The sequence below is a fragment of the Hyla sarda genome, chromosome 2 (genome assembly GCF_029499605.1).
Source record: "Hyla sarda isolate aHylSar1 chromosome 2, aHylSar1.hap1, whole genome shotgun sequence".
NCBI classification, from domain to species: domain Eukaryota; kingdom Metazoa; phylum Chordata; class Amphibia; order Anura; family Hylidae; genus Hyla; species Hyla sarda.
In genome coordinates this window covers 148,341,895-148,486,073 of record NC_079190.1, presented here as the reverse complement: position 1 = coordinate 148,486,073, position 144,179 = coordinate 148,341,895, and the positions used below count along the sequence as shown (strand labels likewise).

Below are 144,179 nucleotides of genomic sequence, written 5' to 3'. Positions count from 1 at the left end.
CAAAATTTTGCGCATGCGAAAATTAACATATGCGAAAATTAGCATTTACAAAATTAGCATAAGTGAAAATTTGCATATGTGAAAATTAGCACACCAGTCTCACACAGTAGTATTAGAGCCTTCTTTACACCACACAAGCTGGAAGCAGAGAGGGATGATCACTGTGATGTGTACTGTGAAAGAAAAAAAAAAAAAAAAAAAAACGAAGATTCTTAATTACGAATATATAGCGTTATATTCGCGAATATTCGCGGATTCACGAATATGCGATATTCTCGAATAAAATTCGCATTGCGAATATTCGCGAGCAACACTACTCTACACCCCTCTGTCACCCATGTACACTCCTCTACACCTCTTTGTCACCCATGTCCACTCCTCTACACCCCTCTGTCACCCATGTACACTCCTCTACACCTCTCTGTCACCCATATCCACTCCTCTACACCCCTCTGTCACCCATGTACACTCCTCTATACCCTTCTCTTATCCATGTACACTCCTCTACACCCCTCTGTCACCCATGTCCACTCCTCGACACCCCTCTGTACACTCCTCTACACCCCTCTGTCACCCATGTACACTCCTCTACACCCCTCTGTCACCCATGTACACTCCTCTATACCCTTCTCTTACCCATGTACACTCCTCTACACCCCTCTTTCACCCATGTCCACTCCTCTACACCCCTCTGTACACTCCTCTACACCCCTCTGTCACCCATGTACACTCCTCTACACCCCTCTGTCACCCATGTACACTCCTGTACACCCATCTGTCACCCATGTACACTCCTCTATACCACTCTGTCACCCATTTACACTCCTCTATACCCCTCTGTCACCCATGTACACTCCTGTACACCCATCTGTCACCCATGTACACTCCTCTACACGCCTCTGTCACCCATGTACACTCCTCTATACCTCTCTGTCACTCATGTACACTCCTGTACACCCATCTGTCACCCATGTACACTCCTCTATACCCCTCTGTCACCCATGTACACTCCTCTATACCCCTCTGTCACCCATGTCCACTCATCTACATCCCTGTCACCCATGTACACTCCTCTATGCCCGTCTGTCACCAATGTCCACTCCTCTACACCCCTCTGTACGCTCCTCTACACCCCTCTGTCACCCATGTACACTCCTCTACACGCCTCTGTCACCCATGTACACTCCTCTATACCTCTCTGTCACTCATGTACACTCCTGTACACCCATCTGTCACCCATGTACACTCCTCTACACGCCTCTGTCACCCATGTACACTCCTCTATACCTCTCTGTCACTCATGTACACTCCTGTACACCCATCTGTCACCCATGTACACTCCTCTATACCCCTCTGTCACCCATGTACACTCCTCTATACCCCTCTGTTACACATGTCCACTCCTCTACACCCCTGTCACCCATGTACACCCCTCTGTACACTTCTCTACACCCCTCCACACCCGTCACCCATGTACGCTCCTCTACACCCCTCTGTCCACTCCTCTATACCCCTGTCACCCATGTACACTTCTCTACACCCCTCTGTACATTCCTCTACACTCCTGTCACCCATGTACGCTCCTCTACACCCCTCTGTCCACTTCTCTACACCCCTCTGTCCACTCCTCTACAACGCTCTGTCCACTCCTCTACACCCCTGTCACCCATGTACGCTCCTCTACACCCCTCTGTCACCCATGTACACTACTCTATACCCCTCTGTCACCAATGTCCACTCCTCTACACCCCTCTGTACACTCCTCTACACCCCTCTGTCACCCATGTACACTCCTCTACACTCCTCTGTCACCCATGTACACTCCTCTATACCCCTCTGTCACTCATGTACACTCCTCTACACCCCTCTGTCACCCATGTACACTCCTCTATACCCCTCTGTCACCCATGTACACTGCTGTACACCCATCTGTCACCCATGTACACTCCTCTATGCCCCTCTGTCACCCATGTACACTCCTCTATACCCCTCTGTTACACATGTCCACTCCTCTACACCCCTCTGTCCACCCCTCCACATCTCTCTGTCCACTCCTCTACACCCCTGTCACCCATGTACACCCCTCTGTACACTTCTCTACACCCCTCCACACCCGTCACCCATGTACGCTCTTCTACACCCCTCTGTCCACTCCTCTTCACCCCTCTGTCCACTCCTCTACACCCCTCTGTCCACTCCTCTATACCCCTGTCACCCATGTACACTCCTCTACACCCCTCTGTACACTCCTCTACACCCCTGTCACCCATGTACGCTCCTCTACACCCCTCTGTACACTCCTCTACACCCCTCTGTAAACTCCTCTACACCCCTGTCACCCATGTATGCTCCTTTACACCCCTCTGTCCACTCCTCTACTACCCTGTCACCCATGTACGCTCCTCTACACCCCTGTCACACATGTACACTCCTCTACACCCCTCTGTCCACTCCTCTACACCCCTTTGTCCACTCTTCTACACCCCTGTCACCCATGTACGCTCCTCTATACCCCTGTCACCCATGTATGCTCCTCTACACCCCACTGTACGCTCCTCTACACCCCTGTCACCCATGTACGCTCCTCTACACCCCTCTGTACGCTCCTCTACACCCCTGTCACCCATGTATGCTCCTCTACACCCCTGTCACCCATGTACGCTCCTCTACACCCCTCTGTACACTCCTCTACAACCCTCTAAGCCCCTTTGTCACCCATGTCCACTCTTCTACACCTCTCTGTCACCCATGTTAAAAAAAAGTTCGGTGCCTAATAGATTTGTTTTGCAGATTTAATGGTGAAGAATTGTGTGTGGAAGAAATCGTGATGATGGCCCAGACCAGATGGAGAAGAGAAGGCAACGTTGCAAATTAGAGAAGACGATATTGGTGAGTTGCTGTATAAAGCAGCACTTTAAACTACATACCCACTGATAAATAGATATAGTACACTGCATTTTTTACCGTTTTAACTTTTTTTTTTTTTTTTGCTCGTCAACCTCGGTAGCGGTGCCCCGCATTTTTTTTTTTTTTTCGAGGTGTGCCCCGACCTGAAAAAGGTTGGGAAAAACTGGTATAGATACATAATTACACACTTTACAGACACTGGCACACTGGTACATTTTACATACATTACTCCACCTTCATACTTCAACACATTCTGTTTTTAGTTTTTTTTGTTATTTATATATATATATATATATATATATATATATATATATATATATATACATAGTTTTATATATACTTTTAGGTAACAACTTTTCCCTTTTTTGAGTATATATGGTTTTTTGGGGTTTGTGGTTTTTATATATGGCTATGCATATGGGGGATTAAAACCTACTATACATTTGGATATATCTAGACATATAGGCCCAGATTTTTCAAAGAATGTCTATGGTAGAGCTATTTTCCCACATTTATTTGGGTGGTGGGTTTGACTAGCGTGCATCTTATTTATCAAGAAGGTGCAGCAGGATGATGAATTTTGCGCAGCTCTGCTGGGGTGGGAAAAGCTCTACCACATACACTTTTTCTAGACGCTTGTGAGGGAGGGAAGTAGACACTTTCCCGGGTCCAGAATTTGACAGGTTAGGTGTTTTTATTTACTTTCACAGAGCTGCCTGGACATTTTTACTTGCATTTTAGATGCTACAATCAAATTTGATTGCAGTGTCTAAGGGGTTAAAGCCTGGCATCACCGTGATCGGTGACCTCTGGCATTAAAGATGGGTCCTGGTGGCGGATAGCTGCCAGGACCACCCAGCTATTTCCTGCGCTCAGCGTCCCACTCCACTCCGTGTCATAGAAGGGGAGTGGGACGCTGTCGTCCACAAGAGGTTAAAGGTTAAATTGCGAAATGTAGAAGTGATTCTCACTCCTACTGGTAGGTGGTGTAGCTTTGCGCCTAAAAAAGTACCTTTGCGCACAAAACAGCGACTTTTGACAAAAGTCACAAATGATAAATACGTGACCACTGCATGGTCAACAAGAAAAAGTTCTACAGGTAGGCAAAAAGAGTGAAACTGTCTATATCAAAAGGCGCATAAAAGTCTCAAAATATGCTGCTTACACCTGAACTGCGCCTAAACATAGACCCAAAAAAATGCTCTAAAAGCAATGATAAATCTCCCCCATAGTGTGGGGAGACATGTTAGAATATGCTAATTAATTGTACTAATTCTTTCAGAGGGTACCCAATCCACCTATATTGATACACCTTAATAAAATGGGAATGGTTGGTGATATTAACTTCCTGTTTGTGGCACATTAGTATATGTGAGGGGGAAACTTTTCAAGATGGGTGGTGACCATGGTGGCCATTTTGAAGAGGAAGAGGCTCATGTGACACATCAAACTTATTGGGAATTTCACAAGATAAATAATGATGTTCTTGGTTTTAACGTAACTTTATTCTTTCATTAGTTATTTACAAGTTTCTGACCACTTATAAAATGTGTTCAATGTGCTGCCCATTGTTTTGGATTGTCAATGCAACCCTCTTCTCCCACTCTTCACACACTGATAGCAACACCGCAGGAGAAATGCTAGCACAGGCTTCCAGTATCCGTAGTTTCAGGTGCTGCAGAATGGGCTAAACAAAAATTGGAACAGGACCCTCAGTTTACGCGGAAGATTTTGTTCAGTGATGAAGCAAACTTTTATGTAGATGGTGAAGTTAACAAACAAAACCACCGCTATTGGTCTGACATTAACCCACATTGGATAGATCCCTCCAAGACTGTTGGAACACAAAAATTGATGGCATGGTGTGGTATATGGTGTATAAAGGTAGTGGGGCCATTCTTCATCAATGGAAACCTCAAGGCCACTGGATATGCAAAATTGCTACATTATGATGTGTTTCCCTCTTTATGCACTGAAGCTGGCATGTTCCCTGAGTTTTTCCAGCAAGATGGGGCACCACCACATTATGGGTGTCAGGTACGAGCATTCCTAGATGAATAGTTTCCTGGAAAGTGGATTGGTCATCGTGGGCCAGTTGAATGGCCCCCATGGTCTCCCGATCTGACCCCCTTAGACTTTTATCTTTGGGGTCATCTGAAGGCAATTGTCTATGCTGTGAAGATACGAGATGTGCAGCACCTGAAACTACGGATACTGGAAGCCTGTGCTAGCATTTCTCCTGTGGTGTTGCTATCAGTGTGTGAAGAGTGGGAGAAGAGGGTTGCATGCAACACAATGGGCAGCACATTGAACACATTTTATAAGTGGTCAGAAACTTGTAAATAACTCATGAAAGAATAAAGTTACGTTAAAACCAAACACAACATTGTTTTTCTTGTGACATTCCCAATAAGTTTGATGTGTCATATGACCCTCTTCCTATTGAAAAAACAAATGTTGGATTCAAAATGGCCGACTTCAAAATGGCCACCATGGTCACCACCCATCTTGAAAAGTCCCCCCCCCCCCCCCCTCACTTATACTAGTGTGCCAAACAGGAAGTTAATATCACCAACCATTCCCATTTTATTAAGGTGTATCCATATAAATGGCCCACCCTGTATAATGCTTACCTCTCATTGGCCTCTCATTGTGTCTCTCTCTACCTCACTCAGCAGTTAATTCCTTCTCCTTCTTCTCCTTGTCATGAACTTCCATGGGCAGCATATATAGCTGATCCCTCGGTGAGATGATCTCTTACAGTACAATTCATAATACAGTATGTCTCAATATAGACTGTTAGATGGTTTTAGAGTCAGTGATTAATTAAGAAGTGAGTAAAGTTGAAGAAAAGTGATAAGTTGGAAAAAAATACAGAAATGTAGGTGCACTACTGTGGTAGATGTATACAATGACATTGGCTAATCCCTCAACACTGATGTTAAAATTGAGACATTCGCCAGTGTATCCTTATATTAAGGACACACCAGAGCCCGCACACCAACGCCAAGGTTTCTCAGATGGCACGGGACCTAACGCTAACCTACCTGTGCGTAATAAGCAAAAACCAGGGGCCAGTGGGCAATTACAGCAGCACTAGGTCGACATGTAGCCTGCTCCCAGTACCCTCCAGCGTGACTAAGCACACATACAATGGAAGGGGGGAGAGAGGCTACAAGCCCCACCCAAGTTGGCTGATATAGGTGCATGGCCTCACAGGTGCAACCCTAATGCTGCCTGGAAAATGTTCAAGGCGCATTAACATATGGAGTTTACACACCTCCACGTATAAATTTACAAACAACAACAAAAAACGTGGTCTCAAATGGCTGGAGGTGCTCAACCCCAAATGCAGTTGTGCATATATACTGGGGGAGCAGATCCTGCCCTTGTAGTCCGTTGCTAGGGGCGATCCCCAGCATAAAAATGCATACAATGGAGGATGCCTGCAGTGGACTACAAGTGCCACAATAGAATCCTACACCAGATAAACGGTGTGGAATTGTAACAATTAGAATACAATACAGAAATGTAGGTGCACTACTGTGGTAGATGTATACAATGACATTGGCTAATCCCTCAACACTGATGTTAAAATTGAGACATTCGCCAGTGTATCCTTATATTAAGGACACACCAGAGCCCGCACACCAACGCCAAGGTTTCTCAGATGGCACGGGACCTAACGCTAACCTACCTGTGCGTAATAAGCAAAAACCAGGGGCCAGTGGGCAATTACAGCAGCACTAGGTCGACATGTAGCCTGCTCCCAGTACCCTCCAGCGTGACTAAGCACACATACAATGGAAGGGGGGAGAGAGGCTACAAGCCCCACCCAAGTTGGCTGATATAGGTGCATGGCCTCACAGGTGCAACCCTAATGCTGCCTAGCCCCCTTTAATCTGTTTATGTGTTAAACATTTCAAATAAAGAAATCCTGAAAATGCGATGAGTTCTGAGGGAGAAACGAGGAGTTGCTTAAGACACTGTAACCCAGCTTATTTATATTTCTACATCTTATGATTCCATCCTAATATAACTCTTTTCCTCTAGGTTTGTCCTAAAGTCACAGTTTCCATAATCCTGTATCATTCGTAATAAGTTGAAACCCTGGCATTTCTTGTGACTCATTTCTCCTTTAAGACTTCCTACTTGTATTGGGGGCATATATTAGTCACGATGCTGTACTTCATTTGTAAACATCTGCTTCTTCTTAAAAGGACTTTCGGATGAATCTTTTTGCTCCTTTTTTTTTTTTTTTTAAATACTGCTGACTGAATGCAAATCAGATTTATGTGTTATAGAATTGTGAAGCAATGAATCGTGACAATAGCTCAAACTAGGTCTAAACTTATGTCAAACAGGAGGCAATATGTGTAACTTTAAAAATAAATATAATAAGTAACAGAATGGGCACAAGTGAATCACTGTGCAGAGACTGAATCAGTGGAGAGAACACACTTTATTGCAGTCGCTCTGCTATGTGCAGAGTCTTTCCAAGTTCTGAACGTCATTTGTAACTGCCCAGAAAAAATGTAATTTACTGGAAAGCTCTGGAAGACACAGTAGACACCCACACAGCTGTTACTTCTCCAGACTCTCTATACAAAGAGTTCTCAAGCATTTATTTCTCACAATACAGCCATGATGTTCCAGCAGGCCAGGCAGATTTCATACCTAAAAATTTTATATATGAAACTATAAATTTGCCAGAAGTCAGTGCCGCTCATAAAAGTATTTGATGCTCCAGGTGTTTATATGGAGAGGCTAAATGACAATACAACTGTTCCAGTCCTTAATAACCCATAGTGTCAGACTGGGTTGCCTCAGGCTCACAAGTAGAATTGACTCTGGGCACCAACCCTACAGTACGTGGAAATATTACACAGCAATGAAGTAGCATTTTATTATAGTAAATGGGTCATTAAAGGGTTAGTCCAGTGGTGAAAAACTTATCCCCTATCATAAGGATAGGGGATAAGTTTGAGTTCGCAGGGGGTCCGACCGCTGGGGCCCCCTATGATCTCTCTGTACTGGGGCCAGGCTCTCCGGCCAGATAACGGGTGTCGACCCCCGCACGAAGCGGCAGCTGACACGCCCCCTCAATACATCGCTATGGCAGAGCTGGAGATTGCCGAAGGGCAGGAGATCGCGGGGGGCCCCAGCGGTCGGACCCCCCCCCCCGCGATTTGCAACTTATCCCCTATCCTTAGGATAGAGGATAAGTTGTTCACCACTTGTTCACTACTGGACTACTCCTTTAATGGCTGACAATGATAAAATGAAAGCTTACATGAATGATCCAGCAGTGGTTCATGTGGCCCAGCCTCAACTGGTTGAGCCATGTGATCTTGTTGATCAGCCATTGCGCATGACCAGTAGGCTACTTACTAGCATGGTGCACTACATGTAACCATGGATAAAGTCGCTTGAAAACTTTATCTGTGTACACTTAGAATACTATACTATATGTACTGGATGGAATGGATGTTCATCGTCACCATTTTACACTAATGCCCCATTTTTCATATAATATTGTCTGCATCCAATTGGGAAATCATATTTTAACCCAGAGCAGTAACCTAAAGTTCCTGGACCCCAATGCCAAATCTGTAACAAAGGCCCATCACCTTTCCTAACTACTGTGTGCCAGTTATAATACGGCACAGCAGTGTTTGGGACCCTTTGCATGCCAATAAGACAGGTGGGAGCATGCACTGAGAGCGCATTGGCTCCCTGGCCTCACAGGCCGGCCCCGCCTCCCAGTATACGCCGCTGCTGCTGCCTCAGGAAGGACTCAGCACAGCACTTGGGTATGTCTGTTTTGGGTGGGGGGATTTTAGGCCATAACAAATGTATTGCTTTCAGCGGGGGGGTAGCGCCGCAGCCATAATAAATTTATTGCTTTCAGCGCGGGGGGTTGCATAGCGCCGCGGCCATAATAAATGTATTGCTTTCAGCGGGGGGTAGCGCCGCGGCCATAACAAATTTATTGTTTTCACTACAGGGTGCCTCCAGTTGTTTCACCACTACAACTCCCAGCATGCCCTGACAGCCAATAGATATCAGGGCAAGCTGGGAGTTGTAGTGGTGAAACAGCTAGAGGCACCCTGTATAGGTGAAATAAGGGCGGAAGTCGGCCCCAGCAGGCATCAGTGACGTTGTGCCTGTTGGGGAAGTCTGCTGGGGAAGTGAGCACACTACCAGGCAGACAAAAATACATTTCTTAAATAGTAAAAAAAAATTAAAGGCAGTGAGGGGGTTAGGGATCTATGGGCAATAGGCAGAGACAGAAGAAAAAAAAAGGATGGTTGGAGCTACTCTTTAACTGTCCAAAATAGAAAAGTTTTAAGTTTTTCTATTTTCACAGGAAATGGATTTGGAAACTAATTGTTCAGTTATTTGCATTACCCAGTGTTGCATGTATGCATATGAGTATGCATCTATACTCAACGATGCTAGATTTTATTCTAAAATCCTTTTTCAAGTGTAACTTTGGATGCACTTCAATGAAAACTTAATGTCACTACTATTACATGACCACTAGTGTATGTTTCTAATTGTTTGTATTTATAGTGTCATTGTCACTAAGTCTGTAGTTTTGATTGGTTAGGGTCTGGGAGATCAGACCTCCGCCAGTCGTAAGAACTAGTGAGTGGAAGCACTCAGCTTAGCGTTTTTCTCCCTGTTTCATTGTTTGCTGCACAAAAAGGGCTCCATAGACTTTATATAGAGTCTAAAAAAGACTGTCACTTAAAAAATACTTTTAAATTATCATAGAGACATGTTTTGATTGGTTGGGGTCTGGATGTTCAGACCCCTACTGATTACTAGAACAAGTGAGAAAAAGCACTCAGCTTAGTCCACCTCCTGGAGCAAGCAGCAAGACAAGAAAGAGTGCTTCTTCTCACTTGTTCTAGCCATCGGTGGAGGTCTGAACACCCAGATCCCAACCACTCAAAATGTTTAAAGTGACGGGGGTACAATAAAAATAAGTACATTTAGAAATATTTTATAAGATATCTACAACTAATGTGCTTTGTTATAGGTGAAAGTATTTCCTCTTAAATTATAAATGTCCTTTTAAATACTCGTATAAAATTTAATTTGCATAAATAAATAAATGATTTTACATTAAGAATTTATATTATATACATTTTTTTTTTAACTGGGCTGTTTTATAAACTTTAATTTACAGTCTAAATCCATTTGGTGTCACTTTCAATATTACATTTTAGAATGTTATTTGATCAAACTTGCAATTTCCGAAAGGATTTGGAAAGGATTTTGCAGTGTTTTAGTCACCAGGGAGGTCCAACAATGGCTGCCAAGATGCTCAGCAGTTCAAGCTCAGTCTCACTTCCAAACACATAAAACATTCTTGCAGTTAGAATTATTTCTTCATCCTCAATCTCCTAGAGATTCTAATGTGTTTTGGTAAAAGACATTTGCTTTAATAGCCAATGTTTTAAATTATAAAGACTGTATATTGTTTAGGAATACTAAATAACTACTTTATAAAATCTCTCTATTGTGCAATAGTAAAAAGAAAGATTATAGAATAAAAGTAATTTACTATTCTCTCTTTGTAGGAAGCAGAGAAATGACTCAAGAGAATTGCTTTACTAAAATAAAATGACTTTTATTAAAAATAAATAATATTAGGAATGTTTCTATATTTAATAAATATAAGTTCAATAAATCTAAGCATGGCATGTGCTATTTTTGCACAATAATGATCACATAAAATATTTAAAGGGGTACTCCAGTGGAAAACATTTTTTTAAATCAACTGGTGCCTGAAAGTTAAACAGATTTGTAATTTTTTTTTCTATAAAAAAAAAATATTTGTCCTTCCAGTACTTATTAGCAGCTGTATGCTACAGTGGAAATTATTTTCTTTTTTAATTTCTTTTTTGTCTTGTCCACAGTGCTCTCTGCTGGCACCTGATGCCCATAGGAACTGTCCAGAGCAGGAGAAAATCCCCATAGAAAACCTATGCTGCTCTGGACAGTTTCTGACACAGACTGAGGTGTCAGCTGAAAGCACATGGACAAGACAAAAAAGAAATTCAAAAAGAAAATAATTTCCTCAGTAGCATACAGCTGCTAAAAAGTACTGGAAGGATTTTAAATAGAAGTAATTTACAAATGTGTTTAACTTTCTGGCACCAGAGTACCCACAGGAGTACCCCTTTAAATATTTTATGTGATCATTATTGTGCAAAAATAGCACATGCCATGCTTAGATTTATTTCACTTATATTTATTAAATATAGAAACATTCCTAATATTATTTATTTTTAATAAAAGTCATTTTATTTTAGTAAAGCAATTCTCTTGAGTCATTTCTCTGCTTCCTACAAAGAGAGAATAGTAAATTACTTTTATTCTATAATCTTTCTTTTTGCTATTGCACACGAGAGCACTGTGGACAAGACAAAAAATTAATTAAAAAAGAAAATAATTTCCTCAGTAGCATACAGCTGCTAATAAGTACTGGAAGGATTAAGATTTTTAAATAGAAGTAATTTACAAATCTAATAGTAACAAAGGAAAAGGTAGTGGCACCGGTACCTTAAACCTCCTGAAACCACGAGATGGAAATGGCGTCCCGCAGATCTGGAAACCCAACCCTGGCAGCGGAGGTGCTAGGACAGTGAAAACAACAATCACCGAATAGTAATAAACAAAGGACAAAGGTGCCCTGCACTCACCGCTATAATCCAGGTACTCCTGCTCCCATCTCGGGTCACGGCTCGGACACGGAGGACTCGGACAGTGGAGCGCTCAGAGGCCACTGCCGGCGGTTTGACGCATAGGAATGCGCTTCATCCTTACAAATCTGTTTAACTTTCTGGTACCAGTTCAAAAAAAAAAAAAAAAAGTTTTCCACCAGAGTACCCCTTTAAGCCATGCTATGTCTGATACCATCTTTGTCAGAAGTAATATTTATTGTTCATCTTTGGCTGTGAAAAAAAGAGGACTAACAGTTATCTAAAATGGTTATAATACTGAACACAGAAGTCTGGGCCTGACAATGTTTCCGATGACCTTAACAATCATCAGTTTGAGTCATCAGCCCTGAAGTCAGCTGGGATTTTTGGCAAAAATTTGGTGGTATTACACCTGTGTGACACCGGCCTTGGTTTTAAGTTATCTGTTGAGGAGAAGTCAGAATTATATTCTTGTATTTTTATTAAGCTTCTTAGAGGAAAAGATACAATGTTGGTTAACTACAGCTACCATTCGAGAGAGCTTAGCAGCCTACTATGTACTGTGTTATGATTAAAGCGTACCTGTAAACAAACAAACAAAAACAAAAACCCTTTGATATGTCCTAGGGAGAGTTTTTATTGTTTGTGAGTGGTCAGACCTTGACCAATGACATGAACAAGCGGGAATAGAGCAAGCTCCACTCTCCGCTCTGTGTCCATGAGACCTGGAGGGCCCCATGGACTTGTATTGCAAGGCCATCCAGGTCACATGAGAGTGGGGAGAGAAGGGGAGAGAATATTTAGGCCCCACAGGCTGCTCATCCAGTACAAAATAGACCACTATGAACCACTCTTCTAATCTGATGATCCATCCATGCAGACATTCACCTCTTACTGTCATTACAGTTCATTGTTTGTCTCACAACCAGGGGCATTGCTAGGTCTCCAAAAGACCGGGAGCTAGAGCCCATAGCCCTAGTCATGCCCCCTAACCACACCTCATTCATGCCCCCTAACTACACCTCAGTCATGCCCCCTAACCGCAACTCAGTCATGTGCCCTCACCACGCCCTCATTCACGCCCAATCATGCACAGCCTCCTCCTTCAATATACTCCCTACTACCAGCAGGCAACTGTACAGTGTGGTTGCAGCAATCACACTACTACCACCACCATACTGTTACTGACCAAATCCTGTATACTGAAACCAATATTACCAATAATCCCAGTATACAAGGAGGAATATACAAGGAGGAATATTATCACCATATCTGACCATATCTAACCAAAACTAAGACCAGTATTACCAATAATACCAGTACAAAAAATGGTCAGCATCTCCAAACAAAATGAAACACGTGCACAGGTGCACACTGCTAATTTTGTGCGTTACCAGTAAGGACAAATAATACCGCCATACTATGACCACCACCACCATACCTGGAAAGCCTGGAGTTTTGCAACATCTGGAGGCGCATTGGTTGTTGAACACTGCCCTGGAAGCTACAGATGGAGAAAAGATGGCGATGAGGAGGTACAGGTACTCCCTGGTGCGTTAAGTCCCAGATAGAAAAAGTGTACTTTTACCTCCTCACCCCCATCTTTACTATAGAGAGGGAGCAGCTCCAAGCTAAGGCAGTGTTCCCCAACCAATGTAGCTCAAGCTGTTGCAGAACTGCAACTCTCAGCATGCCCAAACATCCTTTGGCTGGAGGCACACTGGTTGTGGTACACTGTTGTAGAAGATAAAGTTGCACAGCAATGAATGGGAGCTGCACCCCTCTCTGTAGTAAAGATGGCAGTGAGGAGGTACAGGTACACCTTTTCCATCTAAGACTTAGCAGACCAGGGCATACCTGTACCTCCTCACCGCCATCTTTACTATAGAGGGGGAGCAGTTCCCAGCTATGGCAGTGTTCCCCAACCAATGTACCTTAAGCTGTTGCAAAACTACAACTCTCAGCATGCCCAGGCAGCCTTTGGCATGTTGGGAGTTGTAGTTTTGCAACATCTGGAGGCACACTGGTTGTGGATCATTGCCTTGCCAAGTCCAAAGGCTGTCTGGGCATGCTGAGAGTTGTGGTTCTGCAAGAGCCACAGTGCTACAGAATAAGAAAAAATGGCGATGAGGAGGTGGTAGGGAGATGGGGTGTGAGGTCATGGTGTGGGTTACATGTGTATGGCACACCTCTTTCCAGAAGTCACTGCTCTCAAAGCAGCGATGGCTTTAACCCCTGAAAGGACAACTGCAGCGGTATGACACTTATCCCCTATCCACAGGATAGGGGATAAGTGTTTGATTGCGAGGGGTCCGACCACTGGGACACCCCTCGATCTCCCTAATGGGGCACCACCATTAGCGCTCATGGTGATGTAGCATCGACCTAGAGGTCGACGGTGACGCCCTGTCTCCTCCCCGTCCCAATACAGTTCTATGGGGGAGACGGGGAGGCAAGAACGCTGCCTCCCCGCCTCTCCCATAGAGATGTATGGAGGAGGCGTGCCAGCTGCAATGTCATGCTGTGGCTGGCACGCCCCCTGCACGGGACAGCCGTGGCCCCGTACAGGCGATCACAGGGGGTCCCAGCTGTTGGACCCCCCGCGATCAAACACTTATCCCCTATCCTGTGGATAGGGGATAAGTGTTAATCACGCTGCAGATGTCCTTTAAGAAAAAAAGGATTTTTCATTTTAGCACTTTCATTTTTTCTCCTTGCTTTCTAACAGCCATAAACGTTTTCATTTTATCACTGACAGATTCACATTAGGGCTTGTTTTTTGAACCACAAATTATACTTTGTAAGACATCACTCATTTAATACCAAATTTACAGTAAAACAAAAAATAATTATTTGTGGGGCAAAATTGAAAAAAAAAAAACAAAAAAAAAAAACGTTTAGAAACTTCTGTGGGCTTCCGATTCTACACAGTGCACTTTTCAGTAAAAATGACATATTGGGGGAGATTTATCAAAACCTGTCCAGAGGAAAAGTTACTGAGTTGACCATAGCAACCAATCAGATTGCTTCTTTTATTTTTTAAAAGGCCTCTGAAAATGAAAGAAGCGATCTGATTGTTGCTATGAGAAACTCAGCAACTTTTCCTCTAGACAGGTTTTGATAAATCTCCCCCATTATCTCTATTCTGTAGGTCTATACAATTAAAACAATACCCTATTTCTATGTATTTTACTTTATTTCACTACTTTTAAAAAATTATAACATGTTGTGTGAAAATTTGTATGCATAAAATTGTTCTCTTCTAACTCCTATAACTTTTTAATTTTTTCTTATACGGGCCAGGGCTCATTTTTTTTCTGCATCATAATCTGTTGTTTTTATCAGTACCATTCTGGTATTGATCTGACTTTTCGATCGCTTTTTACCTATTTCTTTCTGGGATGTAAAAAACGCAATTCTGGGGTTTATTTTTTTTTTATGTTTACGCCATTTACCTTAAGGGATAAATAATGTTATATTATAATATTTCGAATAATTATGCATATGGTGATACCTTATATGTTAATTTTTATTTTGCTTACGTTTTTTTATATGAAAAATGGGAAAATTTGGTGTTTTTTTTTTTTTACTTTTATTTAACTTTTTTTTTACACTTTATTAGTCCCTTAGGGGACTTTTAAGAGGAATCATTATATTCCTCATACAGATCAATGTAGTTCCATAGAACTCCATTGATCTGTGTGCACTATGTTCATTTGGTAGAGCCTGGTCCAGCCAGGCTCTATCAAATGAAGAGCCATGGACCTCGACGGAAGGAGAGGTAAGCCCTCAGGCCCTAGACCACCAGGAGCACTCCACTAGACCACCAGGGACAAATAAAAGGTCCCTTTAGAAGCCACTGTCCACTTTGACAACGTCGATCTAAAGGGTTAATAGCCACCTGTGCATGTCGGCTATTAATGGCGGCCAGTATGGAGCGGGCACGAGTCAGGAGTCCACTCCATACACCCTGAGTGACACCATGACGGTCTGTTATGTGTCGCCAAGGGGTTAATTAATTTTAAAAAAAAATAAAAAAAAGACTGGCAGCGGACCCAGGGCTATTAGCTAGATACATGGGGCTATAGCCCCGTTAAACCCCCACCCCCCAAGATGCCCCTGCTCCCAACCATTGGGATGTACAGTGTTGAATATCGCTGACATCTTGGTCTAGAAACGTAGCGATCTCAAGGAGTTATCTCACCAGATAAACCAATTTCTTTCAATTCAAGGATTCTATACCTCTCAGTTTCAGACAAGTAGTGATAACTGGCACATTGAACAGAATCATTATACAATTATACTGTACTTACTTGATCTGATTTTATGTGGCTGAAAAACATTTGATCTGGCTTTTACAGTATATTAAAGAACCTCCCACGGCAATTACTACTGAATTTTTGTTAATCACTTATCTTTATCTTTCTACAGAAGATGATATGTGACACAGTTTCTCCATCCTAGAGAAAGAGACATACGGACTAAACTTTCAGGAAATTAAATTTCATGTGCACATTTTAGGGTCTGGAGTCTGGGCACAACACAACACTGACACCATGGTGAACTAAACTTAGATCACATAGAACCTTTTAGTGTTTTGTAATGCAAACCTAAGTGTGTCAGTAACCTACTCAAAGATATCTGTATAAACGTAAACTAGATGCTAAAACCCCTATGGGGGGAATTTATCATTGTCTATGTAAATCAAGTTCTTTTTATTCCCATTTGCCTGGGCATACATCATGTGTACTTCCCCCACATTTATCAAAGACGTACACATTCTTTATCAATAGCAAAGATGTAGACTGAGATGTAGACAAGTTTCTATATGTGGTCCGGTCTAAGGTTGCGCAAAGATTTGCCATACAAATTAGCAATTAATAAAACCCGATCATTGGAAAAAGCTAACCATCCCACTCTACATTCAGTTTTTTTTTTAAAGGGGTACTCCACCCCTAGACATCTTATCCCTATCCAAAGGATAAGGCATAAGATGTCTGATGGCTGCAGCACCCAAGACATCCGGTGCACGGAGCGAACTTTGCTCCTTGCTGGATGACTGGCGATGCAGGGTGGAGGCTTTTGACATCACGGTCACACCCCGCTCGTGACGTTACGGCCACGCCCCCTCAATGCAAGTCTAGACTTGCATTGAGGGGGCGTGACCGTAACGTCACGAACCTCCGGCGCTGCACCTGATGCTCTAAACAAATGGCTGGTGCAGCAGGGAGATTGATCAGACATGATCAGACATCTTATCCCCTATCTTTTGGATAGCAAATAAGATGTCTAAGGGTGGAATAACCCTTTAAATAAGTCTAAATGCATTGTTTAAAAACTTGACCCATTATACAAAAATGTGCACGTATTCACAATCATAGACAAAAAGTAAAACCAATGCTAAAATCTCCCTAGCGATCCTTCAACCCATCTAGTAAGACATTGGTGAAGAGTGTCATAAATGAATACATGAAATAAAAATATTTTGCTTCCCTGTATAACACAAGTGTTTTCCTTCCCTGTATAACACAAGTGTTTTCCTCTCCAATGCTCTACCGTGAAAAGTCTCTGAAAGAAAAATGCTTATTTTAATGTCCAAACAATACACATTACACTCCCTTCCGAAAGATAGGAAATTGAGATGTGACACCTGTCACGGAGGTATGACGCTCTGCAGAACCCCCATACGACCGCCAGGTGCAGGTGCATTTACAGAACTGATAGTGAACCTAGGTGAGGAAGTCCTACTCCCTTTCACTGTTGAACAAAAACCTTGTTAGTGATATGAATGACGCCTGGTATGCCACAAATTCCACAATATTAGAAATGCAGAACAGAAAAACTGGATAAACAGGCAAAATTCACTTTTCTCTTCACAATGATGGTAATGAACTTAATGCAGGTGCAATAAATTCCTGAACAAAGAGCGTTCTGTTTCCCGGACATTCTGAAGAATGAAAACCAACCCTGTGCACAGTAGATTAAAATGCTGATACTCATTCTTGGCAAAAGCTTGTTTTTCTAGTCCTCGCAGATGCTGATGAAAAAGGATTCTCTACATCAGGAGTAACTATATAAAGTAACTTATTATATTCTTATTCATTTCTACAAGTTTTGTATCTCTCCAATCACTTCTATTAAGAGATAGGAAATCGCCTGGCAAATAAAACGTAAAACGTGTTTGTATCTTTTATATATGGAAGTTCTACTGTGTGACAACATGGCCAGATATTACACAGCAATCGACAATAGGAATGTGAGCCAGGGGTAGATAAGTTAAGGAACGCCCAGAGCAGCATAAAGAAGGCTTACATTGTACCTGCTTTGCTTATATCTACTTTTTTTTTTTGGACTGAATAGTGCAGGTAAATAAATCTGCTCCAAACTGTAGGAAGAGACATGTTTCTTTTACTAGGAGACACACAGCAGCTGCTACTTAATGGAGGATAGTAAATAACTTATTACCATTTCGTTTAATTAAAGCACTTTTGTTGGTTAGTAACAACTGATTTCTAAAATAAATTTTTTTAGGACATTGTCTATAAGGCTAGGTTCACTTTAACATTTTTGGCCCATAGGCATGGATGCTTCAGGATATGGTCAAAATAACATGCCCACATGTCCATAATCGGACAGGCAGGGGCCACATTCATTACATTTGCTCTTTTTGGTAATTTTTTGACCATATCCAAGCTTTGACTGTGATTAAAACTTGCTCGCTGCTGTTCTTGGCCTGCGTTTCGTCACCTATGGGCAACTTCCTCAGAAGAATGTGAAGTTTTATTAGGGCACCTGTGCAGGTTTCATCATTGCTATCACTCCTTTTTTTCTGGTCCTCGATATGGAAAACAAGGGGGTTCTAGTTGGTCCATCTTTATCATTTATTTGTATCAACATCCAAACCATAATCTCCAATTCTAGTGATTAAATGATGAGTTGCTATCTTATTCTTGTTACCTTCTGATACTGATATGTGCTTGTTTGGCATTTTTGTCACTGCTTGTTGGTCATTCTATCCTGCAGAATTATAAGTCCTAGGAGTAAAGGGAGTCAGAGCTCGGAAACAGTGCAGGTGATTGCTAAAGTTGAAGCCAAGTTCTTCAGTCTACCGACCAGCCAGTTTTGTTACCCTTATAAAATATATATGTTAACATGTTATTTAATTACTTAGGCCCCTTTCACACTATAAAAATTCATCCGTAATGATTCATCCGTCATAACAATCTTGAAAATCGGCCGTTAAACGGCCGTTTTGAAAACCTTGGAAATCGGCCGTTAGAAAATCCCATTATTTATTTTGGGTGTCAAAATGGCCTTAGCCTTATTTAACCCACAAGTCTAAAACAATCACAGAAGCAGTCAAGTGAAGTGCTCGGCCAATGGAATTAAAAAATGCTTAACAAATAACATTTAACAAATGAAAACACACTTTGGTTTGACATTCTAGCAGAGCCAGTACTCTTTAAGGGCAGCAATTACTCTACAAAAAATCCCCACTCATGCAGTTGATTATCAATATCATTTCCGTCCCTAGATGACGTTACCATTATGGCAGCCTTAAGGCCATTTACAAAGCTAAGTGTGTTCACCACCATAAGATTTAAAAAATTGTGTTAGTTAAATGGGCACTGTCAGATCCAAAAACATTTTATATGTTGTCACTGATGGAAATTAAACACAATTTGTAATATGGTTGTTACATTTTTTGGGGGAAAATTTAATAAAGAAAACGTCTCCTGAAAATCCCACCACTAGGAATCCCCATACCTACTGGGACACTAGCTAGTTCTGTAGCAGCATCAGCTTGTCCATGAATCATGGAGGTGGCTTATGGACAAGGCTGCATGAGCAGAAACCCCAATCACATCCCACCATCACAAGGGAGGACATGCCCCCTTCCCCTGAGAGAATTTCTAATACTGTGAGCTAATGAAAAAGAGGTATTTTTGCATTAACTATAGGTGATAGAGGCATAAAAATTAGATGTGCATATTTAGGATTATGTACTAAGTAACATATTTATTTATTTATTTATTTATCTATTGATCTTGCAGGATCTGACAGGTATACTTTAAACTTAGTCTACCATAACTTTCCTTCAACTTCATACAAAATAAAGCTAAACAGTTTATAAAATATACTAAGACTAAACATAACACCCTCTTTGACTTATTTTTCCATATAATTAATTAAATATGATAAACAAGTAGCCTAAAAACTACATGTCCTGGCAAAATTAAACCAAACAAGGCTAAACATGTAATATCCTCAACTCAAAAAAGATTTATCCTACAGTATACACAAAAATAAAACTGTGAAGGAGGCCTTTAGGGAACCATGGTTGACAACAGGGGTGGTGCACTAGTGCTAGTTGTGGCCTCTTCTGGAAGGCTTTTTTTTCTCAAGCCTTCAAATGCAGCAGTGTTGCCTTTATCAGCTCTGTAGCTGATCATACCAGAAGACCTACATCTGGTATGTTTGACAAATGTTCTGGTGCATCTTTGGCTATGCTCTTCATTGCTGACATCATCATAAAACTTCTCCTCATTGTCCACATTCCTTCTTTCAGTATGAACTTTTGATGTTTGATCTTGGGCTCCTTGCCCCACCATGATAACTTACAATATCACCACCAGTCCCAATAGTATTATTATCAGCCATTGTTTCTACCTTCACCACCTCTGCAATACACTCCAATGGCTGACTGTCCTCACACAATAACCCCTCGTGGGTAATGCTGTCCTTCTGCTTAGCACTAGGGGGGAAAGCAAAGACAGAGGTGATAAAACAGACTGTCTAGGAAGGACATTTTCACTGTACCATTTAACTGTAGACGATGAAGAATCCACTGACACCTGGATCAATGTTATATTGTCACTCTTTCTCCTCCTCCTAGAATTTGTAGTGCAGCAACTGTACACAGTAATGAAGGTCACTGTCAGCCCACTACACAATACTTACACATTGAGTTCCTCTATGCATCTATAGGATATTATCAGTCTCTTTAATCTGCCCCATGGTGTCTCCTGATTTTCCTGGGAGATGTATGTAATATAATGCAAGCAATGGTTGGCTAACCTGCAAGCATGTGATCATGCTTTTAGCTGCAAGGTATGCTGGGCTACCCTGACATTATCTCAGTGTTTCTCCCTCATTCCATCATGCATTCAGGCACCAAAAAGCCATGTGTGCGAACCAAGCCTGGCTAAGTGTGAATGTTCGGCAAGCCACTTTTACCCAAAGTTCTGAGCGAGACCAGGTTTGTCGGGTTTGACTCACTCGTCTCTATTCATGATTCATTTTTAGGCCCATTTCGCACTGCTGGTATGCCCCATCAAATATGGCTGTCAAACTCTTTTTTTTTTTTTTTGCAGTTTGAAGTCCGTAATTTTGAAGGGTCATAACGGCCAAGAACAGGTCCCATTGGTCCCCATTATAGTCATTGGGGTCTGTTGGATGCTGTTATTTTCAGAGAATATAGCCAGAGAAAAAAACAGTGCAAGCACTATTTTTTCTCCGGCTATTCTCGATCCTAAAATAACGGGCTTCACACTGCCAGAGACAACCGGCAGTGTGAATGTAGCCTTACTCTAGTTTTTCTGAGAAAAAGAGAAGAGACAAAGCAGGAAGTTACCTCTATTTCTAATTCCATTCATCACCACAGTAAAACACTATACACACACGCTCCCTCTTAAAGCAGGAACCTATGCAACCTCTGATGAAGAATATTCAGAGTGAAACATATGTTGGGATGTGTATGCACTGCTGTGTGCTTTTTACATGGCTGTTATTTGGTTTGTGTATTTTCTTTTAATAAATTGTTAAAATGATCAACACAGATAAAGTGAGAAAGTTGAACACCCAAAATAATTTAATCTGCTAACATCAAACTCCATATGTGGCTTTTCCTTTGAGCACTGGAAAATATGTTGAGAGTGTTCCAATACACTTCATGGGTCCTCACAGCACATAAAATACACATGCACCATTGGTGATATTAAATTAAATAACATGCTACCAATGCATTTCTGCTTCTAAATGAAGGAGTGTCATCAGGGCAGTATTAATATTAGTTGATAACCATCTTTATGCAACCTAGAGGACAGAATGCAAACATAGCCAACAAAGCTATGTCTAGCTAGTCCATAAATCTTGGTGTATAGGACCAGCTGATAATGCAAAGCATATGTCCTGTAGGAGAGAATACAACAAAAAATTCTGGGAAGCCTCTTGCAAAAAGACATCCCGTTGGATACCAGGGCTCACTCCTCCAGTGTTGTTCTGTAGATAGAGGTAGATTCCCGCTGCGGAGCAGGGAAACGGATGTGTCCGGCTTCTTGTGCGCTCACTTTATCTGTGGTGAATTATTAAAAGTTATATTTAAAAAAGTTATATTCAATTATTAAAAGTTATATTCAAAATCTCTTAGTATTCTTAATTGCTAGTTGAATATATAGTCACTAAGAGGGGAATTAATCAATTGTTGTCTAGTATGTGTACTATTTTAGAGCAGAAAAGTTGCGTTTGATGTTACCTTCCTGCACCAAATTAATCAAAAGTCGCACGCTACTTGATGAATTTGCAAAGAAAGAAAGGAAAAAAATCAGCTCACCCTTCCAGCAGCAAGTCCAATAGTCCCTAAGCGGCCAGGTGCATGGGGCGTGACAGCCACAGCCACGGCGTAGACTGAGAGAAACAACTCCCTGTGGGAGAAATCAGCACTCCAGGCTCCAGTCAGGATATATAAAAATAGAAAGCTTTATTTCATCTTCTTGAAACCATTACAAAACGGGGGGAAAAAAAAGACAAAATAGCATAAAAACACCGACCCTTTATCAAGGCATACAAAACTCTAATGAGGCCCCAAATAAATAGACAAGATACGTATGAAAACTAATATCAACATGTATAAATGTATATAACAAATAATAAGCACATATATGTCCATGAACAGTATAAATGCATAATAGGATGTCAGGAAAACATGAATGTATAGACAGCCATGTAGTGAGTATATTGCTGCAGTATGTGGTAACCTGTACATGGCAAGCAGACATCTAGTATTAATAATGTAGCATAGTGTCTGATCTTTTATTAAGATCTGCAGAGGATCGTGTACCCAATTTTATAATCCAGTATGCTTGTTCTACGGGGATTATGTGAAAAGAAACTGTATTGCCCTCATGCGCATCCCTGAAATGGTTGGACGCGCCCGAAAGTGCACGGGTCTGAACACCGTCTGAGAACTGTGCGCTAGTCAAATGCTCTGAAATGCGGGTTTTGAACTTACATGTAGTCAATCCAACCCAATCCTTCCCAATCCAACCCAATCCTTCCCACAGTAAAATACTATACAAATACATACTCCTTTCTCTTCAAACCGTAACATCAGTGGTTAAACCTTTACAACTACACCGACAAAACTGCTTAAAGGGGTACTCCAGTGCTCAGGTACTCCAGTGCTCGGAGCTGGAGGGCATGATCCAGACATCACAGCCACGCCGTCTCGTGATGTTATGACCACTGCTGCAGGAACACAGCTTTTGTTTAGAACGCCTGGGGCTGTGGGAGATCGTGGGGGATAGGCGATAAGATGTCTAGCAGCGGAGTACCCCTTTAGGTTATAGGCCCCCATTAAGTCTTTTTCCTTTAAGTCTTTGCTTTGACTGGGCATATCTGGTCTAAAAAAAAGTTGACAAGGCTTGATGCATACTAGAGCCCCAGTCTCACCAAGGGTAAGAAATTTAGTAACCTACCTAGCTTCAGCCAACAGAGAACATGGACAGTTCCCAAAGTATAAAGAACAATGAGCTGCAACATGAACAAGGACATGGGTGGGAATAATGCTGTTTGATAAAACCAGGATTTTTAACCTTTTGTGGACGGAGGGCGTACCTGTATGCCCTCGTCCCACTGCCCTTCTATGAGGCATGCTCAGGAGCTGAGGTGTGGACCCACATCTTCGGTACGTTGATGACGTGCTAGTGGTCTTGGATGGCACTAGATAAGAGTTTGATGCCTTTGTCACTTACATAATAAAAATCACAAAATAATCATGCCAACATGTTCTTTACTAGCCATTTCAGTGATACTCACCTTGACTTCCTCTATGTGAGTATCAACATAACCAATGGCAACATCTCCACATCAGGCTATAGAAAAGAAATAGCTAAAAACTCTCTGCTACACTATAAAAGTTCACATTTACCACATGTAAAGAACTCCATCCCTTATAGTCAGATGGTTAAACTTAGAAGAGGGAATAGGCAGAGGCAGAGGATCTAAAATCCCAATTAATTCAAAGAAGCTATGCTGCGAGCATTATCGAAGCAGCCCTGGATAGAGCCAAAAAGCTCAATAGAAATACATTACTTACTAGTAAAAGTCGAAGGTGAAAAGAACTTGATAGGAAGAAAAGATTCATGTTTGCATTGAGGAACACACCTCTCAACCAGGTTATTAAGAATAACCAGGTTATCAAGAATTCTAAATTTGGTTTCAATCCATGAACCAATAATTACTTAAAAAAAAAACAGGCACAATAGGAGATAATATTAAAAAGAAGAAAAAGCTAATAGACCATAAAAATTCTACTAATTGGTTGCATGACACGATCCCTCTGGGTAATTTTCCTTGCAAGAGCTGCTCTTTTTGTCAGCATAACTTAGGTTGAATTTCCAAGTAGGGGGATATGAGGTCCAAGTTAACCAATTCATAATTTGTAAAAGTACTCACATAGTCTACTACATTGGCTGCCCATGCAGTAGATTTTATGTGCGAAAACAAAAAGACCCCTCTTTCACCACATCCTAGAACATTTTTATTCTCTTAGGACAGAGAAGGGAGCAACTCGTTTCATTTCCCTTATAAAGGCAAGTCACAGCAGTAGTCCTGCTGAGTTAAAATGTATGGGTCTTGAAAGAGTTTATTCAAAGGCTGGGATGGATTGTGACACTCGTTTGCTACCGCAGGAGGCCAAATACATCATCCGTTTGGATGCCACGGGCGCGCTTGGACTAAACAAGCTTAGTGATTTCTCCCAGTTTTTATAAAAAATTTGGCCTTTTTTTGGTTATTGCACATCTTCCTTAGTATTTTCCTCTAATTTGTTGTTTTTTTTTTATTATGCATTGAATCATGTTTCTACTTTTTTGCATATTTTATACACTAATTGGTTTTTGCTGTTGCTAAGGGTTTTTCCCACTGTTGCAGATGTATATAAACCCAGGGAACTTCCCTCTCAGAGAGGCCAGATGAAACGTCACTCATGACTTGAAACAACTCGTTGCCCTACTGCACACACCCTACACCTGTGTTCCACTTGCCCGCTCCCCTGACCCCACGCTGAATGGAATGTTACCTGCATGATGACTGATGCCGTACATTTTCCTGAATAAAGCTGTTTGTGTTCCCTGGACCGGTGAGTATACATGTCACATTGGATCTGTGTCTTCACACAGGAACCGGGTCAGCGAGCAGTCGAAGTGGTGCCGCTGCTCTTGCTTTTCTTTGCTTGTTAGAGCCATAAACATATGTGGTATCGCAGCATGCGTAAATGTCCGAACTATAAAAATATAATGTTAATTAACCCCTTAAGGACCAAGGACGTACCGGTACGTCCTTGGTCCTGCTCTTCCGATATAACGCGGGGTTACACAGTAACCCCGCGGCATATCATGGCGGGCCCGGTGTCATAGTGAAGCCGGGACCCGCCTCTAATAGTGCGCAGCGCCGATCGCGGCGCTGCGCGCTATTAACCCTTTAGCCGCGCGCTCAAAGCTGAGCCGCGCGGCTAAAAGTGAAAGTGAAAGTTCCCGGCTAGCTCAGTCGAGCTGTTCGGGATAGCCGCGGCTAATCGCGGCATCCCGAACAGCTGACAGGACAGCGGGAGGGCCCCTTCCTGCCTCCTCGCTGTCCGATCGCCGAATGACTGCTCAGTGCCTGAGATCCAGGCATGAGCAGTCATCCGGCAGAATCGTTGATCACTGGTTTCTTATGAGAAACCAGTGATCAACATAGAAGATCAGTGTGTGCAGTGTTATAGGTCCCTATGGGACCTATAACACTGCAAAAAAAAAGTGAAAAAAAAAAGTGAATAAAGATCATTTAACTCCTCCCCTATTAAAAGTTTGAATCACCCCCCTTTACCAATAAAAAAAAAACACAGTGTAAATAAAAATAAAAATAAATATATGTGGTATCACCGCGTGCGGAAATGTCCGAATTATAAAAATATATCATTAATTAAACCGCTCGGTCAATGGCGTGCGCGCAAAAAAATTCCAAAGTCCAAAATAGTGCATTTTTGGTCACTTTTTATATCATTTAAAAATGAATAAAAAGTGATCAATAAGTCCTATCAATGCAAAAATGGTACCGTTAAAAACTTCAGATCACGGCGCAAAAAATGAGCCCTCATACCGCCCCATACACGGAAAAATAAAAAAGTTATAGGGGTCAGAAGATGACAATTTTAAACGTATTAATTTTCCTGCATGTAGTTATGATTTTTTCCAGAAGTCCGACAAAATCAAACCTATATAAGTAGGGTATCATTTTAATCGTATGGACCTACAGAATACATATCAGGTGTCATTTTTACCGAAAAATGTACTACGTAGAAACGGAAGCCCCCAAAAGTTACAAAACGGCGTTTTTTTTTTCAATTTTGTCGCACAATGATTTTTTTTCCCGCTTCACCATAGATTTTTGGGCAAAATGACTGACGTCATTACAAAGTAGAATTGGTGGCGCAAAAAATAAGCCATCATATGGATTTTTAGGTGTAAATTTGAAAGAGTTATGATTTTTTAAAGGCAAGGAGCAAAAAACGAAAATGCTAAAACGGAAAAACCTCCGGTCCTTAAGGGGTTAAACCACACGGTCAATGGCGTACACATAAAAAAATTCCAAAGTCAAATTTTGCGTATTTTTGGTCCCTTTGCATACCCTAAAAACATGTACAAAAAGCGATCAGAAAGTCCCATTAAAAAAAAAATGGTACCAATAAAAACCTCAGACCAGGGTGCAAAAAACGAGCCCTCATATAGCCCCGTATACAGAAAAATAAAAAAATTATAAAGGTCAGAAGAAGACAATTTTAAACATTCTAATATTCATACAAAAAGTTCTAAATTTTTTAAAACAAGTAAAACAAAATCACACCCATATAATTTGGGTATCATGTTCATCGTATGGACCTACAGAATAAATATAAGTGCACTAGAATCGGAAGCCCCCAAAAGTTACAAAATGGAACTTTTTATTTTTACTTTGTCTCACAAATATATATATTTTTTTGTTTCGCCATGACAGCATTACAAAGTAAAATTGGTGGCACAAAAAAAAAAGCCCTTATATGGGTCTGTAGGTGGAAAATGGAAAGCCTTATGATTTTTAGAAGGAGAGAAGGAAAATACAAAAGCGCAAAAATGAAAAATGGCCCAGTCCTCAAAGGGTTAAAGGCTAGAGCACATGGAAAACTATTAGAACCATCGGAGATCATTGCAGCTTCTCTTTGACTCTTCGCTTCATGGTCCTCCAGTGATTCAGTACTCTGCATCTAGTAACATGAACTAAATGACTTATCCTTTCCATTGGGGAATGCAAGTGCATTAGATGGAAAACAAAACTGTTTAAAAAACAACAAGACACTTTAATCTACCCATTTGAGGATTGGGTGGTAGAGGCTGAAGTTATGCGAGGTATAGTCGTATCATCTTATGTTAAGTTGATTTTATACTTTCCACAGATTTTCAATGGAATATTCTCACTTCTGTTTTGAAAACATTTTCCTGGACTGTCATTAATCACAAGCTGTCATGCTAATTCACACGCACTTTAGAGACATGTCATAGACTTGAATTCTTCACTGTTTTTATGTTGTCTGGTAAAGAGTATCCTAGTTAGAAACGGGTAAAAATATGTATGACCGTATTAAAGATTTAAAGGGGTATTCCAGGCAAAACCTTTTTTTTATATATATCAACTGGCTCCGGAAAGTTAAACCGATTTGTAAATTACTTCTATTAAAAAATCTTAATCTTTCCAATAGTTATTAGCTTCTGAAGTTTTCTGTCTAAATGCTCTATGATGATGTCACGTCCCGGGAGCTGTGCATGATGGGAGAATATCCCCATAGGAACTGCACAGCTCCGGGACGTGAGTCATCAGAGAGCAGTTAGACAGAAAACAACAACTCAACTTCAGAAGCTAATAACTATTGTAAGAATTAAGATTTTTTTAATAGAAGTAATTTACAAATCTGTTTAACTTTTCGGAGCCAGTTGATATATAAAAAAAAAGTTTTGGCCTGGAATACACCTTTAACACAACAAAGGTTTACCAGTAACAACAGTTTACATTGTGTTAGTCCATTTGAATCTGAAGTTTTCATTCACCCCTCTCCCCTCCGTATTTAAATAAAGTGGCTATTTCTATCCATCTTTGAATACTATTTTATTTGTTTTTATGTATATATATATATATATATATATATATATATATATATATATATATATATAATCTTCATAAAAGGCCAGTAACTTTGTATATATGTTGCTTTATCTATCTGATCATAAGTTACAGATCCTATTATATCCTACAGCCGCACAGACAACGCTGTTGGGCTGCTACTAGAAGCAGACTACATGTATGTTGTCAGACATACTCTCATCAGCTGCTGATCCTTCCATCTTAATCCTTCCAGTGCTTATCAGCTGCTGAAGTTGAGTTGTTCTTTTCTGTCTGACAACAGTGCTCTCTGCTGTCCAGAGTAGGAGAAACTGTCCAGAGTAGGAGAAAACCCCATAGCAAACCTCTCCTGCTCTGGACAGTTCCTGAGACAGACAGAGGTGTCAGCAGAGAGCACTGTTGTCAGACAGAAAAGAACAACTCAACTTCAGCAGCTGATAAGTACTGGAAGGATTAAAAATGTTAAATAGAAGTAATTTACAAATCTGTTTATTTTCCTGGAGCCAGTTGATATGAAGAAAAAATAAAAATTTTGACTGGAAGACCCCCTTTAAAGCATTACTCTCACCATGGTCCAGTGACAGGATATGTATAAACATCCAGGATAATCTTATAACCATAAGCTTGCCCCAACGCAATCCGACAGATTTTTAGAAGTCCCATGCTGAAGTCCAATGCAAGTCTATGGAACTTCAGCATTGGACTTTGGCATGGAACTTAACCATATCTTGCACCCTGCCTGTTCATGGTGAAAGTAACATTTTAATGGGAATCTGACAGCAAGTAAGGGCATCTTTACCTGCTGATATAGTATCTTCAATATGATACTCCAATGCACCATATATCTGTAATATCAGTACAACATGCAAATAGGACTTAGAAAGAGTCCCAAATGTTGATCCCCCTGAACACAATGCACATCAAATCTGTTTTATTTGCTTAGTCTATGAATTATACTGAAGGACCAAAGTAGGCCCCACAGATGATCTATGCCTACAATGGCTCGATACAAGCAATTTCTAACATGTCTGATCGTGTTGCCCACTGTGGGCTTTCTGACTGTAATGGAAACAACATACAGACCCTTAACTGATTGTCAGGTGTATAGATGAATTTGGCCTCCCAATAACACATTACCAAATTCACTAGGGGGAATATTTAGCACCCATTGACAGACACTCCAAGCACATGCAAAAGGTAAATAATATGTTCAAACATAAACTCCTTATAATTCATTAGAAACCAGGTGACTTGCTATATGTAGTCTCTAAGGTCAACATCATAATTACTGTACAGCTCCCTAGAAAAGAGGACGGACCAGGCAGTCCAGCCATGTACACAGTCTCATAGATGGTGGCAAAATGCCCTTATGAGTTTTAGGCAAGACATAAATAATAGGTAGAACCATATTCACCACACACATGTAATAATGCAATCTTATGGCTTTTATGGAGCATTTTGTTTATTTGTCCTGTCCTGTGTATACTTCCTCATCACATCATATATTGTATTAACTCATGCTGTATTTTAGTTTTTCTAGATTTGTTTCCACATTGTGTATGTTTTAATATGTGTTCATGATTGCGATAACTGTGTCTCTATGCACTGGGATCTTTGTATTTTCTGGAGCGATACTGGGTTTGCTAATGTGAGCGGCACTTGTACCTATATTAACCCAGCCCGTCAAATACAAAACACCACAATACAGGGTATGTTCCATGCCAGGAATGCGTTTGAGATTTGCTCGAGGTGAGAGTCCATGCATCTTGAATAAAGCACCATATATATCGGTAGTCTCCTGCAATCTGGACCATTTGTTTGCGATTTTGTAATTTCTTATTTTCATACTTTATGATGGTAGTGCCAATGCTGTGCTTTTTATTTTTACTTGTGTTTACTACCGCTTGTTTCCCGTCATTCTAATATGAAGTTAGGTGAACATTTAGGTACAACTTAATAAAGAACAATAATATGTTATCATTATGAATAGTTAAATATATCTTTATATATAAAAGTCAACGTGTGTATGTATGTGTGTATGTTCCAGCATCACGTCCAAACGGCTAAAGATATTAACATGAAACTTGGCACACATGTTACTTACATGTCAACAACAAACATAGGGTAGGTAATTTAACCCTTACTCACCCCCATTTGCCAGGGGCGGGGTTTATGTTTAAAGTCCCATACAAGTCTATGGGAAATATATGTTACTCCATAACTTCCAAACGGTTGGAGATATTTCGATAATACTTGGTCACATGTTACTTATATGTCCACTTAAAATATAGGATAGTTAATTTAACCCTTAACTACCCCCATTTGTGAGGGTCAGGGTTTTTCCCATGCAAATCAATGGGAAATGTATGTTCCCACATAATTTCCGTACATCTGGAGATATTTCAATACCTGGTACACATATTACAGGTTGGGATAGAAGGTCGGGATGGGAGTTCGGGATAGGAGGTCAGGATAGGAGGACAGGATAGGAGGAGAGGATAGGAGGACTGGATATGAGGACGGGATAGGAGGACGGGATAGGAGGACGGGATAGGAGCATGGGATAGGAGGACGGGATAGGAGGACGGGATAGGAGGTCGGGATAGATAGGTTGGGATAGATGGACTGGATAGGAGGTCGGGATAGGAGGTAGATATAGGAGGACGGGATAGGAGGTTGGGATAGGAGGTCGAGATGGGAGGACGAGATAGGAAGACAGGATATGAGGACGGGATAGGAGGTCAGGATAGGAGGTCAGGATAGGAGGTCGAGATAGGAGGTCTGGATAGGAGGTCAGGATAGGAGGATGAGCTAGGAGGACGGGATAGGAGGTCGGGATAGGAGGTCGAGATAGGAGGACAAGATAGGAGGACAGGATATGAGGACGGGATAGGAGGTCAGGATAGGAGGTCGGGATAGGAGGTCGATATAGGAGGATGGGATAGGAGGTCGGGATAGGAGGTCGGGATAGGAGGTCGAGATAGGAGGTCGAGATAGGAGGACGGGATATGAGGACGGGTTATGAGGTCGGGATAGGAGGACAGGATAGGAGGACGGGATATGAGGACGGGATATGATGATGGGATAGGAGGTCGGGATGTGGGGTCGGGATATGACAACAATATATGAGGACGGGATATGAAGTCAAAAGCTTCCTCCTTTGTTTATTTTCCTCCCCAACAAGGATTAGGAAGGAAAAACTGGGCAACGCCGGGTATTATGCTAGTATATATATGTATATATATATATATATATATATATGTATATATTTATATATATATATATATATATATATATATATATATATAATAAATGACTATCTTTGGTATCCTTAAAATATTATAAGAGAAAGAGGATCTTCCCCAATAGCTGACATATCTTTCGTTTGAAAAAATGTTAAAAAACAAAACTTTATCTGTTATTTCGATGTAAGGAACATATTGACTATTTTGTTTCTAGCATTCGCTGTTCTCCTGTGCTATGTGGAAACGGTATCATAAGTGTAATAACTTTTTTGTTTGTGTAATGGAGGAGTTAGAACATCATTTCCATGGGAACTAAGCTCTAGTGCTTTAGCTAAAGCAAACATAAGAAAGTTTTATGTAAGCCCAGATTGTGAGTAAAAATATATGACAATAAACAACCTATCCTCATACATATATTGATCATAATGAACACCCGTAAACCTTAAATTGATTAAAGGGGCTCAGCCAAAATAGGAAGTTCTTGTGGCGAGACAACTCATGAGGTTGTGCTGGAAAACCTCTCAACTACTTCCTGTGGTCAGCAGAATTCCATGGCTTGCTTCACTGTAAAAGATGTGGAATAAAGGGTGCTTAGAAACTTTCTTACAGTATTTGGGAGTCCTGTAAACGTCATGTGACTGTAAACTAGATGATTTCAGTTCCTTGCATAAACTAAAGATAAAATTAAAAAAATTTCACTTGCTTATACTGGAAGAATTCCCAAAAATGTGTAAATGTTCAGTCAAGTGGTTTTTGTTAACCAAATTTGAAAATATTTTATGTGTGCAGTTATTGGTTAAATTATTGCATTGCAGCATTCTACTAACATTACCAAAACTATCAAAAGGGAATGTAGCACCTCTATTTTGTTATGACATTTTTCTGTTTATAAAGAGTTTTTGTTAAATGTTTTGTATATTATAATGGAAGCAGCCATCCTGCATGAGCTGCTTTTAACAGAGAGAAATGCTTTAAAGCAAGACCAACAGACATAGGCACAATAAACTGGCCTTTATGGACTAGGAGAGTTTTCTAGGCCTGCATTGTAACCTGTGCAGGGGTGGAAGTGCTATGAGTAAACTGTTTATTGTGAATGGCCTGATCTCTTCTTATCTATAAACTGAGGGAACCTGTCAGTAATAATAAGGAGGATACTTCTTGTTTTTTCTACAGAACAGGAAATGTCAGCTTAATATTAGAGGCCAGAATGAAAATGATAAGATTTTAGGATTATTTAAAAAAATAGGTAGTAAAAGGGAAAATGTGAAAACATGGTAAAGGTGTGTTTCTTTCCTTGGATTTATTGAAAATGTTTGACTTAATTGGCTGATACTTTTAGTTTCTGACCTTGATGAAGTGGAAATTAGGTCATAACTGTTTAACAATGCTGAACATGACCCTTACAGCCAGCATACAATTCTATCCCTGGTCCTAATTCCCTGGCCAAGGAATCCCCTAGTGGCAACCATAAGACCCAAATATTCAGGGCATCATTGTGGGGCTGAAAGATTTGCCAAGCTAATAGTCATAACATCTCATGGTTGTACAGCCTTGTAGATATAAAAATAACTTCAGAGTAGTTACATAGAAAAAAAAGTATAAAAAAAAAAAATGAAAAAAAAATATATATATGTATAATTTTCTGCAAGGAAAAAAATGTTCTCTCGTTAAAGTTAGCTTCCTGGATACAGTAAGTATTTCTACATGAGGTTTCTGTATTTTGCTGTTCATTTCCTCTCATTTTTTCCAGGGCTTACTGAAGAGAATAAGTACAAGAACATAATGGTTTCTAAAGCATACCCTACTGTGGGAATAATACTTTTTTATGGTATTAAAATAAGCTCAGAACCTTTTTCACATTTGCTTTTTGCAAGACTAATAGAGATAGCAGATACAGTGGCATTTTACTTTAAATTACCCATAAATAATTTTAGATACATTTATTTCATATTATGTATGTCTTTATTACTACAAAGTGAATTTTAAGATGGATTCCGCACAACCACCATGTTTTCCTCTATTGTTATGGCTGGGGCTGTGCTTTGTAGATGGAGATGGGTCACATCTTGGTTGCTGAATACATTAGCACCTAGGTTCATCCTCCTGAGGAAAATGTGTCTCTAGGACTCTTTTTAAAAGGATTAAAATGACCTCTGGGGTCTTTCTGGCATCTCCACAACAAGTTGTGAGGTAAAGATGTATCATGATATGTATGTGAGAGATTTGTGTGCAATGAGCCACAATTTGAGATGCACTCACAATCTGGACATTAATAAATGTGAATAGAACAACATTAGAAAAGCAAACCCACACTTGTGATACATTTCTTCCAGTGTCTCCCATCTATTTATTAAGGACGTGTAACTTATTCAGCTCTGTCATAGGTCATCAGTATCACTATTTTCCTATGAATATGGACCACTGTGACCGAGTAGCAAGGAGTTTCAATAGAGTTAGTGGTCAAGTATGTGGGATGTTACTATATTCAAAGTCTGTGGCACTGACAGAAGCAGCCAAGTGCCATTTAATTCAAGCCCCTCCTAAAAATGGTCTTGCCTATGGGGAACAGGGACTGAGAACTTGTATATACCATAAAACATTTGCCAAACAATCAACTATGTAACTCTGCATTTCTAATGAGACAGCTAAAGACCAAGGAGAATTTTGGTATCTCCTTCGAACTATTATCTTGTTTGCATTTTATGGGGACAATCGGATCTTAGCAGTTGTGCCATATTCTTTTCATTTTAATGAGTAGCAGTGAAATGAATTAAATATCCCCCACATTCAAGAAAGGTCTCCCAAAGGTGCCTGGCTGCAGTTTTCTCCGCTCTCTAAACCAAATGTACTTATGTTAAGGGGGAGCAGGAGATTTATCTTTAGCTGGTTTAGCTAGTTAAACCAACAACAATCAAAGGTACCTTAACACCCTTACCTAACTAAAGCGCCTTGTGGGAAAAACTAGTCTTTAGAAATATGCTGGTGATAACAACAAATATCCTGCATATAGTAAGTAAGATACTGTGACTAAGATAATCTTTAGCCCTGGGACAACCAACATCCAGTTACAAAAACAATTACGAGAACTAAGTCTATGAGCAGACAAGAACACTAGCACAAAACACAAACCAAAAGAACATTATTGCTCAGGCACACAGCAATGACCATGGGTCTTTAAAAGTCTGTTGCATATATGTATTGAATAGTGTAACAGTACATTGGCATGAATATTAACCCTACGGGTTCTGACAGAACCAGTTATCACATTACATGACTTAGATAAACATTTTTGAAGGTCCTAGCCACTGTCACAAGTGCCCAGTGGGAGGGTTCTTCTTAGGTATTCAGAGTGCTCTAAATTGAGAATATTTCTGTCCCTTCTTCTTCATTCTGATATCTTGAGCATCCAGTCAAAAGACCTCTTATGCTATTAGTCATAGCTGAGAGAAGGGGTTGGGAATGCTCTCAATGCAGAAAGCTCTGGCCATACATGGTCCATTACACAGGGCAAAGGACAAACAATCTTTTTGGGGATGAGAACATTAATTTCTAAAAAAAAAAAAAATATGTTTGTGGAAAAATACCTTTCCTGAACAAAAAATATCTTTCATCCAAATAATGACCAAAAATTACAAACACAGTCCACTTCTTTCTAAAAGAGGGCAGTCAGGGGAAGACCATGATCAGGAGAAATGGGAGGCAGCAAAGCTAAATTTCATGTGTCATAGAAAAGGGTCTGATTACTTGTACATGTACATGCAAAGTTTAAGTTTTTCCTTATGAGGTATTGAGTGCAGAATGATGAGAGGGCTTGTTTTATTTATTTATTTTTTTCCATTTCATTTTAGAACATAAAACATTACGAAATGTGAAAAAAAGTTAAAGGGTCAGAAAACTTCCCAAACCCAGTGCAGTTTCTGCACACAAAAGAATGAAGATTGTAGAGAAACTATAATTTTAGTCAAGTAGTGGATATACATGAGATAGACCGATCTGACCTAATGCATTTAAGTAATCATGAAAAGGTAGAGCCATCTCATAACATGTTGAAAGTATCCTGTTCCAAAATGACTAGAAGAAGAAGCACGTCATAATTACAGGTACCTCATTTTATTATTTATTTATTTTTATTATTTTTTTCTAATATATTAGGCATTTATTGGGTTCCTGCTTGGAATGCAAAACCAATTTGTAGTCTAAACTGATACAAAATGTAGATAGGCAGATACATGAACAGTTTCACAGAAAATACTTTTAATTCCTTTTTCTAAGTGTTAACATATTTTTAATAAAATATAAGAAAATGTAATTATCTGCAATTTTTACATAGTTAATGCATGAATCACTCTTGCTTCCATAGAGAGTGAACTGAACATTGATGTCCACAGGGAACAGGAAGGATAAGAGTATTGCATTGATTTTTCAGAGTCTAGTGAGATGCACATCATTTTGTTTCTATAAATTATTTCTCTGCAGTTATACATTGGGATAGAACACCCTTCCCTTTGCCAATGACTTACATTTTTACACATGTAAAAACTGCCTATGCTGTTTATACCTGTCACAACATTTAAGAAGAAGGGGTAAGGGTGTGCTAGCCTACCAATGTGTTCCGCTCTGTCATTGTGAATGACCCCAACATTTATTTAACATTCAGTTTGAATAATTTGATGAATTGACTAAGATTTGGTTAAATAAGGACAAAGTACCTAATTGATCTAAATAACCATTACGCTAATAGTTAATTAATTTGGACAGGCTTATCATTTATCACAAAAAAACTGAGAAACTTCAAATATGCAAATGAAGTTTCGAAATTACCATATCCATCTGGGCTCTTTTTAGATATTTTTTAATGAGATTTTTTTTTTTATGAAATAGGAGTAAGAAGCGTGTCTCATCCTTTTGTGAATAAAAGGTTGACTCTATAATGATTTGTAGTTGAAAAGCATCATGAAAAATGGGATGTTCACACTTGAACTTCATTTCTCTCAATATTTTAACTGAAGTAAGAGCATAGTTTTTCTTACACAGATCTTCAAATACCCTATGTAAGCATAGGATTAAAGCAGACCTGTCAGTTATTTTGAGGTACACAACTGCTGATAGGTCTATGCAGAGGTCAGGAAGGGGAGTCAATACATATTTGATATATTATTCATGCAGCTTACATGTCATGTTGGGCAGGGATAGAGTGCAGCCCTAAACTTGTCCATACCCTCTGTCCCTGCCTACTAGCATACCCGTCCTAAATAATGGGTCCACAACCACGGACCCTTCCATAATAAGTGCAGGGACAGTAAAAGTTAAAACAATAAAACACCATACGGTAGGTCTTGTGAAAACATCTGGAGGCACACAAAACTAAAAAATAAAACTAGTCAAACACATGGTTAATTCAGTCAAAACAAGCCAAGTCAAAGCCAGGAGGTTACAGAGTACAATAATGGAAAGCGATAGAGCAGTCAAAAGCCAAGCGAAAAGATCAGAGAAACATATAAGACAATAATAGTACTGAGAGTGCTAGTTACACATGCAAGAACGTTTAATAGGGGAGGCATGAATGAAAGAGGCTTCCTTACATGTCACTGTGAAGCTAGCAGGAGTATCCTAATAGGCTCAGCAACCTGAACCACACTCATCAGCACAGAGGCATATCCCCAGCAAAAAGGATAAACAACACGGCTAGAGAATATTAACCCTACGGGTTCTGACAGTACCAGTTATCACATTACATTGCTTAGATAAACGTTTGTGCAGGTCCCAGCCACTGCCACAAGGGCCCAGTGGGAGGGTTCTTCTTAGGTGTTCTAAATTGAGAATATTTCCGGCCCTTCTTCTTCATTCTGATATCTTGAGCATGCAGTCAGAAGACCTCTTATGCTATTAGTCATAGCTGATAGAAGGGGTTGAGAATGCTCTCAATGCAGAAAGCTCTGGCCATACATGGTCCATTACACAGGGCAAAGGACAAACTATCTTTTTGGGGATGAGAACATTAATTTAAAAAAAAAATGTATGTGGAAAAATACCTTTCCTGAACAAATTAATTAATGACGAAAAATTACAAACACAGTCCACTTCATTAAAATCAGGGCAAGACCATGGGGCCCATTAAAGGGGTACTCCACCGATAGACATCTTATCCCCCGATGTCTGATCTCTGTGCAGCAACTGGCGTTCGTTTAGGTGCGTGCAGGCAGTGGGGTCATGATGTCATGGCCACGCCCCTCGTGATGCCACACCATTCCCCCTCAATGCAAATCTATGGGAGCGGGTATGGTGGACACCACACCCTATCCTATAGACTTGCATTGAGGGGGGTGGTATTGATAAGGAGGACCCTTTTGATTCAGATTTCTGATCAATATATTAATACTTATATTCCATTGCTAATGCTGCAGAAAAAATATTCTTTTCCTTATGAGACAAATCAGCTTACTATTTGCTTGTAACTAAGATGAAGATGTTGGGACGAGCCCGAAAGAAGCAAGAAAAAGAATAGTTTGAAAGAAAGAGACAAAAACATTTAAAGAAATATAGACTGTGCAGAAGGACAGATTAAATCCGGAATTTTCTTGTAGAATAGGGAAAAGTCAACATAAGTGACCTATGGCTAAGAAAGTAATGAATGTTTAATATGCTAATATATACAGACACAGTGTTCAAATAACCAATCAAAATATAACATGATGATTTTGACGTGATAACTAACCTCCCCTTTTTGTCAAATATAAAAACCAATGTACTTCCATATAATAAACAGAACTCTTTGGGACAGCTCTTTAGCTTCATGCTGAGAAGGAGTTTTATACCAACTTTTTGTCTGGTGTGTATTTCTTATGTCGACAGTTTTGATGTCGGAGGTATACAGCAGCAGTCACTTACATTTTAAGTCCTAAACAGCAGCCAACCTTAACAGTATGACGTCACGATCCCCGCCGCTCACTCCAAGTGTTCAGAACAAAATGTTCAGAACGCTGGGGCAGCGGAGTACCCCTTTAAGCCATGCTCCAGTCACAACACAGTGACTAGAAAGAGTTTGAATGTATCAGCGATTAAGTATATACCATGTCACACCATTCAAAGTCTGTAACACTGAAAATAACATTCCATTTAACCTCCTTCTAGCCATGTTCTTGAGACTGGGGGGCGGGGGGGAGAGACTGATATCCTCATTTCAGCAATCAGTGAGGGTCCTGGGAGGTTTTAGAAAATACCCCTATAAATCATTTTAGACAAATTTATGTTACAGTATATATGTAAATTCGGATGTTCGCAGCTTTTTTTCACCCTTTACAGTTCAATTTCTTTTCCCATAACATTTGCCAAATATTTAAGTATGTAACTCTACATTCCCAATGGGACAGATAGAGACAAGGGAGAATTATGTGTGCAGCCAAAATTCAATATGTAATTATTGTGATAAAATTGGATGGTTTTATGTTTAACTATGCCAGTGCATTCATTGTCAACCAGAGGCAACATTTAATGAATAAACATGAAAAGGAGATTAAATGGGACTCGCAGGGACACTCCATCCATTTTTCCAAGTATATCTTTGAGGAACTTCCTTGCTCTTAATTATGCATCTTCACTGCAGTGTTAATACTGCTCCTGAGATTCTTGATCCAGCAAAGTCACTAAATGTAATATGTGTGAATATCTTTGAATAAAGAATGAGAGTTTATCCAAAGATGCTATTACTCTTGGAATTGCCTGAATCAAAATCTTTTAGTAATACATTATATACATAATTTGAGATAGAAGTGCACTGAAGAGCAGCATTAAAAGCTGCATTAAACCTATTTTTTTTCTTTTAAACAAGCAAGTTTTGATATTTCTAAGGCACACTGCCCTGAAAAAGTCAAATATACTGCTTATGAAAAGAACCTTTCATTTGCAATCTTGAAAATTTTTCTTCACGTCAAGATCTATTTTGGCAGTGTGCATTGTGTCTCATGCTCCCTCTATAAGCAAGTGAGTCACGATGAGCTGGAAGTCCTTCATATTCATTAAGTGTGAACACTGTAATGAGGCATCCAAGGTGTTAGTCAGACTTTATGGAGAGGAAATCCCTCTTGCGAATTTATGACAGATCATGGAATTCCAAGATGGAATGTTTTACAGGCAGACAGCATGTTCTGGGAACCCTAGGATGCCACAGAGTTAAAATGATGACACATTAAAAAAAGTAATGAACAGCAGGAGGTTTTGTTCATGCAGTGTGCTCTTTCATCTGTTGGATGATGTGTGCATAAATCTAGCAGGCAGATTTTGGATTCTGCTCTCAGAATGGACCACTTACAATGACAGATGTTCCTTAACGTTCCTAAAAGATTTTCGGCTTCCAGTTATATGACGCGACCATTTCATGTGGATGTATGTGGACCATTATAGATAGATAGCAAGATGTCCGTATATACTGTGTATCTATCTTTTTATCTATCTAAATGGATGTGAAATAAAGCCCTCAATTTGTAATAGGAATTATAGAGACTAAAAATAAATTTTATGAATTAAAATAATTATTAATATATGGATTTGAATGCAAATACTTTCCAGTGGCCCCGTTTTATTGGCAGACATGCATGCCTTCATCTTGTCTAACAGATGGTGGGGTATGCTTTAGACCATGGACCTTTTATTTCTTCCTAATGGTGTTTTAATCTCCTCATTCTGGTAAAAGTTAAAGGGGTACTCCGCCCATGACATCTTATCCCCTATCTGGGGTCCAGAGGTGGAACCCCTGTAATCTCGGCTGCGGCACCCCAGACATCCAAACTTTGCTCTGTGCCTGATGACTGGCGATGCAGGGTGGAAGCTCATGACTTCACAGTCATGCCTGCTCGTGACATCATGGCCACGCCCCCTCAATGCAAGTCTATGGGTGAGGGTGTGACAGCTTTCACGCCCCCTCCCATAGACTTGCATTGCGGCGGCGGGGCTGTGACGTCACGAGCAGGGCATGACATTGATGTCACAAGCCTCTGGCACTGCACCCAATGCCCTAAACGAATGCCGGGTGCAGCAGGGAGATTCTTTGGATAGGGGATAGGATGTCTAGGGGTGGAGTACCCCTTTAAGTTTGGCTTTATCTATCTAAAAATCTTAGTCCAAAATTCAGGGTTTTTGTAGATGATTTGCAGCAAAGTTTTTAATTGGTTTTACTGCTCTTTAGTATTTCCAGTTGTTTTAGATACATCATGTTTTTAAATTAAAGCTGAAAGTCTTCACTTCAGTCACATATTGTGAACTTTGCTTTACATCCATTGTGATGATGGACATAGATTAAATTCAGTAAACTGTGACTGTCCAAAAACTTCTGCGCCCAATTGTATGTCCTTTCCTGAATATTAGCCATGCTACTGACAAAATATAGATTTAGAGAGCACTTCCTACATAAATTCAGTATCACCAGTTGTAATACCCTGACCTAGGTTTCATTTTTCATGGGTTTATACGAAGAAAGGCTATTGGTAGTCAGTGAAGAGCTTGGCAGAGGAGGAATGGGGAGAGGCTGAACTGGGGAACAGAGTTGAGGGTGGATTAGGCTGGTATAAGAGGTTACAAGGAGGGTTATTACAGTCCATGCAAGAGATTAGGAGGGCATTGTAATGCTGGCTGTTGGAGTCTGTTGGTATGTGACATGTACCACTGCTTACCAGTACCGTGCTGTGCTTGAAATTCCCCCCACCTTGCTGTTGAGGGACACCAACATAGAAAAGGAAAGTGAAAGAAGTGGTTTGTGAGTGGGGGGCTCTAAATGTTTAACTGGTGAGGTAAGAAGAGAATTAGAACAGGGAAAAGTCTGTGAGGTAGTGGTCAACTCTGTTGGAGGCAAAGGACATATGTATATGAAGGAGTACAGGGCAATTTTGTGCATGTCCATTATTAGATGTGTATTTTTGGAAGGGGGAAAGACATTATTTATGTACTTCTTTCCTTTTTGTTTCAGTGCCACAGATCACAGCATTAACACACAGCATTGCTATCCACTAAAACATCACAATCTCCTCCCACAATCCCACTCATAGTCCCAGTATGTTTCCAGGCTGCTTGGGGAAATCAGGGCCAGGACAAGCGGTAGGCAGAGTATGCAACTGCCTAGGGGGTCATTAGGAGGGTGCACACAAGTATATTAGAAAGCAACAATTTCAATCAACTGTTGCCATACTGAAACAGTTATTCCTGCCATTAGCACCTCCTATTTTTACCAGTGACTACTTACTGATACTGAAAACATGACCACACCAGTCAGTAAGGAAGACCTAGAGATAAGCCAATGCTGCAAGAACTAGACTGTGCGCCATCAACTGCTGATTGCCTTTGTGTACTGTTATTTATAGGTAAATAATAATACATCTCTTCCGTAACGTATATGTGTTTTTTTTTGTTTGTCTTATCTGCTAAAGCACCAAAACAATTTGGGGTGTCCCAGTACCACATTTCATACGGTACTTATTTATCTATGGGTCCCCATAGCCAGAGTCCCTAGGACTTAGTAATATCTGTTAGTCAGTCCGCCCCTAGTCGCCTCTATTATAGTGTATAGACTCCTAATTTATCCATAGAATAACGTAAATGGTATTCTTTCTGTATATAAATGGTTAATTACTTGTTTCCATGGTGTCGCAGGGCCTTCGGGTCATGTGATGCGTTCCAGGCCTCACTTTGGTATCTCTAGCCTCATTTTGGGTTCTGCAATGTATATAGATCCTATGATGTAAGCAATCCCATGATACCATGTAAAGTGAATGGCAGACGTTCGGACCAATCAAAATCGCCACGCCCCGTGCCCATATAAGGGAGCGGCGGCCATCTTATCTCGCTCTTTCTCCTGGCTCTTGATGAGAGAAGACCTATATCTCAGTAATCGCAGTGAGTTAGGCCTGAGCCTTGCGGCAACGGCTGAATGATCTAAATTATAGAGTGTATCATCCCTAAGCACTGTGCAGTATCACCGGACTCAATATTTCCCCTAAATCCAGACGGATCTGCACATCATTCCCTAAATTCAGAGACTATAATTTTCATGCAGGGTCCGCAACTTCTGCCAGTCGCTAAGCAACCTAAGAACTGTTATATGAGACTGTTACTACGTATTGGATATTGCAAGCACTGCAGTAAAGTTACTCAAGTTCAAGTTAAATCTACTTGTGGACCTTCATTCATTTCATTGCACCTATCGCTTCTGGGAAGAGCGGCGATAGGCCGGAACATAGATTCAGCATACCAGCCCTCACCCTGGCATCACGAGTGACTGGGTTAATATTAACCCCTCATATATCAACCTCATACCATCCCTACCATACACCCCCCAAGGGCTACCACAATTTTTTTTCTGGCCCTGGGGGAAACTACAGTGCCCAATGGAAATGCATATGAATGGGTTAACAATTATATTGTATACCAAATTAAAATAAATTTTATATATGTATTAATCTAATTTCTACTATTGGTATATTGTGACATTTGTTAAGAGTTATATCGACTTGTATTCTGTTTTCGTTGGAAAAGTCTTAATTTTCCTTAATGGAAAAGTTGGTAACATACTTTAATTTAAAAAGGAGCATTCAGCTTTTTATATGTAATTAAATAAACAGCTCTTAGGGAATGCAAATTATATCAATGTTACTAAAGAAGCTTTTTTTAATCTAAGAAATGTGTTCAATGATCTTATGCTAACTCTAATGTCTATTCAACTTATGTCTGGCAAATAAAAGCAATATTTATTAAAGTAGTTCATTAGCATAAATCTATTTTGTATATGTTCACATCTATTTCTAAGTGTCATACAACAGAAAGTTAATGGTTTAAAACTATTATCCCTCAGAATAGGTTACAATCCATTTACATCCATTCTTGTATCTATTAAACAGATTCATTAGGAATCCCAGGAAACCTTGCTGCATGACAGGGATACTAAAGACTGGAGCATAGTTGTGTCTGCTGGAGCTCACCAGCATTGTATAAAGAAAACTACTTCATATGCCTCATGGGAAGCCTAGGAGGGTGTATTGGTTCATCCTATAGTTCCTTTCTAGCCATTTACATTTCTACATGTCTCTCCATTAGTTACATCAACATAATTTACTATTAGCAGATAAAGGGGGTGTCCCATAAGGGACATTTATAACCTGTCAAATGACTGATCACTAGAGGTCCCACCACTGGGACTCCAACAATCACTAGAACAGGAGTCCAGAGCCTTTGTTTCTCCTCTCTGCACGACCACAGTAAGAAGTTTACATGGAACGGTGGTCAAGCATGCACCCTATAGCTCCATTCAATGTCCTGTTGCTGTTGGTCCCCTGGTAGTGGTAGCTATGATATTTACATTTTTTATTTACAGTCTTCCCCATGCAGGATCAATGATGTATATTTTCCACTCGTGGCAATACCAATTATGTTATTTTTTTGTAGCTTAAATGTTAATATTTGAAAAGTGTATTGTTGTGTAATGACAAGTTTGCAGCCACAATTACATTGCAGGGAAGACAACTGAATACTAGAAGTGATTGGGACTTTGTTTCTAACTACCTAAATGCCACAGTCCCCAATGACAACTGCATCTTAGTATTTAAGTGTAAATATCTGCTTTTGTTTGTACATGTATTTTCTGTAATGTAAAGTGCTGTAGAATATGTTGGCAATATGTAAAGATTATTGCATGTTGATGGGCTTGGGCATTCAGAAAAGCTGTTACTTTTGTGGTGGTATGCCCCATTTCCATTTGCTTCAGGCAACAGCAAACTGTTTGTTACCTTTAAGCTTCACTTCTCATTTCTATTCAGTATTGGATTAATGGATAGAATTAACATAATGAAATAAAATGTAAAATGTATGCATTTTATCTATGTTTGTCATGCCATCAACAGCAATGTTGAAAATAATTGTGCCAAACAGTGCCAAATGGTGTAGCATGCTGAGCTTTTAAGTCTGTGAAAATAATGTCTCCTAATGGACAAAATGAAGCAGTTACTTAAATAGAGCAGCAAGTTTGAGGACATAAAAATTCAATTGAAATAAGACGAGAAGTTCATGGACACATTTCTGTGCATCAGTCTTTTAGCAGACAAAAAAAAAAAAAGAAGAAAAATGCTAGTGTGAACCGAGTAGAATTACCCTTTACTCCTTCCTGAAATCTTATGCATATTCTAGAAACAGGGATGTCATGTAGACCCAATAGGTTCTGCCAATATTAACAAGACCATTTGACATTTTAATGTATATGGGAGTCTCCCAGGAGATAAAGTTGGAGTGTTGGAGTAGGAATCAGGCAATGTTGCATTTTCTACTTATTTTTCATGTTCTCGACTTAGAAGTCTAGAACTGGTTTACCTTGTAATGTCCATTTTGTGTTTTTGCATTTTTCCGTTTTAGGCCCGGTTCAGACTTTGTTTTTATGTATGAACTGTTTTCGGTGCTATTCTCCCCAGCTAGGGAATCATTAATGCTATTAGCCAATGGGAACTTGGGTGGGGCTATTTAAACCCGAGCTCTGCTGAACTCTGGGCTGGTTATTAGTTTTACCTTTCCTATGTCTATGTGTCTTAACCATGGTTGATTCCTGTTTATTATATTGATTTTAGTCTGCTTGGTTTTAAGTACATCTGTCGGCTTTTAACACCTTGTTATATCTTAGACTGTATTCACACTGTGAGTCTTGCTTGTACCCGTGCTCTGTATTTAGTATTCCTGTTTAGAGTCCTGACCCATATTCTTCCATGTTATGGAGTTTGGTTTTGTAATATTCCTGTTTGTTATCATGATCTGTTCTCAGTCTAGTGTTCCATGTATTATATTTCTGTTTCCTTCTAGGCCAGTATCTTGATCTCACGGTGGAGTGGGCCTGTTGGCTAGTAGTCAGTTTGGCTTTAGTATTGATGTCCCTCCATGTTTGGAGTGGGGAGTCTAGTTTGTTCTTTGTTTAGTGTCCAATGTGAACAGTGTTCTATGTTTCCTTACCTGTTTAGTCTTTTACATTCAGTTGATCTGTTCATCCCTTGTATCTCCTGGTTTCTGCTGTATACTTATTCCATATCTAGTCTTGTTCATTTATTCATATCTGCCATTTGAATTTCTGAACTGTATGTTAGTATGCTTTATCCTGCCCTGTTTGTATATTTTATCCTGTCTGGTTTATCTGGTTGTTTGGTTGTTTTCCTGTTATGTTTCTGACCTGTCCCTGACTATGTACAGTATTATTTGTGTATCCTTATGCCCATTGCACTTTAGCGCAGAGAGGGACCGACTCCAAGTTGTTGATCTGTCATTTAGGGTGGATGGGCAAATAAGCAGGGAGAGTGTTTCTAGGGACAGCTTAGGGCTCACTCTCCCTGTCCACCCCCTGGTCATGACAGAATAACCAGCCCCACTTACTTTCTCTAGTGTTAATTTCCATCTCGTATTCCTGATATCCGGTTTTCTAGTGGACCAGATGCAAGGACCTCTTTGGCCTGTCCTGGAAGCTGCAGTATGGCTTACCTCCAACCCTGAGCCAAGCATCTGCGTCCAGGTTGCAATTGTGGAGGGCTCACTCTTCCTGTCCAACCCCCAGTCAGGACATACATAGAAACATAAAAACATAGAATGTGTTGGCAGATAAGAACCATTTGGCCCATCTAGTCTGTCCAATTATATGAATTCTATCAATAGTCCCTGGCCCTATCTTATATGAAGGATAGCCTTATGCTGATCCAAAACATGTTTGAACTCCTTCACTGTATATGCAGTGACCACTTCTGCAGGAAGGCTATTTCATGCATCCACTACTCTCTCAGTAAAGTAATACTTCCTGATATTACTATTACACCTTTGCCCCGCTAATTTAAAAGATGTCCTCTTGTGGTAGTTTTTCTCCTTTTAAATATACTCTCCTCCTTTACTGTGTTGATTCCCTTTATGTATTTAAAAGTTTCTATCATATTCCCTCTGTCTCATCTTTCTTTCAAGCTATACATTTTAAGGTCCTTTAACCTTTCCTGGTAAGTTTTATCCTGCAATCCATGTACTAGTCTAGTAGCTCTTCTCTGAACTCTCTCTAGAGCATCTATATCCTTTTGGACATATGGCCTCCAGTACTGCACACAATACTCCAAGTGAGGCCTCACCAGTGTTCTGTACAGTGGCATGAGTACTTCTCTCTTTCTACTGCTTAAACCTCTCCCTATACATCCAAGCATTCTGCTAGCATTTCCTGCTGCTCTATTACATCTTCCTACCTTTAAGTCTTCTGAAATAATTACTCCTAAATCCGTTTCCTCAGATACTGAGGTCAGGACTGTGTCAAATATTCTATATTCTGCCCGAGGGCTTTTACGCCCCAGATGCATTATTTTGCACTTATCCACATCAAATTTCAGTTGCCAGAGTTCTGACCCTTCTTCTAGTTTTCCTAAATCCTTTTCAATTTGGAGTATCCCTCCAGGAACATCAACCCTGTTACATATCTTTGTGTCATCATCATACCTAACCATCGAGACCTTTTGCAATATCACTAATGAAGATATTAAACAAAATTGGTCCCAGTACAGATCCCTGAGGTCCCCACTGGTAACAAGACCTTGCTCTGAATATACTCCATTGACTACAATCCTCTGTTGTCTGTCACTCAGCCACTGCCTAATCCACTCAACAATATGGGAGTCCAAGCTCAATGACTGCAGTTTATTGATAAGTCTCCTATATGGGACAGTGTCAAAAGTCTTACTAAAATCTAGATATGCGATGTCTACTGCCCCTCCGCCATCTATTGTTTGAGTCAACCAGTCAAAATTGTGTTTTGTTTGTTGTTTTTTTTTCTTGCAATCCATGGGATTTTAGATGTTCCACAATTCTATCCTTTCGTAGGATTTCTATTAATTTTTCCACTATTGATGTCAAACTTACTGTCCTACAGTGGCGGATCCAGGGGGGGGGGGCAACGGGGCAATTGTTCCCCCCCCCCCCCCCCCCCCGAGATTGCTGCCCCCTAGAATGGTGGAGCCAAAGCTGTAAGCTTCCGCTCCACCATTCACTAACCTTGGCTGTCACAGAGGGAGCGTGCACACAGCGAGTCTGTGGAGTTATCGGCACTTACTCAGCTTCTCTTCCCCCTGATTGGCAGCTTTCTACTGCTCTGCTTGGGTCATGTGACACCAAAACATCACATGACCCCAGCAAGCAGGAAGTGCCTGGAGGATACAGGAGCCCAGCAGTGTTCTAAGGCAGGTAAGGTAAACTGTCCCCCACCATACATGCCCACCCTTTTCCAGCATCATCCCTCCCCCCTTCCCAGCACAATCCCTGCTTCCCCCCCCACCCCTTTCTCACCAGAGGTACCCCCAGCTTTTGCAAAACTACAACTCCTAGCATGCTGGGAGTTGTAGTTTTGCAACAGCTGGAGGGTTGGGAAACACTGACATAAATAAGTGTTTCCCAACCAAGGTCTCTCCAAAGCAAAGCTACAATGCTGTCCAGGCATGCTGGGAGTTGTAGTTTTGTAACAGCTGGAGGCTCTCTGGTTGGGAAACACTGAGATAGGACATAGATCAGTGTTTCCTTAACAAGGTGCCTCCAGCTGTTCAAAACTACAACTCCCAACATGCTAAGTTTTGTAGTTTTGCAACAACTGGAGTCCCCCTGGTTAGGAAACATTGATCTATGTCCTATATCAGGGGTACTCAACTGGCGGATCACGGTCCAGATCCGGACTGCATCCGCCAGTCATTCGGACCATCCGCTGGATCTCCCCTTATTCATTTGTAGTGGTGTCTTTGAGATGCCAATACAAATGAATAGCCGCGGCCCGGAGCGAGGGAGCGATGTGTCCCTGCCCTGCGCTTCTCCTTTGATGCAGGTAGCACGATTAGCTGCCTGCATCATCTGCTCTGGCCAGGCCTGACTAGAAGAGGCCAGAGCAGCGGAGCAGTGCAGGGCCTGGGACGGCGATCCGAAGCTCTCAGGTAAAAGTTTGTGTTCCCCCATCTGTGACTCTCCAGTTATTGTAGAACTACAGCTAACATGATGACCTTTTGTCTGTGCATGATGGGAGTTGTAGTTTTACAACAGATGGAGAGTTACAGTGGCAAAGTTCATATGGGGGCACAGTGGCATTAATTCTGGGGCACAGTGGCATCATTAATTTTGTGGAACACAGTGGCATCCTTAATTCTGTGGGTATAGTGGCATCCTTAATTATGTGGGCACAGTGGCATCATAAATTCTGTGGTCACAGTGGCATCCTTAATTTTGTGGGACACAGTGGCATCCTTAATTCTGTAGGCACAGTGGCATAATTACTTCTGGAGGCACAGTGGCATCATCATTTCTGTGGGTACTGTGGCATAATTAATTCTGTAGTCACAGAGGCATAATTACTTCTGGAGGTACAGTGGCATCAATACTTCTGTGGGCACAATGGCATCATAAATTCTGTAGGCACAGTGGCATCATTAATTCTGGGGATACAGTTGTGTCATTAATTCTGTGGGTACAGTGGCATCATTAATTCTGTGGGTACAGTGGCATCACTTATTCTGTGGTCACAGTGGCATCACTTATTCTGTGGTCCCAGTGGCATCATTAATTCTGTGGTCACAGAGGCATCATTAATTCTGTGTGTACAGTGGAATCCTTAATTATGTGGTCACAGTGGCATCATAAATTCTGTCGTCACAGTGGCATCATTAATTCTGTGGTCACAGTGGCATCATAAATTCTGTCGTCACAGTGGCATCATTAATTCTGTGGTCACAGTGGCATCATTAATTCTGTAGGCACAGTGGCATCATTAATTCTGTAGGCACAGTGGCATCATTAATTCTGTGGGGCACAGTGGCATCATTAATTCTGGGGATACAGTTGTGTCATTATTTCTGTGGGACACAGTGGCATCATTAATTCTGTGGGTACAGTGGCATCATTAATTTTGTGGAACACAGTGGCATCCTTAATTCTGTGGGTATAGTGGCATCCTTAATTATGTGGGCACAGTGGCATCATAAATTCTGTGGTCACAGTGGCATCCTTAATTTTGTGGGACACAGTGGCATCCTTAATTCTGTAGGCACAGTGGCATCATTACTTCTGGAGGCACAGTGGCATCATCATTTCTGTGGGTACTGTGGCATAATTAATTCTGTGGTCACAGAGGCATCATTACTTCTGGAGGTACAGTTGCATCAATACTTCTGTGGGCACAATGGCATCATAAATTCTGTAGGCACAGTGGCATCATTAATTCTGGGGATACAGTTGTGTCATTAGTTCTGTGGGTACAGTGGCATCATTAATTCTGTGGGTACAGTGGCATCACTTATTCGGTGGTCACAGTGGCATCACTTATTCTGTGGTCCCAGTGGCATCATTAATTCTGTGGTCACAGAGGCATCATTAATTCTGTGTGTACAGTGGAATCCTTAATTATGTGGTCACAGTGGCATCATAAATTCTGTCGTCACAGTGGCATCATTAATTCTGTGGTCACAGTGGCATCATAAATTCTGTCGTCACAGTGGCATCATTAATTCTGTGGTCACAGTGGCATCATTAATTCTGTAGGCACAGTGGCATCATTAATTCTGTAGGCACAGTGGCATCATTAATTCTGTGGGGCACAGTGGCATCATTAATTCTGGGGATACAGTTGTGTCATTATTTCTGTGGGACACAGTGGCATCATTAATTCTGTGGGTACAGTGGCATCATTAATTCTGGGGATACAGTTGTGTCATTATTTCTGTGGGACACAGTGGCATCATTAATTCTGTGGGTACAGTGGCATCATTAATTCTGTGGGTACAGTGGCATCATTAATTCTGTGGTCACAGTGGCATCATTAATTCTGTGGTCACTGGCATCATTAATTCTGGGGTCACAGTGTCGTCATTCATTCTATAGTCACAGTGGCTTCATTTCATTGTTTTAGGAGACACAGAGGTGCAATTAGTCAGCCTTAGAGCATAGCATCTGCAAGTAATGTTGCAGGGGAATAGTGTGTGGCAGTAATATAACAGGGGCCCAGTGTGTGGCAGAATTATTTTCAGGGGCACAGTGAATGGCAGTATTATTTTAGGGGGCACAGTGGGTAGCAGTAATATACCAGGGGCACAGTGGATGGCAGGTTTATATTCAGGGCAAAGTATGTGGTAGTATATTCAGGGATACAGTGTGTGGCAGTAGTATATTCAGGGGTACAGTGTGTGCCAGTATTATATTCGGGGGTACAGTGTGTGGCAGTATTATATTCAGGGGCCCAGTGTGTGGCAGTAATATATTCAGGGGTCACAGTGTGTGGCAATATCATATTCAGGGGGTACAGTGTGTGGCAGTATTATATTCAGGGGGTACAGTGTGTGGCAGTATTATATTCAGTGGGTACAGTGTGTGGCAGTATTATATCCAGTGGTTACAGTGTGCAGCAGTATTCAGGTTATACATCCTCCACACTTCAGTTGTTAGTTTGCTATTGTCTTCATGGCGCTGAGGCCGCTAGGTGTGCACCAAGCATTAGCATACAGCTTGGACCTTTACCGGATGGCAGACCTGGATAAGCGGACCCTCACTAAAAATAGGTGAGAACCCCTGGTCTATATATATTCCCTATCTATGTCAGTGTTTCCCAACCAGGGTGCCTCCAGCTGTTGCAAAACTACAACTCCCAGCATGTTGGGGCAACACCATTTTCTACCGCAATGGGTGACACGAACCCTAGCAACGCCACTGGCTGTGAGTACACAGCGTGTGAGCTGCGGGGTCGCGGTCCACTGCAGGCCGGCGCAATGACGTCACATCATCGCGCCGGCGCCCGGAAATCCCGTCCCCGCGGCCTGCATACTGTAAGTACTAAGAGTATGCTCAGGGCCCAGGGGATTTGGGGGACAGAATATGTGCCACTGTTAAGGGCACTATATCGTACAGGAGGAGGGGGAGGGGGATTTAAAAACGTAGGAGAATTTTTAATGTGAGGGGCTGCAAGGCAAAGCACTGGGGGCAATATATGTGAAGAGCACATGACAGGGGGGCCCCCTGTGCTGTGCCCCTCACATATAATGCCCCCTGTGCTTTGCCCCTCACATATAATGCCCCCTGTGCTGTTCCCACACATATAAATGATATGTGTGGGGGGCACAGCACAGGGGGTATTATATGTGAGGGGCACAGCACAGGGGGCATTATATGATATAATTCCCCCTGTGCTGTGCCCCACACATATAATGCCCCCTGTGCTGTGCCCCACACATATAATGCCCCCATCATGCGCCCCTCATATATAATGCCCCCATCCTGTGCCCCTCATATATAATGCCCCCATCCTGTGCCCCTCATATATAATGCGCCATCATGCACCCCTCACATATAATGCCCCCTGTGCTGTGCCCCACACATATAATGCCCCCATCATGCGCCCCTCATATATAATGCCCCCATCCTGTGCCCCTCATATATAATGCCCCCATCCTGTGCCCCTCATATATAATGCACCATCTTGCACCCCTCACATATAATGCCCCCTGTGCTGTGCCCCTTACATATAATGCTCCTGTCATGCACCCCTCACATATAATGCCCCCTGTGCTGTGCCCCACACATATAATGCCCCCATCATGCGCCCCTCATATATAATGCCCCCATCCTGTGCCCCTCATATATAATGCCCCCATCCTGTGCCCCTCATATATAATGCGCCATCATGCACCCCTCACATATAATGCCCCCTGTGCTGTGCCCCACACATATAATGCCCCCATCATGCGCCCCTCATATATAATGCCCCCATCCTGTGCCCCTCATATATAATGCCCCCATCCTGTGCCCCTCATATATAATGCACCATCTTGCACCCCTCACATATAATGCCCCCTGTGCTGTGCCCCTCACATATAATGCTCCTGTCATGTGCCCCAAACATATAATGCCCCCTGTGCTGTGCCCCTCACATATAATGCCCCCTGAGGGGACAGGACAGGGGGCATTATATGTGAGGGGCGCATGATGGGGGCATTATATGTGAGGGGCAAAGAATTGTATTTCAGAAGTATATTGTAGATTATGAGGAATTTCTGGGGTGGTACATTTTTTTTATGGGCAACAATACATTTGGGTATTTTATTCAGAGGGTGCACTGCACAGCAAGTTATATTCAGAGAGTGCAGTGTGTGGTAGTATTATATTCAGAGAGTGCAGTGTTTGGTAGTATTATATTCAGAGGGTAAAGTGTGTGGTAGTATTATATTCAGAGAGTGCAGTGTTTGGTAGTATTCAATTTAGAGGGCACAGTGTGGTAGTATTATATTCAGAGGGCACAGTGTGTGGTAGTATTATATTCAGAGAGTGCAGTGTGTGGTAGTATTATATTCAGAGAGTGCAATGTGTGGTAGTATTATATTCAGAGAGTGCAGTGTGTGGTAGTATTATATTCAGAGAGTGCAGTGTTTGGTAGTATTAAATTTAGAGGGCACAGTGTGTGGTAGTATTATATTCAGAGGGTGCAGTGTATGATAGTATTATATTCAAAGGGTACGGTGTGTCGCGGTATTATATTCAGAGGGTACAGTGTGTTGTTTATTCAGGGGATACAGTGTGTCAGAATTATATTCAGAAGGTATGTGCCAGTATTATATTCGAAGAATACAGTGTCTGGCAGGTTTATAATAATTATTGTTTTCATATAGAGGATCAGAATCGTAGTGAGGAGCTATCTGGGCGTCAAGTTCTGCAAAGATTTAGCTGGAACAAGTCCCGTGGTAAGTACATCTGAATTAGATAAGGAAAGACTATAGAGAAGACGTCACCTGTAGTCACTGATATCATTCTGTATCCTCCTGTGTGTGTCCCATCAGAGCTGGAGTCACTTGTAAGTTCTGCAGTAATGATGAGTGAAACAACTCCCAGCATCCCCTTACCACTACTTAGGTCATACTGGAAGCTGTAGTTTTAAATGGTAAAAACTTCTTTAGCACTTTCCCATTCTGTGGCAATTGGTATATTTGATTATTATTCTGAAATGTGAGCACGGCCTAAGAGTCTTAAACAAGGTTAGGACTGTATGATACATTTAATAATATTGTAAGTTCCATAAGCAGCATCTTTTTTTCTGTCCGCCAACACAAAATACTCTAATAGTGCCCCTCCCGAGACTCGACTCTGGATCCGCCCCTGCTGTCCTATAGTTGCTTTATTCCTCCCAACTACCTTTCTTGTAAATGGGCACAATATTTGCTAATTTCCAATCTTCCGGGATGACTCCTGTTACCAGTGACTGGTTAAATAACAGTTTTGCTAGCTCACCAATAAGCTCTTTTAATAATTTTGGGTGTATCCCATCAGGCCACTGTGACTTATTTGTCTTCACTTTAGACAGCAAACGTAGAACCTCTTCCTCTGTAAAGACACAAGCATTAAACGATTCATTAGTCTTCCTCCATAATTGAGGTCCTTTTCCTTCTTTTTCTTCTGTAAAAACTGAACAGAAGTATTCATTAAAGGGGTACTCCGGTCGAAAACTTTTTTTTTTTTTAATCAACTGGTGCCAGAAAGTTAAACAGATTTGTAAATTACTTCTATTAAAAAATCTTAATCCTTCCAGTACTTATTAGCTGCTGAATACTACAGAGGAAATTATTTTCTTTTTGGAACACAGAGCTCTCTGCTGAATCACGAGCACATTGCTCTCTGCTGACATCATGACCACAGTGCTCTCTGCTGACATCTCTGTCCATTTTAAGAACTGTCCAGAGCAGTAGAAAATCCTCATAGCAAGCATATGCTGCTCTGTACAGTTCCTAAAATGGACAGAGATGTCAGCAGAGAGTACTGTACTTTTGATGTCAGCAGAGAGCTCTGTGTTCCAAAAAAAAGAATTTCCTCTGTAGTATTCAGCAGCTAATAAGTACTGGAAGGATTAAGATTTTTTTTTAATAGAAGCAATTTACAAATCTGTTTAACTTTCTGGCACCAGTTGATTTAAAAAAAAAAAAAGTTTTCCCCTTTAAGGCAGTCAGCTAGCCCTTTATTCTCTTCTACATACCTTTCTTCCTTTGTTTTTAATTTAGGTATTCCTTGTTTTATTTCCTTTTTTCGTTTATATATCTGAAGAATGTCTTATCCCCTTTTTTCACAGACTGAGCTAGTTTTTCTTCTGTCTGCATTTAAGAAGTTCTTATAACTTGCTTGGCCTCATTCTGCCTAGTCTTGTACATTTCCCTATCTTCATTGCTCTGGGTTGTTCTATAATTACTTTATAACTAGCTTTTTGTTTTTTATGATTTTGCCCACTTCTGCAGAGTACCAAAGTGGTCTCTTCCTTTTTCTGCTTTTACTGACAAGTCTAATGCAAGTTTCTGTTGTGTCTTTTAAGAAGTCCCATTTCTCCTGGACTCCGTGTAATCTGTTGGAGTCTGATAGGGACTCATTTATAACTAATCTCATTTTTGAAAAGTCTGTTTTTCTAAAATCTAAAACTTTAGTTTTTGTGTGGTGTGACTCCTTCACTGTTCTTATATTAAACCACACTGATTGGTGATCACTAGATCCCAAGCTTTCACCTACAATAACATCATATACCAAATCCCCATTTGTGAATACCAAATCCCAAATGGCCTCCATCCGGGTTGGCTTCTCAACCACTTGTTGTAGAGATAGTCCCAGTAGGGAATTTAGAATATCTGTACTCCTGGCAGAACTAGCTATTTTGGTTTTCCAGTTTATATCCGGAATATTGAAGTCTGCCTTAATGATAACTTCTCCTTTCATTGTCATTTTAGTTATTTCTTCAACTAGTAGATCATCTAATTTTTTAACTTGGCCAAGTGGTCTATATATCACACCTACACGAGTTACTGTCTGATTACCAAACTGCAACGTAACCCAAACTGACTCTATGTTTGCCTCACTAACTTGTATTAGGCTAGATTTTAAGCTATCTTTCACATATCGGGCCACTCCTCCTCCTTTCTTGCCTTCTCTGTCTCTTCTGTGTAAAGAATATCCTGGTATGGATATGTCTCAGTCATTGCTTTCATTAAACCATGTCTCAGTAACAGCCACTAAATCTACATTCTCAGATGCCATTATTGACCCAAGTTCATTAAAGGTCTCTGAGCTTGTCATTTCTTAACCTCTGTGCTACTGACATGTTCTGGCATTGTGGCAATTGGACTCATGGATGTTCACTCTTTTGCCCCCCCCCCCCCTTCCTAGTTTAACCCCTTAAGGACTCAGGGTTTTTCTGTTTTTGCACTTTCGTTTTTTCCTCCTTACCTTTTAAAAATCATAACCCTTTCAATTTTCCACCTAAAAATCCATATTATGACTTATTTTTTGCATCGCCAATTCTACTTTGCAGTGACATTAGTCATTTTACCCAAAAATGCACGGCGAAACGGAAAAAAAAATCATTGTGCGACAAAATCGAAGAAAAATCGCCATTTTGTAACTTTTGGGGGCTTCCGTTTCTACGCAGTGCATATTTCGGTAAAAATTACACCTTATCATTATTCTGTAGGTCCATACGGTTAAAATTATACTCTACTTATATAGGTTTGAGTTTGTCGCACTTCTGGAAAAAATCATAACTACATGCAGGAAAATTTATACGTTTAAAAATGTCATCTTCTGACCCCTATAACTTTTTTATTTTTCCACGTTCAGGGCGGTATGAGGGCTCATTTTTTGCGCCGTGATCTCAAGTTTTTATCTGTATGATTTTTGTTTTTATCGGACTTTTTGATCACTTTTTATTCATTTTTTAATGGTATAAAAAGTGACCAAAATACGCTTTTTTGGACTTTGGAATTTTTTTGCGCGTACGCCATTGACCATGCAGTTTAATTAATGATATATTTTTATAGTTCGGACATTTATGCACGCGGCGATACCACATATGTTTATTTTTTTTTTTACACTGTTTTATTTTTTTTATGGGAAAAGGGGGGTGATTCAAACTTTTATTAGGGAAGGTGTTAAATGACCTTTATTAACACTTTTTTTTACATTTTTTTTTGCAGTGTTATAGGTCCCATAGGGAAGTTCAGCAGCAACTTTCCAATTTTCCACAAAATTTTCAAAATCTGAATTTTTCAGGGACCAGTTCAGTTTTGAAGTGGATTTGAAGGGCCTTCATATTAGAAATACCCCACAAATTACCCAATTATAAAAATTGCACCCCTCAAAGTTAACCCTTTAGGTGTTTCACAGGAATAGCAGCAAAGTGAAGGAGAAAATTCAAAATCTTCATTTTTTACACTCACATGTTCTTGTAGTTTTTGAATTTTTACAAGTGGAAATAGGAGAAAAAGCCCCCCAAAATTTGTAAACCGATCTCGAGATAGGAAATACCTCATATGTGTATGTCAAGTGTTCGGCGGGCACAGTAGAGGGCTCAGAAAGGAAGGAGCGACAATGGGATTTTGGAAAGTGAATTTTGCTGAAATGGTTTTGGGGGGGCATGTCACATTTAGAAAACCCCTATGGTGCCAGAAGAGCAGAAAACCCCACATGGCATACCATTTTGGAAACTAAACCCCTAAAGGCACATAACAAGGGGTGCAGTTAGCCTTAACACCCCATAGGTGTTTGACGACTTTTCGTTAAAATCGGATGTGTAAATGAAAAAAAAAATTTTTTTTCACAAAAGTGCAGTTTTTTCCCCAAATTTACTATTTTTACAAAGGGTGATGGGAGAAAATGCCCCCCAAAATTTGTAACCCCATCTCTTCTGACTATGGAAATACCCCATGTTAGGACGTAAAATGCTCTGCGGGCGAACTACAATGCTCAGAAGAGAAGGAGCGCCATTGAGCTTTTGGAAAGAGAATTCGTTTGGAATGGTAGTCAGGGGCCATGTGCGTTTACAAAGCCCCCCGTGGTGCCAGAACAGTGGACCCCCCCCACATGTGACCCCATTTTGGAAACTACACCCCTAACAGAATGTAATAAGGGGTGCAATGAGTATTTACACCCCACTGGTGTTTGACAGATCTTTGGAACAGTGGGCTGTGCAAATGATACATTTTATTTTTCATTTTCACGGACCACTGTTCCAAAAATCTGTCAGACACCTGTGGGGCACAAATGCTCACTGCACGCCTTAATACATTACATGAGGGGTGTAGTTTCCAAAACGGGGTCACATGTGGGGGGGTCCATTGTTCTGGCACTATGGGGGCTTTGTAAACACACGTGGCCTTCAATTCTGGACAAATTTTCTCTTCAAAATCCCAATGGCGCTCCTTCTCTTCTGAGCATTGTATTTTGCCCGCAGAGCACTTTATATCCACATATGGGATATGTATGTACTCAGAAGAAATTGGGTTACAAATTTTGGGGGGCTTTTTTCCTATTTTCCCTTGTGAACATGAAAAATTTAGGGTAACACCAGCATTTTAGTGAAAAAAAATATTTTTTCATTTTCCCATCCAATCTTAATGAAAATTCGTCAAACACCTGTGGGGTGTTAAGGCTCACTATACCCTTTGTCACGTTCCGTGAGGGGTGTAGTTTCCAAAATGAGGTCACATGTGGGTATTTATGTTTTTGCGTTAATGTCAGAACCGCTGTAAAATCAGCCACCCCTGTGCAAATCACCAATTTATTACCAATCAGCAATATGTGCAGGATATCCCATGCATTGTCTTTTATGGTGGGGCTTCCAACATAGCAAGGGTTCCCTAGGCATATCTGTCAGATTGCAACACTTCCTTGGACTGCATGGTAGGCAGATTTATCACAAATCTAGGATTTATAGGTCCGTTAGGATGCAAGCTGGACCCATAAATGTGCGTGATCTATAGGTCTAATTGCAACATCTGTATACAGGCTCAAGGTGGCCCAACAGAGAACTAAAGCCATGTGCATGCTTTGTTATGTTTTCACTCTGTTATTGTAACAATATATCATGATTATTATTTTGTGCTTTGAAAGCTATCAAACATCAGAGGGAATTACATTTTTTAAGATAGTTACTCTGTTTACGAAGAGGCCAGCCAAGATGCTTACTCCCCAATTCAACCCTTCTTCAGAGGTTAAAAGACTGGTAGCCACCATCTCAGTGAATTTTATGCAGATGTTTATGAAAACATTTTTCATATAAAGAAGTTCCATTTTAATTGGTGGTGTCAGTTTTCCACTCTTCATCCTTGGGCATTGTCCCATTTACCAAGAAGTCCATTTACTTCTAGTAGATGCAAGCAGAAATATTGACTTGGTAGATTTCAACTTCAGTTTAATAACAATTTGCCACCAAAGACAGATTTTTTTCTACAAGGATTCAGGATATAATTTGAGAATATGCTGGCAGTGCTTAGAAAAAAAAATATTCTATAACTGTGAACCCCTCAGGGAAATCTTTATGAATTAAACAACTGTTTTAAACATGTGAAACTGCAGTCACAGCAATGAGATTTGATAGTGATATTTCTCATAGAGCTTTTGACAGAACATCTAGAACAGTGTACATGAATTTAGTTTAACTGAATGTGAAATAAGAATTCCTTTTTCCTCCCTTAGTATCTTTACAGAAGTTCTCCACTGCATCCAGCTAAGTTAATAAAGCATAACTCTGATCACACTACGACAGTAGGATATCTGTTTAAATCTTCCAGCAACTTTGTAGTCCAAGACTACAGGAATCAGGATACATATGAAAAGAATACTTACAACGCATTTCCGAGCCACACTGGCTCCTTCCTCAGGTAGCTGAAGAAGGAGCCAGTGCAGCTCGGAAACGCATTGTACGTTTTTTATTTAAAGAAATCTATGATCCTATGATTCAATATATCCCGTTATTATTCCCATTACTCCTATTATTCCCGTGATCTGAGGTGGAAGAGTTTTTATTAATTCAGGCAAGTATAGAGCTATGATGTTATAGGGAGATATAAACAGATATCCTCCCACTGGAGTGCGATCAAATTATGCTTAAAAGCAGTGGTTTCAAACAGTGGCCCTCCAGATGCTGCAAAACTTCAACTCCCAGCATGCCCGAACATCCAACGGCTGTCCGGCCTTGCAGGGAGTTGAAGTTTTGCAACATCTGGAGGGTCACAGTTTTAGACTACTGTTTTAAAGGGAATCTATCACAAGGTTATCCCATATAGACCCTATCTATATGTGGTAATAGTGCTGGTGACCCTGATCCCAGTGGGTCAATTTTATTTAATTTTTGGTACACCAGTGCTGCTACGCCCGCCCAGTAACTCCAGTAAAAGTACTGCCTTATAAATATTCATAAACTCCTTCTGTGGTGACTAGTGTTGAGTGGTAGGGGCCATATTCGAATTTGCGATATTTCCCGAATATATGGACAAATATGTGTCCTATGTTGGAGAAATTTGCATATTCGGTATGTTCGGTATATTTGGATATTCACAAATATTGGCATATTCGGGAATAAAAAAGAATATTCGTCATTACGAATATATATCACTATATTCTAAATATTTGCAAAATATTCGCGGTGAAGTGCTGATATTCGCGGTAAAAAATTAGCATTTCGAATATTCACACTCCACACTAGTGGTGACATGGCTCTAAAATCTCCCACTTGCACAGCAGGTCCAGAGTGTTACTGTGCATGTCCTAGATTTTGCAGAAGGAGTTTATAAATATTTATAAAGAGGTGTTTTTCCTGGAGAATCTAGGCGGGAATAGCAGGGCTCATTTCCATATTCTGCGGTCTAAATACGAGAGGAAGAAAGAAAAGTACTATTGTATGAGTTACCAGCGCTATTACAGCATACCAGCAGGCTATTATAGGCTAAACTTGTGACAGATTCCCTTTAAGTCTATTTTTTACCCTATGGGGAGATGCTATTAAACTAAATGTAGCAGTTTAGAAGTATGTATATGTTTTAGTTACTATTTGCAGTGCCATCTTCTATATAAAAACAAGTATGTGGTGCATTAGCTGGTCAAAACGAGTGAATAAAGACTTCCATTAGTTATGTATAACCAGGTGTTCTAACCGGGAGGATAACAATAAGCTAAGCTTACCGAAGCTGAAACTAAAGCCTGTTCTGCAGCAAAGCCATTTCTGCAATCTTATGAACCATTTTCATAAACACAGGGAAAGTAAACTAGAATCAGAGGTTGCCAAGATAATATGGCTGCTAATGTTTTGAGAAATTCTTGCAAATAACCCAGAGCATTTAAATGACCTTGGAGACCATAGAACCCTAGCTTAGCCTTTCATTCTATACCGAGAGCCAAAACCAAAGTTAAACTTTCTTCTGGGCATAAGCAGGGCATATGTGTGATAGTAAAATAATAATACAACTATTGGAGCCTGCTGAGGAATTTTGCATTGCGTACATATTTTCCAAAAAACACAGATGGAAGGATGAGTGTTAAACATTATGAAAAGCATTGCTATATCGGTCCTGCCAGGTATGTTGGCAGTTATATTGTTCCTTTATGAAACACATAATGCTTGCATCTCTTTATCTATATGTAAACCAGTCAAAGTAGAGATATACCTAAAAATGGTTTAATCGTTAGTTCAGTTGTCAAACAGCACTGCAACAATGAAAACCATAAACCTCATAAAAATAGGTTCACATATGTCCAACATCTGGCATAGGTGAACTGAGCCTAAATCGTGACGCAACTGGTGCCACAACTGATGCCAACGTGTCATCAGTTGTATGGCATCCGGCATCCATTGTTTCTGGGCAACAAACAGGGAAACAATGGGCCCAGAAACAATGGATGCCGGATGCCATACAACTGATGACAGGTTGGCATTAGTTGTGGCATCAGTTGCATGCCCTCTGGCGTGTCCAACCATCCGGCATCAAAATTGAAACCATGGATGATTGTGAACTGTCCAATTCAACTGAATAAGATCAGTTCTAGAATCAACTGAATAAGATTAGTTCTAGAATCAGTTTCCCTCCGGTTCACGCCCTGCCGGACACCTGATATATCAACCCAGCCTAAGAAAGGTCTGGATGTTGTTGAACCATCTACATAATTGCCCTGATTTACTAAGAGTGGAGTGTAGGTTTATTTGTGGGTTTTAATTCCCTACAATTTTTTTCTACGGTATTTACTAAGGTTTCCTTACACTTTCCACTTTCCCTACATTTTGCTTTTATTTTTAATTTTTTTTTTTACAAATGCTCTGATCTGTAGGGTTTTCCTCAGCTGAAATCCACAGCATTTTCTGTGGAAACCTTAGTAATTATGTCGGAGACACGCCACTTTTTGGTAACCACACTCCCTTTCCACGATGGCCACGCCCCTTTTTGGGGGTTTTCTTAGTAAAACGGAGAGTTAGTCAGGTTTTTTCAATTCTGGCGCAAATTCTGACACAGAAAGAATTTCTGGCACAATGGGCCAGAATCTGGCACACAATCCAACAAAACATGTCGGGTTTGCAATAGTAAATGAGCGCCAATATGTTTGAGAAATCAGACTATGTAAAGATAAAAGAAGACAAAGACTGGGAGACAGCTTCCATAACTACTTCTGGCTTGAGGTGATCACAGGGATGATGGGCCTTATGCTGCAGGCTATCTGGGAGTAGTAATCCTTCACAAACTCTGGGTGCGGCACCATACCCAGATGGACATATGAAGGAAAAATTTGATGATGAGCAAAGCTGGGAAATATGTGGCTCTGGCAGAAGCCAGAACTAGACTGGTTTGGGTCCACTGCTCAGCTGGGAGACTAGGGACTAGGGACTCTTTCCACAACCTTCTAGAGGAGTGTTTTCCAACCGCAGTCCTCAAGTACTTCCAACAGGTCATGATTTGAGGGTATCCCTTACAGAGAACACTGATGGTCATGCCTGATGCACTGACCATAATTATATCTCCTGTCAAAGACCAAGAAAATCCAAAAAACTTGACTTAAAGGGGTACTCCACCCCTAGACATCTTATCACTTATCCAAAGGATAGAGGATAAGATGTCTGATCGCAGTGGACCCACCACTTGGGACCCCCACAATCTATGTGCTGCACCCGGCATTCTTTTAGAGCGTCGGGTTCAACACCGGAGGCTCGTGACATCACGGCCGCAACCCCGCTCATGACATGACAGCCACACCCCCTCAATGCAAGTCTATGGGAGCGGGAGTGATGGCCGTTATGAGCCTCTGCCCTGCATTACCAGTCATCTGGCACGGAGCAAAGTTCGCTCCGTGCACTGGATGTCTGGGGTGCCACAGCCCAGATCACAGGGGTCCCAAGCCACGGGACCCCTGTGATCAGACATCTTATCCCCTATCCTTTGGATAGGAGATAAGATGTCTAGGGGTGGAGTACCCCTTTAAGGACTTGCTAAACACTGTTCTAGAGGTTTCTGTATAAAATTAGGTTAGGGGTTATCACATGACCAAGGCATCATCTATATATATAAAACTCAATGTGTGTATGTATGTATGTATATATGTTCCAGCATCATGTTCAAACGGCTAACGATATTAACATGAAACTTGGCACACGTTACTTATATGTCAGCAACAAACATAGGATAGGTGATTTAACCCTTACTCACCCCCATTTGCCAGCTGTGGGGTTTATGTTTAAAGTCCCATACATGTCTATGGGAAATATATGTTACTGCATAACTTCCATATGGGTGGAGCTATTTCGATAATACTTGGTCACATGTTACTTATGAGTCCACTTAAAATATAGGATAGTTAATTTAACCCTTAACTACCCCCATTTGTGAGGGTCTGGGTTTTTGTTTAAAATCCCATGCAAATCAATGGGAAATGTATGTTCCCACATAACTTCCATACGGCTTGGGATATTTCAATACATGGTACACATATTACAGGTCGGGATAGTAGGTCGGGATGGGAGGTCGGGATAGGAGATCAGGATAGGAGGTCGGGATAGGAGGCCGAGATAGGATGTCGAGATAGGAGGTTGAGATAGGAGGTCGGGATAGGAGGTCGGGATAGGAGATCGAGATAGGAGGTCAAGATAGGAGGTTGGGATAGGAGGATGGGATAGGAGGTCGGGATAGGAGGTCGGGATTGGAGGACGGGAAAGGAGGTTGGTTATAAGACAACAATATATGAGGACGGAATATGAAGTCAAAAGCTTCCTCCTTTGTTTATTTTCCTCCCCAACAAGGATTAGGAAGGAAAAACCGGGCAACGCCGGGTATTCAGCTAGTGTATCTAACAAAACAGTAAATGCAAATTTCACTGACACATGCAGACAATCCTTTGCTTTTTTTTAACACTCCCCTCAAACTGCTTCACTGAGAAGTCCAAAAGATAAACCACATGGGCTTAAGAGCCTTACAGATTTTTATTTCAGCTTATGTCTTTCTGCTTTTAAGGGGAATATATCCTCTACATTTTTTAAACATGTTGTTTATATCTAATCAGTTTCAATTTTTTTTATTCCTTTTTTCCCCATTATTATTGGGGCTGCCATCTTGCCTGAGCTGAATTAAACAACATTAAGACACTTGCATTACAGCAGGACCCATGATCATGGACAACAATAGACTGAAGCTGTCCTATCCAGATGAATTAAAGCTGCTATTGAGCATTCTCTGTGAACTTTTCAGAGGTCATTCTAAATGGAAGAGGGGATATTGTTTTCTGCTGTGACTGGTGGTGGATCCAGTGTTATAGTCATGTCTGCTCTGAGAAGAAAGGCATAACTGGGAAATGATCTGTACAGAACAGAAATTATCAAATTAGTTTTATCCCTAATGGCCAAAATAAATACTGCAAAGTATTAAGATTTTTATGAAATATAGGTGGTAAAATACAAAATGAGAAAAAAAATATCAGCACATTTTTTTTAAAATAGTCTTTTAATAAAAACTTAATTTAAACAATTAATTTTTTGATGAGTTGTTTGGGGGGTGTGCTATCATAAACCATCAGTAAATGGTTTACATAGATCAATGTAATGGTATAGCATTACATTTATTTAGGTAATCGGCATGGATTCGTGGAAGCCCGAGGAGCAGAGATGAGACCCTAAGCTTCCAAAACAACACGTTGGCACCCCAACATTACATTGCGGAGGTGCAAATTGGTCCACTAGACACTGGTTTACCAGCATTTACTGTTTAAATGCCGTGGCCACTATTGATCACGGCATTTAACCTGTTAAATGACAGACATCAGAGCAATCTCTGATGTCCGTCATTACCAGCAAATGTCAGCTGCTGATAACAGCAAACATGTGCCAGTTATGACACGGACCAAAAACGCAGACCCGGGCTATATTCTCCTCACTTGACTTGGAAAGGGTTAAACATTGACACTGTATGTAGTCTTATATCTGAGTTATCCATTTTTTGCTTTGTTGCTCTTCCCTATTCCCTTGAGATAATCCAGTGAGGGTTGTTGGTACTATATTAAAACCTGATAGCCAGTTTCTCTTTTCAGCCAGCATTTCTCTTCCCTGCTACTTATCTTTTTACATAGTGTTTTTGTTTTCACATTGCCATTTTACATATAATACATCATGCATATAATACATCATGCATTATACTGTAGGTCATAGTTATAAAAATACAGAAAAAAATGAATAGTGAAAAGACAACTCAGTGATAGTCGGTATACTGAAAAAATAGATATAAGGGGAGATTTATCAAAGTTGCCCCTAGCAACCAATCAGATCGCTTCTTTCATTTTGCAGAGGCCTTGTTAAAAATGAAAGAAGTGATCTGATTGGTTGCTATGGGCAACTCAGCAACTTTTCCTCTGGACAGTTTTTGATAAATCTCCCCCAATGTGTAGATAGATAAACAAACAAAAAATATATAAATACATAAATGTATGTAAGGTATAGCTTAACCTGTGAGGAATCAAAATAATAGAGTGAGTATAAAGGGTCTAGTCTAGAGCATATGGTTGTGAAGAAAATAAATTGTAATTATATTACTTCATCTTAAGATGTAGGTAGTCAATCTATCAGGGTTACAGTAATACACTTGAAATTGCGGTTACGTGTCACAACACAGGGTCGAGAAATACTATATATCAGAAAGCCATTTCATACCTTGGACCGTTGCTTGCCGTTACCTAGCTGTTGGGCAGTTTGACCAACACATTTAAAATTATCAGTGCATTGTGAATGATAAATTGCAGTTCAGAAAGAGCTCTGACAGGGCACTACTATTGGGTATTTACTGAGCTGCATGTGTTGGCCCTATGTGTGATGCTTCTACATAGACATTTTTTGCATTTTAGGTTGTTTCAAGAGATGGGAACATGATTGGGGATTTTTTTGCCCACCATAGTCTACTGGCAGCTAGTATATTATGTAGATTCAAGCAGAGAAAACAGACATGGTCGAACATATACATTTTGTATTTTGATCTAATTGCTCCTCAGCATAAATTCAAAAACTACTGGTTGTTAGTATACATTTTGATCAAAAGGTACAAGCCCACTCACCACATCAAGACCACCAATTTACAGTGGGTCCCTAACGTCCCTAGCATAAAATGGGGTAGCACTGGGCGGTGACCACCACAGCCGCAACACCAGTGCCCACAGGGGGAATGACCCACTGGCAGAGCGGCCCCAATGCCACTCAAACCAGTCCCTGGGCTGCACCTCCCCACCGACACAGCGCCACGGCAGCAATGGACGCCGCACAGCACCACACCAGTGTGAACAAGGTGTAAAAGCTCACTTACCATGTGCTCCCAGTCAGACTGGGAGGCTGCCAGAAATGAAAGGGCCCTGTGTAGCTGCCTGCCACTTATATAGGGTTGGGCTGAGGGGTGGGGCAGAGTGCAGACCAAGTGAAAGCAGCAAAAAAAGGAGGGGATAGAAAACACAATGTGAATTCAAGTAGAAAAAACAGACATGGTCGCACAACTACATTTTGTATTTTGATCTAATTGCTTCTCAGCATAAATTCAAAAACTAACAGGTTGCTAGTATACAGTATGATCAAAAGGTACAAGCCCACTCGCCACGTCAAGGCCATCGTATATTATGTAGAGTGAGTGGTAGATCCCTTTGTAACATTGGGCTTCTGCATGAGTTATTTTTTGAGAATTAGGTCATTCAGTAGAACATTTCAGTAGTGAGTGAGTGGAAGAGGCACTATTGTAAACTGTAATAATATTATACTCAAATGGTGTTGTGGACAGATTTTTTTTGTATGGTGGACATGTGTGGGTCAAGTGACAATAAATAGACCGCAGCAAGTGTTGATTTAGTGTTCAGATTCTAAAAGCCTGTGTCACAAATGTGATTTATATTGAATCACAATTCTACAACCCTTATAAGCTACCCCAATAACCAACACTATGTTGTTTGGCATGGATGTGTGAGCCCGTCTCTTATAAAGTAATGGTTTATTAGAAAATGTATAAGAAACTAGAGAAAAGAACGTATTAATGCTCCGCCATTGTGTTGTGACAGATGGAAATTATATTTTTTATAAACAAAATGATGATTGGCTTAAAAGAAAAGTAGCATGTACAAAAAATGTATTCCCTTAATAATAAGGAAGTTGGTAAAGATGGCCAGAGGTGAGTCTGTGTCATGAGTAGAATGACAGACTAAGGATTGGAGTGATCTTTACATCATTGACTTTGTTTAGATTTTCTTATTGTAATTGGCTCTGCTCTTGGAGAAAGTGGGGACTGCAGGGAGTCGATACCGATGTTTTAGGTTTCTTGGTATGTGTTGACTTGTTAATGGTATGAACAAATGCGCCATCCATGGTTTTCTGCAATAACAAACGTGTCAGTAGTGACTCCTGCACTTGTGGCAATTGTAAAGAATCTTGGCAGTAGCATAGCATGTCAAAAGAACCCACTGAATAACTAAGAGTGCACAAACAAACATACCATTATTAGATGGCCTAACTTAGAGGGGCTTAGTAAAGTAGTAAGAGCTTGAAGCGATTGTCTCACAATTTTGTGACTGTCTGCAGTGCTCACTTGTGTCAAGGCCAAGCAAGAAGAAGGGACCTGTGGGGGCACATGGGATGCACAGAATGACAATGGCAGGGCATTGGTAATTTTATTTTATTTTTATTTATTTTATTTATTTATATAGCACCTACAGATTCTGCAGCGCTTACAATTATGGGGTACAAACAAAGACAAGTATCAGACACAAAATTACACAATAACTATTCAAACAAGAGGTGTGGGGATATATTGAGGATATGTTGGGGATATGTTGGGGATATGTTGAGAATATGTTGAGGCCAATTAGAGACTGTTGTAGGCCTGTCTGAAGAGATGTGTTTTTAGGCCACGTTTGAAACTATGGATGTTGTTGTTGAGTCTGAGGGATTGAGGGATAGCATTCCAGAGAACCGATGCAGCACGAGTGAAGTCTTGGAGACGGGAGTGAGAAGTTCGGATTATAGAAGATTTAGTGTGAGATCATTAGCAGATCGGAGAGAACGTGTAGGATGGTAGACGGAGATGAGAGAGGAGATGTAGGGAGGTGCAGCATTGTGGAGAGCTTTGTGTGTGAGACTGAGGATTTTGTACTGTATTCTGGACTGAATTGGTAACCAGTGTCGTGACTGGCACAGGGAGGAAGCGTCGGTGTAGCGGCTAGAGAGGAAGATGAGTCTGGCTGCAGCATTAAGGATGGACTGAAGAGGAGAGAGTTTGGAGAAAGGAAGGCCTATTAGTAAAGAGTTACAGTAGTCGAGGCGGGAGTGAATCAAAGCAATAATGAGAGTTTTAGCAGTTTCAGTAGTGAGAAACGGGCGGATTCTTGAAATGTTTTTGAGATGCAGGTGACAAGAACGTGAAAGAGACTGAATATGGGGAGTGAAAGACAGATCAGAGTCAAGTATAACTCCACGACAGCGAGCCTGCTGCCCAGGAGTTATGGTAGTACCACATACAGAGATGGAAATGTCAGGGTTAGGTACAGTATCAGTTGAAGGAGAAAAGACAAGAAGTTCTGTTTTAGAAAGATTTAGTTTCAGATATAAAGAGGACATGATGTCTGAGACGGCAGAGAGACAGTCACTGGTATTCTGTAGGAGTGCAGGGGTGATGTTGGTGGAGGAGGTATAGAGTTGGGTGTCATCAGAGTAGAGGTGGTACTGGAAACCAAATCTACTGATTGTTTTTCCAATGTGGAATGTGTAGAGTGAAAAGAGTAGAGGACCAAGGACCAAACCCTGGGGAACCCCGACAGCATGGGGAAGAGGAGAAGAAGTAGAGCCAGAAAACGAGACGCTAAAGAAGCGGCCAGAGAGAAAGGAGGAAAACCAGGCGAGAGCAGAGTCCTTGAAACCGATGGAGCAGAGACTACTGAGGAGGAGTTGGTGATTCACAGTGTCAAAAGCGGCAGAGAGGTCCAAGAGAATCAGTAAAGAGAAATTGCCATTTGATTTGGCCGTCAGAAGATCGCATGTTATGGTAAGGTGAGAAGTACATATTCTATGATTTTATATTGTCTTGTACTCTTATAAAAATTGTCCAGACAACCCCTTTAAAGTAACATTGATCATTGTGAAGTGTTAATTGGTTAGGTAGGAAAAAACAATTACTTTCTCCGGTTTCCCATATCGCCAAGTAACTACTTCAATTAATTAAATTTAGAAACATGATATAATACAGTATAAATGTGGCAGAGATTATAAATCCAATCCATACCTCACACATATAAAGTCACACTATAAAAGCACACGTTGTAAGATTCGATAACTCATATTGCAGGATTTTGTAATACTGTCAATTTAACCTGGAAAGCCTTATAGGCTGCGTTCACTAAGCTTTAGAGAAAGAATATTGAGTTTTTAACAGATCAAGCCAAATTATGTAAACAAAACTTTATTTAATACTTACTGAAAATATTTCCTATTAATCAATGGAGCCTTTGCTGCAGCTTTTCGTATAAAGGTCGTATACAAGATTTTGTAAATGGACTATGAATTTTATGTTTCTCATTGGAACACGTTTACATCCTATAATATATCCAATTACTCGAACAAAAGTACAGTGGTGTTGCTCAATGGTATAGGTGTGAGGCTAACTCAGGGAACAATACCAACGAGCAAAACAGTATCTGTGGTACTTCTACTCCTTATCACCAAAATAATTTGATCAGCAACAACAAATTGTAAAGGTGTACAAAACTTTATTAAAGGAGATATCCAATAGTGAAAAATCTGAAAATAAGTACCTGCCACAGGTTAGAACTTGATTCCATGATGCCACCACACTTTTCATTACAGTGACCCCCCGACCTACGATGGCCCCGACATATGATCAAATCGACATACGATGGCCTCTCAGAGGCCATCGCATTTCGATGTCAGCATCGACATACAATGCTTTTTTATGTCGGGGCCATCGCATTAAGTGCTATCCGGCAGCGCAAAATGCTTAAGCTGCTGCCGGATAGCAGCTTAATGTTCCCCGTGTGGTGCGGTAAGTATTACTTACCCCTCCACGATGCTCCGGGGTGCCCTCCTGGTCCAGCACTGGTCTTCCGGTGTCTTCTCTGCCCTCTCCGATGATGTCAATATGCTGCTGCGCACGTCATCCAATAGGAATGGCGTACGCAGCGGCGTAATGATGTCGCTACGAAGGCCCAGTAAGGCCTTGCGGAAGAAAGCAGAGGACCGGAGAAAACAGCAGAGGACCGAAGAAGACAGCAGAGGATCGGAGAAGACAGCAGAGAGCCCAGCGAAGGCCCTGGGTCACCATAGGGAGAGGCGGGGACACCATCTCGAGCGGCAGGGACAGGTGAGTACAGCTTCCTATACTTTACATTGCACAAATCCCTCAACATATGATGGATTCGACAAACGATGGCTCGTTTGGAATGAATTACCATCGTATGTTGAGGGACCACTGTATATGTCTGCCCCATCCCGTTTGTATGCTATGTCACTGTGAAAAAAAGAAGCACTTCCTGGTTATGGAGCCTGAGCTCCCATCATCCTCTTCACTCTGAAAAGAATTACTTCCTCTCAAGTCTGTAACATAATGTACACCCCCAAAGCCTGCCCATATCACGCCCTACTGTGCTAAATCTCTGCCCTTCTTATTGCTTACCAATCACAGCACTCACATATTGAACCAATCACAGCACTCACATATTGAACCAATCACAGCACTCACATATTGAACCAATCACAGCATTCACATATTGAACCAATCACAGCACTCACATATTGAACCAATCACAGCACTCCTGCTTGAGCCTGAATGAGGACGTACATAGCTCCTCCCCTCCCCCTGCTCTGTTTACACAGGGCCTAATTTATCATGGGAAGGTTTCAAGTTTGCACAAAGAAAGCACTGAGAGGGGGGGGGGGGGGGGAGAGACAGGACAGGTCCACAACTCCTCACCTCCATAATGATTTCAATGTGTGAGGAGACATACTGCACTGCAGGGGCTGGGGATGATTTCTATATGTGAGGAGACATATTACACTGCACGGGCTGGGGATGATTTCTATATGTGAGGAGACATACTGCACTGCAGGGGCTGGGGATGATTTCTATATGTGAGGAGACATACTGCACTGCAGGGGCTGGGGATGATTTCTATATGTGAGGAGACATATTACACTGCAGGGGCTGGGGATGATTTCTATATGTGAGGAGACATATTACACTGCAGGGGCTGGGGATGATTTCTATATGTGAGGAGACATATTACACTGCAGGGGCTGGGGATGATTTCTATATGTGAGGAGACATACTGCACTGCAGGGGCTGGGGATGATTTCTATATGTGAGGAGACATATTACACTGCTGGGGCTGGGGATGATTTCTATATGTGAGGAGACCTACTACACTGCAGGGGCTGGGGATGATTTCTATATGTGAGGAGACATATTGCACTGCAGGGGCTGGGGATGATTTCTATATGTGAGGAGACATATTACACTGCACGGGCTGGGGATGATTTCTATATGTGAGGAGACATATTACACTGCACGGGCTGGGGATGATTTCTATATGTGAGGAGACATATTACACTGCAGGGGCTGGGGATGATTTCTATATGTGAGGAGACATATTACACTGCACGGGCTGGGGATGATTTCTATATGTGAGGAGACATATTACACTGCAGGGGCTGGGGGTGATCTCTATATGTGAGGAGACATACTGCACTGCACGGGCTGGGGATGATTTCTATATATGAGGAGACATATTACACTGCAGGGGCTGGGGATGATTTCTATATGTGAGGAGACATATTGCACTGCAGGGGCTGGGGATGATTTCTATATGTGAGGAGACCTATTACACTGCAGGGGCTGGGGATGATTTCTATATGTGAGGAGACATATTACACTGCAGGGGCTGGGGATGATTTCTATATGTGAGGAGACATATTACACTGCAGGGGCTGGGGATGATTTCTATATGTGAGGAGACATATTGCACTGCAGGGGCTGGGGATGATTTCTATATGTGAGGAGACATATTACACTGCAGGGGCTGGGGATGATTTCTATATGTGAGGAGACATATTACACTGCACGGGCTGGGAATGATTTCTATATGTGAGAAGACATATTACACTGCTGGGGCTGGGGATGATTTCTATATGTGAGGAGACCTACTACACTGCAGGGGCTGGGGATGATTTCTATATGTGAGGAGACATATTACACTGCTGGGGCTGGGGATGATTTCTATATGTGAGGAGACCTACTACACTGCAGGGGCTGGGGATGATTTCTATATGTGAGGAGACATATTACACTGCAGGGGCTGGGGATGATTTCTATATGTGAGGAGACATATTGCACTGCAGGGGCTGGGGATGATTTCTATATGTGAGGAGACATATTACACTGCACGGGCTGGGGATGATTTCTATATGTGAGGAGACATATTACACTGCACGGGCTGGGGATGATTTCTATATGTGAGGAGACATATTACACTGCAGGGGCTGGGGATGATTTCTATATGTGAGGAGACATATTACACTGCAGGGGCTGGGGATGATTTCTATATGTGAGGAGACATATTACACTGCAGGGGCTGGGGATGATTTCTATATGTGAGGAGACATATTGCACTGCAGGGGCTGGGGATGATTTCTATATGTGAGGAGACATACTGCACTGCAGGGGTTGGGGATGATTTCTATATGTGAGGAGACATATTACACTGCACGGGCTGGGAATGATTTCTATATGTGAGAAGACATATTACACTGCAGGGGCTGGGGATGATTTCTATATGTGAGGAGACATATTACACTGCACGGGCTGGGAATGATTTCTATATGTGAGAAGACATATTACACTGCAGGGGCTGGGGATGATTTCTATATGTGAGGAGACATATTACACTGCACGGGCTGGGGATGATTTCTATATGTGAGGAGACATACTGCACTGCAGGGGCTGGGGATGATTTCTATATGTGAGGAGACATATTACACTGCACGGGCTGGGAATGATTTCTATATGTGAGGAGACATATTACACTGCAGGGGCTGGGGATGATTTCTATATGTGAGGAGACATATTACACTGCAGGGGCTGGGGATGATTTCTATATGTGAGGAGACATATTACACTGCAGGGGCTGGGGATGATTTCTATATGTGAGGAGACATATTACACTGCACGGGCTGGGGATGATTTCTATATGTGAGGAGACATATTGCACTGCAGGGGCTGGGGATGATTTCTATATGTGAGGAGACATATTACACTGCTGGGGCTGGGGATGATTTCTATATGTGAGGAGACCTACTACACTGCAGGGGCTGGGGATGATTTCTATATGTGAGAAGACATATTGCACTGCAGGGGCTGGGGATGATTTCTATATGTGAGGAGACATATTACACTGCACGGGCTGGGAATGATTTCTATATGTGAGAAGACATATTACACTGCAGGGGCTGGGGATGATTTCTATATGTGAGGAGACATATTACACTGCACGGGCTGGGAATGATTTCTATATGTGAGAAGACATATTACACTGCAGGGGCTGGGGATGATTTCTATATGTGAGGAGACATATTACACTGCACGGGCTGGGGATGATTTCTATATGTGAGGAGACATACTGCACTGCAGGGGCTGGGGATGATTTCTATATGTGAGGAGACATATTACACTGCACGGGCTGGGAATGATTTCTATATGTGAGGAGACATATTACACTGCAGGGGCTGGGGATGATTTCTATATGTGAGGAGACATATTACACTGCAGGGGCTGGGGATGATTTCTATATGTGAGGAGACATATTACACTGCAGGGGCTGGGGATGATTTCTATATGTGAGGAGACATATTACACTGCAGGGGCTGGGGATGATTTCTATATGTGAGGAGACATATTGCACTGCAGGGGCTGGGGATGATTTCTATATGTGAGGAGACATATTACACTGCTGGGGCTGGGGATGATTTCTATATGTGAGGAGACATACTACACTGCAGGGGCTGGGGATGATTTCTATATGTGAGGAGACATATTACACTGCAGGGGCTGGGGATGATTTCTATATGTGAGGAGACATACTGCACTGCACGGGCTGGGGATGATTTCTATATGTGAGGAGACATACTGCACTGCACGGGCTGGGGATGATTTCTATATGTGAGGAGACATATTACACTGCAGGGGCTGGGGATGATTTCTATATGTGAGGAGACATATTACACTGCACGGGCTGGGGATGATTTCTATATGTGAGGAGACATATTACACTGCAGGGGCTGGGGATGATTTCTATATGTGAGGAGACATATTACACTGCAGGGGCTGGGGATGATTTCTATATGTGAGGAGACATACTGCACTGCACGGATTGGGGATGATTTCTATATGTGAGGAGACATATTACACTGCAGGGGCTGGGGATGATTTCTATATGTGAGGAGACATATTACACTGCAGGGGCTGGGGATGATTTCTATATGTGAGGAGACATATTACACTGCACGGGCTGGGGATGATTTCTATATGTGAGGAGACATATTACACTGCAGGGGCTGGGGATGATTTCTATATGTGAGGAGACATATTACACTGCAGGGGCTGGGGATGATCTCTATATGTGAGGAGACATATTACACTGCAGGGGCTGGGGATGATTTCTATATGTGAGGAGACATATTACACTGCAGGGGCTGGGGATGATTTCTATATGTGAGGAGACATACTGCACTGCAGGGGCTGGGGATGATTTCTATATGTGAGGAGACATATTACACTGCTGGGGCTGGGGATGATTTCTATATGTGAGGAGACCTACTACACTGCAGGGGCTGGGGATGATTTCTATATGTGAGGAGACATATTGCACTGCAGGGGCTGGGGATGATTTCTATATGTGAGGAGACATATTACACTGCACGGGCTGGGGATGATTTCTATATGTGAGGAGACATATTACACTGCACGGGCTGGGGATGATTTCTATATGTGAGGAGACATATTACACTGCAGGGGCTGGGGATGATTTCTATATGTGAGGAGACATATTACACTGCAGGGGCTGGGGATGATTTCTATATGTGAGGAGACATATTACACTGCAGGGGCTGGGGATGATTTCTATATGTGAGGAGACATATTGCACTGCAGGGGCTGGGGATGATTTCTATATGTGAGGAGACATATTACACTGCAGGGGCTGGGGATGATTTCTATATGTGAGGAGACATATTACACTGCACGGGCTGGGAATGATTTCTATATGTGAGAAGACATATTACACTGCTGGGGCTGGGGATGATTTCTATATGTGAGGAGACCTACTACACTGCAGGGGCTGGGGATGATTTCTATATGTGAGGAGACATATTACACTGCTGGGGCTGGGGATGATTTCTATATGTGAGGAGACATATTACACTGCAGGGGCTGGGGATGATTTCTATATGTGAGGAGACATATTAAACTGCAGGGGCTGGGGATGATTTCTATATGTGAGGAGACATACTACACTGCAGGGGCTGGGGATGATTTCTATATGTGAGGAGACATATTACACTGCAGGGGCTGGGGATGATTTCTATATGTGAGGAGACATATTGCACTGCAGGGGCTGGGGATGATTTCTATATGTGAGGAGACATATTACACTGCACGGGCTGGGGATGATTTCTATATGTGAGGAGACATATTACACTGCACGGGCTGGGGATGATTTCTATATGTGAGGAGACATATTACACTGCAGGGGCTGGGGATGATTTCTATATGTGAGGAGACATATTACACTGCAGGGGCTGGGGATGATTTCTATATGTGAGGAGACATATTACACTGCAGGGGCTGGGGATGATTTCTATATGTGAGGAGACATATTGCACTTCAGGGGCTGGGGATGATTTCTATATGTGAGGAGACATACTGCACTGCAGGGGTTGGGGATGATTTCTATATGTGAGGAGACATATTACACTGCAGGGGCTGGGGATGATTTCTATATGTGAGGAGACATATTACACTGCACGGGCTGGGAATGATTTCTATATGTGAGAAGACATATTACACTGCAGGGGCTGGGGATGATTTCTATATGTGAGGAGACATATTACACTGCACGGGCTGGGGATGATTTCTATATGTGAGGAGACATACTGCACTGCAGGGGCTGGGGATGATTTCTATATGTGAGGAGACATATTACACTGCACGGGCTGGGAATGATTTCTATATGTGAGGAGACATATTACACTGCAGGGGCTGGGGATGATTTCTATATGTGAGGAGACATATTACACTGCAGGGGCTGGGGATGATTTCTATATGTGAGGAGACATATTACACTGCAGGGGCTGGGGATGATTTCTATATGTGAGGAGACATATTACACTGCAGGGGCTGGGGATGATTTCTATATGTGAGGAGACATATTGCACTGCAGGGGCTGGGGATGATTTCTATATGTGAGGAGACATATTACACTGCTGGGGCTGGGGATGATTTCTATATGTGAGGAGACATACTACACTGCAGGGGCTGGGGATGATTTCTATATGTGAGGAGACATATTACACTGCAGGGGCTGGGGATGATTTCTATATGTGAGGAGACATACTGCACTGCACGGGCTGGAGATGATTTCTATATGTGAGGAGACATACTGCACTGCACGGGCTGGGGATGATTTCTATATGTGAGGAGACATATTACACTGCAGGGGCTGGGGATGATTTCTATATGTGAGGAGACATATTACACTGCACGGGCTGGGGATGATTTCTATATGTGAGGAGACATATTACACTGCAGGGGCTGGGGATGATTTCTATATGTGAGGAGACATATTACACTGCAGGGGCTGGGGATGATTTCTATATGTGAGGAGACATACTGCACTGCACGGGCTGGGGATGATTTCTATATGTGAGGAGACATATTACACTGCAGGGGCTGGGGATGATTTCTATATGTGAGGAGACATATTACACTGCAGGGGCTGGGGATGATTTCTATATGTGAGGAGACATATTACACTGCACGGGCTGGGGATGATTTCTATATGTGAGGAGACATATTACACTGCAGGGGCTGGGGATGATTTCTATATGTGAGGAGACATATTACACTGCACGGGCTGGGAATGATTTCTATATGTGAGAAGACATATTACACTGCAGGGGCTGGGGATGATTTCTATATGTGAGGAGACATACTGCACTGCACGGGCTGGGGATGATTTCTATATGTGAGGAGACATATTACACTGCAGGGGCTGGGGATGATTTCTATATGTGAGGAGACATACTGCACTGCAGGGGCTGGGGATGATTTCTATATGTGAGGAGACCTATTACACTGCACGGGCTGGGGATGATTTCTATATGTGAGGAGACATATTACACTGCAGGGGCTGGGGATGATCTCTATATGTGAGGAGACATATTACACTGCAGGGGCTGGGGATGATTTCTATATGTGAGGAGACATACTGCACTGCAGGGGCTGGGGATGATTTCTATATGTGAGGAGACATATTACACTGCAGGGGCTGGGGATGATTTCTATATGTGAGGAGACATATTACACTGCAGGGGCTGGGGATGATTTCTATATGTGAGGAGACATATTACACTGCAGGGGCTGGGAATGATTTCTATATGTGAGGAGACATACTACACTGCAGGGGCTGGGGATGATTTCTATATGTGAGGAGACATATTACACTGCAGGGGCTGGGGATGATTTCTATATGTGAGGAGATATACTGCACTGCAGGGGCTGGGGATGATTTCTATATATGAGGAGACATACTACACTGTAGGGGCTGGGGATGATTTCTATATGTGAGGAGACATATTACACTGCAGGGGCTGGGGATGATTTCTATATGTGAGGAGACATATTACACTGCAGGAGCTGGGGATGATTTCTATATGTGAGGAGACATATTACACTGCAGGGGCTGGGGATGATTTCTATATGTGAGGAGATATACTGCACTGCAGGGGCTGGGGATGATTTCTATATATGAGGAGACATACTACACTGCAGGGGCTGGGGATGATTTCTATATGTGAGGAGACATATTACAGTGCACGGGCTGGGGATGATTTCTATATGTGAGGAGACATATTACACTGCAGGGGCTGGGGATGATTTCTATATGTGAGGAGACATATTACACTGCAGGGGCTGGGGATGATTTCTATATGTGAGGAGACATATTACACTGCAGGGGCTGGGGATGATTTCTATATGTGAGGAGACATATTACACTGCAGGGGCTGGGGATGATTTCTATATGTGAGGAGATATACTGCACTGCAGGGGCTGGGGATGATTTCTATATGTGAGGAGACATATTACACTGCAGGGGCTGGGGATGATTTCTATATGTGAGGAGACATATTACACTGCAGGGGCTGGGGATGATTTCTATATGTGAGGAGACCTATTACACTGCAGGGGCTGGGGATGATTTCTATATGTGAGGAGACATATTACACTGCAGGGGCTGGGGATGATTTCTATATGTGAGGAGACATATTACACTGCAGGGGCTGGGGATGATTTCTATATGTGAGGAGACATATTACACTGCAGGGGCTGGGGATGATTTCTATATGTGAGGAGACATATTACACTGCAGGGGCTGGGGATGATTTCTATATGTGAGGAGACATATTACACTGCAGGGGCTGGGGATGATTTCTATATGTGAGGAGACATATTACACTGCAGGGGCTGGGGATGATTTCTATATGTGAGGAGACATATTACACTGCAGGGGCTGGGGATGATTTCTATATGTGAGGAGACATATTACACTGCAGGGGCTGGGGATGATTTCTATATGTGAGGAGACATATTACACTGCAGGGGCTGGGGATGATTTCTATATGTGAGGAGATATACTGCACTGCACAGGCTGGGGATGATTTCTATATGTGAGGTGACATATTACACTGCAGGGGCTGGGGATGATTTCTATATGTGAGGAGATATACTGCACTGCACGGGCTGGGGATGATTTCTATATGTGAGGAGACATATTACACTGCACGGGCTGGGGATGAATTCTATATGTGAGGAGACATATTACACTGCAGGGGATGGGGATGATTTCTATATGTGAGAAGACATATTACACTGCAGGGGCTGGGGATGATTTCTATATGTGAGGAGATATACTGCACTGCACAGGCTGGGGATGATTTCTATATGTGAGGTGACATACTGCACTGCACTTGCTGGGGATGATTTCTATATGTGAGGAGACATATTACACTGCAGGGGCTGGGGATGATTTCTATATGTGAGGAGATATACTGCACTGCAGGGGCTGGGGATGATTTCTATATGTGAGGAGACATATTACACTGCACGGGCTGGGGATGATTTCTATATGTGAGGAGACATATTACACTGCAGGGACTGGGGATGATTTCTATATGTGAGGAGACATATTACACTGCAGGGGCTGGGGATGATTTCTATATGTGAGGAGACATATTACACTGCACGGGCTGGGAATGATTTCTATATGTGAGGAGACATATTACACTGCTGGGGCTGGGGATGATTTCTATATGTGAGGAGACATACTACACTGCACGGGCTGGGGATGATTTCTATATGTGAGGAGACATACTACACTGCAGGGGCTGGGGATGATTTCTATATGTGAGGAGACATACTGCACTGCACGGGCTGGGGATGATTTCTATATGTGAGGAGACATATTACACTGCAGGGGCTGGGGATGATTTCTATATGTGAGAAGACATATTACACTGCAGGGGCTGGGGATGATTTCTATATGTGAGGAGACATACTACACTGCACGGGCTGGGGATGATTTCTATATGTGAGGAGACATACTACACTGCACGGGCTGGGGATGATTTCTATATGTGAGGAGACATATTACACTGCAGGGGCTGGGGATGATTTCTATATGTGAGGAGACATACTACACTGCACGGGCTGGGGATGATTTCTATATGTGAGGAGACATATTACACTGCACGGGCTGGGGATGATTTCTATATGTGAGGAGACATATTACACTGCAGGGGCTGGGGATGATTTCTATATGTGAGGAGACATATTACACTGCAGGGGCTGGGGATGATCTCTATATGTGAGGAGACATATTACACTGCAGGGGCTGGGGATGATTTCTATATGTGAGGAGACATATTACACTGCAGGGGCTGGGGATGATTTCTATATGTGAGGAGACATACTGCACTGCAGGGGCTGGGGATGATTTCTATATGTGAGGAGACATATTACACTGCTGGGGCTGGGGATGATTTCTATATGTGAGGAGACCTACTACACTGCAGGGGCTGGGGATGATTTCTATATGTGAGGAGACATATTGCACTGCAGGGGCTGGGGATGATTTCTATATGTGAGGAGACATATTACACTGCACGGGCTGGGGATGATTTCTATATGTGAGGAGACATATTACACTGCACGGGCTGGGGATGATTTCTATATGTGAGGAGACATATTACACTGCAGGGGCTGGGGATGATTTCTATATGTGAGGAGACATATTACACTGCAGGGGCTGGGGATGATTTCTATATGTGAGGAGACATATTACACTGCAGGGGCTGGGGATGATTTCTATATGTGAGGAGACATATTGCACTGCAGGGGCTGGGGATGATTTCTATATGTGAGGAGACATATTACACTGCAGGGGCTGGGGATGATTTCTATATGTGAGGAGACATATTACACTGCACGGGCTGGGAATGATTTCTATATGTGAGAAGACATATTACACTGCTGGGGCTGGGGATGATTTCTATATGTGAGGAGACCTACTACACTGCAGGGGCTGGGGATGATTTCTATATGTGAGGAGACATATTACACTGCTGGGGCTGGGGATGATTTCTATATGTGAGGAGACATATTACACTGCAGGGGCTGGGGATGATTTCTATATGTGAGGAGACATATTAAACTGCAGGGGCTGGGGATGATTTCTATATGTGAGGAGACATACTACACTGCAGGGGCTGGGGATGATTTCTATATGTGAGGAGACATATTACACTGCAAGGGCTGGGGATGATTTCTATATGTGAGGAGACATATTGCACTGCAGGGGCTGGGGATGATTTCTATATGTGAGGAGACATATTACACTGCACGGGCTGGGGATGATTTCTATATGTGAGGAGACATATTACACTGCACGGGCTGGGGATGATTTCTATATGTGAGGAGACATATTACACTGCAGGGGCTGGGGATGATTTCTATATGTGAGGAGACATATTACACTGCAGGGGCTGGGGATGATTTCTATATGTGAGGAGACATATTACACTGCAGGGGCTGGGGATGATTTCTATATGTGAGGAGACATATTGCACTGCAGGGGCTGGGGATGATTTCTATATGTGAGGAGACATACTGCACTGCAGGGGTTGGGGATGATTTCTATATGTGAGGAGACATATTACACTGCACGGGCTGGGAATGATTTCTATATGTGAGAAGACATATTACACTGCAGGGGCTGGGGATGATTTCTATATGTGAGGAGACATATTACACTGCACGGGCTGGGAATGATTTCTATATGTGAGAAGACATATTACACTGCAGGGGCTGGGGATGATTTCTATATGTGAGGAGACATATTACACTGCACGGGCTGGGGATGATTTCTATATGTGAGGAGACATACTGCACTGCAGGGGCTGGGGATGATTTCTATATGTGAGGAGACATATTACACTGCACGGGCTGGGAATGATTTCTATATGTGAGGAGACATATTACACTGCAGGGGCTGGGGATGATTTCTATATGTGAGGAGACATATTACACTGCAGGGGCTGGGGATGATTTCTATATGTGAGGAGACATATTACACTGCAGGGGCTGGGGATGATTTCTATATGTGAGGAGACATATTACACTGCAGGGGCTGGGGATGATTTCTATATGTGAGGAGACATATTGCACTGCAGGGGCTGGGGATGATTTCTATATGTGAGGAGACATATTACACTGCTGGGGCTGGGGATGATTTCTATATGTGAGGAGACATACTACACTGCAGGGGCTGGGGATGATTTCTATATGTGAGGAGACATATTACACTGCAGGGGCTGGGGATGATTTCTATATGTGAGGAGACATACTGCACTGCACGGGCTGGGGATGATTTCTATATGTGAGGAGACATACTGCACTGCACGGGCTGGGGATGATTTCTATATGTGAGGAGACATATTACACTGCAGGGGCTGGGGATGATTTCTATATGTGAGGAGACATATTACACTGCACGGGCTGGGGATGATTTCTATATGTGAGGAGACATATTACACTGCAGGGGCTGGGGATGATTTCTATATGTGAGGAGACATATTACACTGCAGGGGCTGGGGATGATTTCTATATGTGAGGAGACATACTGCACTGCACGGGCTGGGGATGATTTCTATATGTGAGGAGACATATTACACTGCAGGGGCTGGGGATGATTTCTATATGTGAGGAGACATATTACACTGCAGGGGCTGGGGATGATTTCTATATGTGAGGAGACATATTACACTGCAGGGGCTGGGGATGATTTCTATATGTGAGGAGACATATTACACTGCAGGGGCTGGGGATGATTTCTATATGTGAGGAGACATATTGCACTGCAGGGGCTGGGGATGATTTCTATATGTGAGGAGACATATTACACTGCAGGGGCTGGGGATGATTTCTATATGTGAGGAGACATATTACACTGCACGGGCTGGGAATGATTTCTATATGTGAGAAGACATATTACACTGCTGGGGCTGGGGATGATTTCTATATGTGAGGAGACCTACTACACTGCAGGGGCTGGGGATGATTTCTATATGTGAGGAGACATATTACACTGCTGGGGCTGGGGATGATTTCTATATGTGAGGAGACATATTACACTGCAGGGGCTGGGGATGATTTCTATATGTGAGGAGACATATTAAACTGCAGGGGCTGGGGATGATTTCTATATGTGAGGAGACATACTACACTGCAGGGGCTGGGGATGATTTCTATATGTGAGGAGACATATTACACTGCAGGGGCTGGGGATGATTTCTATATGTGAGGAGACATATTGCACTGCAGGGGCTGGGGATGATTTCTATATGTGAGGAGACATATTACACTGCACGGGCTGGGGATGATTTCTATATGTGAGGAGACATATTACACTGCACGGGCTGGGGATGATTTCTATATGTGAGGAGACATATTACACTGCAGGGGCTGGGGATGATTTCTATATGTGAGGAGACATATTACACTGCAGGGGCTGGGGATGATTTCTATATGTGAGGAGACATATTACACTGCAGGGGCTGGGGATGATTTCTATATGTGAGGAGACATATTGCACTGCAGGGGCTGGGGATGATTTCTATATGTGAGGAGACATACTGCACTGCAGGGGTTGGGGATGATTTCTATATGTGAGGAGACATATTACACTGCAGGGGCTGGGGATGATTTCTATATGTGAGGAGACATATTACACTGCACGGGCTGGGAATGATTTCTATATGTGAGAAGACATATTACACTGCAGGGGCTGGGGATGATTTCTATATGTGAGGAGACATATTACACTGCACGGGCTGGGGATGATTTCTATATGTGAGGAGACATACTGCACTGCAGGGGCTGGGGATGATTTCTATATGTGAGGAGACATATTACACTGCACGGGCTGGGAATGATTTCTATATGTGAGGAGACATATTACACTGCAGGGGCTGGGGATGATTTCTATATGTGAGGAGACATATTACACTGCAGGGGCTGGGGATGATTTCTATATGTGAGGAGACATATTACACTGCAGGGGCTGGGGATGATTTCTATATGAGAGGAGACATATTACACTGCAGGGGCTGGGGATGATTTCTATATGTGAGGAGACATATTGCACTGCAGGGGCTGGGGATGATTTCTATATGTGAGGAGACATATTACACTGCTGGGGCTGGGGATGATTTCTATATGTGAGGAGACATACTACACTGCAGGGGCTGGGGATGATTTCTATATGTGAGGAGACATATTACACTGCAGGGGCTGGGGATGATTTCTATATGTGAGGAGACATACTGCACTGCACGGGCTGGAGATGATTTCTATATGTGAGGAGACATACTGCACTGCACGGGCTGGGGATGATTTCTATATGTGAGGAGACATATTACACTGCAGGGGCTGGGGATGATTTCTATATGTGAGGAGACATATTACACTGCACGGGCTGGGGATGATTTCTATATGTGAGGAGACATATTACACTGCAGGGGCTGGGGATGATTTCTATATGTGAGGAGACATATTACACTGCAGGGGCTGGGGATGATTTCTATATGTGAGGAGACATACTGCACTGCACGGGCTGGGGATGATTTCTATATGTGAGGAGACATATTACACTGCAGGGGCTGGGGATGATTTCTATATGTGAGGAGACATATTACACTGCAGGGGCTGGGGATGATTTCTATATGTGAGGAGACATATTACACTGCACGGGCTGGGGATGATTTCTATATGTGAGGAGACATATTACACTGCAGGGGCTGGGGATGATTTCTATATGTGAGGAGACATATTACACTGCACGGGCTGGGAATGATTTCTATATGTGAGAAGACATATTACACTGCAGGGGCTGGGGATGATTTCTATATGTGAGGAGACATACTGCACTGCACGGGCTGGGGATGATTTCTATATGTGAGGAGACATATTACACTGCAGGGGCTGGGGATGATTTCTATATGTGAGGAGACATACTGCACTGCAGGGGCTGGGGATGATTTCTATATGTGAGGAGACCTATTACACTGCACGGGCTGGGGATGATTTCTATATGTGAGGAGACATATTACACTGCAGGGGCTGGGGATGATCTCTATATGTGAGGAGACATATTACACTGCAGGGGCTGGGGATGATTTCTATATGTGAGGAGACATACTGCACTGCAGGGGCTGGGGATGATTTCTATATGTGAGGAGACATATTACACTGCAGGGGCTGGGGATGATTTCTATATGTGAGGAGACATATTACACTGCAGGGGCTGGGGATGATTTCTATATGTGAGGAGACATATTACACTGCAGGGGCTGGGAATGATTTCTATATGTGAGGAGACATACTACACTGCAGGGGCTGGGGATGATTTCTATATGTGAGGAGACATATTACACTGCAGGGGCTGGGGATGATTTCTATATGTGAGGAGATATACTGCACTGCAGGGGCTGGGGATGATTTCTATATATGAGGAGACATACTACACTGTAGGGGCTGGGGATGATTTCTATATGTGAGGAGACATATTACACTGCAGGGGCTGGGGATGATTTCTATATGTGAGGAGACATATTACACTGCAGGAGCTGGGGATGATTTCTATATGTGAGGAGACATATTACACTGCAGGGGCTGGGGATGATTTCTATATGTGAGGAGATATACTGCACTGCAGGGGCTGGGGATGATTTCTATATATGAGGAGACATACTACACTGCAGGGGCTGGGGATGATTTCTATATGTGAGGAGACATATTACAGTGCACGGGCTGGGGATGATTTCTATATGTGAGGAGACATATTACACTGCAGGGGCTGGGGATGATTTCTATATGTGAGGAGACATATTACACTGCAGGGGCTGGGGATGATTTCTATATGTGAGGAGACATATTACACTGCAGGGGCTGGGGATGATTTCTATATGTGAGGAGACATATTACACTGCAGGGGCTGGGGATGATTTCTATATGTGAGGAGATATACTGCACTGCAGGGGCTGGGGATGATTTCTATATGTGAGGAGACATATTACACTGCAGGGGCTGGGGATGATTTCTATATGTGAGGAGACATATTACACTGCAGGGGCTGGGGATGATTTCTATATGTGAGGAGACCTATTACACTGCAGGGGCTGGGGATGATTTCTATATGTGAGGAGACATATTACACTGCAGGGGCTGGGGATGATTTCTATATGTGAGGAGACATATTACACTGCAGGGGCTGGGGATGATTTCTATATGTGAGGAGACATATTACACTGCAGGGGCTGGGGATGATTTCTATATGTGAGGAGACATATTACACTGCAGGGGCTGGGGATGATTTCTATATGTGAGGAGACATATTACACTGCAGGGGCTGGGGATGATTTCTATATGTGAGGAGACATATTACACTGCAGGGGCTGGGGATGATTTCTATATGTGAGGAGACATATTACACTGCAGGGGCTGGGGATGATTTCTATATGTGAGGAGACATATTACACTGCAGGGGCTGGGGATGATTTCTATATGTGAGGAGACATATTACACTGCAGGGGCTGGGGATGATTTCTATATGTGAGGAGATATACTGCACTGCACAGGCTGGGGATGATTTCTATATGTGAGGTGACATATTACACTGCAGGGGCTGGGGATGATTTCTATATGTGAGGAGATATACTGCACTGCACGGGCTGGGGATGATTTCTATATGTGAGGAGACATATTACACTGCACGGGCTGGGGATGAATTCTATATGTGAGGAGACATATTACACTGCAGGGGATGGGGATGATTTCTATATGTGAGAAGACATATTACACTGCAGGGGCTGGGGATGATTTCTATATGTGAGGAGATATACTGCACTGCACAGGCTGGGGATGATTTCTATATGTGAGGTGACATACTGCACTGCACTTGCTGGGGATGATTTCTATATGTGAGGAGACATATTACACTGCAGGGGCTGGGGATGATTTCTATATGTGAGGAGATATACTGCACTGCAGGGGCTGGGGATGATTTCTATATGTGAGGAGACATATTACACTGCACGGGCTGGGGATGATTTCTATATGTGAGGAGACATATTACACTGCAGGGACTGGGGATGATTTCTATATGTGAGGAGACATATTACACTGCAGGGGCTGGGGATGATTTCTATATGTGAGGAGACATATTACACTGCACGGGCTGGGAATGATTTCTATATGTGAGGAGACATATTACACTGCTGGGGCTGGGGATGATTTCTATATGTGAGGAGACATACTACACTGCACGGGCTGGGGATGATTTCTATATGTGAGGAGACATACTACACTGCAGGGGCTGGGGATGATTTCTATATGTGAGGAGACATACTGCACTGCACGGGCTGGGGATGATTTCTATATGTGAGGAGACATATTACACTGCAGGGGCTGGGGATGATTTCTATATGTGAGAAGACATATTACACTGCAGGGGCTGGGGATGATTTCTATATGTGAGGAGACATACTACACTGCACGGGCTGGGGATGATTTCTATATGTGAGGAGACATACTACACTGCACGGGCTGGGGATGATTTCTATATGTGAGGAGACATATTACACTGCAGGGGCTGGGGATGATTTCTATATGTGAGGAGACATACTACACTGCACGGGCTGGGGATGATTTCTATATGTGAGGAGACATATTACACTGCACGGGCTGGGGATGATTTCTATATGTGAGGAGACATATTACACTGCAGGGGCTGGGGATGATTTCTATATGTGAGGAGACATATTACACTGCAGGGGCTGGGGATGATCTCTATATGTGAGGAGACATATTACACTGCAGGGGCTGGGGATGATTTCTATATGTGAGGAGACATATTACACTGCAGGGGCTGGGGATGATTTCTATATGTGAGGAGACATACTGCACTGCAGGGGCTGGGGATGATTTCTATATGTGAGGAGACATATTACACTGCTGGGGCTGGGGATGATTTCTATATGTGAGGAGACCTACTACACTGCAGGGGCTGGGGATGATTTCTATATGTGAGGAGACATATTGCACTGCAGGGGCTGGGGATGATTTCTATATGTGAGGAGACATATTACACTGCACGGGCTGGGGATGATTTCTATATGTGAGGAGACATATTACACTGCACGGGCTGGGGATGATTTCTATATGTGAGGAGACATATTACACTGCAGGGGCTGGGGATGATTTCTATATGTGAGGAGACATATTACACTGCAGGGGCTGGGGATGATTTCTATATGTGAGGAGACATATTACACTGCAGGGGCTGGGGATGATTTCTATATGTGAGGAGACATATTGCACTGCAGGGGCTGGGGATGATTTCTATATGTGAGGAGACATATTACACTGCAGGGGCTGGGGATGATTTCTATATGTGAGGAGACATATTACACTGCACGGGCTGGGAATGATTTCTATATGTGAGAAGACATATTACACTGCTGGGGCTGGGGATGATTTCTATATGTGAGGAGACCTACTACACTGCAGGGGCTGGGGATGATTTCTATATGTGAGGAGACATATTACACTGCTGGGGCTGGGGATGATTTCTATATGTGAGGAGACATATTACACTGCAGGGGCTGGGGATGATTTCTATATGTGAGGAGACATATTAAACTGCAGGGGCTGGGGATGATTTCTATATGTGAGGAGACATACTACACTGCAGGGGCTGGGGATGATTTCTATATGTGAGGAGACATATTACACTGCAAGGGCTGGGGATGATTTCTATATGTGAGGAGACATATTGCACTGCAGGGGCTGGGGATGATTTCTATATGTGAGGAGACATATTACACTGCACGGGCTGGGGATGATTTCTATATGTGAGGAGACATATTACACTGCACGGGCTGGGGATGATTTCTATATGTGAGGAGACATATTACACTGCAGGGGCTGGGGATGATTTCTATATGTGAGGAGACATATTACACTGCAGGGGCTGGGGATGATTTCTATATGTGAGGAGACATATTACACTGCAGGGGCTGGGGATGATTTCTATATGTGAGGAGACATATTGCACTGCAGGGGCTGGGGATGATTTCTATATGTGAGGAGACATACTGCACTGCAGGGGTTGGGGATGATTTCTATATGTGAGGAGACATATTACACTGCACGGGCTGGGAATGATTTCTATATGTGAGAAGACATATTACACTGCAGGGGCTGGGGATGATTTCTATATGTGAGGAGACATATTACACTGCACGGGCTGGGAATGATTTCTATATGTGAGAAGACATATTACACTGCAGGGGCTGGGGATGATTTCTATATGTGAGGAGACATATTACACTGCACGGGCTGGGGATGATTTCTATATGTGAGGAGACATACTGCACTGCAGGGGCTGGGGATGATTTCTATATGTGAGGAGACATATTACACTGCACGGGCTGGGAATGATTTCTATATGTGAGGAGACATATTACACTGCAGGGGCTGGGGATGATTTCTATATGTGAGGAGACATATTACACTGCAGGGGCTGGGGATGATTTCTATATGTGAGGAGACATATTACACTGCAGGGGCTGGGGATGATTTCTATATGTGAGGAGACATATTACACTGCAGGGGCTGGGGATGATTTCTATATGTGAGGAGACATATTGCACTGCAGGGGCTGGGGATGATTTCTATATGTGAGGAGACATATTACACTGCTGGGGCTGGGGATGATTTCTATATGTGAGGAGACATACTACACTGCAGGGGCTGGGGATGATTTCTATATGTGAGGAGACATATTACACTGCAGGGGCTGGGGATGATTTCTATATGTGAGGAGACATACTGCACTGCACGGGCTGGGGATGATTTCTATATGTGAGGAGACATACTGCACTGCACGGGCTGGGGATGATTTCTATATGTGAGGAGACATATTACACTGCAGGGGCTGGGGATGATTTCTATATGTGAGGAGACATATTACACTGCACGGGCTGGGGATGATTTCTATATGTGAGGAGACATATTACACTGCAGGGGCTGGGGATGATTTCTATATGTGAGGAGACATATTACACTGCAGGGGCTGGGGATGATTTCTATATGTGAGGAGACATACTGCACTGCACGGGCTGGGGATGATTTCTATATGTGAGGAGACATATTACACTGCAGGGGCTGGGGATGATTTCTATATGTGAGGAGACATATTACACTGCAGGGGCTGGGGATGATTTCTATATGTGAGGAGACATATTACACTGCACGGGCTGGGGATGATTTCTATATGTGAGGAGACATATTACACTGCAGGGGCTGGGGATGATTTCTATATGTGAGGAGACATATTACACTGCACGGGCTGGGAATGATTTCTATATGTGAGAAGACATATTACACTGCAGGGGCTGGGGATGATTTCTATATGTGAGGAGACATACTGCACTGCACGGGCTGGGGATGATTTCTATATGTGAGGAGACATATTACACTGCAGGGGCTGGGGATGATTTCTATATGTGAGGAGACATACTGCACTGCAGGGGCTGGGGATGATTTCTATATGTGAGGAGACCTATTACACTGCACGGGCTGGGGATGATTTCTATATGTGAGGAGACATATTACACTGCAGGGGCTGGGGATGATCTCTATATGTGAGGAGACATATTACACTGCAGGGGCTGGGGATGATTTCTATATGTGAGGAGACATACTGCACTGCAGGGGCTGGGGATGATTTCTATATGTGAGGAGACATATTACACTGCAGGGGCTGGGGATGATTTCTATATGTGAGGAGACATATTACACTGCAGGGGCTGGGGATGATTTCTATATGTGAGGAGACATATTACACTGCAGGGGCTGGGAATGATTTCTATATGTGAGGAGACATACTACACTGCAGGGGCTGGGGATGATTTCTATATGTGAGGAGACATATTACACTGCAGGGGCTGGGGATGATTTCTATATGTGAGGAGATATACTGCACTGCAGGGGCTGGGGATGATTTCTATATATGAGGAGACATACTACACTGTAGGGGCTGGGGATGATTTCTATATGTGAGGAGACATATTACACTGCAGGGGCTGGGGATGATTTCTATATGTGAGGAGACATATTACACTGCAGGAGCTGGGGATGATTTCTATATGTGAGGAGACATATTACACTGCAGGGGCTGGGGATGATTTCTATATGTGAGGAGATATACTGCACTGCAGGGGCTGGGGATGATTTCTATATATGAGGAGACATACTACACTGCAGGGGCTGGGGATGATTTCTATATGTGAGGAGACATATTACAGTGCACGGGCTGGGGATGATTTCTATATGTGAGGAGACATATTACACTGCAGGGGCTGGGGATGATTTCTATATGTGAGGAGACATATTACACTGCAGGGGCTGGGGATGATTTCTATATGTGAGGAGACATATTACACTGCAGGGGCTGGGGATGATTTCTATATGTGAGGAGACATATTACACTGCAGGGGCTGGGGATGATTTCTATATGTGAGGAGATATACTGCACTGCAGGGGCTGGGGATGATTTCTATATGTGAGGAGACATATTACACTGCAGGGGCTGGGGATGATTTCTATATGTGAGGAGACATATTACACTGCAGGGGCTGGGGATGATTTCTATATGTGAGGAGACCTATTACACTGCAGGGGCTGGGGATGATTTCTATATGTGAGGAGACATATTACACTGCAGGGGCTGGGGATGATTTCTATATGTGAGGAGACATATTACACTGCAGGGGCTGGGGATGATTTCTATATGTGAGGAGACATATTACACTGCAGGGGCTGGGGATGATTTCTATATGTGAGGAGACATATTACACTGCAGGGGCTGGGGATGATTTCTATATGTGAGGAGACATATTACACTGCAGGGGCTGGGGATGATTTCTATATGTGAGGAGACATATTACACTGCAGGGGCTGGGGATGATTTCTATATGTGAGGAGACATATTACACTGCAGGGGCTGGGGATGATTTCTATATGTGAGGAGACATATTACACTGCAGGGGCTGGGGATGATTTCTATATGTGAGGAGACATATTACACTGCAGGGGCTGGGGATGATTTCTATATGTGAGGAGATATACTGCACTGCACAGGCTGGGGATGATTTCTATATGTGAGGTGACATATTACACTGCAGGGGCTGGGGATGATTTCTATATGTGAGGAGATATACTGCACTGCACGGGCTGGGGATGATTTCTATATGTGAGGAGACATATTACACTGCACGGGCTGGGGATGATTTCTATATGTGAGGAGACATATTACACTGCAGGGGCTGGGGATGATTTCTATATGTGAGAAGACATATTACACTGCAGGGGCTGGGGATGATTTCTATATGTGAGGAGATATACTGCACTGCACAGGCTGGGGATGATTTCTATATGTGAGGTGACATACTGCACTGCACTTGCTGGGGATGATTTCTATATGTGAGGAGACATATTACACTGCAGGGGCTGGGGATGATTTCTATATGTGAGGAGATATACTGCACTGCAGGGGCTGGGGATGATTTCTATATGTGAGGAGACATATTACACTGCACGGGCTGGGGATGATTTCTATATGTGAGGAGACATATTACACTGCAGGGACTGGGGATGATTTCTATATGTGAGGAGACATATTACACTGCAGGGGCTGGGGATGATTTCTATATGTGAGGAGACATATTACACTGCACGGGCTGGGAATGATTTCTATATGTGAGGAGACATATTACACTGCTGGGGCTGGGGATGATTTCTATATGTGAGGAGACATACTACACTGCACGGGCTGGGGATGATTTCTATATGTGAGGAGACATACTACACTGCAGGGGCTGGGGATGATTTCTATATGTGAGGAGACATACTGCACTGCACGGGCTGGGGATGATTTCTATATGTGAGGAGACATATTACACTGCAGGGGCTGGGGATGATTTCTATATGTGAGAAGACATATTACACTGCAGGGGCTGGGGATGATTTCTATATGTGAGGAGACATACTACACTGCACGGGCTGGGGATGATTTCTATATGTGAGGAGACATACTACACTGCACGGGCTGGGGATGATTTCTATATGTGAGGAGACATATTACACTGCAGGGGCTGGGGATGATTTCTATATGTGAGGAGACATACTACACTGCACGGGCTGGGGATGATTTCTATATGTGAGGAGACATACTACACTGCAGGGGCTGGGGATGATTTCTATATGTGAGGAGACATACTGCACTGCACGGGCTGGGGATGATTTCTATATGTGAGGAGACATACTGCACTGCACGGGCTGGGGATGATTTCTATATGTGAGGAGACATATTACACTGCAGGGGCTGGGGATGATTTCTATATGTGAGGAGACATATTACACTGCAGGGGCTGGGGATGATTTCTATATGTGAGGAGACATATTACACTGCAGGGGCTGGGGATGATTTCTATATGTGAGAAGACATATTACACTGCAGGGGCTGGGGATGATTTCTATATGTGAGGAGACATATTACACTGCAGGGGCTGGGGATGATTTCTATATGTGAGGAGACATATTACACTGCACGGGCTGGGGATGATTTCTATATGTGAGGAGACATATTACACTGCAGGGGCTGGGGATGATTTCTATATGTGAGGAGACATATTACACTGCAGGGGCTGGGGATGATTTCTATATGTGAGGAGACATATTACACTGCAGGAGCTGGGGATGATTTCTATATGTGAGGAGACATATTACACTGCAGGGGCTGGGGATGATTTCTATATGTGAGGAGATATACTGCACTGCAGGGGCTGGGGATGATTTCTATATATGAGGAGACATACTACACTGCAGGGGCTGGGGATGATTTCTATATGTGAGGAGACATATTACAGTGCACGGGCTGGGGATGATTTCTATATGTGAGGAGACATATTACACTGCACGGGCTGGGGATGATTTCTATATGTGAGGAGACATATTACACTGCAGGGGCTGGGGATGATTTCTATATGTGAGGAGACATATTACACTGCAGGGGCTGGGGATGATTTCTATATGTGAGGAGACATATTACACTGCAGGGGCTGGGGATGATTTCTATATGTGAGGAGATATACTGCACTGCAGGGGCTGGGGATGATTTCTATATGTGAGGAGACATATTACACTGCAGGGGCTGGGGATGATTTCTATATGTGAGGAGACATATTACACTGCAGGGGCTGGGGATGATTTCTATATGTGAGGAGACCTATTACACTGCAGGGGCTGGGGATGATTTCTATATGTGAGGAGACATATTACACTGCAGGGGCTGGGGATGATTTCTATATGTGAGGAGACATATTACACTGCAGGGGCTGGGGATGATTTCTATATGTGAGGAGACATATTACACTGCAGGGGCTGGGGATGATTTCTATATGTGAGGAGACATATTACACTGCAGGGGCTGGGGATGATTTCTATATGTGAGGAGACATATTACACTGCAGGGGCTGGGGATGATTTCTATATGTGAGGAGACATATTACACTGCAGGGGCTGGGGATGATTTCTATATGTGAGGAGACATATTACACTGCAGGGGCTGGGGATGATTTCTATATGTGAGGAGACATATTACACTGCAGGGGCTGGGGATGATTTCTATATGTGAGGAGACATATTACACTGCAGGGGCTGGGGATGATTTCTATATGTGAGGAGATATACTGCACTGCACAGGCTGGGGATGATTTCTATATGTGAGGTGACATATTACACTGCAGGGGCTGGGGATGATTTCTATATGTGAGGAGATATACTGCACTGCACGGGCTGGGGATGATTTCTATATGTGAGGAGACATATTACACTGCACGGGCTGGGGATGATTTCTATATGTGAGGAGACATATTACACTGCAGGGGCTGGGGATGATTTCTATATGTGAGAAGACATATTACACTGCAGGGGCTGGGGATGATTTCTATATGTGAGGAGATATACTGCACTGCACAGGCTGGGGATGATTTCTATATGTGAGGTGACATACTGCACTGCACTTGCTGGGGATGATTTCTATATGTGAGGAGACATATTACACTGCAGGGGCTGGGGATGATTTCTATATGTGAGGAGACATATTACACTGCACGGGCTGGGAATGATTTCTATATGTGAGGAGACATATTACACTGCTGGGGCTGGGGATGATTTCTATATGTGAGGAGACATACTACACTGCACGGGCTGGGGATGATTTCTATATGTGAGGAGACATACTACACTGCAGGGGCTGGGGATGATTTCTATATGTGAGGAGACATACTGCACTGCACGGGCTGGGGATGATTTCTATATGTGAGGAGACATATTACACTGCAGGGGCTGGAGATGATTTCTATATGTGAGAAGACATATTACACTGCAGGGGCTGGGGATGATTTCTATATGTGAGGAGACATACTACACTGCACGGGCTGGGGATGATTTCTATATGTGAGGAGACATACTACACTGCACGGGCTGGGGATGATTTCTATATGTGAGGAGACATATTACACTGCAGGGGCTGGGGATGATTTCTATATGTGAGGAGACATACTACACTGCACGGGCTGGGGATGATTTCTATATGTGAGGAGACATACTACACTGCAGGGGCTGGGGATGATTTCTATATGTGAGGAGACATACTGCACTGCACGGGCTGGGGATGATTTCTATATGTGAGGAGACATACTGCACTGCACGGGCTGGGGATGATTTCTATATGTGAGGAGACATATTACACTGCAGGGGCTGGGGATGATTTCTATATGTGAGGAGACATATTACACTGCAGGGGCTGGGGATGATTTCTATATGTGAGGAGACATATTACACTGCAGGGGCTGGGGATGATTTCTATATGTGAGAAGACATATTACACTGCAGGGGCTGGGGATGATTTCTATATGTGAGGAGACATATTACACTGCACGGGCTGGGGATGATTTCTATATGTGAGGAGACATATTACACTGCAGGGGCTGGGGATGATTTCTATATGTGAGGAGACATATTACACTGCACGGGCTGGGGATGATTTCTATATGTGAGGAGACATATTACACTGCAGGGGCTGGGGATGATTTCTATATGTGAGGAGACATATTACACTGCAGGGGCTGGGGATGATTTCTATATGTGAGGAGACATATTACACTGCACGGGCTGGGGATGATTTCTATATGTGAGGAGACATATTACACTGCAGGGGCTGGGGATGATTTCTATATGTGAGGAGACATATTACACTGCAGGGGCTGGGGATGATTTCTATATGTGAGGAGACATATTACACTGCAGGGGTTGGGGATGATTTCTATATGTGAGGAGACATATTACACTGCACGGGCTGGGGATGATTTCTATATGTGAGGAGACATATTACACTGCAGGGGCTGGGGATGATTTCTATATGTGAGGAGACATATTACACTGCAGGGGCTGGTGGTGTATAGACTACAGGGAATAAATATCATACTGGGGATGATTTCTATATGTGAGGAGACATATTACACTGCACGGGCTGGGGATGATTTCTATATGTGAGGAGACATATTACACTGCAGGGGCTGGGGATGATTTCTATATGTGAGGAGACATATTACACTGCAGGGGCTGGTGGTGTATAGACTACAGGGAATAAATATCATACTGGGGACGATTTCTATATGTGAGGAGACATACTGCACTGCAGGGGCTGGTGGTGTATAGACTACAGGGAATAAATATTATACTGGGGATGATTTCTATGTGTGAGGGGGGACTCCTGAATGACATGCTGGGAGTTGTAGAACCTGCTATGTGTGTGTATGCCAATGTTTCCCAACCAGGATGCCTCCAGGTGTTTCAAAACTACAACTCCCAGCATGCCCTGACAGACTTTGGGCATGCTAGGAGTTGTAGTTTTGCAACAGCTGGAGCCACATTGGTTGGGAAACATTGGTGATTGGTGTAACATGATGTGTATGCTGAATAGGCTAGAACAGTGTTTCCCAACCAGTGTGCCTCAAGCTGTTGCAAATCTACAACTCCCAGCATGCCCAAAGTCTGTCAGGGCATGCTGGGAGTTGTAGTCTTGCAACAGCTGGAGGCACACTGGTTTGGAGACACTAGCATACACACACATAACAGGGACTAATACTCTCAGCATGTCATTCAGGATCCCCCCCCCCCCCCCTCACACACATAGAAATAATCCCCAGTATGAGATTTATTCCCCTGCAGTCCTTACATCCCCAGCCCTGTATTATGTCTCCTTCACACACGTCCTTCCTCTCTCCTTCCCTCCCCTCCCCCCATGCAAACTTGAAACCTCCCCATGATAAGTTAGGTCCTGTGTAGACAGAGCTGGGGGAGGAGAAGAGCTGTGTACGTCCTCATTCTCCCCCTGTCTTCCTGTGTTATGCAGAGCTGAGCTCTCCATCCTCCGGGAGGGGGGATGAGGGGGCGTGGCTTAATCATCTCCTGCAGACGTGCGGACCTCGGGCTCTGCCCTTTCTCCTCCCCGCTCTAGCTTAGGTGCCAATCACTGCACGGGGGAGGAGAGGGGCTGTACAGGGGGAGGATATGAACGAATGAATATTCAAACTATGGGCCGGGCGACACTGTGCACGGGGCTGGCAGCTATGAGGAAAGGAATGACGAGCTGACCAAAAATGGCTGCGGCTGTAAAAGAAGTGTAGGTCGAGATGCTGGATTATGCAGCGCTTCCTGTCTAGAGAGAAATCACCGAAAAAGGTACTTTCCGTTCCAGATGGGTTATGTGAGTATATTACAAAGTTATATAACTTTTTAAACTGTTGCTAACTGTATAGAATTTTTCACCATTGGACTACTCTTTTAATGATAATATTCCCATTGAGGTTGTGTACATCTGTGTTTTATGATTACTTTGACTAATGTGGTGTGAGCATTTTACTTCAGTATATCATCTTGTATACCAATGTCTTAGTCTGCAGTCTCCTGTGATTTTATCCAGCTTTGTGCACTGTGCTTTTCTCTACATTGTTTAAATATTTGTCTTTTTTATAAGAGTATCATTAATAAAGTTTTGTACACCTTTACAATTTGTTGTTGCTGATCAAATTATTTTGGTGATAAGTTTTCCGTATGGCTATCTCAGCAACCTTTCCATACTGAGTTTTTTGTCTTTTGGTGACACATGGTACTTCTATCCATAAAACACATTACATAGACATCCAAAAGATTAAAGAAAATGAGTGGCACTCACCATTTTTTCTCTTCCATGTATCCAAGAAATGACATTGTGCTGATATCTTCACAGTTTAACAGATGAGGACGTTTATGTGTACATAGGTGATGACAGTTGTTTTGCACTACTTGTGCTTCTACAGACCTCCTCTTCCCTACTAGCTTCACCACTGATATACACATCTATCGTGGCATCATCTAGAAAGGGGGTGCTTAACAAAGGTGCAGCAAAAAAATAAATAAAAACCAAGCAAAAAGATTAGACAATGCAAATTATAGTTATATAAAAATACCTACGTTTATTCAATCATCTTGGAAATTAATCTTGGGAATCTAACGTGCCTCTTTTAGTAAAATGTGAGTGTGTGCCTTGTGCTCCCAGACGTGTCAAAATAGCACTGCATTGCATACACTACATTACTAGCTGGTGAGTGCCACTTATTTTCTTTAATCTCTTGGCTATATCCAATTACATAAAAGCATTCAAATGATCCTATTTGCTTATATATTTGTACAGAAGAAACTTACCAGTTGCTGTTGTGATATATGTAAAGAATATAAAAATATGTAGAATATAACTACAGACTTAGGCTGGTTTCCCAAAAGCATTTTGCAGGTAGATATGTTAAATGCAAAGGACAGGATAGGGTACCATTTTGCGTGATTGAGAAGCCTGTAATTGGGCCTAAATATACTTGTATCCAACCATAGTAACGCTGGCCTAAATATGACCAAACACGAGTAGTCTTTCATATTTATGAGTGTCTGCTGGCTGTCATTCAATGGCAGGTGTCAGAGAAATAGATAGATTGGTAACTTTCTGCAGAGGTCTGTGATTATGCAGAATAAGTGAAGATTCTCAAGGTTATGACAAAAGTAAAGCATGCTTATTGGCACCAATTTGTCAATCATTGTGGCAGATTGACAAATCAGGACAAGTACTACACTGCAGCAGTGACCAACACTATCAAAACTGTCAACTAATGGCAACAGATGATCCAAATCTATAGTTCCATATTACTATGATTAATAGTGTATAACAGTTAAAGCAAAGCTTACAAATGCATTTCCCCTAGTATGCCATTGTACCTTTAGTTGTCTTAAGAAAAAAATTACCATATATAATGCTGAGGCTATGGAAAAATAGAAAAAAAACTATACTTTCCTACTCCTGATCCCCCACTGGTTGTGTTGCAGCTCCCGTTCTTCTGCTTCAAGTCCTCTGCAGCTCATCTATTTAGAACAGGTCCTGCACACACAGCCAATCACTGGCTGAGGCCGGACACCGCTAAAATAAATTCAATCATTTTTGCTAAATATTTGTGTCTGATACCCAAGTCTATATCTCCGTTGCAGTCTAAAGTTTGGTTTGAACAGTCAGTTTAAGCACAAAACAGGCATGCAAGTAAAAAATCAAGAGCTGAAAAATTATGCATATGCAACCCCTAGGAGGGTGATTTCCTTTAACTAGACACATAGAAGAGGACATGAGATCTTTCTGAGCTAAGTAAAGGCTATAAACACATTCAAAAGGTTATGGACTCATTTGTAAGACATGTTTTATTCTTACTTGGTGTAAAAACACTTTCTCCATTGATATTTATAGAAAATTTCTACTTAGTTAGTATGCTTTGCTTTTTTCCTACACTTGTACACAGCCCATTTGATTCTCTATATACAGCCTGGGTCAGCTGTCTTTCAAGGTTTCTCTCCTCCTTGTCCACTGTTTGAGCTGGTGTATTACCCCCTTTCCTGGTGTTACCGCTAAGGCTGGGTTCACATATATCAGGCTTCCTGCATAGTTTCCCTCCAGTGTGCGCCGGAGGGAAACTGATGCTAGAACGGATCCCATTAATTTGAATGGGACAGTTTACAATCATCCAGCATCTCAATTTTGATGCCAGATGGTTGGACACACCGGAAGGCACCTGACAGGCGAATGCAGCTTGCTGCCTTCCCCTGTTCGCTGTCCAGAAACAATGGACACCGGATGCCATGCAACTGATGACAACTTGTCATCAGATGTGCAATCAGTTGCATCGAGATGTAGGCAGAGTTCACCTATGCCAGATGCCGGTCATAGGTGAACCCAGCCTAACACTATACCACTGAGGGAGTAGACAGTATGTCTGACTTATTTATCAAATTTTTCTTATTTTTTCTCTGAGTAGCATATTAACCACTTAAGAATGCAGAGCGTACAGGTATGCCCCTGTTCCCAAGTCCTTAAATCCTTAACCCCGTCACCAGCGTCTCACGAGCAGAGAACACTTTAAACCTGGTAGGTCCAGTCAGGGCCCAGGTTTAATGCTGGACATCACCAATCAGTCCGGAGCCTGACATTAACCCTTTAGATGCCACAATCAAAGTTGATTGCGGCGTCTAAAATGAAAGTGAAAGAATCCCGGCAGCTGAGCGGAGCAGGTTGGGAACTATCACGACAATATTGCGATATCCTGATCAGCTGAGAGGACGTCGAGAGGGCACTTACCTGGCTCCTCGCCATGCAGCCATGCAGGCTGGAGCAGTAGATCACCGAAAACACTGATCAATGCTGTGCTATGGCATTGCATTGAACAGTTTATGCAATCACAAGAATGCATGGTATAGCCCCTAAAGGGGGCTAAAAAAAATTGTAAAACGTGTTAAAAAAAAGATAATAAATGTGAATAAGCACCTCCCCTAATAAAAGTTTGAATTACCCCCCATTTCCCATTTTTTAAATAAAATAATGTAACATAAAATAAAAATAATCATATGTGATACTGCCGCGTGGGTAAATGTCCGAACTATTAATATATAAGGTAGCTAAACTGCAGTCGATGGCATACATGTAAAAAAAAATACCAAAGTCCAAAATTGTGCATTTTTGGTCCCTTTATGTACCATAAAAATATTAATAAAAAGCGATCAAAAAGTCCCAGAAAAGCCCTCATTTAGCCCCGTATGTGGAAAAATAAAAAAGTTATAGGGGTCAGAAAATGACAATTTTAAAAATACTAATTTTGTTTCATGTATTTATAATTTTTTAAAGTAGTAAAATAAAATAAAACCTACATAAATGGGGTATTCTTGCCACCGTATGGACCTACAAAATAAAAATAAAGTGTTATTTTTACTGAAAAAGGTACTGCATAGAAAAGGAAGCTAAAAAAGTAGCAACATTTTGCTTTTTTTTTTTTTTTTGTATTTCACCCCACAAATAAGATTTTTTTTGTTTTGCTACAGATAATTTTATAAAATAAGTGATGTCATTACAAAGTACAATTGGTAATGCAAAAAACAAGCCCTAATATGGGTCTGTAGGTGCAAAATAGATTTTTAGAAGGGGGGGAGGAAAAATTGAAAGTGCAAAAACGAAAACATTTTGAGTCCTTACGGCGAAAATGAGCTTAATCCTTAAAGGGGTACTCCACCTATAGACATCTTATCCCCTGTCCAAGGATAAGGGATAAGATGTCTGATCGCAGGGGTCCCCCGCGATCTCTCCTGCAACCCCCTTAGTCATCAGCTCTGCGGAGCTAAGTTTGCTCCGTGGCTGATAACTCATGATACAGGGACCGGCGGTTTGTGATGTCATGGCTCAACCCCCTGTCATGGCTCCACCCCCCCCCCCTCCCATAGACTTGCACTAAGAGGTGGGGCATGATCTCGTGAGGGGTCGAGCCATGATGTCATGAACCGCCGGCCCCTGTCATCAGCCATGGTGCAAACTTAGCTCCGGAGAGCTGATGACTCGGGGGGCTGCAGAAGAGATTGCGGGGGTCCCCGGCAGCGGGACCCCTGCGATCAGACATCTTTTCCCCAATCCTTGGATAGTGGATAAGATGTCTCGGGGCGGAGTACCCCTTTAAGGGGTTAATGGTAGGAAATGTTAGAATGAGACCTATTGGATACCTTTTAGAAAGTTACTTTATTTAGCATTAAGGAAATAAAAATCTGTGAGAAGTGTTCATAACCTTCATAGGATTAATGTTGTTGTTATTATTGAGATAATAATAATTATTATTACTATTATTGATAATAATAGTAATAATAATAATAATTATTATTATTGATAATAATAATAAATATTTTATTTTCATTATTTACATTGCTGCATTTACAATTAATGTTCCCTAGCAGTCATAAGGATTCCAAGCAATCTGTCTTAGACCTTGTGGTTAGCTAATATATTTAGAAGGCTGATTAGTAACATCTAAGTATTTATGCAGCTCCTGATTCATAACAAGACTGTCATCCTCTGCTACGAAAGAAGCATCCTAAGTATGAGGCGATGAATATTTATAACATATAAAGATATGCATATCATATTTTAAGGGCTTATATTGAATTTTTATTTTGATTAATTTTGTGAACATTTAAGTGGGGGCATGCAGTTACATCAGCACAGACACGAATGATCTAATTCTACATATGTAAGAGTTTGGTTTGACATCAGCAGCTGTGGCGAAGAAAAAGGCATTTCTCTGCCTTGACAAGTTGTCATATGAAAGCCTACAATATGACACACACCACAGGAAACAGTGCGGTAGGAGACACCTAGAAAATATTTTAAGAAAATATTTTTCAAACAACTTACTGAAGCTGTTAGTCCCATACCTTAGCTCTAGGAAGTCACTTATTAAGAATCAACACCAGGCGTGCCAAGCTAAGCTTTTGCTCTTGGTAATTTTCCAAATGAATATTCAGGGCCCAGTCTCAGCCTTGTTTTCAGGGAAGTACATGCCTGGAATGTTAGCAAGTTATTCGATGGAAAAACTGCCCACAACAGACCCAATGTTGATCACATTAATGCATTTGAGTGGGTATAGAGTGCAAATGATTGAAAGTGCTTCCAGATCTTGGTTGCCGAGGACAAAGCACGCTCTGTTCTCTGATCTGATGGTCATTTTATTCAGCAGAGGATGTGGTGCAGGAAAGGGAATGGTGCCAATCACTCTCTAATGCTTCCAAACAGGACCTAGGCCTAGCTCTTTGGATGCTGATGAGTGGGAAATGAAACACAGATGGGTCAGATGGGTAAGGAGTAGGGGATTACAGGTCAGGGCAAAGAGTTGGAATAAATTAAGTGCTTATGAGGTACAGAATGGTACATTGTTGAAGTGAATGGACAGTAAAAAACAATTTCGCCATTGTCGCATGCAGTGAGCAGACAAACCTCCTCTCTTCTTTAGCCACTGTAGTCCATCACATCCTCATTATTTCATGCTGAATGTATGAATTACTTTTTCAAATTCAAGCACTTCATGTCTAATAAATTCTATGGCGCTCAAAAAAAAGCCACCATTCCAGTAAACACTTAAGAATAAATTTGTTAAAGCGTTATTGTATTCCTTCAAAGACGCCATGGTAGTTAGGCTTTTCTGGTTCCCTGGAGACCACAGAAGAATGTGGCAGCATAACTGGTAAAGTGATGTAAAGAGAGCAAAACTATGAAGTCACAGTGCGGTTATAAAACACAAAATGGCTGACATAGAGACATCTGTGATATTCATATTCAACTCTAACATTACAAATATGCCTTGTATTCTTTTTTGTTAGAGTAAACTAATCTGGCCTTGGAATACTAAAGGCATTTATCAAGGTTGTTTTTCACATTAATAGATACTTAGTTTGTTTTTTGTTGCCGATGTAGTGCCAACATATTTCACAGTGTACAAGACTGCTCTCACTAGTCTCCATTCTCAATTACGTTTAACCGATATAAATTACTTTAAATAGATATTCCAGCATTTGAAAACATATCTCCTATCCACAGGACCCCAGCGAACAGAATGGGATCACAGTGTATGAGACTGCTCTCACTAGTCTCCATTCTCAATTATGTTTAACTGATATACATTTCTTTAAAGGGGTATTCCAGCATTTGAAAGGTATCCTTAATCCACAGGACATTCAGCGATCTCCAGAATGGGGTTCTGGCTCTCAAATTGCATGGAGTAGGGTCAACACGCCCCCTCCATGAATTCTCTATGGGAGCGCCATAGACAGCAGAGTACAGCACTTAGGTATCTTCAGCGCTCCCATAGAGAATGCATGGTGGGAGCGTGTCAACCTTGCTCCATGCATATAGAGATTTTGGCGCTCTTTTGAAGATCGCAAGTGGTCCCAGCACTATGAGGCTTCATTCATACGGTGGGAAATTTGCTGAACATGATCGGACATTCTGCAAATAACATGTTTTTCAGACGCAAGGAACGCCTGGAAATGTGACATCTCCATATACGGTAATGCATTTCAGAATGGATCCTGACAAAAATTCTTGTCAATTCCTTTGGTTTTTAGAAATTCCACCATGTGCACAGTGCAGCAGAATCCTATTGAAAGCAATGGGATTCTGCTGCAGCGGAATTTCCTGGCTGAACTTTTAGGAATTTTGTTATGTGAGCAGTCATACATAAAGGGGTTATCCAGTAATAGAAAAACAGAGCTCATTTCTCCCAAAAACAGCACCACACCTGTCTGCATGTTGTGTGTAGTATTACAGTTTGCCTGCATTACCTTACATCGAACTAAGCTGCAAAACCACATCCAACCTGCGGACAAATGTTATACAGTTTTTTAAAGAAATCAGCAGTTTTTCTGGATAACTCCTTTCACTATTGCACCACCTAATGTCAACGTAATAGTTTTTTTTGTTATTCCTATTCATCAAACAGAAGCAAAAAACTATAAATCACTACAGATCACGACTTTTTACCCCATTGCACAAAAACTTGTTTTTTTCTTTTGCTTTCCAGAGACAGCTCTGTGCACCAGGTCTGTAAGCAGTCTGAGGACTTTGTGACAAACTTGCAACTTTTTAAAGAAAAGCTGCATTTCATATATCAGCAAAAAATCAAAAATCAAAAGTGTGTACCAAAGTCATTAAAGTCAAAATCACTTCAGCAAAAAGTCTCAAAATTTTTGCGCTACATTATTGCAATTTTTCTACACCAAAATGGCTCCAAGCCTGTTGATAAATTCCCTATTTTTTATTTATTTTCCCTATATTTTCTACGCCTTTACCTATCATACTCACATTATAGTACAGTCCCTGTCACTACATTTATAACAAAGGCTTCACTAACCTGCATAAAATGGTCATCACTTGCCTTCCTTGTTTAAATATGGTGAATAATTGTTTGCATCAGAGCAGTGTAGCTCAGTGTAAATTTTTAGTATGAGATGTAATGTGACTGAGCTGCTGTTTATAGGGCATCTAATATTTAGATTGTACAGAATAGTGACATTAAAGACTTAGTCCCTAATAAATTATGAAAAGAAACTCTTCTCATAATATAAAAGCCTGAAATATGTTTTGCATATACAGCAGATGAGAATTTAGAATTCTTTGTAAACTATACTTCAATGCTTGAGTGTTATTCTGACTTACGGAAACACTACCCATCACCTTCTATGAGAGTTTAAAAAAAAATCTGTGTAAAACAGCCCACTCAGCTGTTTTGAGAATTCCCCCCCCACACACACACACACACTCTACACCTTATCCAGACTTTAGTATAAGGCTATGTTCATATCAGCGTTCAGAGCACCGTTCACTGATTCTGTTATAATAACGGGTCTTAAGCAGAGAAAAAAAAAACCTGCATGTCAGTTTTTTTTTCTCCAAAATCTTTCAAAATGAGGGACATCTAATGGAATCCTAGATGGACCCCATTCAAAGTGAATGGGATTAGTCGAGTTCCGAGGACACTCTACGTCCCAGCCATGGTATCAGCTGTTGTAAAGGAGGTCCACAACACTGATGTGAACATAGCCTAAGGTGTATGGGCCCCTATAGGGTTAGACGTTGAGAAAGGAGGCGTTGCCTCCGAAACGTCGTAAGGTGTCGACGCAAGCTCCAGTCTGTTCCAGTCTGTTCCCCTTGGTGAGAGGAAGGTCCATGTACTGAAGGAAGCCCGGCTATGGGGTGAAGATTTCCTACAGCCTGGAGAGTGTCGAGCACGTCCGAAGAAGGTGCACTTTGGGCGAATTGACATTTTGTAGTATCTACTTTTTGCAAAGACTTTGCCTGACATATTGTGAATCTTTTAACATTTTTTCACTAAAAGCAATTTATAAAACAAAGTTGTTGGTGGCGTTTTTTCAATTTTGGTAATTAGTTGAGTTCCGAGGACACTCTACGTCCCAGCCCTGTTATCAGCTGTTGTGAAGGAGGTCCACAACACTGATGTGAACATAGCCTAAGGTGTATGGGCACCTATAGGGTTAGACATTGATCTACAAACAGTAGTCACTTAAAGTACCTACACTTTAATCAAATACCAATATATACATAACCCTATGGGGATGTACCATAAAAATATTTAACCTACAAAAGCACTACAAGAAAAATGACTGGAAATAATATACTTTATTTATTATGAAATATACTACTACATAAAAACAATTAAAATCAACACAACACATAGAGGGAGGAGGCCAAACCTATGGGACCTAATCACATTTAATAAAGCTATAAGGTACTACCAGTGCATTTATTACAGGTTATAATAATAATAATGATAATCATAAAAATAAAAAACATAATAAAGTGCCATCAGTGCATATTCTGCAATGATGAATATACACAAGTGTGTGCAAATAATGGGCTCAGAAATACAATTATAATGAAAACTCATTCCAATGAATGCAGTTAGATAACCTGTAATGTGCATTATATACAGTATATGCCATGCTATCTGTACACAATGCATTATTTTTATGTGAACTACAACCATATACAATATTATGACATCTTTAAAGGGGTACTCCGGTGGAAAACTTGTTTTTTTTTTTTTTAAATCAACTGGTGCCAGAAAGTTAAACAGATTTGTAAATAACTTCTATTAAAAAATCTTAATCCTTCCAGTACTTTTTAGGGGCTATATACTACATAGGAAATGCTTATCTTTTTAGATTTCTCTGATGTCCTGACCACAGTGCTCTCTGACGACCTCTGCTATCCATTTTAAGAACTGTCCAGAGTAGGAGAAAATTCCCATAGCAAATATATGCTGCTCTGGACAGTTCCTAAAATGGACAGCAGAGGTCAGCAGAGAGCACTGTGGTAATGACATCAGAGAAATCTAAAAAGATAAGCATTTCCACTGTAGCATATAGCCCCTAAAAAGTACTGGAAGGATTAAGCTTTTTAAATAGAAGTAATTTACAAATCTGTTTAACTTTCTGGCAACAGTTGATTTAAAAAAAAAATTAAAGGTTTTCCACCGGAGTACCCCTTTAAGTACAAACTGTACCCCGTATACAAATGTTAAAATACCTCTGTGTACAAGCAGTACGGCCCACCTAACAGAAGATAACAACTATGCCGCACCTCTTTAATACACAGATATACCCCAAAAGTAAAGATCCCAGTTGGAAAGGCTTCCTTCACCTTAGACTGTAATGCTGTTTCACATGTCAAGTTTTCTAAAGAAGTAGTCATTCATGGCTCAATTTACACGACCTTTTTATATGCAGTCGTACGCTATACTTTGCATATTTTAACCCAAAGTGCACTCTTTCAACATATACTGTACTTGGAGGCACATGAGATATGTTTAAAGCCTGATGGGCTGCATTTGTGAGAGGGGCGGAAGTAATTATCGCTCCCTGCACTTCCAGGTGGGGCTTATTGGGAACAGGTGGGGGCGTGTGTATATAACTCTCCCCTCTCCTACAGGGGCGGAGCACGTGACGTTTGTGGAACCCTCCCTTATTTTGTTCCTTCACCATAGGGCATGCCCTCTATAGGCGTGCCCTCATTGCGCGGTTATGGCACAGCTCAGACCGCTATACTAGGGTAGGTTCTTGTATAGGTATATAGGCAATCTTTCCTGTCACTAGTACATGTATGGAGCCCGAACACAAATGCACTTTTCCCAAATTTTCTCAAATCTGCTTGTACATTGGTTATATCAAACAAGAATGTCAGATCTTTCTCCCATACCTATATAAAAGAAACATGTTGTCTTGGATTCTAGTCACTGGTGGGTGACAACATTGGTTAAAGTGGCCCCTCAACATACGATGGTAATCCGTTCCAAATGGACCATTGTTTGTTGAAACCATCGTATGTTGAGGGATCCGTGCAATGTAAAGTATAGGACAGTGGGCTACAACCTGTGGACCTCCAGATGTTGCAAAACTACAACACCCAGCATTTGGCTGTCCAGGCATGCTGGGAGTTGTAGTTTTGCAACATCTGGAGGTCTGTAGGTTGAAGACCACTGGTATTAAAGGTTGTACTCACATGTCTCCGCCGCTCCGGACCGTAAGCGCTCGTCACCGCTGCCCTGGATGTCGCCTTCTATCGCTGTTGCCGTGTCCCCGGGGTGTCCCCCGACGCTCCAGCAAGGCCTCTGCTTCCCCGGCATCCTCGCTCTCCGTCGCCACCATCACTTCGCTATGCACGCCGCTCCTATTGGATGACGGGACGGCATGCACAGCGACGTGATGACAACGATGGAGAGCGCCGACGATGCAGGGATCCCGAAGGAGACGCGCTGGAGCCCCGAGGACAGGTAAGAGACAATCACCGGAGCTCACGGGGCACCGTAAACGGCTATCCGGTGGCAGCTGAAGCAGTCTGCGCTGCCGGATAGCCGTTTATGTGATGGCCCCGACATACAAAAGCATTGTATGTTGACACTGCCTTCAACATGCGATGGCCTCTAAGAGGCCATCGTATCTTGAAATGATAATATGTTGGGGCCATCGTAGGTCGGGGGGGGAGGTCACTGTATATTGATACAAGGTGATCTGACAGTGTCATCCCCTTTTCTTGTTGCGAAGTCTAGGCATTAGAGTGAATGAAAATCTAAAATCTAAATGGCAGAGCCTGCTTATTACTTTTGTTGTCTCATCACTGCAGTTTTCATTTCTTCCTTCCTCCTATTCACCTCTCTTTACTCTTCTCTAATTTCTTTTCTTCTTTCGGTCTTAAGAGTGTTTTCGCAGACATTCACCTTTTTCCCCAGATAATAATAGAGGAATATGAATATGAAATTAGCCTAGAAGCTAAAATGAACACATATAAAAAAATGGATGTGCATATTAGAGAAATGTTCTATTATTTAATAGAAAGCTGCAGATGCCCACTATTCATCCGATTCCTTTTATTAACCCATCAGCCCTATTGAAACACATTGGGATGAGTGCACTTGCGTGAAGACTGATTTATCTCCTGCGTTCATGCTATGAATAACACTCTCATTTCGTTTGCTTCATTACACTAGAACAATCTGCGAAGGGAAATCTTTGCTTCCAAAGATTTCATTTGGCCCCAATTATAAAACCTTCTGCCTCACCTATTTTCTATTCATTTCATTAGTAAATTTGTCAACTATGGGCTGAACATGGAAATTTCAATAGCCTTTTTTACTGTATCTAATTAATACAAATACATAATTGGTTATAGTAATGTTAATATTGTACTGTATCTGTAAGTTTTTTATGGAACAATGAGGGTGCTTGACTATGGAGGGCACAGTATGCCTAGAACATATGAATAGTCAGAATAAGGCTTCTTCATTTAGGTACTATTACCAACTAACTCAAGACCAACCAAAAAAAAGCTAAAATTTAACAACTTTTATTGAATACAGTTAAAACCTATAGTTACTATAAAATGGATACAGAGTCATGGGTCTACAATACAATAAGACTCTAACCAGCGTCAATCCCCTATTTAACACCCTTACTAAACCCGACGCATTTCCCCCTGGGTTAAATATATCCACGGTTCCGAGAGGGATCCCAATCTACTTCACAGTTCTTAGGAAACAGATAAAATGCAAGGGAGCCATTGGCTCAGTGCCCCACCATTTAGTGATGCAGGCGGCCCAATTGGATTATCCCACCACCTGCATCATTCTACTGTATAGAGAGTAGTCACGCTTGGTAAAAGAAGCCTGGCATGCTTAGATGACCATGTAAGAGGCGAGCTATGATAACTCAGTAATGCACGGGGGCCTAGTTATCATCATTATTTATTACAGTGTCCATTATTCAGGGGGCACAGTGTGTTGCAGTATTCTGAGGTAGTATGAAGTAAGATCTGCTCCAAAAGGGAAAAACCAAAGCCATTTGGGCAGCAAACTCTTAAGATTTGAGATTCAGGTGAAAGAAATGTTGAGAGTGCTCTGGACTAAATGGAGAAGATAGAGAAGGATAGAATTGCTTTATAGGGGTACTCCGGCCCTAAGACATCTTATCCCCTATCCAAAGAGGGGCAAAGTCGTGATGTTACGATACTCCATCCCCGTAGTCGTGACCCGGCAGACTCGGAGGCTGCAGCGCTGCGTGCAGCTCCCAGAGGTGGGTGCTGCATGCGAGATTGCGGGAGTCCCCAGCGGTACGACCCCCGCGATCAGGCATCTTATGCCGCATCCTTTGGATAGGGGATAAGATGTCTTAGAGCCGGAGTACACATGTTTTGAATCTAGATGTTTATTCTGTCTCCTGGGTCCAGGAGTGAAAAAAGGCTAACACCGCCGCCCCCCCCCCCCCCCCCCCCCCCCCCCCTCTAAAAAAAAAGAAAAAAAAAAAGATTATGCATTGCACATCAGGAGGGCATAATAATAAAAAACGCAATTCTGTTTTTTTTTTTTTTTTTTTTACTTTTATGCCATTTACCATACGGGATTGATATGGTTATATACCAATTTTCAAGATAATAATGTGCCTTGTCACAGAACAAGGAGTGGTAAAGCTTTCCTTCATAAAGGTGTACCAACTAAATGACGTGGCCAGCAAACAGTCTGGATCAGTCTGGCATCACCTGTCTTGAATCTAGATGTTCATTCTTTCTCTGACTGCAGGACTGCGCCATTGCATATAGGGAGGACAGAATAATAAAAAAGCAATTCCTGGGTTTTGTATTTTTTTTACTTTTACGCCATTTACCATACAGGATTGATAATGTTATATTTTCATAGCTTGAACAATTGCACATGCGGCAATACCAAATATGTTTATTTTATTATGTTTACATGTTTTTTAAATGAAAAAATCAGAAAAGGGGGGGTTGTTTGAACTTTTAATATGGAAGGAGTTAATGTGTTTTGTTTTTAAACATTTATTAATTTTTTTTTACACTTTATTGTTCCCTTAGGGGACTTTTAGGAGGAATCAGTAGATTCCTCATACAGATCAATGAAGTGCAGGGGGGGGGGGGGGGGGGGGCATGAACCAGCTACTGGCTCCCAGTGCTGGCTCCCAGCTACTTAAAACAGCTGGGGGTCACCGGGTATGGAGTGGGCTCGAGTCAGGAGCTCACTCCAGTCACCCTGAGCGGTCGGGTTGCGAAGGAAGGGGTCAAAATCTTCTCGAGGCAGCAATGTGCCACCCCTGTGAAGATGCCGCCTGAGTCTGATGGACCCAGCGAGACCCATTGTAGGGCCAGCACTGCTTGTAGGCACTCGTAAGGTCTGCAACTAGATGGCATAAAGCCCCTTAGAAAAATATCTCAGCATATGCTCACCATTGTGATACCCCTGCCAAGAATTATGGATTTGCCACAATTTGAGGATGGTCACCCAGCTTTAACTTTGTGGTAATGACATAAATACTGCATATGATACAAAATGTTTATTATCTAAACTCCTGACTTTGTTAGTCTGCAGTTAAAATGAAAGCGCCTACAAACCAAACCAATCTGGTGCAAATATTAAATAGAGTGTGGCCAAAGATTTTGGTTGCTCTCGCAGGCTGAGGTAAATATACACAAAATGGAAAGGTTGTAATATGAAAACATACAGTTAGACAAAGGAAGGCATCAAAATGTCAGGAGAGAAAACTGAAAGCAGTAAAAAAAAAATGATAAATAATAAAAATAGATAATGCGCAACACATATGAAAAACAAAGGGATGGAAAGAGGAGTCTAAGTTTGTGACTGAATGAAATTGTCTGAATGAAATGGGATTTACATATACAAAGGTTTACAAAAACAGCATGAGGCTAAGTTTCAACTTTTTTTTTTTGTGCTGCGTTTTTTGGGTCGAAAAAAAACGCCTAAAAAAAACGCCTGAAAAACGCCAGTGCAATTTCCTGCATCTGGCATTTGTAGGGTACCAAAAAAAAAAAAAAAGATGCAGCAGTGACCGAAAGATTTTTATTAAACGAAATGTATATATTTTATAATAACATTTTTATGAGTTTTTTTTAATATCGTGTGTGTGTTTCACTTTTTTTTTCTCTATTTTTTAAATTTTTTAGGTAGTACTTCTACTCCCAGCATGGAACAGACTGTTCCAGGATGGGAGTAGTAGTACCTGTACTATAGACATATCGCCCCTGGTGTCAGTCCTGACACCGGATGCGATCGTCCATAACATAGCAGAGATGCGGCTCTATACAGCGCTCACATCTCTGTACTATACTCCGGCCAGTGATGTGAATAGAACATCATTCATATTTCCCACCCCAGAGCTGTGATTGGCCACATGGTTGCAGCCAATCACAGCTCTGAGGCTAAGCTCCACTTGATTTTTTGTCCTGCGTTTTTAGGGATTAAAAAAACGCCAGAAAAAATGTCTGAAAAATCGCCAGTGCAATGTACGTCATCATGCATTTTTTTCTGGCGTTTTTTTCATTTGTGTGGAAATTGTATTTTTGTGACCTTTTGACCTTTTTTGTTTTTTTTTGGTACCCAAAATTTGTTGGGTACCAAAAAAAATAAGGATGCTGCATTGATGGAAAACATTTTATTAAACAAAATGTTTATATTTTATAACAAACTTTTTATTATTTTTTAATAAAGTGTGTGTTTCACTTTTTTTTCTCTATTTTTTTAAATTTTTTTTAGGTAGTACTACTACTCCCAGCATGGAACAGACTGTTCCATAGACAGATAGTAATAGACAGATCGCCCCGGGTCTCAGTCCTGACACCCGCTGCGATCGTCCATTATATAGCACAGATGCCGCTGTATACAGCGCTCACATCTCTGCACTATACTCCGGCCAGTGATGTCATTCATATTTCCCACCCAGAGCTGTGATTGGCCGGATGGTTGCAGCCAATCACAGCTCTGAGGAAAATATCAATGAGTGAGTGGGCCGGCCCGGAGTATAGTGCAGAGCAGGGATGCGAGCACTGTATACAGTCGCTCCATCTCTGCTATAGACAGGACGGTCACAGTGGGTGTCAGTAGTGACCATCCACTGTGATGTGTCCTTAGGCAGGCACTACTACTCCCAACATGGAGCACACTCTGCTCCATGCTTGGAGCTGTAGTATCTGCATTAATAGACAGATCGCAGCGAGTGTCACTTCTGACACCCGCCGCGATCTGTCTATCAATGCACTACAGCTCCCAGCATGAGGCAGAGTGTACTCCATGTTGGGAGTAGTATTACCTGCAGTTATGGAAAGATCACAGCGGGTATCACTTCTGACACCCGCTGTGATCCACCTGTATAATATATAGATGCAGCGGCAGCTCTCCTATGGTCCCCTGCACGGCCGTATATATACACATGTTGCTATTTCTCACAGAGAGCTGTGATTGGCTGGAACCATCTGGCCAATCACAGCTCTGCGGGAAATATGAATATGTGTATATATACGTCAGTGCAGGGGACCATAGAAGAGCGTCCGCCCGCATCTATACATTAGACAAGAGGACCGCAAGGGACCCCGGTGATCTGTCAATTAGTACAGGTAACTACGACTCCCATCATGGAACAGTGTGTTCCATGCTGGGAGTAGTAGTACTAACTAAAGAAAATATAAAAAATAAAGAAAAAAAGTGAAAAACACACACACAATACATTTTTATAATTTTCGGCTACATTTTTATTTCCCCGCACACATAAATTGATCCCTGTTAAAAAGTAATAACATTTTTTTAATCAAAAATATAAAGTTTGTTAGATACAATTTTTTCCTTCACTACTGTATCTTTTTTTTTTTTTTAATGGTACCCTACGAAATTTTATTCAAAACAGGTATCTCCATGACTTTTTTGGATCGCTAAAGTCCAAAAAAGATTAAAAACTGCCCGCAAAAACGCCAAAGTTAAACACCACATATCGTTTTTCTTAGCGTTTTCTCACTCTCAGAGACTACTATTGGAGCAAAACGCCACGATTTTGACTAAAAACTTCGATTTGAGCGACATATAGCGTTTTTTCAAAACGTCAAGGAGCTGAAAAAACGCAGAAAAAAGTGAAAAAACGTCAAAAGGATTAAAAAAAATGCCAAAGTGAAAAAACGCCAAGTGGAATTAGAAATTTGTGATTTCTCATTGATTTACAGCTAACATCTGGCTGCAGCGTTTTTTGGCCAAAAAAACGCCATGCGGCAGAATTGTCGTTTTTCTTGCCATTTTGCCCCCCCCAAAAAAACAAGTGGAGACTTAGCCTGAGAGAAATATGAATGAGTAAGTGGCCGAGTATAGTGCAGAGATGCGAGCACTGTATACAGTTTCTCCATCTCTGCTATAGACAGGACGATCACAGCGGGTGTCAGTAGTGATACCCACTGACACCCGCTGTGATCGTCCTGTATAATGTATAGATTCGGCCACTCTTCTATGGTCCCCTGCACGGCCGTATATATACACATACTCCTATATCCCACAGAGAGCTGTGATTGGCTGGAACCATCTGGCCAATTACAGCTCTCTGCGGGAAATATGAATAGGCGTATATATATACGGCAGTGCAGGGGACCGTAGAAGAGCGGCCGGCCTATACATTATACAGGAGGATCGCAACGGGTGATCTGTCAATTAGTACAGGTGCTACTACTCCCATCATAGAACAGTGTGTTCCATGCTGGGAGTAGTAGTACTACCTAAATAAATGTAAAAAATAAAGAAAAAAGTGAAAAACACACACACACTACATTTTTATTATTGTCGCCTACACTTTAAGGTCCCCGCCCGCCCGCATAAATTGATCCCTGTTTAAAAAGTAATAAAAATTTTGTTATAAAAAAGATACATTTCGTTAAATACAATTTTTTCCTTCACTTCTGTATCTTTTTTTTTTAATGGTACCCTACAAAATTTTATTAAAAAAAAGGTATCTCCATCACTTTTTTTGATTGCTAAAGTCCAAAAAAGAATGAAAAACGCCTGCAAAAATGCCAAAGTAAAAACCCACATATCGTTTTTCTTGGCGTTTTTTCCCTCCCATAGACTTCTATGGGAGAAAAACGCCACGATTTTGACAAAAAAATCGCCAGTGGCTCAACAAGCTGCGATTACCAATGATCTGAAAAACGCCAAAAAGAGTGAAAGAACGCCAAAAGCATAAAAAACAAAACGCCAAAGTGAAAAACGCCAAGTGGAATAAGAATTTAGCGATTTGTCATTGATTTACAGCTAACATCTGGCCGCAGGGTTTTTTGGCCGCAAAAAAAGCCGTGGGGCAGAATTTGCGATTTTCTTGGCGTTTCCCCCCGCAAAAAAAACCAAGTGGAATTCCAGCCTTAGGCCCTTAGGCAAAAATGGAGTGTGGAGGATTGGACTAAAGTGATATACAGTGATACCGATCTGTATTGTCCAAGGAAATAATGCTGGACCTTTTGTCTGTGTCATTCTAGATAAACATATAGAAGAGGCCTGAAGAAAACAACCTCACTCATACATGATATAGGATTGCATGTCAGGTAAAGTACCAGGGGAGATGCCAGTCATTACTCTGCATCATTTCATTGTTAGAAAATAGGTTTGATAACAACGAAACCAATTTTCAAGATAATCATTTGTCTTGTCACAGAACAAGGAGTGGTAACGCTTTCCTTCATGCAAGGTGTGCCAACTAAATGATGTGGCCAGCAAACAGTCTGGATCTCAGTGAGAAAATAAAAAGAAAAGTTCATCATTGACAAGGTTTCCCCCTGCAAAGCTGATCTATTAATCTCTCTTTTAAAAAGTGTTATTATCTCACTTAATATAAAATACCAGTGGAAATTCGATGCCGAAACAAAAGAAATGTCAATCTGAGGAGGAGCAACAAAATAAAAAAATAGTTATTTATTTATAAAATTTTATTTTTCCTTAATTAGTGATTCCATAATTTGCATACTTTCATTTAGCACAGTGGCTCGCACGGTTTAATAAACATATAAACATGGCATGCCTTTAAAACTGTCTATTCTAATTTTTACATTAACTATTCATTGGCATTCTTTGCGCACCTACGGTAAATTTAAATGCACACTGTGCATAAAAAAAATGTGTCTCCCCACAATGCTGGCTCTTGTGGTGTAAATGCCACAGTAAATCTGGGGCAGTGTTAAAAGGAGTAATCCGGCCAAAGGGGTTATCTGGCCAAAGAGTAGCATCTGCATTCTATGCGGGGCTGCATCTCCAGTCTCGGAAAGCTCTTTTTGGTTCCGGGACTGGGGACGTGATGTAATGACACACCTCCTCGTGATGTCACACCACGCCCCCTCCCATGGACATAAATGGAGGGGACATGGCAAGACATCACAAAGAGGAGTGATGTTACGTCACGTCACCAGTCCTAGAAACAAAGAGCTTTCCGAGACTGGAGACACAGCCCCGCATAGAATGCAGGGGTACTCCACCCCTAGACATCTTATCCCCTATCCAAAGGATAGGGGATAATATGTCTGATCAGGGGGGCCCGCCGCTGGGGACCCCCACAATATAGCACACAGCACACACCTGTTACAGCTCCGGAAGCGCTGGAAGGTCTGGCTCCCAACCACAGGGATGGAAGATTGTGACGTCCCGACTCCGCCCCGTCACACCCCCTCCCATAGACTTGCATTGAGGGTGCGGGGCGTGACGTCACACGGGGGCGGAGTCGGGATGTCACGATCTTCCGTCCCCGTGGTCGGGAGCCAGACCCTCCAGCGCTTCTGGAGCAGTAACAGGTGGGTCCTGCGTGCTATATTGCGAGGGGTCCCCAGCGGCGGGACCCCCGCGATCAGACATCTTATCCCTTATCCTTTGGATAGGGGATAAGATGTCTAGGGGTGGAGTACCCCTTTAATATCAAAATAGGTCATGCTATTGCTTTAGGTTCACAAAGTATAAACTTCTGATGCACACTTTAACCTGACTTGACAATGATTTCGTTGAATATTAGCATAAGAATAATTCTCCATGGTGTGTTACAATGCGGGCACCTGTGGGTGAAGTAGAGACCCAATTGTTAGACATTCGACTCCAGCCAATTCCATTATACTATGTGGTGACAGTGGAGGAGATGGAACAAGTAACTAAAGCCTAAATAATGTATTATTTGTAAATGTATCTATTATGTTATTATTATCAATGGAATGTTTTTATAACTTTTCTCAGAACAGCCATTTGTACTTATGCATTCACTAAAGTGACCTGCTGAATAAAAGAATGAATGGTTGGAAGGGATATATGCACATTTTTTTCTTTAATAGGCCTGGGAGAGCTGGGTTATTTTTATCTGAGGATGCTTTTAATTTGATTCAAATATGCTTTACCACATGTTCTGCCAGAAGATCAAAAGGAATGGTAACAAACATTTAATCTTTTTATTCTAGGATTGGCACAAAACCCTCATCAAAAAGTGCATGCAGTCAAACAGCTTATCTCCAGTGAACTGTTTCCCCTAATGTGTTCTTAATTATAATCCTACATATTGCTCAGTGTGGCCCATTGAACAATATGGCAGTCATTTCTTTGCAGTCCTCACTGTTCTTTGAACTGGGCTAAAATGGATACCAGATCAACAGGATCTGACTGCTGGCGAATCAAATGAGATCCAATCTCTGGATAATGGATATTCAGCTGTCCTCCAGGAACACACTTTTAGTAGACAGCTGGTGACTGTGAAAACAGAAGCAGAGTTGACCAGAATAGATGGAGGGGGGGGGCACTTTCTCAGTAATCAAATGAATACATGGAAATCCCTTTCTAAATTTAGTACTGCAGGTAATGTGATTATGGTGCATGCCCGGAAGAGCTCCTGAAACACCTTAGGAAACGGAAAAATATAAGCAGAAGATGACCTGGGAAAGTTATGTCTCTATTATATTTATTGTGTATCTTGCAAATGATTTAAAAATGTTAACATGGATAATCAACTTTTGTAAAAATAAATAAATAAATAATTAAATAAATAAAGATAACTAAAAAAAAACCATAATAGCCTACACAGGAAAAATAGCATTTTCAAGGAGTACTCCGCCCTAGACTTCTTATCCCCTATCCAAAGATGTCTGATTGTGGGGGTTCCCTACAGCACCCGGCGTTCGTTTAGAGCATCGGGTGCAGTGCTGGACGTTCGTGACGTCACCGCCGCACCCCGCTTGTGACGTCATGGCCACGCCCCCTCAATGCAAATCTAAGGGAGGGGGCGTGGCGGACGTCACACCCCCTCCCATAGACTTGCATTGAGGGGGTGTGACTATGACATCACAAGTGGGGCGCGGCCGTGACGTCACAAGCCTTCGACCCGCATCACCAATCATTCGGCACTGGATATCTGAGGTGCCACAGATGAGATCACGGGTGTCCCCCAGCGGCGGGACCCCCGCGATCAGACCTCTTATCACTTATACTTAGGATAGGGGATAAGACGTCTAGGGTCGGAGTATCCCTTTAAGGTCCAAGATTGTTATGGAGCACTTGCTGTAGACACACAGCACATATATGAGCTGTTTCAGTCCACAGTGGCAAATCTGATTTGAAAAAATTCAATGGGGTAGATTTTTTTGTTTGACTGGCATGTCATTCGTTTCAACCCCTAGAGGACAAATGGCAAATATGGAAGGTATGGCAGCACAAGGGGATTTTAAAGCGAGCTCAGGAGCTAAGCTCACATCATAACTAGTGAGAAATGGCTGCTATTAGGAGCCAGGACTTACCGCTAATGACAGGCAATGGAAAAAACACAGTTGTGCGACATTAACCCTTTAGATCCTACAATCAAAGTCGAGCGGATGATCTAAAATGGCTAAAATACAGTTGCAATACTTCGCAGTAAAATCCCACGGTCTCGTGCCATAGGACCGAAGCTCTGGTTATATGGGCAGCCTCAGTAGCCTGTAAAAGCAGAGCGCTGATAACACTGATCAATGCAATGCCTGTGGTATATTATTGAAAAGTGTTTGGTTTGCAATCCAAAGAATGCATATTATTGTGGCCTATGAGACTTTAGTTTATAAAAAGTTAATAAATGTGAATAAGACTCCTCCCTTTTTCCAATTTTTCAAATAAAATTATGTAAACAAAAATAAACATAAACACATGTTGTATCGCCGCTTTTAAACATAAAATATATTGCTAAAGGGGTACTCCGGTGGAAAACGTTTTTTAATCAACTGGTGCCAGAAATTTTAACAGATTTGTAAATTACTTCTATTAAAAATTCTTAATCCTTCCAGTACTTATTAGCGGCTGTATAAGAAATTCTTTTCTTTTGGTATTTATTTTCTGTCACCACCACAGTGCTCTCTACTGACACCTCTGTCTATTTTAGGAACTGTCCAGACCAGCATATGTTTGCTATGGGGATTTTCTCCTGCTCTGGACAGTTCCTTACATGGACAGAGGTGTCAGCAGAGAGAACTGTGGTTGTGACAGAAAAGAAATCCAAAAAGAAAAGAATTTCCTCTGTTGTATACAGCCGCAAATAAGTACTGGAAGGATTAAGATTTTTTCATTAAAGTAATTTACAAATCTGTTTTACTTTCTGGCATCAGTTGATATAAAAAAAAAAAAGTTTTCCACCGGAGTACCCCTTTAATTAAACCGTAACTGTACAGTCAATGGCTTAAATATATAAAAAAATAATAATAATTATAGTCCAGAATTGTGTATTTTTGATCAATTCATATACCAGAAAAAAAAGTGTTCAAAAAGTCTAGGGGGCCCAGGCCTTGAGCTATGTAAGGGGCCCCAAAATTTCTGATGGCAGCCCTGTGTATGAGGGCTCATTTTTATGGCCCACCCCGACTCTACCCATATGCCTATGACTCCGTCCTAGACCTAAATTAATATATTAATGCTATATTTAAATAGTTTGGACATGTGTGATGAATGAGACGATACCATATGTGTATATGTTTAATTTTATTTATTTTTTTACACATTTTTTTTCACAATAATTGTATCCCTATAGGATATGATTTTGTCACGGTGGCAATCATTAGCCCACTGGAGCCAATTTCCCGCATTTAGGCATCTAAAGGGTTAATCACCTCATTGGAGATGTCAGCCATTAGCCATGGGTCCCTGCTGCTGATAGCAGCCTGGACCCATTGGGTATGAAACACTCTCAGCTTTTGAGCATGCTTTAAATTGCAAAAGTGGTTGCAGCGTGTACACTTATGCCCTGTGTCCTTAAAGCTGCTCGGGACCCCCGTGATCTTGCACGCAGCTCCCCTCTGCAATCAGTACCTGGAGCGTGTTCGCTCCGGGTCTGATTACTAGCGATCATGGGGCCGGAGCATTGTGACATCACGGCCCGCCCCCTGTGTAATGTCATGCTCCACCCCCTCAATGCAAGCCTATGGGAGGGGGCGTGGCAGCGAACATGCTCAGGGGACTGAATGTAATGGGGTGCTGTGTGCAAGAACATGGGAGTCCCCAGTGGCGGGTCCCCCGCGATCAGGCATCTTATCCTCTATCCTTTGGATAGGGGATAAGATGTCTTAGCGCTGGTGTACCCCTTTAAGTGATTATGCAATAAAAGCAACTGTTAACAGAGAGGCCTACCCAAACTATATGGGGCTCCATATAGTTTGGGTTGGCTCCCCTGTTAATAGTTGTCCCATTATAGTTGTTGTAGGCCTGGGGGAAACTATTTGCAAAGAGGGCTTACAACAACTATGTGGGCACAACTATGTGGGCACAACTTGCCCCTATATAGTTAGTTGTAGGCCTCTCTCTGCTAATTGTTGCACCCCCCCCCCCCCCGCCCCATATACTTGTAGTCATTAGCCCTTTCCCCTAGGCAGCAGGCCCCAGCTAGTTGCCACTGCAATAGAATTCTGCCCCGGACCCGCGGCCCCAAGTCATATAATATATACATTTTTTTATAGTACTCTCCAGTCCTCAGGGCAGGCTCCTCATGTAATCTCCTTACTACTGGGGTGACACACTGTAACAAACCATCCTCATGTTATTAATGTACTACTGGGGTGACACACTGTAACAAACCCCCTCCTCATGTTATTAACTTACTACTGGGGTGACATGCGACCACGAACTCCAGCTCAGCTCAGCCCCGCCTCCTCCACAGAATCACACAGGTCCTTCAACCACTATTACATCTATCCTGCACAGTCACATGATGGTCACATGATAGTGACATCATCACAGGTCCTATACCATTAGCATCTTGGCTGCGGAGGGAGGGGATAATGTTACAGCAATGCACTCCTGACAGCAGATAACTAGATAGAGGAGCGCAGCCCCGCCAGTGTTGTCTTAGGGCTTCCTAAAAAAACAAAGCTGCGGAAGGGTACGCTGTAGACAGTTGTCTTATATGTTTATGTGGTGCACTGGGCCTGCTTACAAGCAGGACAGAAGGGGGCCATTCCATTACAGCGGGACATGACCCCGAAAACTGGACTGTCCCATTCAATCCGGGACAATTGGTGGGCCCCCAGTGGTCAGTGTGTTACAAACAGTCCCTTACTGACACACACAAATAAAAGTCTGGGTCCAGCCGGGCCCCCCTGGACCTCTGGGCCCCTTACCCGAGTATGGGTTGTACCCCCCTGATGGCGGCCCTGCTCATACATCCCTATATATGGAAACATAAGTGTTATAGGGGTCAGAAGAGGACAATTTTAGGAATACTCGTTTTCTAACAAAAGTTTATAATTTTTAAAAGTAGTAAAATAAAGCAAAACCCATATAAATTGTGTACCATTGTAATAGTATTAACCAACAGCATAAACATAATATGACAACATTTTTACCGTAAATAGCACTGGGTAGAATTAAATTCCCCGAAACTTTTAAAATTGCAAGTTTTTTTTTTCTATTTTGTCCCCAACCAAAACCCCATTTCCCCCCATCAACTTTTTAACCCACAAAATTAGCAAAAATCAAATAATGAATCCCCCCCCCCCATTGGGTAGGAGCAAGCCCATTTTGGCCTTAAAGGGGTACTCCACCCCTAGACATCTTATCCCCTATCCAAAGGATAGGGGATAAGATGTCAGATCTGCTGCAGCACCCCGCTATCATTACTGCACAGAGCGAGACCGCTCTGCACGTAATGACGGGCAATACAGGGGCCGGAGCATCGTTACATCATGGCTCCGCCCCTCGTGACGTCACGGCCTGCCCTGTCAATACAAGTCTATGGGAAGGGGGCGTGGCGGTCGTCATGCCCCCTGCCATAGACTTGCATTAAGGGAACGGGCCCTGATGTCATGAGGGGCGGGGCCATGATGTCACGCTGCTCCGGCCCCTGTATCGCCCATCATTACGCACAGAGCAAACTCGCTGTGTAGTAATGATGGCGGGGTGCTGCAGCGGCGATCCCCGGGGTCCCCAGCAGCGGGACTGCGGCAATCTAACATCTTATCCCCTATCCTTTGGATAGGGGATAAGATGACAGGGGCGGATTACCCCTTTAAGGACCAGGCCAATTTTTGTTTTTGCACTTTCGTTTTTCCTCCTCTCCTTCTAAAAATCCTAATGCTTTCAATTTTGCACTTACAGACCCATGTAAGGGCTTGTTTTTTGCGTAACCAATTGTACTTTATAATGACATAACAAATTTTATAACATGATCTGCAGCGAAACAAAAAAAAACGTATTTGTGGGGTGAAATAAAAAATGCTATTTTATTCATTTTTGGGGGCTTCCCTTATTACGCAGTGCTCTTTTTATTAAAAATGGCACCTTATCTTTATTCTGTAGGTCCATACGGTTACAAGGATACCCAATTCATGTAGGTTTAATTTTATGTTACTACTTAAAAAAATATATATAACTACATGCACCAAAATTAGTATGTTTAAAATTGTCATCTTCTTTCCCCTATAACTTTATTTTATTTTTCCGCATATGGTGATGTATGAGAGCTCATTTTTTGTGCCGTGGTCTGTAGTTTTTATCTGTACCTATCTGTATATTTATACATTTTTTTATGGTACAGTATATGAAGTGACCAAAAATGCACAATTTTGGACTTTGGTATTTTGTTATGTGTACACCATCAGCCATGCGGTTTAGCTAACCTTATATTTTAATAGATCGGACATTTATGCACGCGGTGGTACCATATATGAATATTTTTATTTATTTATTATTTTATGAAAAAAAATTGAAAAGGAGGGATTCAAACTTTTATTAGCTTTTTTTAACACTTTTTTTTTTTAGCCCCGTAGGAGGTTATAACATGCAATCTTTTGATTGCATATACTGATCAATGATATGCCATAGCATAGCATTGATCAGTGTTATCAGTGCTCTGCTGCTCCAGCCTGCATAGCAGGCTGGGAGCATCAGACCACAGATCAGATGGTGAGGAGGCAGGTAAGGTCCCTCCCACTGTCCACTCAGCTGATCGGGACATCGCGGTTTCAATGTGAGGGTCCCGATCAACTCTGCTGAGCTGCCGGGATACTTTTACGCCGTGATCAACTTTGAGCTGTGAGTTAAAGCCGGGCAACGGCCCGATCGCCAGTGCCTGGCATTAACCCTTGGTCTTGGCTGCTGCTGATAGCAGTCGGGACCCACAGGGTTTAAAGCGTGCTCAGTTCGTGAGCAGGCTTCAAATCCCAGTAACGGGGCCAGGGCGTACAGGTACACCCTTGGTCCTCAACAGGTTAAATTCATAATTTGTTTTTTTTCTGTGGAGGTGAGGGAATGTCTGTCTATTTAATAACAGGAGCAAATGCAGAATTGTTTAAGGAATTGGTGATTCCAAATAGTGATCTGGTGAAGGGGAACTGCTGCAGTGATCACTGACACATAATCACTAAAGTCATGTAAATAAATCCCAAGGCATAAGCAGCATATGAGCAAAAGATATCCTGCCTCCTAGATGTATGCTTTAAAGTTTAAAAAAAATTGCTAAAACAACAAATTGCAACAAATCGCAATAAAACTGTACCGTCTTCTGAACACTTACTGTAAGAGTATTCCTGAATGTGGATGTTTCTATTTATGCTGTTTCTTTCTCTAGATACTCCATGTATATAAAGTCTGATATTTAGGATGATCATTTTAATACATTATATAGTATTTCAGACATGTTACACCAGAACTTACTTTATATTTATCATGTCAGGAAACATCTGGTAGTCATAGCTGTGATCTATTTCGCTTTGCAGGTGTCCAATTCCATTTGCCTTGCATGATGTAAATATTCTTTTCATATATTCTAGTTTTTGCAGGATTCTCTGTTTATTTTCAGATCTCTATTTTACTATCAATAAGAATTAAAGATTTACTTCTTTTTCGGCTAATATTAACCCCTTAAGGACTCAGGGTTTTTCCGTTTTTGCACTTTCGTTTTTTCCTCCTTACCTTTTAAAAATCATAACCCTTTCAATTTTCCACCTAAAAATCCATATTATGGCTTATTTTTTGCGTCACCAATTCTACTTTGCAGTGACATCAGTCATTTACCCAAAAATTCACAACGAAACAGAAAAAAAAATCATTGGGCAACAATATTGAAGATAAAACGCCCTTTTGTAACTTTTGGGGGCTTCCGTTTCTGCGCAGTGCATATTTCGGTTAAAATGACACCTTATCATTATTCTGTAGGTCCATACGGTTAAAATGATACCCTACTTATATAGGTTTGATTTTGTCGCACTTCTGGAAAAAATCATAACTATATGCAGGAAAATGTATACGTTTAAAAATGTCTTCTTCTGACCCCTATAACTTTTTTATTTTTCCACGCACAGGGCAATATGAGGGCTCATTTTTTGCGCCGTGATCTGAAGTTTTTATCGTTATGATTTTTGTTTTGATCGGACTTTTTGATCATATTCATTTTTTAATGGTATAAAAAGTGACCAAAATACGCTTTTTTGAATTTGGAATTTTTTTGCGCGTACGCCATTGACCGTATGGTTTAATTAATGATATATTTTTATAGTTCAGACATTTATGCACGCGGCGATACCACATATGTTTATTTTTATTTACACTATTTTATTTTTTTTATGGGAAAAGGGGGGTGATACAAACTTTTATTAGGGAAGGGGTTAAATGACCTTTATTAACACTTTTTTTTTACTTTTTTTTTTGCAGTGTTATAGGTCCCATAGGGATCTATAACACTGCACACACTGATCTCCTATGCTGATCACTGGCGTGTATTAACACCCCTGTGATTAGCGTTATCGGCGCTTGACTGCTCCTGCCTGGATCTCAGGCACGGAGCAGTCATTCGTCGATCGGACACCGAGGAGGCAGGTAAGGGCCCTCCCGGTGTCCTGCAAGCTGTTCGGGACGCTGCGATTTCACCGCGGTGGTCCCAAAGAGCCTGACTGACTAGCCGGGATACTTTCACTTTCACTTTAGAAGCGGCAGTCAGCTTTGACCGCCGCTTCTAAAGGGTTAATACCGCACATCACCGCGATCGGCGATGTGTGGTATTAGCCGCGGGTCCCGGCCGTTGATGAGCGCTGGGACCGACGCTTCATATCGCGGGAGCCGGCGCAGGACGTAAATATACGTCCTGCGTCGTTAAAGGGTTAAAAGCTTATGAAGATTCTAAAGGGAAACTGACAGGCTGTTCACCTACAATAAACCCAATACACTGGGCTATATTTATTATTCTTCACTCTTATGTCCTAGTGATGTGGGGGCCTGCGGCCATGTGAGCGCTCTGATGTTTTTGCAGAGCGCAGGCACCGCTGGCTAATCTTCACTCTCATGTTGTAATGACTGGGACATGAGACTAAAGAATAATGAATATGTATAAGATGGACGGGCATAGCGGAACATACAGCATGGAGGCAGGGATGTAACAGAGGCCGGATCTTGGAAATGCGGGAACCAATTTAAGTAATACATTGTTTTATTCCTGTTCCCCTGCACCATAACCCAATGGGCTTAGTGCAGGGGAACAGCCTGTCAGTTTTCCTTTAAATATCATCAGGTTTCATTGCTTTCAGACATTGGCTGGGGCTTCATGCATACATTGCAATCCAAAGAAGAACAGTGAGTTTTGTGCCAAGAGTAAGGGAAATGTTTTGAGTGTTAGTTATCTTATATTTTAGGACTATACTACAGTTCAATACTTGATCTCTAACTACTTCTCATTCCTATAAAAGACAGGGTTTTTGTAAATTTTTAAAACTTTCTAGATCTTAAAGGGATATTCCAGTCATTTTTTTTAAAACAATTAGGGGAAATTATTTAGAAATGTAGGGCTTTTGTTCTATTGTTTAGCGACAATAACAAAGATAACAAAACAAACATCTACTTACCTCCCGCTGCTCACCCAATAAATCCATTATCCTGCTGCAGTTCCTGGGTGCATTCCTCTTTTGGGTTCCCTGTAGTTAAAGGAGTACTCCAGTGGAAAACAATTTTTTTTAAACAAACTGCCAGAAAGTTAAACAGATATGTAAATTACTTCTGTTTAAAAATCTTAATCCTTCCAGTACTTATCAGCTGACTACAGTGCTCTCTGCTGTCACCTCTGTCCATGTCAGGAACTGTCTGGAGCAGGAGAGCTTTGCTATGGGGATTTACTCCTGCTCTGGACAGTTCTTGACATGGACAGAGGTGTCAGCAGAGAGCACTGTGATCAGACAGAAAATAAATTCAAAAAGAAAATAACTTCTTGTGGAACATAAAGCAGCTCATAAGTACTGGAAGGATTACAATTTTTAAATATAAGTAATTTACAAATCTGTATAAATATTTCTGGCACGAGATGATTTAAAAAAAAAAAAAATATTTCACCTGAGTACCCCTAACATCATGCTGCTACTCAGGAAATTACTGGCTGCAGCATTGTCCTGCCTCAGAAAGTGATTGGCTGAGTGGAAATCTGACAGGAAGAAAACTGGTGCTGGGGATCAAAACTTCATATTGCCACCAAGCCAATCACTGTCCGAGATGGGGCATCAATGCAGGAGGTACTTTTTTTTTACCTGACAGAATGAAAATTTGCTTTAAAAAAAAACTATCTTGGAGTACTCTTCAATTTAGTTAAAGTGAGCAACACCAGTTTGGTGTCATAGCAATTTGCTAGTCTGCACTGGTGTAACGTATAGTTCACGAGTATGAGTGCAGGCCCTTTCCTCGGCTGATCACTGGACCTTACATGGGGCAATAATGGGCCCGTTTGGCCAATTATTGCCCTTTTTATAAGGGTCTTAAGAGTACAGTTAATCGCATCACCCTTTCATATTTTGGAATACAGGGGGGGGGGGGGGATGTATTTAGTCATCCACCAAAAGTTCTCCCACTTAAAAAGATGAGAAAGGCCTGTAATTTTCATCATAGGTACACTTCAACTATGAGAGACAGAATGGGGGAGATTAATTGGTAAGTTCCTCGGTAAAATAAGTATTTGGTCACCTACAAACAAGCAAGATTTCTGGCTCTCACAGACCTGTAACTTCTCTGTCCTCCATTTGTTATCTGTATTAACCCTTTAACAGCCATGGACGTGTGTACACGTCCATATGCCTTTAAGCAGGTATGGCACAAGCATGTGATTTCCAGCCCATCACTCACCTCCCTGGTCTTCCTGTTTTTGCAGCCCCAGCACGCATGCCCCCGCCTCCTAGAGCACGCACACGCCAGATCTCATACATTTAAAGGGCCAGTACTCATTTGATTAAGTGTCCACACCTGCACCTGCCTGTCTTTAAGTATCAGCTCCTCCCTTGTATCCCTGCCGGATCTTTGTTGCCTTGTGCCCTAGTGAAAACATACTGTGTTCCTGATATCCATGTTCCTGATCCTTGTTCCGTTACCTGACCCTGCACCTGTGCCGCCTGCCCTGACCTACTGCTGGCTATCTTGACCTCCTCTTGCCAGTTTCATTTTGTGCCACGCCACGTCCAAGCAACCTGTAACTTCTCTGTCCTCCATTTGTTATCTGTATTAACCCTTTAACAGCCATGGACGTGTGTACACGTCCATATGCCTTTAAGCAGGTATGGCACAAGCATGTGATTTCCAGCCCATCACTCACCTCCCTGGTCTTCCTGTTTTTGCAGCCCCAGCACGCATGCCCCCGCCTCCTAGAGCACGCACACGCCAGATCTCATACATTTAAAGGGCCAGTACTCATTTGATTAAGTGTCCACACCTGCACCTGCCTGTCTTTAAGTATCAGCTCCTCCCTTGTATCCCTGCCGGATCTTTGTTGCCTTGTGCCCTAGTGAAAACATACTGTGTTCCTGATATCCATGTTCCTGATCCTTGTTCCGTTACCTGACCCTGCACCTGTGCCGCCTGCCCTGACCTACTGCTGGCTATCTTGACCTCCTCTTGCCAGTTTCATTTTGTGCCACGCCACGTCCAAGCAACCTGTGTGGACGAGATGGGTGCCGCCTGCCGCAGCAAGACCGTCGTGCCTTGCGGAGGGCTCTGGTGAAAACTAGCGGCACCTTAAACTCTGCTCCCTGGCACTGCTCACGTCATCATCCACACAGGCCCAGAGGATCCACCACCTGCCGTGACCCTAACACAAATATTTTTTTCTGGGTTCGCCATAAATTTTGTGGTGAAATAATTGATGTCATTACAAAGTAAAATTGGTGGCACAAAACATAAGCCCTCATATGAGTCTGTAGGTGCAAAATTGAAAGCGTTGTGATTTTTAGAAGGTAATGAGGATAAAATTAAAGGGCAAAAAATGGAAAAACCTGTGGTCCTTAAGGGGTTAATGGCACCTGCTTGAACTTGTCATCAGTATAAAAGACACCTGTCCACAACCTCAAACAGTCCAAACTCCACTAAGGCCAAGACCAAAGAGCTGTCAAAGGACACCAGAAACAAAACTGTAGACCTGCACCAGGCTGGGAAGACTGAATCTGCAGGCAGCTTAGTGTGAAGAAATCAACTGTGGGAGCAATTATTAGAAAATGGAAGACATACAAGACCACTGATAATCTCCCTCGATCTGAGGCTCCACGCAAGCTCTCACCCCGTGGTGTCAAAACGATCACTGGAACAGTAAGCAAAAATCCCAGAACCACACAGAAGGACCTAGTGAATGACCTGCAGAGAGCTGTGACCAAAGTAACAAAGGCTATCATCAGTAACACACTACGCCGCCAAGGACTTAAATCATACAGTGCCAGATGTGTCCTCCTGCTTAAGCCATTGCATGTCCTGAAGTTTGATAGAGAGCATTTGGATGATCTGTAAGAGTATTGGGAGAATGTCATATGGACAGATGAAACCAAAGTAGAACTTTTTGGTTAAAAATTTTTTGGAGGAGAAACAATGTTGAATTGCATCCAAAGAACACCATACCTACTGTGAAGCATAGGGTGGAAACTTCATGCTTTGGGGTTGTTTTTCAGCAAAGGGACCAAGACAACAGATCCATGTAAAGGAAAGAATGAATGGGGCTATGTATCATGAGATTTTGAACCTCCTTCCATCAGCAAGGGCATTGAAGATGAAACATGGCTGGGTCTTTCAGCATGACAATAATCCCAAATACACTGCCCAGGCAAAGAAGGAGTGGCTTCGTAAAAAGCATTTCAAGGTCCTGGAGTGGCCTAGCCAGTTTCCATACCTACTGTGAAGCATGGGGTGGAAACTTCATGCTTTGGGGTTGTTTTTCAGCAAAGGGACCAAGACAACAGACCCATGTAAAGGAAAGAATGAATGGGGCTATGTATCATGAGATTTTGAACCTCCTTCCATCAGCAAGGGCATTGAAGATGAAACATGGCTGGGTCTTTCAGCATGACAATAATCCCAAATACACTGCCCAGGCAAAGAAGGAGTGGCTTCGTAAAAAGCATTTCAAGGTCCTGGAGTGGCCTAGCCAGTTTCCAGATCTCAACCCCATAGAAAACCTTTGGAGGGAGTGGAAAGTCCGTGTTGTCCAGCGAAAGCCCCAAAACATCACTGCTCTAGAGGAGATCTGCATGTAGGAATGGGCTAAAATACCAGCAACAGTGTGTGAAAACCTTGTGAAGACTTCCCAAAAAGTGTGACCTCAAAGGGTATATAAGTATTGAGATGAACTTTAGTTATTGACAAATACTTATTTTCCACAATAATTTGCAAATAAATTCTTTAAAAATCAGACAATGTGATTTTATGGATTTTTTTCTCATTATGTCTCTCATAGTTGAAGTATACCTATGAAGAAAATTACAGGCCTCTCATCTTTTTAAGAGGGAGAACTTCCACAATTGGTGGCTGACTAAATACTTTTTTTCCTACTGTACATAAGCATGTAACTATGATTAACCTCTTAATGATGCAGTTCATTTTGCTTTTGTGGACACGGTCAATTTCCATTTTTGCGTTTTTGTTATTTCCCCCCATGCCTTTTAATAGCCATAACTCTTATTTTTTCATCCACAGACCCGTAGGAAGGCTTGTTTTTTTGACCAATTGTACTTTGTAATGACACCTATCAATTCAGAAGCCTATGTAACCAAACAAACATTTTTCTTAAGCAAGAATAAATAAATAACTAAATAAATAAATAAAATGTTTTGGCAGCTGAGCATGGTATTATGGAAACATTTCCATGACTAAAGGACATTTTGTGATATTATGGCAGGAAGTGAATTTTCCTTAATATAACATTTCTTAATGTATGCTTTAAAGGACATCTGCAGCGGAAAACACTTAACATCTATCCCATATCCAGTGCGCGGACCCCCCGCGATCTCCTGCACGGGGCCACGGCTCTGTTGCAGCTCTCCCGTGCAGGAGGCGTGCCGGCCGCAGCATGACGCCACGGCCGACACGCCTCCTCCATGTAACTCTATGGGAGAGGCAGCGTTCTTGTGTTCTCTTCCATAGAACTGTATAAGGACGGGGCGGGGAGGGTAACTGCTCTCATTTAGGAGATCGCGGGGGGTCACAACAGTAGGATCCCCGCGATCAAACACTATCCTGTGGATAGGGGATAAGTATTTTCTGCTGCAGCTGTCCTTTAATGTTTCTGTATCGCTTCCTTTACACGTAATTTATTTGTGGTGTTTTTGTCCTATAAGGAAGTCTATGGCAAAACACCATAAAATTACATACCTTGAGCATGCTTCAGTTTGAAAAAGAATGCCATGCACCCAAAAACACCAATACTAAAGAAAACTGGCAAAAGAAAAAACATTGGTTGGAATTTAGTAAAACTGTCTATTTTAGCACTAGCTATCTGTTAGACAGGCTGTCTACGATTGTTCATGAGCCTATAGCGCATGGTCTATATTTAATCTGGCTCATGCCAGACTTGGTGCCGACAAAGTGTAACATTTTACACTAATTCTATAATGGCTTATAACGCCCACTTTTATACTTTTACAAATTGGCAAGCCTTAGGCCTAACCTTTTTGGTGTGTGAAAATGGAAAATAGTTGAGTGTGGTGCATGTTACTATTCCTTCTGGCACAAACATAAGAAATAAATACACAACATGTTTGCTGAATTTAGTGTCAATGTTCAGGCACAGCCGGCATAGTTAATATAGGCCATTGGTTAAAATGTGTTTGATTACTGGCCTATACAAAACATAACATTTTTTAAACAAGGAAAAGGTCTAAAAATAAAAGGAAAATGCTATATATGAAAATGGGAAGAAGAATAAAAAAGACAAGGTGACTATTTCTTAAAGCAAGGACAGTTTGATTAATGACGTGGGAGTCCACTACATATCTTGTTATCATTTCCCATTCTGTTCTCTGAAGAATTCGAGAGGATCGCCAGTATTATGCATTGCCATTGTATTACAATTTATAGCCTGGATTCATATAAACATTATATTTATGTAACAAATAGAAGCAGGGCTGGGGAACCTTCATTTATCATGAATGGAGAGATAGGCTGACTGTCTCATTAGTCAAACGATATCACTTAATAAGCTAATCTCATTATCCTATGCTGACTAGTCTGTGTGTGGTATCTGTCTGACTGAACTCATTTATTTATGTAGCTGTTTGAATATATGCATCTCATTTCCTTCCCTGTTTGCATCTGACTGTTTTTCTTCCTAATAATGACAGATGCAGTTAGTGAGCACACTTGTGTCAGCTTCATCCCTGCAAGTGTAAAAAAATCATTGGTCTTGTGCAAGAGCTTGAACAACTGGTGGGGTGTGCAGAACAAAAAGACCCCTGCAGGATATTAAGCTAAAAACCATCAGTTCTTCACCGCTCCTAACACCCCAATAATCCAAATATTTACCCCGATCATTCCCAAAAATAAAAACATTTTCTAATATCTAACACTTTTAATTACAATTAAGAATCTCCACCAGAGGCTCCACTAACTTTAATGGCATGCTGGGGATCCGTCAGATGTCATGGTATAATAAATCGAAGACATTATGCCAGTGAGAACTGGGGCTAAAACAACAGGAATTTTTGTAAATAACTTATATTGCACTACACTTGTTCAGAGACACTTCTGTATTACATGTATTGTGTATTGTGTTCTTTAGTGGAAAAACATCATACCTAGAGCATGTTGGGGGAGATTTATCAAAACCTGTCCAGAAGAAAAGTTGCCCAGTTGCCATCAGCTTGCTTCTTTCCTTACAAGGCCTCTGTAAAATGAAAGAAGCAAATGGGTTGGTTGCTATGGGCAACTTTTCTTTTGAACAGGTTTTGATTAATCTCCCCTGTTGTGTTTTAAAAAAAAGTTAAACATAAAAAATAATGCCACCCCAAAAAATATTTGTATATTTGTTCTGTAATTTGTATGTTTAATAATTCAGTATAGCATTTAATTTAAAATCTGTCTGCATGTAATAAAAAAAAAAAAAAATTAAAAAATAAATATATATATATATATATATATATATATATATCCTTCAAAGAAGTCGCAGCACACCCAGACAGTATAAGGTGCAAGATAGTTGAGCTTTATTTGCCCATGTTATACAACGTTTCGATGGTATCACACCATCTTTGTCAAGCATGCTTGACAAAGATGGTGTGATACTATCGAAACGTTGTATAACATGGGCAAATAAAGCTCAACTATCTTGCACCTTATACTGTCTGGGTGTGCTGCGACTTCTTTGAAGGATATATCGATGGACACGGACTGCGACTGGGACCACAGTCATCGTCTGCACCCCTGCTTACCTCATTTGTACTCCTGAGGTTGTGCTGCCTACCTTGTGTTTATATATACATATATACGGTATATACATATATACAAAACCCAATATTAATAATACCACTAATAAAGCACTCTCGGTTTTGGTTTAAATATACTAATGCAAAATAATCACCAGAATACTGCCATGTGAAAGTGGTTTTTGGTTGCTTTTTGCGTCTGTATTTGAGACACAAGTCCCAGCCCAACAGTAAGGCTAATGACCCAAACTGAAAGCATCATAGGTTCTAGAGATGAGCGAGCTTTTGAAAAATTCAATTCGGCCGATTCGATTCATTTTTTGCGAAAAAATTTGATTTGATCCAAATTTATTCACGGCAAATATATGTTAAAACGGCTATTTCTGGACTACAGAGAGCCTCAATAGGGGTGTAGAACACTCTGTTTTGTTCTAACACGCATATGGAGTGTGCTGGGGTAGTGAAATAATACTGTTATTCAGAATGACATGCAGATTTCAGGCAATGCTTTTAGAATTACTGCTGCAGAGCGGCACAATGACAGAGCCTGAAGGCGGCATCAGTATGAGGAGACCATATAGTGGCTGAATGACACAGCGTGGAGGTGTTAGAAGCATGGGGAGACCATATAGTGCCTGAATGACACAGCTTGGATGTGGCTGAAGCATGAGGAGAACATATAGTGACTGAATGACACAGCGTGGAGGTGTTGGCGGCATGTGGAGACCATATAGTGGCTGAATGACACAGCTTGGAGGTGTTGGCAGCATAAGGAGACAACATAATGGCTGAATGACACAGCTTGGATGTGGCTGAAGCATGAGGAGACCATATAGTTGCTAAATGACACAGCCTGGAGCTGGCAGAATTTTGAGTAGACACTAGGGCTTCACAATTCCAAAGATTAAAAGATGAATTTTCAAATTGAAATTGAAGATTTAGGGTAGCTTGTGCTACCATAATTTTTGGTAGGCCCAGCAGCATCAGTAAACCATATAGTTTCTGAATGACACAGCGTGGAGGTGTTGGCAACATGAAGAGACCATATAGTGGCTGATTGACACAGCTTGGATGTGGCTGAAGCATGAGGAGACTATATAGTGGCTGAATGACACAGCGTGGAGGTGTTGGCAGCATGAGGAGTCTATATAGTTGCTGAATGACACAGCCTGGAGCTGGCAGCAGCATGAGTAGACACTAGGGCTTCACAATCCCTAAGATTAAAAGATGAATTATGACATTTGAATTGAAGATTTAGGGTAGCTAGTGCTACCATTAACATTTTTTAGGCCCAGACCCAGGCCCAGCAGCACCAGTAAACCATATATATGCTGAATGACACAGCCTGGAGTTGGATGAAGCATGGGGAGACCATATAATGTCTGAATGGCACAGCCTGGAGTTGGCAGAAGCATGAGGAGACCATTGAAATTTAAGATTTTTAAATAAAATTTTAAGATTTTGAAATTGAGGATTTTGAAATTGAAATTTTAACTCCCAAGTCTTAGTGTCCCAGGCCCCCAGTGTGTGGGAACAAAGGACCAAATCTAATAATGAGTCACATGGCAGCACAATGACATCCTGGAGGTGGCATCAGTATTAGGAGACCATATAGTAGCTGAATGACTGCCTGGAGTTTGTGGCAGCAAAGTGAGACCATATAGTGTCTGAATGGCACAGCCTGGGGTTGTCTGAAGCATGAGGAGACTATTTAGTGTCTGAATGGCACAGCCTGGAGGTGGCTGAAGCATGAGGACACCATATAGTGTTTGAATGGCACAGCCTGGAGTTGGCTGAAGCATGAGTAGAACATATAGTGACTGAATGGCACAGCCAGGAGTTGGATGAAGCATGAGGAGACCATATAGTGGCTGAATGAGACAGCCTGGAGGTGGCATCAGGAGTCCTGAAAGTGACCCTAATGCAAGGAATTTCTGAAACTGGGGACCAGAATGAGGAGAACATATGGCGGCACAATGACAGTGCCTGGAGGTGGTAGCATCAGCATGAGGAGACCATATGGTGGCACAATGACAGAGCCTGGAGATGGTAGCATCAACATGAGGAGACCATATGGTGGCACAATGACAGAGCGTGGAGGTGGTAGCACTAGCATGAGGAGACCATAGAGAAGCACAATTAGAGAGCCTGTATGTGGAAGCATCAGCATGAGGAGACCATATGGTGACACAATGACAGAGCCTGGAGGTGGTAGCATTAGCATGAGAAGACCATAGAGCAGCACAATCACAGAGCCTGGAGGTGGTAGCATTATCAGGAGGAGACCATAGAACAGACCAATGACAGAACCTGGAGGAGGCAGCAGCAGCATGAGGACTTGCCAACTGAGTAATCCACTGACTGTTGACTGGGGGTGTCGGATGCCACTTGGGATGAAGTGGATGAATGAGTGAACCAATCAATCATGGCTGCTGGATTGCTGGCCGCGTCACGACTGCTAGCTAACACTGGGAGCACAGACCTCTCGCTGATGAATTTAGGCCTCTGCCACTCCTCTGTGCACGTCCTGGCTCTACTCGACATACTTATTGCATATATGAGGGGAGTACAATACGCTTCACTACACTTAAAGCAGTATTTGTCTAGAACAGCAGCAGGTGTGTACTATTGGCTATACTTTCACAGTATCTAGGCCCTTGACAGATTAACAGGTACAAAATAGTACACTACTTAGATGTACGAATGTGGTATGCACTTTTGTGGGCAGAAAAATGCGGTACAGTACGCTTAAAAAAAAGTATTTTTTCACAACAAAAGCAGAACACAACAGTGCTGCACCACAAAAAGCTGTGTACTAAACACAAAATTTCATGCTGGGTATTATACCATCTACAGACTATTATAACCAGCAGATGATTTGTTGTGGAGCAAAGACACATAATTGCGCTGAAAAATTATTCCTGCCTCCTCTGCTAAGGATTATGAAGTTGAGGCAGCTTGTTGAAATGTATGAGGCAACACACAGCTATCTGTCCCTCTCTGTAATACAATGCTGAAGAAAGTAACTGGGAGGTTAATAGATGCAGTAAAAACACTGCTCTCTGTCCACCAGAACGCTGATGTGACTAGGATGTGAAATGCTGCTGGAATGAGCCTTTCTGTGAAACACACACACAGCGATGTCCGTCCTATCTCGATGCAGTGTAATGAATGATATGACGAGCTGGAAAATGGCTGCTGAATATATAGGGCTGTGACATCACAGGGGTGACTGGCTGCTTCCTGAATGTGATTCAAGGTCATCCTGCCTACTTCGCTTCCTGCCGTGTCTTCCCAGCATTCCTTGCCCCATGTACTGACATGTGGTTCTGCCATTTTAGATGCCCTGAAGCCTGGACCGCAGTAAATGGAGTTTAATGAAATGATTCACGGGATAGAATTGCGGCGATATTCGCATTTGTTGCAAATCTAATTTTTCATGAAATTTGTAACGTATTCCGGTTCGTCAGCTTTGATTCGTTCATCTCAAATAGGTTCCTATGATGCTTTCAATTTGGGTCATTAGACCTACCGGCAGATTGGGACTCTCCACCATTATACGGATGCAAAATTGTGACCACATTACTCTCATGTAAAACCAGCTTTGACAATACAAATGGATACAAACAGCAATACAAACAGCATTGCAAACTAGGATGGATAGGGAATGTTATGGCAATTATGGTTTATTACGGCATTATGGTTTATTACGGCAATTTTAAACTTCAGTCCTTAATCACCCTCAACAGGTCATGATTTGGGGATGTCCGTAAAGAACACTGATGGTAATTTCTGATACATTGACAATAGCTACTTCACCTCTGCAATACTATGGCATTTTAGTTAACATGAACTGTGAAAGGGAATACTATAGGATTAGTTGAGAGATACTGATTTAATCTGTCTCAATGTTAACACCTACATGATTTGATTCCACATAATGTCTTTTTTTTTTTTTTTATGTCACTGCAGTTTTTTATGCAGTTTTTTTAAACCAACACCAGGAGTGGACTCAAAAGCATTGAAAACAATAAACAAAGACTAAGGGTGCCTTGGCATTTCGCTTTTATTCTCTGGCAACTACATTCAGCGGGAACATTTCAAAACCGCTGTACTCATGCTGTATCCCATTCATTTCAATGAGCAAACCGGAGGCACTAATGATTCCGGTTGGCTCATTTCCCCACTGTATGTGGTTTTTGAACCTGACTGAAAAGCCAACAGACCATAGTTTTCAGTTTGGTTGGAAAAACTAGATACGGTGGGAAAATAAGGCAATCGGCTTCAGTTCGCTCATTGAAATAATCATGGTACTGCATATAGCAGAAGGCACTTTTGAAATTTTTTCACCAAATCCAGCTGTTGGAGAATGAATATGACATGTGAATGCACCCTTGTACTTCTTCTTGCTGGATCCACTTCTCTCATTTTTTTTTTTTTTTTTTTTTAAGAAACACTGTTCTTGAAACAACCCTCTTTAAACTACAATTATATGCATGAATCCTTTAGATTTTGAGCTTACGGAATCAGTCTCTTCTCTCCAGTTGTCTTATTGTTTGTTGCTGCTTATTTGGCCTCCTCAATTGTAAAGACAGAGAGATAATCAAACAAGCTGATATCTTGTATAATAGGTACAGTAATCAGCTAAAGAACAAGCAATCGCTCCTTGGTTGGCTGATCGTATAGTTTTAACCTATCAAAAATTCCATGTTCATCGGTTGCACATCACCCGGTGTAATAGAGGATATCCATCTTATGCATGATGGAAGCAAAGGGCGACACAAGCTAGTGAGTGACCATTCGTGCAGCCCTGCCTGCACAATAGTGGAACTATGTAATAGACTCAGGGCTGCCATCAGAAATGTGTGGGCTCCTTACACAGATCAAGATCTATAATAACCTGGCCCATTTCTGATTCCCCCTTCTAGACCTCCCCACCACTAGTATCCACCCCAATTTATTAATATTATTATAATTTTTTTTTAGAATTACAAAGATTGTAAAAAGTGAGTATAAATCGGGTACCATTTTAATTGTATGGACCTACAGACTTTTGATATGGAAGCCCCCAAATGTTGCAAAATTGTGGTTTTGATTCAATTTCACCCTAAAAGTAATTTTTGGGGGGTTTTACCATAGATTTAGTGGTAAAATTAGTGATGTCATAACAAAGTACAATTGGTGGCGGAAAAAACAAGCCTCATATTTGTCTTTCAAATGGAAAATTTTAAGCGTTATGGCTATTAGATGGCAAGGACGAAAAAAAGAAATTGCAAAAATACAACAAAAAAAGCATCCTCAAGGGGTTATGGGTATTAAATACTGAAGGTCCATACGATTACAATACCCAATTGGTATAGGTTTTGTTTTATTTTACTAAGAAATTGAGTATGCTTAAAATTAACATTATATGTCAATAGTTCAGACATTTATGCACGCCATGATACCACATATGTATGTGTTTATTTTTTTCATAATTTTGTTAAAAAAATAGGAAAATATTCAAACTTTTATTAGGGAAGGCATTGGTTTATTCAAATTTTTTATTATTATTTGTTTAACTTTTTTTTTTCACATAAGGGGTACCGGACTAGGGCGTACAGGTGCACCCTATGTCCTAAAAGGGTTAATCCTGATGGGCATATGTGTTGTTCCATATAGTTTGGGTAGGCCCCTCTGTTAATTGTTGACCTCATTATGGGGGCAACTATTAACAGAGGGGCCTACCCAAACTATATGGGGGCAAGTAATAAAAGAGGGGCCTACCTAAACTGTATGGAGGCAACTATTAACAGAGGGGCCTACCAAAACTACATTGGGGCCCTTATAGTTTGAGTAGGTCCCTCTGTTAACAGTCAGCCCTATAGTTGTTGTAGGCCCCTCTCAGAGGGCAATATGCCTATATGGGGGCAACTGTTAGCAAAGAGGGGTATATAACAACTATATGGGGGAAAGTTTCCCCCATATAGTTGTTGTAGGTCCCATTTGCCAACAGTTGACCCCATATAATTGCAGCCCTCGGCCCCCAGGCTTCTTGCCCCCAGGCAGCAGGGCCCAGATGCCTGCCACTGTCATTCCATATTTTCCCCCCAGCCCCCAGTCATATTTTTTTTTCATTACTAAGAAACCTCTGACAGCTGGGTTATTTATGGTCAGCTTAGAGCAGGTGCACCTTTCCTCCAAGGTCTTTGAGTCCTCTTCATCCAGAATGCTGCAGCTCCTCCCAAGCAGGCAGCGCTACTAAGATGACGGGGCATGCTGACAATAGTGCAGTGGACATGCCTGTGTGCGGCAGGTTCATAAGGCTACCTCCCTACGGATACCACTGTTTTGGTGGCAGCAGCCGCCGAAGAGGTATGTGTGACTGACGGCCTGGACTGGGTCCCCCAGGGGATCTGGGCCCCTTACTGGGGTAACGGTTGTACCCCCCTGATGGGTCTTTGAAATTTTTGAAATTGGCACCTGTTTAGAGCGTGTGTCAGCCTATGTAAAAAGACCCTAAAGCACTGCAGAATATATTGGCATTATATAAAGGAAGAGAAGAAAAATTTATAACCAATCCTTCAAGGATTTTACCCTGAAAAAGGTACACAATGATAATCAAATCAATATTATAGGAATGCTTCAATTAATAATTAATTGTTTTTATTAAGCATTTATAAAACAGTATAACAAAAATTATATAATCCTGGCACAGGTATATAAAAGACAGTAAAAGACAGTAACAGTCTAAAGACTGCAATAAGTAACAATTCTTATGTTACATTATCCATCCTAACATCTATTACAGAGACTTTATTTGTTACATCACTTATTGCAAAGACTTTTGTACCAGCTACACTGAAAAGGACTGTTACATTTCTTTCCAGACTGGAATATTTAGCAACTTCTATCATATACTATATGGCTGCCAGAGTCTAAAAATTTTATGGTGATCAATACCACTAGGGCCCAGTGGATTTTCACCTTTTTATTATATACCTGTGCCAGGATTATATAATTTTTGTTATACTGTTTTATAAATGCTTAATAAAAACAATTAATTATTAATTGAAGCATTCCTATAATATTGATTTGATTATCATTGTGTACCTTTTTCAGGGTAAAATCCTTGAAGGATTGGTTATAAATTTTTCTTCTATATTTTATTCCTGGCCGTTGGGTTTCGGCATATAACCAAGCATATCCTCGGATTTTTGGTTCGTGAGCTGCACACGCATTTGCATTTTTTATTATATAAAGGAAGATTTTGATTATTAATCTGGCAAATGTATAATAATATGGCAGTAAAATGGTATTATACATTTTACCCAGCTGCTGTGCAATTGTAAAGGCATCTTGAGAGATGTAGCTGTAGATGTGTGCTTTCATATATGAAAATAGAGTACAATGCATCTAATATTCAGATCATTGTGCTCATTCTCCATGATAACTTGTGGAAGGGTTTTCCCCTGAATTTAGCGTAAGAAACTTCTTTAACTCTCAAACTCTCCCACTTTGTGTAACTCTGTTACTGTGGTTACTCAGGCTCTTCCCATAATGGAAAAAGATCTCCCTTGTTAAAAGACTGATAGCCTTTGCTCAGCAGGCCATTTCCTCATTTTATTCTTCTTTTGCTCCAAGCAAAGATTTTGTGTGACATAAAACTGTGGCTGGTTGGCTGTTGACCTAGTTGAGAAGCTCACAATGTCTTCTGAAGGCTACCTGAACATTAAGTCGAATACAAAAAAGGTTGCCTGCTTAAAGTTTTACAAGGGCGTGAGCAACAGCCATGATGACATCCGACACCACACTATACATTCCTGCTGAGTAACAATTTCCCATTTAAGGATAATTGAAAATTACCTCTTCGACAGTTGGGAGTAAATGGAGTAAAGCAAATTTATATCTGACAACCCAAAATAACCTCAGATACTCTTGGATTAATGGTACGAAAAGCTTTATTTTTCAAACTTCATTCCTACACCAAGATTACAGCTAAAAGTGCACAGAGAACAAAAGTCCTCCAGTCCATTAAAAATCATTCAACACACATCAATTGGCTTCTTTATACATTAACTTTATTGTACTATGTTATTTCACACAAGTACATATATGTGTCACAATGTAGGACTAGTAGGGCATTTAATAAACAACTACTGACTAACACAGTACAAAACTTTTCTCTTTTAGGGTATGTTCACATATTTCGATTTTTAACTGCCACAAGTTCAGGAATGAAATTTAAAAGGGAAGACGTCTCGGTCTTTTCTTGAAATATATTATTTTTATTATGTTTTTTATTGCAATAATTGCAATAAAAAATCTGAACGTGTAAAAATACCCAAAGTTTTATAAAACATGTAAATAATTATTTCAAATGCTTTCCGTTGATTCCATGTTGTATAAATAGCTGGTTTATCTTGGATATTACCATTCATTGAAGAGATCTAGAATTCAATTTTCAAAGGGTATAATATGTAAGTAAAACGGGTAGTACTTCATGGAGATGATGGGAATGCTGGTGCAATATCTCTTCCTTGGTGTCTTTGTGCAGTGAAACAAATGAAGTGGATCAAGTTAAAATCCTGTATGTGAGACTACAGGACCTTTTCTACAGGCCAATGAGGGCACAATAGCGGGTGATGACCTTGATGACTGGCACTCATTTTATGGGCCTCCACATGGCTCAATCCATCGGAGGTCAGGATGCACAAACATTGCTGGATCGTTCATGTGGCCCTTTAACTGTATCATTGTCAACCGCACATCCCCCATTGACATAGGGCAATGTGCAGCCAAGAATGATGAATTTAATGAAGATGGGAAAGAAGTGATCACGATTTCGTGCCTACCGCCTTTCGTGCATATCGTCTGGCCTCGGTAGGCCTGAAATCATCTGAAATCGCCTCCTTCCAATACACCCCTGTCATCGTTTGTTAGTCTCTGTTCCCGTTATGTGAGTATTTTGCTATAAAGAGGTTTGCCGGATCTGTGAGTGTGACATCTTTCTTTTCTACTTAAAAATATTTACAAAAACACAAATGCCCTCAACATATGAATTGTACCAGAATAGTCACCTCCCAAAAATCAATACCGAGGTGCAATGTAAAATAAAACGTAACTTTTCTTAATTCAAATACAATGTCTGAGTACAACTTTTTTTCATAAATTTTTTTTAGAAAATAGTTTAGATAACACTGCATTAAAACTGCACCATAGAAAAAGAAATCTGCACAAATACGGAATATCTTCAATCTAAAACTGGGGACATAAAAATGACGATGTTGTCATGGCTGGGGTTGGAGACTTTATTCCTTTCTTTGTACCACTTGTAAGGATATAAGTATAGTTCATCCTCTCAGACCAGGTAAATCTTTAGACAAGCTGAAGACTGACAGGAATATGAATTGATTAATATTCCAAGAAGATTGAAGACAGTGGGGGGGAATATTCAAAGACGTGTGTTAAAAGGGCTCTTTATTCTGCGCCTCAAAGAGTGTTAACTGCGCCTCATTTACAGAAGTGTTTTTGGTATTTTGAAAATTTGGGGCAGATAGCACATCATTTAATGCTAGGTTTACTTGGTATTAGCTGTGACACTTTGTGCACCAGAAAGTGGTACTAAACCTTTGAAAACAGGCTGCTAATAGCATGAAAAGCCCTACCATGCCCTAACCATTCCCCTTTAAAAAAAACTTGCTATCAGGGTGCTAAATCGGGTGCTAAAAATCTGAATATGTGGCGCTAATAGTGTGAGACACATTTTAAGCAAATACCCCCCCCCCCCAGTGTCCTTCAAACCACTTTTTTTCTCATGAAAGGGCAGATAAGCTTCTTTGACAACAGAGGCCTGTAGCTTACTGATGCGTCGATTGGCTACTGGGAATTCAACCCTCTTCAATACATGTAGTAAGATCTGCCTGCTTGCAGTGATTGTAGTGACACAATGGAGCTGAGATACAACTTGCTAGATCTTTTCTACCCCAAACATCTGTTGTTGGAAACGAATCTAGACACTCACTTAAATAACATTCGTCCCACAACAAATCTTAAAAACTTGCCTGGGTGTACACAGTAAAGGCAACTCCTACTCACTTCACTGACTAGATGTTGGTGGCCTTTTCCCGAACATAGGGAATCCATAAGTCCTGGAAAACTCCTTTAACCTCTTATGGACGCAGGGCGTTCCTCACTGTCCGATCAGTGATCTGCTGCTCCATGCAGCAGACTGGAGCAGCAGAGCGCCAATAACACTCATCAATGCTATTCTGTGGCATAGCATTAAACAGTGTATGAAATCAAAAGATTGCATGTAATAGTCTCCTATGTGGACAAAAAAATGGTGTAAAAAAAGTTTTTAAAAAAGTTAATTAATGTGAATTAACCCCTTCCATACTAAAAGTTTAAATCCCCCCCCCCCATTTTCCCAAATTCCATATAAAAATCATAATAAAAATAAACATATGTGGTATCACCGCATGCGTAAATGTCCGAGCTATAAAAAAATATAATGTTAAAATAAACCGCACGGTCAATGGTGTATACGTAATAAAATTCCAAACTGCAAATTTTGGTCATTTTGTATACCCTACATTTTTTTATAAAAAGCTATCAAAGAGTCCCATCAAAAGAAAAATGGTACCGATAAAAACTACAGACCCCAGGGCAAAAAATAAGCCTTCATATAGCCCTGTATGCAGAAAAATAAAAAAGTTATAGGGGTCAGAAAATGACAATTGTAAACATACAAATTTTGGTGTATGTAGTTATAATAAAATAAAACCTACATAAATTGGGTATCCTTGTAACCATATGGACCTACATAATAAATATAAGGTGTCATTTTCACCGAAAAGTGCACTGTGTAGAAACGGAAGCCGTTAAAGATTACAAAATGGCGTTTTTATTTTTTATTTTTTTCAATTTTGTCCCACAAATAATATATATTTTTTTGTTTCGCTATAGATTTTTGTGGTGAAATGAATGATGTCATTACAAAGTAAAATTGGTAGCGCATAAAACAAGCCCTCAAAAATGGAAAAACGCTGAGTCCTTAGGGGTTAAGAATCTGGTGTGTTGTGTGTAATGCAACAAGGTTAGAAACCATATTTCCTCCCAGCACAATCGCTCCTATATTTCCTTGAAAGCAGGGAAGGCT

At 41.7% G+C, this 144,179-nt stretch overlaps 1 long non-coding RNA gene across 1 annotated transcript; it reads right to left on the bottom strand.

The window, feature by feature from the left end:
• Positions 1-53,415: 53,415 nt before the first annotated feature.
• On the bottom strand, positions 53,416-121,066 carry LOC130355443 (uncharacterized). The gene is made up of 3 exons (XR_008888524.1): positions 121,002-121,066; positions 97,883-98,075; positions 53,416-53,710 (listed from the first exon to the last, which is right to left on the bottom strand). It is a non-coding gene; the product is annotated as an uncharacterized LOC130355443 (long non-coding RNA).
• Positions 121,067-144,179: the final 23,113 nt, after the last annotated feature.